This window comes from Rhipicephalus microplus, chromosome 5, assembly GCF_043290135.1.
Source record: "Rhipicephalus microplus isolate Deutch F79 chromosome 5, USDA_Rmic, whole genome shotgun sequence".
NCBI classification, from domain to species: domain Eukaryota; kingdom Metazoa; phylum Arthropoda; class Arachnida; order Ixodida; family Ixodidae; genus Rhipicephalus; species Rhipicephalus microplus.
The window spans coordinates 97,047,890-97,192,068 of NC_134704.1; positions in this window are offsets into that span (position 1 = coordinate 97,047,890).

The following is a 144,179-nucleotide window of genomic DNA, read 5'->3' on the forward strand; positions in this document are numbered from 1 at the left end:
AGCACTCAATCATTACTTCAGTACTGTTTTTTCTCCAAGTATTGATCATTCAAAAAAAGGCTGTACGTTCGATGATACTAGTTCCAATCTTCTTACCGTATCTAAAGAGGGCGTAATGGCATTACTGCTTGAATTGGATCATAAAAAATCACCTGGTCTGGATATGATTCCCAACGAATTTTTGAGGCGCTACTCTAATTAAGTTTCTAGTTTCTTAGTTAAAATTTTTAATTTATCTTTGTGTACTGCCGCTGTTCCGATTGATTGGTTATTAGCAAGAGTTGTGCCCATTTTCAAAGCTGGTGACCGCCTTAATGTTTGTAATTACCGTCCAATTTCTATCACATGCACGGCATGCAAAGTAATAGAACATATAATTTCAAAATATATATTTCAATATATAGAAAACAATAATCTGTTTTATAATAAGCAACACGGTTTTAGAAAAGGCCTTTCAACCGTCACTCAGCTTTTTGAATCTGTTCATGCTTTCGCTACAGTGATAAACTCAAAAGAACAAGTCGATGTCATAGCAATTGATTTCTCTAAGGCCTTTGATAGAGTATGTCACCAGAAACTTATTCAAAAAATGTTAATACTTGGTATTGATCCCGCAATTGTGAGATGGGTTGAAGCGTACTTGCGCAATAGGTTGCAGTTTGTTGAAATAAGTGGCGCACGTTCTTCTCTTTTACGCGTATCCTCAGGTGTGCCACAAGGCTCCGTGTTGGGACCTCTGCTCTTTTTAATTTATGTGAATGATATTGCAACAGTTGTGCCTCCTTTTGTTGATGTAAGGTTATATGCAGATGATTATCTCTTGTTTTGTCATGTGAAAAGTGTTTCTGATCAAATGCTCCTCAATGATGCTCTTCGATGTATTGACAACTGGTGTGAAAAATGGGACATGAAAACTAATTTTGATAAAACTGTTTGCATGACAATTTCAAATAAAAAATCCCCCCTTAACTATAAATACACAATAAACAATAGAGAAATTAAGAGTTCTAATGAGTTTAAATACTTAGGTGTTACTATATCCAGCAGTTTAAAGTGGGACAAGCATATTGACAACATTACAGGACTGGCGAAGCGAAAGCTGGGTTTTCTGAGAAGGAAACTCCGTAATGCAACGCCCTCTGTTAAATTGTTGGCGTATAAGACTATTGTTAGACCAACGCTGGAGTACGCAGCTATCATCTGGGATCCGCATACTAAAACTGAAATTAACAAACTTGAACAAGTACAAAGATTGGCCGCGAGGTTTATTTATTCAAATTACATGAGAACACAGTCTGTATCACTTTTGCTTGCTAGGGCTGACCTTCAATCGTTAGCTACACGTAGAAAAACAGCTCGCTTAAAATTTATTTATAACCTGTATCATAAGAACTACAAGCTGGATCCCAGTGTATATTTGCGCACCCCAGGACGAGTGTCGGCTCGTACCAATCACTCATTTTATGTCCAAGCTTATGTACCGCGGGTGGATGTATTTAAGTTTTCGTTTCTGGTGCGATCTATTGTTGACTGGAATGCGCTTCCTCCAGAGGTACTTACAGGATGTAGATTCTCACAGGATTTTCAACGACGGCTGGACTTGTTTTTTGCCTAACATTGTTTGTGTATTGTTCACCTGTTCACCTCCCACCCCTGCTACAGCCCGCAAGGGCTAGCAGTACTGTAAATAAAAATAAATAAATAAAAATAAATAAAACAATGTTCGTTGTGAACAGTGGTGCTGTGTTGACGTTCCAAGACTTGTGAACAAGCTGTGCTCGTGTGACCAAAAATTGAAAGACAGCGTTCATAACTGTTTTGCCCCGTGGCGTTGTGGTGGTGGAGCTTGGCGCTTTCGTTTGTTAACTCGTCACTTCTCCTTTTTGTGATAGCCATAGTCCTAGCGCTGTGATGTGATGAACCAAAGCCGCGAAATGCTACATTCTGTAGTGGATTGTGTTACTTTGGCAGCGAGCCTAGACTGTTCTTCGGTAAGAGCTTGAGAGTTCTATGTGGCAGCGAGAGCCCGTGAACGTCAAGCTTTACTCCGGCCCCCATAAAAAGCAAAGATTTCACCGGTTCCTTGCTTTGGATGAAGTTGTAGGCCAATACCGCCTAACTACAGGTTTCCGAGTTCGTCTGGCCATCGTTTTGCATGGCACTAGAGCCTTCACAATAGCCGGTCATGGCGAGTTCTTACACTTCATCAATGGACGTGCACGCCTGGCCAGCCCTTCATTGCTGTCATCGGCAGTTTCCAGTCTGCAGATGCCCTTTGCCTGTTGGCGGTAGAGCACACTTGGTTCCTCATGACACCGACGGCTACTAAATGCTGCCATCAGTGAGTTCACCTTGCAGAACTAAATTTCCCCGGTACTATAATTCATGCAGTACTATAACATGTGCAAGTTTTTGAGCCCATCAGATGTAATGTTTCCCTATGGTAAGTTGAAGCATGAAACATTTACTACTACTGTTATATACATACATATAATATAGAGAAAATACATCAGAAGATTTTGTGATTTGATACAAGTGAGCTCTTGTTTGATTATGAGGTTGGGCCTGTCGATTTACCACGTTTGATAGTTGGAAAGTTAATTTGAATTTATTTTCCAGAAGCCAGGTAGCACTTAAGAAATTTATGTTATTTTGGAAGATTAGTGCTATAGACGTTTACCACTGTGGTAGCGCTATACTTCACTAGGACGTTGGGATGTTAAACCCCACATATCAATTACTTCACTAGGACATATATATTGCAGTACGTAAATTTTACATGAAGCTTCAGTTTATTTCAAAGTGATTACAGCATATTTTGGTCACTTTGACGAAGTGATAGCTTCGTCAAAGAAGTATTAGGAGTGCTTTTATTGATTGTTTTTTAAATATCTCGTTTTGGCTCTTAACAGATCGCAAAGATTGGCTTGTTAAGGTCCTGTGATGCATCGGTTGCACACACTGGCACATCAATCCTCATCATGACTCGGAGCACATGTATAAAAATAGGAAGGACACGTGCTCCCTGACTGTGCAAGTCTATGTCACTGCTGGGACTGTTATCATTCAGCGGATGTGGCCTGGAAGCATGCATTGCAGCCTCATCTGGAAGGACTGCGGTCTGTTTGGAAGCTTTGAGGGCACAAAACTGCCTAACGGCTGACTGCAAGGTTAGTTTTTCTTTAATACCTACGACTAAGTGAACACCACTTACTCTGCACAAATTGAAAATCCAAGCTTGGTTGCTTGCAGTGGATACCTGTATTATTCTCACACATAATTCTTATTCACTATTTAGAGAATTAAATAGCAAGATAATTGAGAATGTTGAAAGTTCAAAGCCTGCAGCTTATGAATGAAACTCCAATCATCTGAGACTCAAAAGCTAGTGCTTTTAAACGAGCACAAATACTTTGATTCCTTATTGAGCTCTCGAGCTTGTGACTCCCTCTGTGGATCGAGTGTTCTGGAAGGAAATAGCAAGTGGATGAAAATCGCCTGGCTGTTCACAACTTGCAAGGAGAAAGACCTATTGAGCAAGCCTCAGACGACATAGGGCCAGTAACTGCATCTTTTACTTCATGTAGCTTTTTTCTTTCTCAGTGATGTGGCTTGTTGTGTTTCAGCCGAACGTGTTCACCACTATTGCATATTGATATATATTTTTCTACAAATTGTACCTGACCTAAGTATGCATTGTTGATCTCTAAAGGTGACGATCAGTGTGTTTCAAAGCCATGGCTCCTCATCTGTCTGTGGCTAGCCTACTCCAGCAGCAGTGTGATGCAGCCAGCACACATGAAAGCCAAGTCATGGAGCACTCCTTTGGTGTTCTGTGCAGGACGCAGCATATCCATCCAGCAACAGACTGGTATCAATAATAATGGTGAGTGTTTGTGGCACCAATAGGAGCCCATTGTGTTTGTTGCGTATGATTATTTCCAGTGCTTTGTGTCTTCTAGACTGCCCATTTGCTCCACGCAGTATGGTGAGCTGGCTATGCTAGACAGCCTTAAAGTTATGAACATTGGCTGTTGTGTTGTAATGCAGTCTAACTTGTGTTTCTTAGTGAACTTATTTGTGGTCTGCTTCTCGCACCTAGTGTAAAGTCAAAATAGAAGAAACTTTATTGGCTTCTTATGCCTGGTAGAAGTTTCATGCCTTCATCTATAACATTGTGGTTTTGCTCTTGTATCATAATAAAATATATTTTCAGTCTTCACTGTTTTTGTGTGTGTTGAGGCTTGTCATTGGCTTCTGAAAATACGACATCCGTAAATATGAGCACATAGTTAACAACTCTACACTCTTGCCTGTGGCATGGTTGTAACAATGATCTGTATTATTCTAAGTTCCAGCAGTAACAAGGGATCCGGTGCTCCACGGTCATGTACAGTGTATTAAGAACAGAGCACAGAAGACCAACAAGTATAAAGGGACTGCCAGTGACTGCTCTCCTGCTCAAAGCTTACGACAGCAGAAAGAGCACATTGTGATGTCAGGAGCAGTTTGAATTGTATACGTAGTAACATTCTGTGCAGCTACTGCTTAACTTCTTAGCAGTGCATCATTCGGCAGTTTCTTCGCATGCACTCCAAATTATTTAAATTTTGCATGAAAGATACCAAACTATGACACTAATTTAAAGGCTGCTGTAGTGTTAGTGGGCAAATATTTTTGAATTGAAGTTTTTAACATGCGTGTTAAGTGCCTGCGTGTCTCTGCATTTACCTGTCATAAATCACAGCATCCATGGTCGACAATGGTAACAGTGTTTGCATTCTTTGTAGTACAAGAAGTAAAGCCTTGGATGCGGTGATCCTGTACATAGTTGATGTAATCCTTCAGTCTACGCTCATTGGTATAGCACCAATGATGCCATGAGTGTATAAGCTCTGGGAAGTGAATCTGTGTGAATTATTGTATTTGGAAGGAAGAGGATCATCACTACTCCTAGTATATCTTAACAGTAGATTTTAGTGCTTGTGTATTGTTATCCCACTGCCTGTCCGTCCTTCAACAGTCTACTTATCTGTTTCTACTGTGTAAGTGTAACTTTTTTAATGCATACTTTGCTCGGATAGGTTTGTTCATAATGTAAACGTGTGCTATGCAAGTGACTCATCATCGGTGCAGCTTTACTTAGACTAGAAATAAAGTGTCTATTTTAATTTATATGTAGGCATAGCATGCATTTATTTATCTTTTTCTAGGTGCCAGTACAATTGTTTAGCCCTACAAAGGTACTGGTATAGTCAACTATTGAAGCTGGCATCTTAAAATACTTTGTTAGAGAAGTAATAATGTGTTTATAACCATTATTACTATTCTCAGATGAGCTGTGAAAACTCTATAGAAATGTATTTACATTTTTCGAACTGTGTGAAGGTAATTGTTCTTATGTTCTTTCGTTGCGGTCCCTATTTCATGCAAATGACACATAATTACTTTGCAGTGGCATAGTATTAGTTGCGATTTTACACATACGTGCTGAACAACATCGCAGTTGAGGCCAGCAGCAAGACATACATGCAGTGCACTGGAGCATCACCTCACATAATTAGTGTACAGTTTTTGCCCACCGGTAAACTGAATATTTTTCAAGCAGACTAATAGACGGCTGTATGAGAACTGTGTTGATGTGCAAACTTTGAAGTCTTCTTGAGGAGTGTTTTTCATCCTTTTGGTCCAAGTGAACTAGCTACCCAAGGCCACAACTGGTGGGAATGTGGTGGTTTCCTCTCTCGAAAACCACTCCTACCAGCTGCCTCAATGTTAGCATGGGGTGAATTCACGAACTGGAAAAATAATTGGTCTTTGTTTTTTTTGGCCGAAAGAGACACTCTTCAATGAACCACCACGACGGGCCAGATTAGAAACTTTTAGCTAAATAAAGTTGAGTCTACTTTTGAGAAGTGTTTTTGGGAAATGAAATGGCGCCTGTAGCTGTCAATATAAACACTGTTCGCACCAAGGAGCTTAGTAGCTTATAATTCTGTTATTCATGTATTGTCTATAATTTCTTTGCGCTGTGCCAACTTTCAGCCCAAGTGTCCTAACATACTTTGTTAGTGTGTTGTGAATGAGTCAAGCTATGTAAATAAACAGAGTTATATTGCAGACATGTACAAAATATTGATGCCCAGCCCTTTTCTTCAGCATGACATTGTCAAAGGCTTTATTCTTGTGTTTCTTATAAAAACTGCTTGTCACTGGGTAGCAGCAGAAACTATGCACCAAGCTTTTGCGAGATGGTTCGAGAAACACCGTGTTCAGACATAACAGTGCTGGTGGATTTCTCTCGTAAGTTACTTTCTGTATATTCAAAATGACTGTATTAAAATTGTTGTTTTATGGCCATTCATTTTAATATTTACACCTTAGTGTATGTATAAATGTATGTATGTATGTATGTATGTATGTATGTATGTATGTATGTATGTATGTATGTATGTATGTATGTATGTATGTATGTATGTATGTATGTGTATGTATGTATGTATGTATGTATGTATGTATGTATCTTTTAAATGAGAATCCGCTTATCATTGGTGAGTAAGTTTGGTAATTATTTGGCTGAATTTGTTTCTAGTTCTTTTTTCTTCTGAGCCATTATACATTTTAATTTGTTTTGTACTGCATAAAAATAAATGTAACCTTACACACAATAGATGTGTTCGAAGAAGTTGTTTTATTTGCCAACCTACAATCATGGGCAAGAAATTGCGTAAAATGGAACGAACCTGCGAAGATTAGCTTAGAGCGTAGCTACTCTACATGGCATATCTTGTACACATATCGTTGGCCGAATATGTCGATTTCAACATATCAATTTCAATCAGAATAAGCAAACTATCACCCGTGGTTGTGTATGTGAGGGATATTTATGCATATTGGAATACCGGTTGGCAATTACAATTAAGGTCACAAACCTAGTCAAGCTTAATACACGAATTTCGTCCATGCACCTTTTATCTGCACTGGAACTAATGTTCATAAAAAAATAAACTTCGGTTTCAAAATTTATTCTAGTAACCAAAAGCAGAGTATCTCTCTATGACACAAATCAAATTACCATTGTTCTGTTCCATTCTTGACAATAGGGGACCCTCGCAGCAGAACTCGATTAACTGCTACAGTTCATTTTAACCATTGACAGCGACATTACACTGAAGCGCGCAGCATGACAGATAGCGGGAGAGGAGACACAAACTAATCACTCTGTTTGTGTCTGTTCTAACTGTCTGTGCTCTTTGTTCTCTGCATGTGATGATGCCCACCAAATTAGCACGAAAGCGTGTCCCTTCAAAGGCAGTAAACTTGGCCGCAAGCAATTTGCTCGCTGCACGTGGACATTTTCTTCAAAACACCGTGACCACTGATCGCTGTTCCAATATCCAAACACGTAAAAAGTAATATACCAGGTATGATCTTGATATTTCAGCACTGGGCATTTTTGCGATAAGAGATGATGGAAGGAAAAAATTATGAACCCTGATTTATGTAATTTATGAAGGAGCGCGGCACAGCGCTTTTGGGTAAAAAGGGCAGTGAAACAAGAAAGCGCGAAAGCCACTTTCTAAAAAACTTAGTACCCGCTGCTACGTATGATCTCAGGCCGGGCAACCTCTTAAAAAGGAAGTGCTTGGTGATTCTGCGGATCGAACCCAGAACCTCCTAGAGCGCAGCTGAGCGCTGTAACCACTCGTCCATTGCAGCACTGCTTGCATTCATGTTATTGCTGATATACCTTCAATGCTTCGAATGACGCCAAATGCAAAAACGTGTGGTGAAACTTGGTCAAAAATAGAAAAAATAGTTGTAATGCGGTTGCCCAAGCTTACTAGAGGATAGAAACCGCCCCGTCTGGCTGTATAACCGAGCACTATTTATCTTGTACATTGCTGTCATGATGTTGGGATAGCCGGCTCTAACGCACGCTACCTTCTCATAGTTTGCCAAATATAAATAAAAAATAGAAATATATATCGGCCTACGACAACGCTAAATAACTATTATGATATCACTGTCACTAGTGTCACTGTCACTAGATGAATACTCAGTTTGTTTCCATTATCGTTATTTAAGGAAGATTTGGCTCATTAAGTAACAACTCCCCTAGTTAGCATTGATTTTGTCACATCTAAAGACAGTCGCACTTCATCTCGCTTTATGTGTGGCTGTCGCTCCCATAAAATGCGTACTCCACTTTTTCATGCTCTCCAAGCATCCGGCGCTGCTTTGCGGAAACTTTCCTTGACGTCTGCTGGGCCAGAAAATTGTCTTTTTTATCTATCGATTTCAAGCTTTCGTGGAGACGAAACGAGCCTCTCTCTCTCTCTTTTTTTCCGTGCTTTTTGCACATGTGATAACGTCTCTCGACTTTAAGACTCGTATACACGTGTTTTGCTTTGTTTGCTCACTCAAACAACGCTGGACGAAATATTTGCACCGTGTTTTGTAAAAAGCATTAGCACGGAAACACCTCCCGACGAGTCTCCCTCGTTTTACTTAGACACATATCTAAGCGTAAGCGTATGCACGTTCTCGCATTCCGGCTTTATAAAAATGCTGATGTGCACGAAACCAGCGAAATACCACTCACAACTTCATTTGACTATTGCTGTTCTATATTTCTGCACAATTTGTCTGCAGGCACAAAAGTCGCTCCTGCGTCTTGCAATAAGAATATTGTAAGAAAGGCAACCTTTTATGTCTAGGTACAAAACACCCTTACCTTCACGATTATACCGTGCTCGATTACACCGGATTAGTTGAGTAGCAGCGCAGCTTCACTAAAATGTAAGATGATTGATTTGTGGGGTTTAACGTCCCAAAACCACCATTTGATTATGAGAGACGCCGTAGTGGAGGGCTCCGGAAATTTCGACCACCTGGGGTTCTTTAACGTGCGCCCAAATCTGAGCACACGGGCCTACACTAAAATGTAAGTTAACTGGTCGTGTTAAACAGGGAAGGACATTTGAGGCACATTTTCAAACATTGCATGCATCGATTTATGCGTGATTTCATTGAAGTGGTGCACCTGGAGTGTTGTTTACTTATACTTGGCGAGATAGTGCATGGATTGCTCGATGGCTTAAGGCCATCGAGCAAATTCTTTTTTAGCTACAGTCGTTGATGAAAGGCGAGTGCTTGGCTTTGCACAGCACACCAAAATGTCTATTGCAACGTACACGACATTCCGTAAGCGCTGTAGCAGACGCTCGGAGAACTTAAACTTAGATGCAGCAAATCATTGGCTATCATCGTATACTCTCGATTCTAGACGCTTTGCGTGCTACCAAGATATTATCAGCACACACTTCTTTCTTTCCTTGTCGATTCATCGGCTATCGTGTTTCCTCCTCGCCCTCTTAAGTGCCGAATAAGTTAAATTTGTACCCGCGCTATAGTAATCCCTCCAGATAAGATAATTTTTTGGCTAAGAAAATGCGTAGCCACAAGAAAGCTTTGTGAATTTGGCCCCAGATCCTCAGGGGAAGCTTCATACTTTGCTTCATACTTGAAGATATCCAAATTTCCTTTTATATTTTCTTAATAAGGATGTCGTCATATACTTCACTTCTACTGGTTCATGCTTCTGCAGCGCAAGCTTTGGTAAGAATTATAAGTTTGATTAATTCCCTCTGACTTGAAAATTCCAGCCGTGGAATATTAAAAAAGCCAAAACGGCTAAGAAAACAGGGAGAGCATTATCGTAAAAAAAAAAAGATTCACGACACTGTTCTGTGCATACAGCGGCCCTACTTCAGAAAGCATCGTGAAAGAGTTACTGGCAAGCACACCCGGCAACGAAGATTTATTGCTGACTGCCTTTGTCAGCGTAGTACTGTAGGCTTTCTTCGTACCACAACAACAGGCGAATACGATCTGGCATGACAGTGGGTTGAGCTAGGCAATCCATTCAGTATGTTCTCTGAAGGCTCGCCATGCAGCAGCAACACCTGCTGTATTGTGTACAAAGTTTGGGGCCGAGACTTCTCGATCGGCCATCTTATTGCTGATTCACACCGGAGAACTTATTGCTTTTGCAGGGATCAGCCTTATGAATAACGACGGTGTGTATAAGGAATAAAATACGTATTTGACGAGTTTTTTTTTGTTGTGTGATAAACACTTGCCTTTTTCGAACGTGATTTTGTGCGTCAGTGCAAAAAAAAAAAAAAAAGACCTGTACTCGATGCACGAGCGTGGCAGGGGAAGCATCATATCGTGCATTGTGAATAGTCGCAATATTGCTTTCGCTCACCAAAGCGTGAATTTGGCACGTACGAGGTGGCAAAAAAGTGTTCTCTTTGTAAATTCATCTACCACAGCATCCAACTTTTCAACTTTTCTTGTTCAAAAGCGAAAGTTAGAGAACCAAACTCACTATTTAGTGATTTTACTATTGCACAATGTTCCTCTAAACGAGAATATTCTTCGAACATATCATTTTAATAATGCCCAATTAAAAAAAACATCCATTGTTTATGTGCATTGTAATCGCAATGTGATATACCAACGACGAGAACGAAAGAAAATATTGGGGACATCACTTAATTTAGCAGTACTTGAACAAAGAAATGATAAATGAAGTTGATGTGTTTCGAATCGACTAGTGGCTGCATTGCACAATGAATTCTCGCGTGTGGCATCAAGACGCCAGAGTTGCCGAGTCGAGGCTCTCGCTAAGCAATGAACGAGAAGGGGTAACGATGGACTTCATTTTTGTCTATCACAGTCAAAGTGGAGCTGTATGTGTGGCTTAATCCTTTTTTTGTCCACTTTCAGTGACTTTCTTCATTGTTGTTAGATTAGAGAAAACTGAAGTTATTCTTCTTTCTATGTGTTCTTTGTTTTTCATTCATTTTCCGTTGACCTACGAATTGTTAGTTTGATTATTACTTTACCTTTCATCTCACTCTTTGTTTAAAACACACAGATTTGGAGAGGGGTATCAAACTTTGCCATCTCGCTTGTAGTTCTTGTCAATTGAAACAACTTTTTTGATCAAATGCACTTGAACAATGTCCCCCAAGCAAAATTTTTATTTTAGTAAAAAAGCGTATGGCAGCTCAAGTGCTGTAAAATCTAACCAAACGCGTAGCACATCTGTCCACGAATTCCTTTTGTTAGAGTTCCCACTGTTCTGTTTAAGAAAGTGTCGATGACGCCGGTGTTTGCGGTAAGCATGTAGAGTTTAGCCAGGACGAGTACAAGGCCGTTAGGAAGATTCGCAAGCTTGGTCATTGACATGCGTGCGACTTTTCTGCTGCACATTTGCTACATCCCGCTTGTTACAGAATTTGAGAGGCATGTCGTCTGCATCGAGTTTTTTCAGGTTGTTCTCGCGACAGTGCTGTGTCGAAGGCTGGTGGAAAGAACAATCATGCTTTCTGCAAGGGGGTGGTGCCGTCTCTTGCCTGGCACAGGAGTCAGGCGCTGGTTTCTGCAGCGTTGTTCGCAATTTTAAGTTCATCGTTGCGATTGGCAATACCTGTCAATTCTAATAAATCAGAGATTAGTCACTCATCTCAGCCCGGTATTGAGCCTTGCTAGTCTTCTTGTGACTTGTATTTAATGCTTTACAACGAAAGTAATCACGCCTCAAGAGATGCATGATTTGACAAAAAACCCACCTCTTGAAAGGCTCTGTTCTTATAATGTCAAGTCTAAAAAAAAAAGTGGCATAAGTATCAATGCAGAGAAGCGAGAAAAGTTAGGTCTACCGCGTCACTTAGTAATTAACTTACGTAGTTTAGCCTTAGAGTGAAAAAACGGGTGAGTTCTGCAGTTGAGCCGTGTTTTCGTGCAAAAATGAGACAGGCAGGGCAACCACGTCAAAGAGGATACCCGTCCTGTTGAGACTACAATTGACCTTTTGCAGTGTGCACTCCGATGGGCCGTCCGTAAGTCTGAGAGAAGCGGCTCACGCGGCAGCAGTTAGTGTTCGCGAGTAAAGGAATCACAAATGTAAGTCAAGTCCTGCGCATTTCAGCGGAATAACGAATTCAGACCTCAAAGGGAGCTGCCACGAAGGGGCATCGAAACGGCGAAAGGTGGAGAAATAAGATATGAATCGAAACACTGAAACGTTAAAAAATATAAATTAGGTAAATATAGCTGATTTGGTGTATATGGAGAACTAAGAGAGGAGAAAGGTTGAAATGGTCTGTGAGGGAAGCACTTATAAGAATGCGTGTTCTTTTTAGCCGTAAACTTAGAAAGCTCGAGAGAGCGTGATGGGGATGTCGCAAACACTGACTATACGCTTGACTGCGGTATAATCAACCTGTCTTTCGGCGATCTTTCCACGTGAAACTCATTTTTCCTTTCCATTTTTCTCTTGTACCAGAGGTCTGCTTGAAAGTGACAGGTAATATTTGGGGTTAACTTCCCTCTAATCTTTCTTTGTTTCTTTCCTTCTTCATTTCTTTTTCTTTTTGTTTCCTTTCTTTTTTATTTGTTACTCTCATTCTTTTTTTTCGTCGTTTTTTCTTTCTTGAAGGATGAACGCGCATACGTTGGGTGCTTTCTTTTCCTTGACTGGCCAAAATTAGCTTTTTCACCCATGTACGTTGCTGACCTTTCATTATATCGAAAGTATGACACGCTTTTTTACAGTAAACTTAAAAAAAACGTAGTGAGTGTTTGTGCAAAAGCAGTAAAATACTATATGCACATAACGTGCACTTGTTTACGTGCCAGCGCGCAAAACACAATAAAGTCCTCTCACATTACACAGCCAAACTGGACTCTTGATCGATATATTGAAACATACAAGAAATTAAAATAGTGAAGCAAAAACGAAATGCTAACAGAAAAAGGGACGCAGACGACAGCGTTCACAGACATCAAAGCTTATTCGTCACAGCTGTGCAATATATACTGGTGTCGTTCACAGCAGAGGTGCAAAGCAATGGCAAATATGAGAAATTGGTAAAAAAATATCGACTTTGACAAGTAGGCCTAACTTACGCTGGGTTTCCTTCTTATTATTTGATACACGTTGCTGAATGTCTGTAGTAAGAAACAAAAGTGGGCCCAGACAGTCTTGCTTTAACTAGTAAAAGAATAAATTTTGCCATTTTACTCTAGAAGAATGGTGTGGTCACAACCTCATATCAAAAGCAGGCAGTAAAACAGTAAAAAACATGTAAAGATGTAGAAGACTGTATGGGATTGCAAAGGAATTCACGTTTATAGTTGCACAATAGTAACTACGGGATGAATGGAAAAGGAAATAAAGTGCACAAAAAAACACATGATCAAAGGAGACCCAATCCAGAACGTGCGAAATACAAGTGCGACGCTCTGCCAACTGAGCTACGCTGGCAGTCACTTCACCGAAACACTTGTTGCTTCGTTCGGCATAGACAAGCGTAAGAGGGTTGGCGTCAATACGGTAGAAAATGTGGTGCATTATCGTGGGAAGAATTCGGCAAACAAAATTTTGTATATGAAGTGATTTTACTTGGTGGTGTGGCAAGACTTCGTCTTACCAAGACAGTCACATTGGTGAAATTTTAATGCCAAAGAACCCATTGTAGGTCTTCTGACAGCCAGTGAAACAAACACTTCATATGTAGTGTGTGGTTGAGAGACTTTGATAATGGCTATACAGTCATTCATTTGAAGCTATGACGAATATCTCATCGCGATTAAAAGCAATGTGTGACTAAGCGCTGCAACAGGCATGCCTCACAATGCGAGCTATAGAGTGTTCGGTAATGCTTATTGCAACACAAAGGCCAGCGAGTCACCGCAGCCCATTAATATCCCATTGGAATGCCATATATCCTTCTTTCCTTGTGCAGTGCCTAATTTTTCTTCCCCTATGTTCGCAACAGGGAAGAACTTACGTTTGGTGATTTTGCTGCTTAACGACACCACCTTTATTGGCTCATATGGTAACAACAAGCCACTGGGCTTACCAGCAATAACCTACCTTCAGTCTAGCTGTCTTTTTCTTCTCTATTTTTTGCGGCCCCTGAGCGGCTATTTCTCATTGTGTACGCCTTGCTCCTGCGCTCTTGCTGGTCTTGGCTATGCTTTACCAGTATATATTACGCTTGTACGCGCGTCAGAGGGGTATAAAAAGCCAGTCTTAAGTGTATCTATTCATATTAGCTGTATCACTAGACTTGATGACACGTTGGCCCACTAGTAATGGTATTTGCATTAATTTCTAGGAATTTAAAAAATCTGACGTCTCAAATTACTTGCTGCCAAAGCCTTGCACAGTGCCAAATGCGTGTTGTTGTACTACCCGTAGCGAAAACTATCACGTGAAAATTATTGCTACCACATTGCAAATGAAGCGTGTGCGTGCGTTTTTTTTCTCTCCTTTTTTATTTCCCTCTCTGCACTCTCCTCCTTGCCCTTATCAACCCACCCCTGTGCTCAATAGCAAACCGGATGCTATATTATCTGGTTAACCTCTCAGTCTTTCTCTGCCTCTCTCTCTTTTGCCCCGCGACGGCGCCTCGCTCAACAGAAGATATTTTACCAGTGAATGTACTGACTTTGAGGCATTGCAAGCATATAAGAAATATTATTCAAACACGTAGCGTCACCAGCCCCTGTAAATGGCAATACGATTGCGATCAGCTGCAGAGCTTTCGCATTGCCTACATGACAAACAGCAACCTCTATTGAGGGTACTGATGCCCAAGCCATTCGCAACGCTGTATTTGTAAACTGTAGATTAAAAGGTTGCGTGTACGTCATGTTTTTGCACATATTTACGTTACATGATTCTTCTTTAGTAATCCTTTTATACGTAACTATTGCCCTAAATGAAGAAAGATGCCAAGAAACATTGTTCTCCTATTTTATTGACCGTCTATGTTGGCCGTATTGACAACGCAAACAGAGCTTCTATAGTACAGAAATATATGCTGCACACAGGTTGCATCGAAACGCCAAGCGCCGCAGTAACGCAACATTTTTTGTGCGTGAGCCTTTCAGTTGGTGATACCACCAGGCCAAACCAAGAATATTGCAGACGTCCTGCACCCTGAACTTATCGATGCTGAACAAACAAAAAAACTCACCACTTTTTAGAAGCACTCCAACTGATTTATAATTGGTAATTTTCGGCGCATTTACGGGCCAAGGTGTGGCATAGGGATGATGCACGCCAGAGAAGAGGGCTCCAAAAATTTAGACCATCTGGCGCATCTAGTGTTTTTACAGTCTACTTACATCGCGAGAAATACAATAAGCTTTTCGCCTACATCTAATTGTCACCTACGTAAGCGGGACAGAAACTGCGACATTAGGATCAGCAGATAAGTGCCACAGCTGCTGAAAGAAATCAATTCAACTGGCGTTGCAATGCACATTCCGCAAATTAGGAAAAACCAATACGCGACACAGGAACCTTCACCCCCTGTTTACTTATTGACTAAAATGGGAGGAAGTAAGAAGAAAGCAATCATTCAATACCCCTCGACAACCTATGATTGGTAAAAACCATTGCATTATTAACCTTAAACGTAACGCAGTTTCACATTAACTTGCTGCAAATACTAATGACTTGTTTTATAACATAATGTCTTCAACTGCAGAACAAAAATTAGCACGCCGGCACTCCGTCATGACGAATATAAATGTTTCTTACAACGACATTCATTGGGCGTTTTCTAATGTACTTAGATATACCACCGCTGGACATTAAGGCGATTCGACTGCGTTGTGAACACGTGTCGGGCTTTTAAATGCAAAATTTCTTTGCCGGGCTATGTCAGGCGTTCGGCGGTGTCCGTGGGCCAGCAGGAGTTATCTTTCCGCTCTCACTCCCTCTCCCATAGCAACAGCTGCGGGCGTGCGCGCTTATCTTCGCCCCTACCACCAGGAACGGGTGGTGCGGGGGGAGTAGAGAACAGTGACCTCCGTATTCAGAAACACCGCTCGACTCGAATTCCATCCTTCCCTTGATTGAGTTGAGCACCGCGCTGCTGCTCGACTAAAATTGATGCTGCGTGTCTCAAGAATCGCTGCATAATATTGCCGATATGCAGTGACTTGGTCCGCCAAGAGACGGCGCTGCCATCGACATTTTCGGGTCGAGGAGAGCTCCTGAGTGAAGGAGCGTTTGTGAATATGGGGGTGAGTGAACAAGAAGAGCGCGCTAGGGAATGTGAGGGCGCTTGCATCGCGGGAGCTCGGCGGAACTCCCTCGTGTATGGAGGCATTTTCGTAGAGGGTAGGTGCAGTGCTTAACCGCTCCTTCTTTCGCCGTTCGCCCTCTCTCCTCTCTGCGCCCTACTCTTCCATCCGCTCACTCGTACGTATATATAGATGGAGTGAAGAGCACACCTCACTTTCGGCCATTCACGTACTGATGAAAGTGTAAAGAAATGATTATAATACAAACAATCGTCTCGTCATTGATTTGTGCCATTAAAAATTACCACGCCATGTGCTCTCGGCGTAAAAAACAGTTGCATTTTCTCACGAATCCCTTCGGGTAGATGGGGGCAATTTTTAAAGATTTGTTGTATTTCACAAAGACAACTTAGGTCGACTTTCTACAAAACATGCCAATCGTTTGAAGCCACCTGTTTGCACATTGTTGAAGCGATCTATTCTGCAAGATGAAGTCTGCTTCTCTAGTGTAGAAGGTAGAGGCCTGCGCCTTTGTACAAGATACCATGAGTTAGGATGCTGCTTAGGAAATATGCCAAATATTTTTGAATTACGCTCATGAGATGTTCCTACGCATGCACATCACGAACCTCATTTGTAATTAGACGCACGTTTGTTTGGCTGGTCGGTAGAACAAAATGGCTTGAACACTACTAAGAAAACGTTTTGATCACAAAGTTCATAAGCAAAAAATAACATAAGCGCCTGCAACTGCAGTTGGTCATTCCCGTATCAAAATATCTCGGAAGATCTTCAAAGGCACCGAAGCTATTATCCTAATGGCGAGAAGCCTCTTAGTACTTCGCCAGTGGTCGAAATCAAGAAGGCTCCACAACAAAGCCCAGGCACTCGCTAACATCGCTAACCTGTATTAAAAACCTGGTTAACCTCCCTGCCTTCCTCTTTTCTTGTTTCTCTCTGAGCTTCTTTGTTCCCATAAACCTTGTTAACGACATGTACAGTGCAATCGGATCCATTTTTCAAGCTCGTCTTAGCAAAACACGCCGGGTAAAGTTTAGGCTGTTGATGTACCGAAGTTCTGCACTGGAGACCGGAGTGTGTCCTCTGATTATTATGCATGAAGTGAATTCTCTACGTTTCAGCAAGCGTAACAGTGCTGTTTGATAAAGTAAATGTAAGAAAAAACGAGAGTGGTTTTTACTTGTGTGTGTGTGTGTTTGTGTGTGTGTGTGTGTGTGTGTGTGTGTGTGTGTGTGTGTGTGTGTGTGTGTGTGTGTGTGTGTGTCTTGCCATTTATATGCTTAACTGTCATGTAATCTCAAACCCTTTTAGAGCTAAGGAGTAGCCGGTACCTGATTTGAGTACCAGATAGCGTCTCAATAAAAATGGCCGCTTCTTAGCTCGGCTATGCCAGAGTAAACGCAGAGCGATTTAGATGCTGCTAAAAACATTTCTTGCATCACACTATTTACCACTGTCAAGTCTTTTTATGTGCCATGGCCTTTCACACATGTCACACACATATCCAAACAGATTTTTTATGAAGTTCATCGTGAAGGTTCGAGACACACTAGCGCTTTCGCCAAGTCGAACCGTACGGTGAGTCATTCGGCGAGTATTGACGTCATCGGCTGTGTTTTCACTGCTGCTGAGATGGTCGCGCACGTCTAACTAAGCGGCCTCCTGGCGACGCAATCTTGTTGCGTGGTCCTGCATTTGCTCCGGCGGCTCCGTAGCACGGTTAGCTTTCGCCTTCTTGTTCTTCCTACGCCAAACCAGTAATTGTCAGGCAACTGCTTCGGGGTCCAATGAGTTAAGCTTCTCCACTGCTCTTTGCTGCTGGGCAGCAGTTTTGCTCTCTTTCCCTATGGCTATATCATAGTTGCAGGCACCCCGCTATAACCACTATGTGTATGTTACGCCTCTTAGACGTGACCAACAAAAAAAACGAAGAGAGCAGTACGGCTCGAGGTGCACGAGCCACGGCGTACGATTACAATGCATCTGCCGTGACTGTGACGTCACTCTTCCATAGTGCACAAGCTGGCGAGGCGCGTGTGGTGGCGGCGGCTCCGCAGCGCCATCTGTACGCCGTGAGACGTCACTGCTCCTCGTGCAAGCGCATCACGGCTACCCAGGAGCCACGACAAACTGCTCAACCTCAGCCAGTGTAGCTCACGCTACAAAACACAGTGGTCTCCTTCATAAAATTTCCAGTTTTCTTTATAGCACTCTATCTCAGGCTGTGCTTAAACTCTGAAGAAGCAGAGGGCGTTTTGTATCTTCATTATGTGCTTCACAGACACAACTTGCGACGTTTGCTTTTTCAGTGTTACTTAAAAAGAACTTCGTGTAGGCAGATCAAAGTGGTAGTATCATGATGTTCAATACGTAATTAGTCTCTCCTACAAAATCCGTAAGTTCCTATAAAACTTACAGGTTTGAAGCAGACTTAGTTACACGACACTATATTTAGATAACAAGTGTAGTTGCTTTGTTTATTTCTTTCCAACATTTCTCAATATATGCGCTTTATATGTCTTCAAGTGCTACGATCTCTACTTCGCATACCCATATGAGCCAATTTTGCACGAACAAATCATTCTCCAGGTGAAGTACACAACGCGGTGTATGGAGAGCAACGCAAAGGAAGAAATATTGTTCATTGAACTAACCAGAACAAAAGCTGAGAAGGGTGGCAAGCAAAAGGATCTTATCGCTATGGCGGAGCAATCCAAAGAGCAAAGGTAACGTCCGATGCTTTGGCGGAAATAGACCCGTAATGTTCATGGCCGGATGTAATGGGGCATAGACGGAAAGAAGTAATTCCGAGAGGGAGGAAAGGTCGCCTGGGAACATTGGGTATCTGTAGGTCACTTGAAAGAAGCATTGCAGCTGACATTCACACCGTAAAACACGTTTCCCTCTTTTGTTATTATTTACGTGCCAACTTGTGAACGGCTATCTAACGTCACTTGCTATTGCGGTGTAGGCTTATACGATAGTAATGTCTTTAAAAAGAGAGTCTTGTATATAGTGCAGAAACAGGCTGTAATCAGGCGCGACGCCATCACAGCGTGCAATGCATCGTCTTGGGCTTCAGAAGTAACGCCTACAGCGTGAATCATGAAGCTCGTGTTTCCAAGATTACTACATCACCGACTAGACACTTCTATGTTACTTTGCAAAGTTCTATGTTACTTTGCACGGTTGATATGATAGTTTAAACATCGAAATGAGTAATCGTAGCATTACCTATTACAAAACTGTTACATTTTCCACTAATCTCTAGTTTGCAACACGTTAATAAACTGTTTACCAAGTAGAAGACACAGCTGTTAGCAAGTACAGTTTCATTCGTTAATGCTCTTAATGCTCTTTTAGTGCAGAAAATCTGTTGCGATTCTATACTTCTAGACAATACGGTGTTTTCGAGTGGCAAGAGCAGTTTAACATATATTTTTTTATTTTTTATAAATTTAAATCAGATAACTGTCACAGCTGCGTAGACCAGCCCACCGCGTATACCGCGCTGCTGCTTAGAAAGGGTATTTTTGGCATTGAATTGCTCACATATATATATATGGACATCTGAGTTCGTAGTTGTGAATGACATTTTTGAAATATTCGTTTATTTTATTACTACACTTGTTTAGCTTCACCCCTATTTCATTCTTATTGTGGCAGAGCCCGTTTTATAGGACGACACTTTGTGCACAGGCAGTTTCTAAAAAAAAAGTGCGTCTCCAAACTCAGATTTGAAGACGCACTGGAGGGGTAACAAGAAGAGGCCATGTCTTGAGATTGTGATTATTGTATATGGGCCTACACATTAGTGTTCAGAGGTCAAATACAATGTGAGTATTGAGGTGGATAAATTGGTATTGCAAGAAAAACTGTAGTTTTTGTTGCATATCACAAATTGGTGATATCACAAACGAGCTCTCAAGGAAGCGCGCCCGCCTGATTTCTAAGGGCTGCGACAAAGCCAGCCGCCTACAGATGCGACAGAAGCAGGTACAACTAAGAAACACGCAGTAAAAGACGCCGCTGCCCGGGCTTCTCCTCTGTCCCTCGAATGGCAGCAGCCCGCCGAAAACCGCCTCAGATAAAACACCGAGCGAATTCCAGACCCTTCTTGAAGGAAAGGGGCAACGTGCTGCAGCATTACGTCATGGGGTGCAGAATATACGAGAAACATCTCACCCTTCCCCCACTTTGACGGAGCGGCGCGCCACCGAAAAGCCTGGAAACTTCGAGAACCCACGCTGGGCGGATAAAAGCAAGCGGCGGACGGAGGTGAGGGGGAGGTAGTGTAATTCCGCCAGTGTTCGAAGGTCTGTACTACGACAGTCTGTGATTGGCCGATGGTGATGCGGGCGTAGAAGCTTCGTTATTGAAGTGCGGTTAGTCGTTCCAGAAGAATCCAGTGATGACAACTTGAGTATAGGCAAGTTTTGAAGAGCGTGTAACGGAAGAGAAACTTCGCACGCAGTGGTTTGACCACCGGTGCTGGGTGAAGATGAGTGTTTTATCAGAGCTAAGCGTTCGCGATTAGTTCCAAGAACGTTGGACTGAATATATTTGATGAAGATTTTAGTCTTTGAGGGTTCATGGATATTTGATGTACGATATTGCATTGTAGCACGAGTTCTCATTTGTGCATGTCATTTTGAATGCATCAGGGTACCTTGTGAGCTCTATCGTGTTAGTGTTTGATGGTAAGGGTTGAAGCAGCACAAAAAGAAACTGCTGATGTCAGAACGCGAAATGGAGTACCCGTCACCGAAGAAGGTCTAGAAATACTGCTTTCCAATGTGGTCTACCACCGTGGTGTCATAGTCTAGCAGACCACAAGACATATCTTCACCGACAGCTACCACCACTGTCCCCGCCACCACAACCATCACCAACCAACGCTGTTACTTCGGAGAGCAAGAAAAGATGCTTAGCTGATGAAAGCGATGGCGGATGTTGCGTGGCCATCTTTACCACCACAGTGCACCCACAGAGCGACTACACAAGATTCCACTAAGGATCTCCGCGATGAAGGCTGACGTGTCATCGCTTTGTTGAGGACATTGATTAGCACAATGCGCACACTCCTTATTAGATTGACAACCCCATTAGCTAGAAACGCACTGCACGTTCTGGGTATACCTTGGTTGATGACCTTGCAAGCCTTTTTTAACGTCATGGATTGCAGTTCACTTCTTCTAAGATAGTCAAAGTCGATCCGTACTCTGTGACTGTCGCTCTTTTGTGACTTTCGGGGCATGCGCGGTACACGTGCCGCTGTGCGTGCTATTATATTACTTTGCATATTTTTCAGTCGTTCCTTCTCTATTATTTTCCTTCCATTTTCTCCTTCTTTCTTGTAGGGTAGCACAACGGGTAGAACCTGGCTAACCTCCCTGCCTTTCCTTTCCTTTTATATCTCTCTCTTTCTCTCTCTTTGTCGTTTTTTTTTTTGTCGCAGTGACGGCAATATTGCTAAATTGGTTCTGCAGAATACCGCAAGTTGGCAAAAACCTTGTAAAAGGTGTGATTGACAACAACCATTTTGTAACGCGACGCCACAACAAAATCCTACTGATTTCACGAATAGAAAGCTTCCGTGTGAGTGAGTGAGTGAGTGAGTGAAACAACTTCATTTAGCGTACTATAGAAGCGAGTAAACTCAAGATCACCTGCGTGTTGAGAAAAAGTTTATCGTGACTCAGTGATCCCACCAGAGTACGTCATTTTTTTTGGTGCAGAAAATTTATTTGCTATATACAAATACATAATTTTTCCTTCAACAAGTAGGCTTTCTTTCTAACAAACCCGATTGATTTTCCTTGCAGCTTTGTTTCACAAACAGATAGTTATTAGGTATCCTATTTCGTGACTGCAATGTTAACGTGTTATTGTACCTTTACGTGTTCCACGCTGTAGTCGGCGTATTTTTCCTTAGTAATCTGCAGTGGCTAGCCATTTGGGGGATAATGAAGCAAACCTGTGCCCCTTTTTTGTTCTATGGAAGCTTCCTTCGCCGCTGTTCGCTGCCATTACCGCTATGATTTTATGCTTCCATTGGTCGAAAATATTTAGGAAATCAATAAAAAATATTTCACCACCTTGCGATGCAAGGTGATATGTAGAGTTAAAATTTCTTTTGTTCTGTGGAAAATTTCTCAAGTCTTTTGGGTTTTTTTTTCATTACGTGCAAGAGAGCTCAGGTCCTAGACGCTGTACGGTATGTTTCTCCTTTTTTGAATTCGAAGAAATGTAGTGCTAGCATAAAACTATGATTTTAATTCGCAGTTAGATGATTACAGGCTGAAGCGTATATAAATGAAAAATTTAGCACTCTTTTACTTTGTCCAATTGCATAAGAGGCATGCGTGATTGCGTTTCCAAAATTGTTGTGCATCATACGTCTCGCGACAACACTTTACGACGAATAATGCCCTGAAGTTTCTTCGTGAACTTCTTTATCATCATAATAGCAGTGCCAATAGAACCAAATGACAAAAGCATTGTTCCTCAAATGGAATACTGAAAGTAAATAACGACGAGGTCAATGCTGCAGACCATCAAGGAGTGAACGAAACTATGACTATACAAGGTCTAATTAAAAACATATACCTTAAAGCTGCATGGATTTTAACAATGCATTTAGATGATTTGTTGCATTTAGTAACAGCACATTGATATGGCTTGTCTTGATTCACAGTTACAATTATATATATGGACCGAAAACCTGGCGTGGGTGACGGAAAGTGGCTAAAGTATTTGGCCTGTGCGAAGAGGTCAGACTGAGCTAATGGCTCACATTGTAAATACCACAGCTGAAAACGAATTATGCCTAGGTTTCACAGGCCGTCGCTCGGTGATATTGCAAGAATTTTATAAGGGCTAGTGTGGCTTCGTCGCGGTTGTTTAGTGGCTAACGTACTCGGCTGCTGGCCAGCAGGTCATGGGATTGAATCCCGGCTGCGGCGGCTTTATTTTCGATGGAGGCGAAAATGCTGTGGTCACATGTGCTCTTATTTGGGTGCTCCCTAAAAAAACCCAATGTGGTCGAAATTTCCGCAGTCCTCCAGTACGGCGTCTCTCATACATATATGGTGGTTTTGGGACGTCAAACCGCGCATATCTATCCATATAAGGGCTTGTGTGGCTTTCTATAGTGATGTACTATGAGACCATGCTCCCTTGATCTTTCCCATCTAAATGAACGATCCACCAGTCTTTTCCAAACCCACTAGAGAGTCCGGCGACCTTGGTAAAAGTCGGCAAAGTGGGACAGTATTTGGTCAAGAATTCTTACACGGTTAGAGTCATCACAGTTGATTGAGGTAGCCATACGAATGCGATAATTGAATGAGTTCGAAAGTACCACACGGACTACAACCCTGCACTCTGTGTGTGGTGTGAAATGTGCGTATCCTTCTCTTTCTCTCTTTACCTTTCTCTTTTGCTCCCTTATTCCTTTCTCCCCATGAGTAGGGGAGCAAAATGGGCTTAGTCCAGGCAACCTTCCTGGATTTCCTCCTAGTTTTTTTCTCTCTCTCAATCGACTTGTGCGAGAATTTGTTTTTTGTCCATTTTCTGTAGTGCCCCTCTGTAACCCATCCTTCCATTTGTTTTGTGATAGAAATATGGTGATTGAATTACAATTTGATTCACGCCGCATAAGACAATTGGACAGGTGGTGGTATCCCACTGTTCATTGAGAAACGTACGTATAACTTTTTTCTGTAAGCTAACCATCCTAATTTTGCAAAGATTGCTTCGTACTATTTCTAACAAAGTATTTAGATATTCCACGTTCCTATTTTCTGCTGTCGTGTGAAAATTTAGATTGACCCTGAAAAGATGAATTTCACCGTCTAGAGGTTTATCTCCAATTTTTTACTAAAACAAAGTGCACCAGAATGAAGACAAAAAGAAAAAAAGATAATGTACAATATCTGGTCCAAAACGCACCCAGATTTTTACTTAAAGAAGAAAGAAGCACAGCGGTGAAATTGACACCTCATTATTTATTCTTTGCAGCTGTTTTCATCTGATCTCTACATTTCTTTATTGCATAAAAATTTCAGCTTCATGTCGGCACCAGTAGACGTATATAAACAAACTCCCGCTATTTTTAGCATGTGTAGAAAAGATACAACACTCTTATAAGCACCTCAGTTTGCACCTCTTTCGGTTTGATACCGAGCGAAGTTTTCAGTTGCTGGCTGAGTGAACCTAGAAATTGCCTTTACCAAGCAGCCCAAAATTACATCAGGACCTCGAGTAAGGTTTTGACGTACACTGAGGGAACCTGGGGTGCGAAGATAAGCAAACACGGCGTGAATTTTGTGATTATAAGTGTATTGGAGGTTACATATGTAATTTTGAAAAGCATTTTGACTACGATAAAGAATTTCTTCTGCCATGGGTTGTTTTCTTATCGTGGTATGACAGAAACATTTCCATGCTTTTTTTACATATTCGACTGAGCAGGGTTGCATGTGCGTACCCTTCGCATTCCTTCTATCAAGATATCAAGACTAAGTGCGTGAGTACTATAGAGCTTCTACGGCACATGTTAGCGAACCTTTTTATGCGAGAAATGATAAGATATCTACCAATTAGCATCAATTGAATGTTTTAGAAGAAAGGTCATAAAAACTTCATAAAAACTAGAGAACTCTGAGCATTTAGGAAGCATCACGCAGGACTAGCACAGCGTTAGTTAAAGCAGCCATGAAACACTTTTTCGAGTAACCATGAAAATATTTCACTGAAAAAAGCGTATTATCTCACAAATTCAACACCGCAAAAATTTTAGGAATCTGTCCAGTACGAGCGGAGTTACAAAGATTTGTCACACGCTCCAATCACATTCTCTCTCCTTTAATCCCGACTAAAGCGCTGGAAGTTGCGCAGGGAGGGATGAGAGGGCCAAACGAAAAAAAAAAAAAACTTCACTCGCGCCTCGCAACCTTGAGCATTTTAAAATTTTTTTTCTTTGAGTACGTGGTTTTTTTTAGTGCGACCACGCGCAGATGCGTGGACAAGTGACGACCTCTCGCGGTGACCTTAGTAACAACTGAGCGCTTCATGTTGAAATCAACCAATGAATGATAGATGGGCTTACTGGGCCTAATTCCGTAATCTGTCGCAAGGAGAGAAAGCCATTTTTAGCTGACTTTAATATTTACTGTGAATACCAGGCCGCGTGCTGCGCTATAATGTTTGGCTCGCGTGTGGTCGGGAGCCTCTACTACGGTGTGGCCGGGAGCCTCTAGCACAATCTAGGAAATGAGACGAGAAATCGTCGTCCACTAGTATTTCCTTCTTTTCTTTCTCTTTTCTACTTCTCTCAATTACGCGTGACTAGTCACAAGGTCAAATTACAAAGAGCTTCGCCCCTGAAAAAACATATAAACAAGAACATTTCAAAAGCAGCAATTCAGCACGAGTGTGCAAGAGGGGCACTTCCCTCTAACCACACCAACACTTTGCTCCTTCTTCAGTCGGGCAAAACGCGGCTTTGAACCCCCCACCCTTCTAAAACGAAAACTTCGCGATATCTATGGCTGGGGGTAAAATCATTCTTGAGTGCTTCTGCCTCTACTACGGTAGTCTGCCCACACTGATCTCTCCCACCATTCGTCAACCTCATCCGTGTGAGTGAGGAATGTTTGGGGAGACTCTCCTCGCCTGTTGACGTCACTAGGCTCCACCTTCATGAACCATAGATTTGTCCCTCAAATGAAGACAGCTTAAAGTGCCTGACATCAACTGAAGCTTCAGCATTGACCAAAAAATAAATGCACAAAGCCAGCACTGTCGCTTGTTGCATACTCCGTAACATAAATACATTTGATGCATATATGTTGGTAGCTAATGTATATATTCTATTTACGTAACCGAAAAGAAAAGATTCGCTAATCGCACGCCATATGCCAATTGGTTTCACGTGGCGCAACTGAAGAGTACTTGTCTATGCCTAATTATCCGGCTTTAACGCAAAGGATATTACCTGTATCTTTGTTAAGTGCAGTATTAATTTACGCATCGTGAGTCTATCAGGAACCTCCACTGTCCTGGCATTTACTGGGGACTGCGCTTGGTTTAGTGGTGTAACAAAATTTCAACACTCAAGCTATAGCACAGACACCAGTATCAGCGAAATGAAGGAGGCGCTTTATGGTGGCATGATCTGAATAGCACTGCTAACATTTTAGCGTATTTTCTCGGCGTCAAGAAACGCTTCTATGTCTCTCACTAAATCCAAGGAATACAAATGTAATGTTAGAATGCTATAAAACTGCAGTCAGCATTGGAACCATATTTGACGTTAGCCCGGAATGACCTCTTTGTCATAAGTTTACTTATGCAATGCTTATTGCATAGTTAAAAAAGTAGACAGTCCGCACTGCCACCATAGTTGAAGTTGCACCGTCGTTACACCTTCATAGTCTATTCTTCCAAAGCTTCTTCAATACCTGCGATGGCTATGTGGTAGAATACCTGATTGCCACGTAGAACACTTGGGTTCGATACCTGCTGAGATTCTATCTTTCTATTTCTTCATTTGGCGGGTTTTTGCTGGCAAGTTTGGCGTCTCTGAACAGCTTTCACATATAAATTACTCGCCGTTCCGGGGTAGAATAGTGCTTCCATTCGCCTGTGGCACATAGCCGCGTGCTATGGCCATTGGTACAGGTATGTGCCACACAAGCCTGAAGGAAAGGGTTTCGCGTAGTACGTGACAAGTTAGCCACGTGAATCAGGTCAGGACCAAGCAGTGATTTGTCAAACCTATGTTTCGAATGTTAACTTTGGTCTACACCATGCTACACCAGCGACCAGAAGTAAGTGGCTCGTTAGAGAGATACAGAATTGGAAAGACTGAAGGTGCCTTCGGTTCTCGATAGAATTGATTGGCGTTTATATCTTAATGTACAGGTCATTGTCGAATGAATATTTGGAAACCACTTGCGATTTGTATACTTGACAGCTAATCTCGGTCAAAATTTGGAGTAAAATTCACCACACACGTTCACTGACCGATTCGCAGGGCAACGCTTGTCAGCGCCGGTGAGTATTCTGATTGATTGCGCACGAATGGAGTCGACAGTAAAGAAGACACGTATATGACAAACTGGTGAGCGTGCAATCAAGCGTAAAGCAATGAATAAAAAGTTGAAGACTGACACAGCATTTTCCAGAGTTAATCAAGTGTTTTATGCCCCATTGTTCAATATAGCAGAAGTGCCTCAGAGTTTAGCAGCTCTGCAAATACAAATCTTCAAAAAAAAAGAAATATTTTACTCAAGTATGGTAGGTACTGAAGCGTCGTCTTTTCGTATTATGAGATCTATTTTTTTTTTGCCGGCTGAGTAGGGCACTCTTGTCGAACACGCCAAACAATATACTAAGCCCGAAAACAAGGAAGACTTTGACGCAGTGACCACCCTGCAACCACCAGAATAATATGCACTTATAAAAACAGTGACTTTCCAAAACGTACTAGAGGAAACATATTGTTTAAAGGTCCCACCGAAGGTTTCACATATGCCAAATCGTGTGGGTTGATGTCTGGTTGAGGTCTTACTGAATGATGGACACACGAGCTGTGCTTGTTGTTTGTTTACCTATCGTCTCATTTTGAGATGCTGAAAGGTGGTAACATTGTATAATACGCATTATTGAGCAAGTGTGGCATAACGCTATATATGTCAGACTTAAATGTTCTCACGACGCGCATCACTTTGTACAGGGAAAGAAACGACTGTGTACAGAGTAGTTCAAATAGAAATGACTCGTCAAGGTTGCAAACGACAAAGAAACATTGACAATGAATAAGCTCACATGAAAGAAGTAGACAAACATTCCACAACTATGGCCACAATCAGCACGATTGAGATTAAACAGAGTTTTGGGACGTTAAACCCCACAAATCAATCAATCGAGATTAAACTGAGACATAATATTATTGTTTGTCAAGGTCTTACGACTGAAAATCAGCTTATGATTATCACAGATGACCTGGTCAAGGGCTCCTGAAATATCGCCCACCTGGGGTTCTTTAACGGGCACCTAAACTTAGTCGCATCTGCAACATTTTTCATCCAGTGAAAATTCGTCTTCCAGGACAGAGATTTGATCCCGCCACTGGCGGATCAGCAGTCGTACACTATAGCCATAAAAGCCACCGCGGTGAGTTAAAGTAATGAATACACGGGTGCGCTGCAAATAAGTATTCGGAGGTCGAATTGTGTAAAAGTGTCGAGGTTACCGCAAGAGACGCTTAGTAAGCTGCCTACGCGTTTTGAGCCACACGAGCAGAATCATCGGCGGGTACTTGGGTGCTGCACTGCACGAGCTATAGTTTATGTGCGATAAATGTTGAGAAATAATAATATTGGTTTCATTATGCTGGCTTCGTATGGTTCTGGGCGACAAAGAAAATACCCAACGATGTTTTCTACTTTTTCAGGCATTGTGCTGGGCACTCAAAAGCACCTCATTACTTTTTTAACGTGATGGCGATAGAGAGCCCGTGTCGCAGGATTCAAACTGTTGGCGTCGGCACCGTTTGTTGTGAGCTAAAAGTCGTCCGTGAGCGACAAATCAAGTAAGAAGCAAATGAAATAAAGAATAACATTTTCGGACCTACTGAGGATTGAAACCGGGCCGTTCGTGTGGCACGCGGGTGTCCTACCACAAAGCTGCGATGTCACATGCAGCTGGTTCGAGAAAAAAACACTGCATAAATGTCATGCAGTTGAACGAGTCTCTTTAACGCATTTTGTTCGACAGGAGTCACGACGAAAACTAGCCGATTCGACGATTCGTAGGCGCATTGGGAAGGCCATCAAACTGCGTCAAAAAAGGCCAGAATAGTGCAGCCATCGCCGCTAAAAACACACAGGAACTTTCAAGCAGCTCCAAAAATGGACAACAATGTCCATCTAGCAAAAAACATATCATGCCTTTGCAGAGGTGTTTATCAAGCAAACAGCAAACGCTAAACTATGTACTGCCTTCTGTGAGGCATTCTGAGATTCTATATGGCCTCCGAGATGGCGAGCGGGCGGCGTGTATTTCGGAGGCCATGTGACTCTTGCTTTATATGAAGAACCTGTATGTACCATTCGCGCGCGCATATGTGCTCGTGCTTGCGTGTGTGTGTGTGTGTGTGTGTGTGTAACAAAACACATTAATATGTGTGCAATTAGCGGTTGAGGGGCGCACCAAGGGCTGGATTTAGCTATCGCGTTCAACTCTTAAAGGCGAAGCTTAAGGGTCCCCCAATTTTTTACATCCGTTTTGGTGTAGTTTTGTCACGCTGTCATCAGACATGGCGTTAGGTATTTCTGTTTCATAATGCCCCTTTATTCGCCTACGGCACACGCGATTATACAAACGATGCTTATCGTAAGATTGTGGTTTGCACCGAAAGATGATTTTTATGGAAATAGGGAAGGGCTCGAATGCAAGGCCTGTCGTTTAATTCTCAGTTTAGGTCTCCTCATCGGTATGTCTGAATGGTATTGCAGCAGTGGAACAATAAATGTACGCAGGTGATTTTTATTCTCTATTTGATGAGGCATCTTTATACTATGGTGTTTGGCCTAAGAAGAGCACACTTGTTTTATTCCTTGAGGTAAGAAAAGTTAACATGGATTACTTTCTTTATAAATAGTATTACCAAGTTCACTTATCTAAAATATGAAGCTTGATAAGCACTTCTATCATCTGGCTTTGTGTGTGCCGTGCTTTCTTACCTTCAATTGTGCAGTGTAATATGAAACGTGCACTGGCTTTCTGCGTTTGCTTTTTATGCCACTCAAGCTAGCAGCAAGAACGACCGTAGCTGCGAGAAATCATAGCAGGCACCACTATTTATTCTGCGTTCCGACAACGAACAAAACAATCTTCTGCTGCGCACTCAAATGCTACGCCTCATTGTTCACGTCGAGGCGAGCCCCAATAAAACGAGGTACGGCATACAATACATTCTCATGCATAATTGACAATTACGTGCCGGAGAACTTTTGTTTGTGTGCGGGGGGAAAAGTGGGCCACTACCTTCGGCCTTGAAGAATCATGCAACAGAAAGAACACGCGTCATTCATTGCATTCGCATTTTGTGACTACCGCTGCGCTGCTATGACTCAAATTAAGGAATGTTTTACATTCCTTGATTTGACATTTATACTGACTTTAGCGGCCCGCTGCGCCTGGTCGAGGAGCGCTAGTTGCACTCCCAGATCCTCCCTGGTGAGCACCATGTCCCACTGCATCCTTCCGAAAAACTTGCCGGCTATTTGAGGCGAGGTTTATTTGCTTTGCTTGTCTTGATAATCAAACGTTATGTGGGCGAGAGTGAGCCTGCCTCTGCACCACGGACAACTATCGCTGTACATCGCAGGGTGAATAGCATGCTTCAACAAAAGATATGGATATGTGTTTGTATACGGCGCTAGTCATAAGAGTCCCACCTGGTTACAGCTGTGTGTGGTACATTCTACTTTCTTCACTCAAGCCGTTAGGTCTCAAGGATATCTCGCGGTAAAAAGGGGCTGTCGTCGGAGTGATCGGCAGCTCAGTTGAGCAGATAGCGCAGCTAAGGAATGCAATCATTTCATTAATTTATGCACGTTATGAAAGAGTCCGAAGATCTACGCGTGGCTCATAGTTCTAAAGCTTGGGATCTTTTCTCCACAAAAGCTTGCGTATTCCTACCGGGTAATTCTGTATTGCAAAGTTTGCAATCCGAGCCTCTTTTTTTTACGCTTGTCGCAGCCGAATTGTTAAATCAGTGCTTTGCTAGTGGTGCGCTAATCCACAAATAACTTCATTTATTTGTACTTATGATTAACGCTCCGAGCAGAAAAACAACTTGCCTTGTGTGAGTTCCATGACATTTAGTACATGAGTGATCAATCTTGACGATAAAAATGATTTCTTATTTGTCAGACTAGCACGTTTCGCATTCAAGTAAGTTAGGCAAGTCTTTTGCAATGTATGTACCGACCCTCTGATTCACAAGTTGAACTAATAAATAAATTACCAAAGGAATGAATAAACACATAAAAAAACTGGCCCCATATCTGCATGTTACACTGCAAATGTTGTCGAAATACGATAGTCTTGCATCTGGAGAGAGTGAACAAAATGTCTGTTTAATGTTCTGTGCAAGAAAATCGGTGAGTGGTATTCCGGAGGCACTGCATTAGTGTGCCTCGAGCGTGCAGCGGAGGTAGTTATCTTGGAGAACGAAGCACGTGGCATGCGCGCCCGTTTCTGAGGCGATAAAGTGTAGAACGCAAGGCGATGGGTAGGTGCCACCTCCATGTTGTCTTAGCTAAAACCCCTTTATCTTGGGATCAAGGGAATTTAAACTTAGCAAAGCGTTAGAAACACTTGCATTTTCGTGCAAGCGTTTCATGGTCAGCGCAGCGTGATAAAGGCTATGGTCCTTAGAATTAGTTATGTATCTCTTTTCTAGAAAAAATGCACACATACAGAATATTAACGTGCTTTTATGGTGTTTCTTATAAGCGCAATATTTGCTTTTTAATTAGCAATCGCACAAGTATGAATGCTAAATCTTGAGCAAAAAAAAACTTGGAAATCCTTAAGCATCACCTTTAAGAATTTTACGCGATAGTGAAATCCGTCCCCTACTGCACCCTTCAACCGCTAAGTGCATACTTATTAATATGTTTTGTTACGTACGCACGCACGCACACAAACACGCACACAAACACGCACACAGTAGATTGGACTAGCGCATGCTATTATCGCAGAATGGGCTCGCTTTCGTTGTGACACCTGTCGAACAAAGTGAGTTAAAGGGCCCTGAAACACTTTTTTAAGTACCCATGATCAGAATTCACTAGAATAGCTTATTGCCTCACGAATTCAACGCCGCACAAATTTTAGGAATCCCTCCAGTGCGAGTGGAGTTACAAAGATTTGTCGCATGCTGCAATTGCATTACCTCTTCTCCCGTCCCGATGAAAGTGCTAGAAGCTAAACAGAGAGGGGTGGCAGGGCAAAAAAAAAACTACCGCACCTCGTGACATAGAGCACTTTTTTTCTTCGAACGCGCGGATTTTTCAGTTTGATCGCGCGAAAACGGGTGGACAAGTAGCGGCCTCCCACGGTCCTCTCGGTAACTTGATTTTTCGGTCACAGGCTCACAGACGATTTTTCTTTCACAACCAACGGGGCCGACGCCGGCGGCGAGTTTTCTGCAACATGAGCTCTCTAACGCTATCGCGTTAATATTGGGGGGCACTGTGGATGCGTTCGGCAGTTCGGAGTATCGCTTAGTGCTTATTTGGGGTATCGTTACGTGCGGACAAACAGACAAAGGTACATACATACATACATACATACATACATACATACATACATACATACATACATACATACATACATACATACATACATACATACATACATACATACATACATACATACATACATACATACATACATACATACATACATACAGACAGACAGACAGACAGACAGACCAAACTTTTTGCATCGAAGGTCTTCAAGGAAGACTATCATCTTTAATAATTAAATGTACGCAAAAAGTTATCTGAGGTTCGCCCAAGTGGTGTAGAGAGAGAGAGAGAGATAAAGATGCAAGGAAAGGCAGGGAGGTTAACCAGACGCACATCCGGTTTGCTACCGTGCACTGGGGAAGGGATAAAGGGGAGAAAAGAGGTTGCAGAAAGATGAGAAGGTACACACAATCACGAGCACACTCAGGGAGCACACACAGTCTACAGGCGGTCGCTCAGGTTTGTTGACTGAAGGTAAAGTAGCAGTGCTTTTGTTGCTTTCTGCGCAACTGAGGCAGATTCCCAAGGTCCTAGTATCTTCTGCACACGAAATGGTCCGGGGTCAAGTCGATTCAAAACCATCCGGAGCTGGCATCGCTGTGTGTCGTAGCAAGCGCAGCTGCACAGGACGTGTTCGATGGTCTCTTCAGCTCCGCAGTAGTCGCATGTAGGAATGTCTGACATACCAATGCAAAAGGAGTACACTTTTGTAAATGCAACACCCAACCAAAGGCGGCATAACAGTGTCGCATCGGAGCGGGAAAGTTGTGATGGTAGCTTTAGCTTGAGCGAAGGATCCAGTTCATAAAATTGACACCTTTGGAAGCTGGTAGACGACCAGAACGTGCGCGTGAGATCTCGAGCCAGCAGGTAAAGTTGTCTTGCTGCATCATTCCTTGATAGAGGAATTGGGACTACACGGGTTTCTTCATGGGCTGAGCGGGCTGCATCATCGACTAATTGATTTCCGGTAATACCGATATGTCCAGGCAGCCATTGATATATAATATCATGCCCTCGTGCTAGAGCTTCATGATGGCAATGTCTTATTTCTTGTACCAGTTGGTCATGACTCCTCCTACGCATGGCAGACTGCAAACTCTGAAGCGCTGCCTTCGAATCACAGAATATGACCCATTTTCCTGGACGTTCTTGAACGAGATATTGTAAAGCAGCCCTTATAGCAGCAAGCTCTGATGCCGTAGATGTAGTCATATGCGACAACTTAAACTTGATTGTCATTTCTGCAGCCGGAATTACAACGGCACCTGATGAGCTGCTGGACGAGACGGACCCATCAGTGTATATCTGCGTTCAGTCTAAGTACAAGTGGTGTGAAGCTTAGAAGAAGTGTCGAGCTGGGCAGCCTTCTTGGTTTATTTAGTTTTAGGGGCGAAACTCCTTATAGCGGCACCCGTTCGTCCCCCGTAGTATGTAACAAGTATAAAATTTTGACCTCCAAGGTGGTGCCGGTGAGAGACTTCTTTTGTGCGTTGTTGAGCAATAAAAAATAGTGCTTAATGTACATGTCAATGGCTGCTAATGGGGAATGAGAGACAGGAGCATTCGGCCTTTTGTTAACGCGCAGGCTGCGATCAACATTAGCAGCCATTGGCATGTACATTGAGCACTATCTGACAAGAAAGGGTTGCTACGTTATACTCGCTGGGTGTAACCTCCTTAGCTTTAGAAAGGTTTAGCGAGCGTTGAGCGGCAGTGCCATGAATACAATGAACTTGTATATACCATGAATGAACTCGAGGTGGTTAAAAATGGGAAGTAGATACGAAGCGCAAGCCGTAAGAAAGTAAAAGCCGACTTTTCCGCCTCTCATTTCCCATTAGCAGCCATTGGCATGTACATTGAGCACTATCTGACTGAAAAAGTTTGCTACGTCATACTCGCTGGGCGTAACCTCCTTGGTTTTCGAAAGGTTTAGCGAGCGTTCGGACGCAGTGCCATGAATACAGTGAACTAGTATATATCATGAACTCGAGGTGGTTAAAGGTGGGAAGTGGGCCCGAAGCGCAAGCCGTAAGAAAGTGTGCGTGTGCCACCTCTCTTTTAGTCCTTGGAATGTCCGCTGGATGGCGGTGCTTCTATATAGGGAATATATGATGAAAAGATGCGAGGTGGTGGTACTTGGAGTGTTGAATAGATGGACGAATGGACACATAGACAGATGCATGGATGGACTCATGAACGGACGCAGAGGTGGCTGCATGGACGGACGCAGGGACGGATGCACGAACAGACGCACGCACGGACGGGCTGATGGACGCATGGGCGGTCACACTGACGTACGCATGGACGGACGGAAGCAAGAATGAATGGACGGACGAATTCTTCGCCCCACTCTCCATCATTCACTCCGTGGATATGCTGCCATTTTTTATATATATTCCTTCTCTTTTTTCTATTTTCCCCAATTTTTTATGTGTTGTCTTCATTTCTACATATTCAACTTTTTTCATTCTCTCCATTTTTTGCTCACCTTTACTTTCAATTTTTATACGGTTTGTGTGATAGCGTTTCTCTAGACTATAGTACTTATGTCAGCACTTATTTGTCTTCATCCTGCTGCTCGAAGAGAAAGAAGACTTCTATTCTGTGCGAGCGTGCGCTCAATAAGCTACAGTTGGCTGTGTTATATGATGTTTTCTCGGCGCTAATATCATCATGAGGGCAATCAAAGAAAAACAGAAAGAAGGCTTTTATTTGGAGCGAGCATGCGCTCAATATGCGACACCTGGCTATGTAATATGTTGCGTTACGCAAAGCGTAACGCATATGTTGGCGACAGCATACGCCAGCTTAGAACAGCCTGGCAGCCTAAAGTGTTTCGAAATTTTAAATAAATGTAATGAAAAGGGAGATGCAGAGCACTTTTGTGCGCATATATATTGGTGCAAATTACGAGACACAAAACAGAGCTACTGGATGGCACATCGTCTTGAAAGGCTGTGTGACGGTGAAAAATTATTGAAGTGTACACGGGCGATACTCTGTGCATTGTCAGTGATAGGGCTATTAAGAAGGGGAGATTCACTATTCAATTGTCATTCAGTATTTAAATTTCTGGACAAAGGCATTCATATCGAAGGAGACAACCAGATGGCGCATTGGTATGCGTCCACCCTCTGCAGCCACGGGTAATCTAGGTCAATGGGACCAGTCTCAGTTCTGTCCCGGAGTGGTCGGTTGATGCGCGCATTGTGCACCACCATCTACTTAACGCTGGTGTCTGTTCCCTTACAAGAAAATATGCAGTGTGCATGTCATCCATCTGCTGTAATTACAATTCAAAAAGAATGCAGGCACAATTAGAAGGAAAAGAAAGAGAGAGACTTGAGCTATATTAAAAGTTGGAAGAAACAACATGTTTTGCAGGCTTACTATTCTAATTAAATGTGTTCGGAATGAAAAAGCAGAGACAACAGAGGGGTGGTATTGTTTATCTCACAGGGACAGTCACTTAAAAATTAGGCAGTCTGTGCGAGTTTATTCGTCTCAGTACTGCAGCAGGCAGTACTTCAAGAATTGTGTTGCCTTCAAGAATTGCCAGAAAGCCTACGGCATACCTCTTTCAAAATTATGTAGGACGTAGTCAAAATCGTTTTTCTGGCCACAGTCCTGCATAAAGGGGATACAATTCCGACACGAATCTTTGTGGAAAGCTATGTAAGAGCGAGTTATGATCCAGCCTGGGTGCGCGTGTTCTTTCTATTGTAAGCCTTCAGTTATAGAGCACCGATGCGGTGCGGTGAGTGTTCGAAACAACGTGCGATAAATCCGTTTATTGCCTTTTTTGAACGGTGCATGCACGTTCTAGTGGAAAGGAAGGTGAACGTGTAGTTGTGACAGGCCGCCTATATTACCTATAAATGGCACCTGACTCCCCGCACATTAAAGCAATGACATGCGATCGACTACTCATAAGTGACTGACAAAGCACACAAATGTAAGCCTTGTCTGTATCTCTTTGTTTGTGTTTCACACTCTGAGTTCTCAGTCTTAAAGTACGGGAAGCAAGAAGCATGGGTGCTACGTCCTCCTACCACGATTATAGTGAACTAAACTTACCAGTGGTGCACTGGTAAGTTTCGGACACCTGGGAGAACCCCAGGTGTCCGAAATTTCCGGAGCCCTCCACTACGGTGCCTCTCATAATCATATATCGGTTTTGGGACGTTAAACCCCACGAACCAACCGACCAGAGATTGACTTTGAGAAAACATTTTGTGGCAGATTATATGGACAACTTGCAGCAGCAAGCTGTTTACCACATGTCATGCCCGCATAGATCGCCGCTTCTCCGACTGAGAACTGGAGGCAGCAATTTCTTCGCGTAGAGGTTCGTCAGTACTAGGGTGGCGGGACCTGACAGAGTCATCTACAAAGCCCTGTGTCATCTTGTCTGCTTGAACTATACTTGAGCTATTTTGACTTCGGTTGAGCTATAAAATGAATCTTGGCAGGAGGATTCACTACCCTCAAGTTCAAAAACCAGTCGTTTGATACCACTGACGAAGCTTGGCCAATCACTACTCGAGCTCTTATCCAGCCATGTGATTGAATTGGTTAGTTGTAAAGGCACGGGGGTGGAGAAAACAATCTTGGGACTTCTGGAGAGGTACATGGAGACACAGAAACAATGGCAGGCCTTTGACTTGGTCGATCATCAATTGATAACAACATCAACCCAATCACCTGTGGAGTACAAAAGAGGCTCTGTCTAGCAGCGCTATGCACACTCGGTAGGATCAAGCAAAGGCGTTGGTTGGTTAGCTGACCGATATTGAACTGGCGCAACCCATCACGGGGGATCAGCCGTGAAATGGGTGGTGCCTTGTTGTATAAATTTACTAGTTCGTTTTCTCAAAATGTTTATCAGAATATTGTTTTCGAAATAACTAATTAGCTTAATTTTGCGAAAATATACTGATGTTAAAAAAAAATTGCCCGCAGCTTCCCTCGGGGGAACACTGAGGAGGATGCGGAAGCATGTAATTGGTTAACGGGTGTTAAATTGCGACTTACTTGGGTCGATGGCTAAATTGGTTAACGTGGTTGTGAAATGGGGTGTTAAATGAGTGAACACGTACGGCACGTATGCGAAAGGGCGGTGTTTTATTCATTGCGACGAACTTTGAGGACGATGGCTTTGTGGTCGGTAAAGTAAAGAGTGAGTGGATCGGGTTGCATCGGTCGTAGGTCGAAATTTGCAAAGACGTGGTCGATGCAGGTTCCGCGAATGGTGGTCGGCTGGTGGTGTTTGCAGTCGTCGTGCGTTGCGCGTTTCAGCGAGTGTCGCGACGCCATGTATTCGACTATCCAATCGTCCTTGATGACGTCGACGTTGAAGTCGCCAACTAGCATGAACGGTCGATGTTGCGGTTGTTGTTTTCTGTAATCTTGCACGGCCTCGTCGACGTACTTTTCTACGGCGGCACGAGAGAGGTTTGGCGCGAGGTACATCGTCATGACGTCGACGCCACAGACGGTAGCAACGCAGTGCTCGCCGTTGGCGCGTTGTTGAACGCCGGGCTGTGCGCGGCACAGATGGCGACGGCGCGACGGCGCATGCTCTGTCAGCTGTCGAATGTTCTCGAAGGAGAAGCGCGCGCGGCACAGATGGTGGGCGACGGCGTGACGGCGCATGCGCGCGCGTCAGCTGTCGAATGTTCGAGAAGCGGTGCGGACGGCGCGGACGGCGCACTACAAGGCGCGAGTATAAGATGCTTCCGCATCTAAAAATAGGTTCGATTTAGATAACCTCCACACTCAATTCGCTTCGTCTCGCTTAGTAAATCACAAACGGCACCGCAAACGCTCACGTGGCTTAAAACCCAGTGCTGTAGCCCCAAACGATTACCAACGTAGGGGATAAATTCAATCCTGTCGTTCAAAGTGGTTAATCCGGGTGCTTTCTTTGATTAATCTGTATATCAGGAGCCCCACCTCCGTGGTCTAGTGGCTGAGGTACTCGGCTGTTGACCCGCCGATCACGCGATCAAGTCCCGGCCAAGGTGGCCGCAATTTCGATGGACGTGAAAATGTTGTAGGCCCATGTGCCCAAGTTTGGGTGCACGTTCAAGAACCCCAGGTGGTCGAAATTTCCGGAGCCCTCCACTACCTCCTTTCTCATAATCACATGGTGGTTTTGGGACGTAAAACACCACATATGAATCAATCAATCTGTAAATCAGGAAGAAATGATGCAGGGTGTATAGTAGCAGAACTACTGCAGGGTAAAAAACGAAGCTTTGCTTATGCTGTAGAAACGGATGTTCAGGTCAGTGTTAGTTTCGGAAAGCAACATGAACAACGTGTGACGTAGTGAATGAGCTGTGACAGTAGCCCAAGTGACGTACTGTGGTCGCCGCCACTTTGCAAGGTGAAGCGAAAGCCGGTAAGAAGCTGCGGCGTCCTCTCTGGCCGAAATCATACAATGTTCCTTTTCTCGCCCACGCCTGAGTCGGTTAGCATAATCTGTGCGAGGTAAGGACTATGATCATGATGAGCGACGATTGCGACTCCACCCAGCCACTTACTATAACTTCCACGGCGACTGATCGTGGGGCCATCAATATTTCTAAACGCTCTGTGTATTTTGCTAGTATGCGGACAGTGGGTACGTGCGAGCGATATTCTAAACGAGAAAAAAATGACAGTTTACGTGGCAGTTAATAGGTAAGTATCTGGCATCACGCACACGTGGCGCACGCATTTAGCTGCCAGATGGGCAGCAAGGCGCTCGCTAACACATCGAAAACGTAGCCGTTTTCCTGTAGGTTTTCCCGTTTATTCGTGTTGGTGTCGCAGAAGAATGTCTCCCTACAGTATCTTTAAATCCTGCTCGAAGCACTAAAGCGCCGGCCATGGATACTTCTCCCACCATAACTGTTTAAGCAATGAGGCGCTACTGTCTGCTTAGACTTTAAATGTTGAACACCCGCCGCACCACAAGTGGCGCTGTGCGCGGCGTTCAAAACAACCCCTATAGGTCCCAAATGGAGTGTACAGGGATAGCTGATGCCACCACCTGTGAACACTGCAGTGAAAACTAAACAATTCGACATGTTCTGTGTGGCCGTCTGATATACACCATACATATAGACAATGTCATTGTCAGGATTTCAACACTTTAGGAGACTGCAGCCTCGATTAGAAGAACGGCTAGAACGCCATCCTCCAGACCTAACATCACATGAAAAGGCCTTGCTAGCACTCTTAGGCTTCCTGCCACCTATTGGACTGTTAGAATGACTTTGAGTAGAACGCTCTCACGTGTTTGTGTGTGTGTGTGTGTTGCTACGATGATTCCGTTTGTGTGGGCTTTATCTTTTTTTTCTCCCTTTATGATATCTCTATTCCCTAACACCAATGTAGTGTAGCCTACTAGACAGATAATAACCCCTGGGTAACCTCCCTGCCTTCCTCATCTCTCTATCTCTCTTGCTTACAGTATGCTCGTTCCTTGATGTAAATGATACTGCACATGCAGGGTCGTCTCTCGATACAATAATTGCTTTCACTGAGAGTATGATAAAGCGTTAAAAAGTGTAGAGAGAAAGAGAAAGATGCAAATAAATGCGGAGAGGTTACCCAGACGCACGTCCAGTTTGCTACCATGCACTGGGGGAGAAGAGATTCTTGAAATTAACGAGGGTGAAGGAAAAGTGTGGTTAGATGATGCAGTAACTGTCTCTCAGGCGAGGAAACCACAACAACGACACTTGGGGGAAAAGAAGAAAAAGGGTGGGGGAAGAATTAGGGGGTGGTAAAAGGCACCGGTATCGGAGGGGGGTTGCGTAGAACAACAGAGGACTGGGAGCTAACACACACACACACACGCATAAATTCAAGTTCCTCGCTGCCAGGTTGAGTCGGCGTGGCTTATAGGTGGTCGACCAGTTGCGTATTATTGATGAAGTTGCGCATTATCGATTATAAAAAAAATCAGATGACTGCGGTGCCACCCCATGCAACAGCTGCTAAAAGCCACATAAAGTGCTGTCGGCATCTGTCATCGCGCACGTTTATTGGTTTATTCTTTGGTCAATAGAGTACGAGACAGTTAGCAGACCCCAGATATTCCTACCAATGGCGTGTCCAAATTTAGACACCTGGGGAATATTTGGATACCTGCCATTCATGTAATAGAAAAACTCTCTAGAGCAGAAATAGCTACAACACACGCTAATTTGACTTCTATATCTATGGGGTAGCTCACTATTTAAAACATAAGGCAGAAATGCGTTGCACGCATGAAAAAATAGACAACATTGAAAATTGTAGCTGCAAGCATGGAAAGATTTATAGATGGGCCTACGGTTCCCCATTAGGGGTGGGTGGGTGTGGTGCAAGGTACGTCGCAGGGCTCCCTGCCACACTAAGTTAAATTAAGGGGCAGAATTTCCACCTTTTCTTTTCTTGTTGACTAGAGGGGGAGGGGAGGGGGCATTTAACAACATCCACGCCATGCTTTTTTTCTTTTGTCAACTTTTGCCTTTTCCTGTATATCAATCACGTCACTAATAGCGATGGCGACACCGCTCAAAGCAGGAACGCGTGTCTTAAGAGCTACGCTTTCAAACATCAACGTTGCGTGTTCCAAACAGTCGTCACGGTACGTGTGGTACTACCGTGGCACGCACGTTTAATCAGTTAACGGCCTCCACAGTCATGTGGAAGACTGCAGAAATCACGAACCATGCAGTGGCGTAGCTATTTATCTTGGAAACTGGAGGAGTAGCACGGCCGCAGTTGCTTTGCTATTTCGCAAAAAGGTACCCACGTTGCGCAGCAGCTCGGGACCTGATTTACACGCTCGCTTCACACGCGATGCACGCGATTTAGCACGTCAGAGTAAAATGCGGGGGATTTCCCAACTCTGCGTCATTAGTGATCCCGCGAGACAGAAAGTAAAACTTGCTGCTACTCAATGGGTTCATTTTTTTTCTTGGCAAGTAGTAAGTTTATATCTCTGTCTGAAACGTACTAATGCTTCTAGCCCTAATAGCATTTCTTTAGCTTACAAAAACAGTTATCTTGAACTGCATTTGTTCTCTAATACTTCATTTCTTCTGAGTTCTTCTTTTGAATGCGAAGCCTTTCGTAGCGAACTTCGGTGACATTGAGCATATCTATCTATCTATCTATCTATCTATCTATCTATCTATCTATCTATCTATCTATCTATCTATCTATCTATCTATCTATCTATCTATCTATCTATCTATCTATCTATCTATCTATCTATCCGCATACGTTTTGGTGCTCTCGTGGTCACCCCCTTAACTTGGCGTGAACCAAAATTAGCATGGGAGGATAAGATAGTTTGACGAAGATGACGCGCTGCTCAAGACATGGATAATGTCACAATCTCGTCGCGTACATCGTCAAACACTTCCCGCCAAACAGAGGCACATACCCATGGGCGAGTATGTGCCACTGGTATGTGGGTGTGTGCCACCGGTGGTTGACACTTAGTATCTACCCAGGCACGATGAGAACACACATGGACAATTTGAACGTGCGACCGTTAAGAAATACTCGATATCGGTAGCGGCGACCTGATAAAAGCAAAGAATAAGTGTCAGGATCGCAGCTGGAATCAACCCAAGCATTCTGCGTGGCAATGAAGCATTTTACCACAGAGCTACACCAGGTCTCGGAACTACTTTTCCAATAGACGCTAGCCTTCGTGAGACGTCAATAGTGGTTGCAGTGCTGCCTACCCAATTTTATATAGATTTCATATGTACCACTTTGATACAGCCGTCACGTCGGGTTAACGTCAATTCTGGTTAGTTGCCATGCGCTGAAGTTGATTTTAGTAGCACTGTCCAGGGCGAGCATCCTCGCGAGCAACATCACTTCATATTTGCTTCTGGTTTTGCTAATACGCATTTTCCAATTGGCATCGTTGCACAAGTGCCAACAACTAGTTTTTTAAGCATCTGCAACTCTTCAACTTATGTCTGTGCGTGCAACATTTGTACATATATTTAGCGTCACTTCATGAAGTGTCGTTCAATATAAAACTTGCAACACGGTTAACTTCACTCCGCATGATTTGCATAACGTCGATTCCCAGGTACGTGGGATCAGCCAACTTTTTTTTCAAGAAATTGAGTATTGGGAGCCACTCTCCAGGCAACATTACAACAGTATGCTCATCATTATCGTGTACTTTATTTACTGATAACTGAATGAAAAAAGGTGTCTTGACAGTAGATAGACGCTGGCTTTGCCTGTCTGCCGGCGTGCCTTAAAACACCTTAAAAATAGCAGCTAGGGTGACATAGGTTTTCACACCAGGACAGAAAGGGGGAGAGGCAGGGCAAAGGGGTGACCGTTTCCCCCGCATACTCTGTCGTTTTTGCGGGCTCTTAAAGTAGCAAGGGCTGACTTCTGGTCTTGTGGGTACGACATATATCTGAAGTTATTTAGTCCATATTTATCCAAACCGCACGAAACGAAAAGACCACACACGAGCGCAAACTTTTAACAAATGAGTGAGTGATTTTTAAATGAAAAGAAGACAAAAGTGAACCCCGTAACTGGCTTTATGGGGGAGGACACCTCAACAGTAGCTTCCGAGGGGTGAGATAAAGGAGGGGTTAAAAGGATAAGATTAAAAGGTAAAGAGATAGAGAGGGAGGAGATAACGAGGCGCAATGACAGCGAATGACAGAAAACGACGGAAGATTAGAAATGAAAGATGGACACGGTCGCAGGAGTCAGAGTACGGGGCACCACTCGGCGAAAGCTCTTATCGGCGTTAGGAGATGGCGTAGGGCGAGCCCAGTTGGCCACAACTGTGCTGTCATTGGAGATCACGGGGGCACAACCGGTCGGCACAAAATCCAGCGAGCAAGTCTTAATGAGTGCCTGTGTGTATCCGCTACGGCTGGTCTGGTGTCATTAAAAATGCGCTATCACTTTAGAGTGGTTCTCATAGTAAGAGTCTGGTTAAGAGGGAAATAGGAAAGGAGTGGGGGAACGTTGTCGTGAAATTTCACCAGCTTCGGCCTGCCCTAACCCATAAATCTGTGCACGACAGCGCATAGCATTGTATCTATTGTGGAGGAAAGGACAAGCCACCATCCCCATGGCGAAGCCCACCAATTGGCCTCTTCTTTATTGCTAACAGTCATCTAATCTCCAGAGATGATAATGTCGCTTCTCGTCTTCTACACAATTTTCAACATCTTCCCCCCCCCCCCCCAGGACACCTGACGACAAAGAAAACTGAACGCTCACATGAGTTCTGAGTACGAAATCTTCGTCAGTATTAGTAAGAGTTCCACGCCAAAGCTTGTATTGTGTCATCCTGATTTTTTTCTGCACTTTACCTTACAGCAGTGTTTTCGGTGGTTCTGCCACGTTCGCACTCAAACTTCCTCTTTCTGCTATTCTACACTCTTAAAGTCTCCTTGGCGAACACTACGAACGGAACGTTCAACCTGACCTCGCAAATCTTTTATAGTACGTCACAACAAAGTCCCCTCAGGCAGGTATATACGCATCTCGTTGTCTTAAGGCCATAGTTTGGATGATCCGGGTTCAGCATATTCGAAGCTGTCTTCGTTACCGTAGTTAACACCTGCGCTTCATGTTCTTTCTGCTTCAAAAGGCCGGGTCTACAGGACTGGTGTCGGAGCCAAAATATGTACCACTGACCTCAAGAGTCTCCAGGGTGTCATTGACGAGGAAATCTTGCGATAGGTGTGCATATACAGTTGGCTGTAGTCGGTGGGCTTTCGGTGTTTTCCTGTCTGCGTGCACTTTCATTCAATGCATACCTCGATGAGCTGCCTTGCCTTGCAAATATTGGGCCGTGGTCGTGAAGGGCGAGTCAGGACGGAACCGACTTAAACGTGAGGTCTCCCGTCTCGCGAGCCTCCAGACGATGCTTGCAATCAAGAGGCTGCGCCTTCAAAATGTACGTAGTCGTCCTCCATGGGCTGTTTTGCCTGGCGAAAATCGCACCGTCATCATGAAGGGCGAGTCAGAATGAAGCCGTAGATGACTTGAGGGCTCCCGTCTCGTGAACCTCCAGACGGTGCATGCACTCACGTCAATCCATGGGTTCTCCCAGTGGTCTTAGTTCCAGCCGGAGTCGCGCTTCCGGGTCTAGGTGGTGGTTAGGCTCCGTTCACAAGCACGCCGTAACAACACCTTCACCAAATCCTTGATACAGCGAATGCGGTCGAGAAGTCGGGAAATTCGCTCTGTCTCACCTGTCTTTCTCTGTCTCTTCCGGGTTTCACGGAAGAGACAGAGAAAAATCGCTCTGTCTCTTCCGGGTTTCACGGCACCAAAATGTTGTGGAGAAAAGGACAAGCCACCGTCGTTGTTGTTATTATTTTCCTCTGCACGTGTGTCATGCCCAATAGAGGGGATTTGCTGATTATAAAGGGAATTTCACCGATACTTTCTGCATTCCTTCAATCCTAAAATTAATAGTTATTTAATTATGATTTGAAATGACAATTGCAATTTTGAAAAGATAACCAAAGAAAAGAAAAGTAGTGAGACCACAATTTAGCAAGAAAATTGTTTAGCCGCAGTGATGCGTTCATGAATGGCGAATAAAACATCCCTGTGGCTGAAACCTTAGTGTAGAGGCCCTCAATGAAAGAAGAGCAGATTCTGATAATTTCAAGCCCAGTTTTTGAAGACGTGGTGCTAGAACGCTTTGCCTTAATAAATGGAAATCGCGACAATATAATAAAAGATGACTAATCGTTTCCTCTTGATGACGGTAAATGCACATAGGGGAATTTAATAAACCCGATCTATGCCAGTAAAAATTGAGGGAAGCGTGTCTCCATGGCGAAGCTCACCCATCGACCATTTCTTCATTGATAACAGTCATCTAATCGCCGATGATGATAACGTCGTTCCTCGTCTTCTGCAGTATCAAAGGGCATTACATTTATTCAATGCTCCCGGCAGCGCATGCAGTCGTCATCACGTTGCGAAAAACATCTGCACAAAGTGTGCTTACTTTAAATTGCGAAGCATTTCTTAGCGAACTTCGGTTAATTTGAGCTATCTACATGTTTAATCTAGCCACCTATGACTTTTAAATCTCCTGGCCGTTTCGATAATGGTATTTATACAAAACTTGGAATGGAATAACATGAGTGTTTGAAGAACATATGTGACTAGTCATAACATGAAAATCATTACATGTATGGCAGGAATTTCATGATTTACATTCCCTGGTCCTGCAGCTCTTGCGGTGGTTTCGTTCACAAGGCATGTTGCAAAACTGGTATGGTATGGCATGATTGCATGGCGAAGACAGGCGACAAGCCCTAATATGAGAATCATGACATGCGTGTCATGTAACAACATGGCTACATTCCACGCTCATGATGCGCTCGCGGCTGTTTAGCTAGCGTCACATATACCAAATTTGGTATCACAGTAAGTGAATGAATGACGAAAGTATGTGGCTGGTGCAAACATGATAATCATTAAATGCGTGTCATGTAACAGCATGACTACATGCCACGCTCATGATGCACTGGCGGCCGTTTCGGTAGTTTTACTTAGACCAAATATGGTTTATGGGGCATCAATGGATGACTAAGGTATGACACTGGTTTAAACTTAATAAACATGAAATGCGTGTCATGTAACAACATGACTACATGCTACGCTCATGATGCGCTCGCGGCCGTTTCGCTAGCTTCACATGTACCAAACTCGATATTACGCGAGGCGAACTGACGAGATATGCAAATGACACATTCAAACATCATAATCACAACATGCGTGTTATGTAACAACAAGACTACATGCCACACTGATGATTCGTTCGCGGCCGTTTCGCTAGCTTCATATATGCCAAATTTGGTTTTATGTGACGCCAATGGATGACGAAAGTATGTGACTGGTGCAAACGTGATAATCATGAAATGCGTGTCATGTGAGAACATGACTACATGCCACAATCAAGGCGCTAATACATTTCGACGTGACGCGGTGCGCGTGCTACTTGGTTGCCTCTTTAAGATGGCTTCATACTCGTCCGCAAACTTTCTGGTTATGTCGAACGAATCCGAGGTGTCTGTTTGTCTCAACAAATGCTTTCGTGCACTCTCCCTCTATTTCTTCAAACAAGTAGCAACAAAGCAGACCCTTCAGGTGGCATAAAACTAGCAAGAACTGCGTCAGCCACGCAACCACGCAACTTGTAGGTATTATGCGAGCTGTCCGCGTATGACACTGGTTTCAACAAGAGAGCCGTGTACTCAAATGTTCCGCTAATGCGAGGTTCGTGGCTAAACCTTCTTTCAAATGGCCGCACACCAGGCTCTCAAAATACAAAAAGCGAGTGCAATATTCTGTCGTGATATTTTTCGTCCTTCTCGCGCACTTCCGTGACGCAGACAGCAGTTCAAGTGAGGTCTCTACTGAACGTGCTCTCGATTGGTCAATATGCGCGAAATATAAAATGTGATTTGTCTCCTACACTGCTTTGCCATGCAGCCGTCCGTCAGTTTTTTAGTGTTCGCATGAATATCATGCACGATCGACCGATACCACTTCATTTTGTGTGTTTAGAACGTCGCAAGCGACGATAACAGCGTGTAGTCGAGAAACGCGAAAACCTGATAGGCTTCACCGTTTGTGTTGACATCCTTTACGTGATTTTCAGAACTAAGAGGTGAGCAGGATGCATCACGTGTGCGAAGGGTAGCAAAGGAGCAGAAAAAACCACCCTTTTGTCTTTGAATGCGTGGTGGTGAGTGGCCCTTCAACAGAGTATGAATAAAGCACTGTGTTGCTACGAATTTGCGGCACGGCGCCTTTTTCAAATCGTCAGTTGTGCACAATATACTCACTGACATAAACACAATTGAGCGTTGGGCAGGGCTCTATATACAGGTGCATGAGTCCGTCCATCCGTGCGTGCATGCGTGCATGCGTGTGGGTACAATATGTCAGTTCGGAGTCGCATAACTAGTATCAGCAACTGCTCTCGCGTTACTTCCGGTCACCTCCTTAACTCGTCTGGCTGGTGTAAAAATATTGTGTGCCCCAGGAAAGCGTACGCTCTTATGCGTACTTTGAGCTATCAATGGCAGCTACAGCTTTCTTTTCAGTTTGGAGTGGTTACCTTCAGAGTAGAACATATATGGTCTTTTCGAGCATGAATAATAAGTTCTGCAATCTACAATTAACCTCCAGAAAGTATATAAGTTAGATGTAATATTCCTCTTCTGCTTATAAAGTTAGGAAGTAGCCGGCGACGCATTATTTTTTTCTTGGTCACGCTTCGAGTAACTTCGCTTTATGGATCTGTTTGATAGCGTCTATGAGACGTTCGCCTACGCTGGAGAGCAAGAAAAATAACTTTCTAGAGATCATTGTTCTCCATTCTCATGCTGGCCCTTATAGAAAGGTGAAAGAAGGAATGAAACAACATGTAATATCTACGAAAACGTTATGCAAGGAAACCAATTCGCGCAGATGAAAGGAAACGACGCGTCATACAATTTTTAAATGCGAAGCGTTTCTTTGCGAACTTCGGTGACTTTGAGCGTGTCTATCTATCTATCTATCTATCTATCTATCTATCTATCTATCTATCTATCTATCTATCTATCTATCTATCTATCTATCTATCTATCTATCTATCTATCTATCTATCTATCTATCTATCTATCTATCTATCTATCTATCTATCTATCTATCTATCCGCCTACGACTTTTAGCTCTCTTGGCCGTTTCAATAATGGCATCGATATCAAACTTGGTATGGCATAACATGACTGTATGAGGAACATATTTGACAAGTCATAACATGAACATCTAGACAGGTATGTCATTAATGTCATGATTTACATTTGATGGTCCAGCAGCTCTTGCGGTGGCTTCGCTCACATGGCATGTTGCGAAACTGGTATGGTATCACATGATTGCATGACAAACACAAGCGACCGACCCGAACATGAAAATCAGGACATGCGTGTCATGTGGCAACATGACTACATGGCACGCTCATGATGTGCTCGCGGCCGTTTCGCTAGCGTCATATATACCAAATTTGGTATTACGTAACGTCAATGGATCACGAAGGTATGTGACTGGTGCAGACATGATAATCATGAGATGCGTGTCATATGAGAACATGACTACACCCAACATTCTAGGCGCCAATACATTTCGACGTTACGTCTTGCGAAAGCTCGCCGGCGTTCACTTTGTCGCGTCACGCCAGGCGCCGGTGCGGCCATATACTCGAAGGCGCGCGCCGCGCTGCGTTGCTTTCCCGCATGCGCGTTTTAGCGTGTCCAGCGTCCCTCTGTCACGAAGACAGGGAGACGCAGTGTTGTCTGGGTAACGCATCGGCGCGAAACGCAGCATGTCGCATTTCGCGCCGGTTTCCGTCGGGCCACACCGACGGACGCTGGTCACGCCTGGTTTCATACTATGGAATGTTCGCGTTTTGCTAACGTAGCGTCACTGTGCCCAGCGTGCGCGCGCGTCAACGCTACAATATAGTATAGTAGGCCCTTCACGATGTGGTCGTGGTCGTTTTGCTAGCTCCCCATACACCAAATTGGGTGTTACGGGGCGTCAATGGATGACGAAATATATGAGTGGTGCAAACATAATAATCATAACATGCCTCTCATGCAAGAACATGACACCATTCCACGCTCATAGCGTGCTAGCGGCCGTATCGCTAGCTTCACATATACTAAATTTGGTATAACGTGACGTGAATAGATGTGTAAGGTAAACACATATGAACATGATAATCATAACACGGAAGACATGTACGGCATCACTTACCTCCACCTCGTAACGTTGTGCTGATTTTAAAGTAACATATCAACATTTCTCATTCATGCTTCGCATATCGTCGATTTCCACTGCACGTGGAATCTGCCATGTTTTTGTGTTAATTTGGCAGAATAATATTGAATGTAACGGAAACTCAAGCGTTATCCAATATTTCGGAGCCTTGATTGTCGGCAGATAATGCGCAAAATTTAGAAAAAAAATACTCAGATCCACGACGTTCATTATGTTAGCAAGGAAGGTATTCTCAATATCTGGCGCAAATGAAGATTAATAGCCTCGTAGTGCATCTGGCCACCGCGTGTGCATCATCGTATTCATTGCCGAGCTCGTCGAAGATTTTTTTTCTATGGTAGTGTTCGCTTTTCTCTGCATGTTTCAAGCATGAACAAAAGTGAGCATTGTAGCCGCGGGTCCCAGGGATGTTCGCTTCCGAAAAGTGAAGCGCGGAAAAATGTTTAGGTCTAATACGAATACAGCCTTTAACTCGCTATTTCTATGGTGTAAATATCGAAAACATAGTGCTAGTGAGAGAGCAGTGATTTGAGCATAAATTTTTTTAAAGATGCTCTGCAACACATTTTCAGCAGGTCAAAGAACACTGCTGTTTGGTAGTTGAGGCTCCTTACAATAGGTGGGCGAAACTTTACGGTGCACCATGTGGCATCAAAATTACATTGAATTCTTGAAGCCATCTAGAAATGATTCCCTCGCCTCTGAACTGATGATTTCTGTAATCCAAATAATCACACCATAAACGCAAAATTCACGGTCATTGGCTAATTGCGGCACAGTTACCATGGCTGCCCCAGTATGCCGCCAGATACCTGCACGCTCACTCACGACTAGACTGAACGTAAGCAGAGCGTTCAAAAAGAAAACAATTCGGCAGCTCCCACGGGCTTTGAAGATCGATTTACACTGTAAAAGAACGTGACCACGTTGTAATTGTTTTATTGAGCGCGATGTTACCAAATGACGCTGAAGAGATGTATAAATGTTGTACGCACAGACATACGTTCAACAGTAACGTGTCTACTACTGTTCTCTAACGATGCTGCTAACAACAGCGTGGGTGTCAAAAACAGCAGTGGTGGTAAGCTCATTAAGTAGCGCTTTTGCCAGCTAGTATGGTCCGGCTAAACAAATAAGCTACAGTAGATGATGCTTCCCTGCAGTTGTCGGTAACTCGTCGTGACGGCTATATTTTAAGTGTACGTATGTACTGTTTATAAGAGAGGATAGTCAGCACTGTAATCACAATTGACGTTTGATTTTTTCAGGAGAATTATACTTAAAACTAGTTCTGAGACCTGGCGTGGCGCTGTGGTAAAAAAAATTTGGCAGGTCCCACGTACCTGAAAATCGACGTTATGCAAAGCATGCGGAGGGAAGGTGACCGCGTTGCAATTTTTCGTATTCAGTGACACGTCATAAAATGACTTAAATACATGTACAAATACAAGTTCGATTGCTGCTGGGACCATGATATTTATTCTACGTGCTCATTGGGTTACCGCTCCCGATGCTAGGTCTTATGAGCCAAGCTCCTTAGGACAAACCTAGTTGACGTCCACAACTCCCAACAAAACCCAAACCGAAACTGAACAGCTCTAAAACAAAAATAAAACATATCTCTAAATGGCCGAAAATATATGTATTATTCTACTATGTACCACCACAATACATAATCACCTGTGTCGTCCGTATGTCTATCTGTCTGTACATTCATCTGTACATTTGTCCGTCCCTCCATATGTAAGCCAATTATACTAGTCGGCGACATCAACGCAGGCATTATGGGCCTTATAAACTATAGGTTCGCCCGCTGGTCGTCATGCTTTTCATGAAGATGCACTGATTTTTCTTAACGCTCTCGAATTATTATAACCAACGTCTGTTCACACCATTCCTTGGTTCAAATAAACTGTCAATCGCCTTCAGTGTATTGCCCTTTGATAATAACTGTCAATCACATTCAGCGCCTTGCGCCTAACAACAGTTCATCTTGACCCGACGTGACGGCTGTATTGCAGGAGTACATATATAATGTTTAAAAATTGGACATTCATAACTGAATCCCAAATGAACGCTTCAGGAATATTAGGGTCTATTTGAAAAGCAGTGGCGACGACTGGTGTGGTTACGAGGTATAATACTTGGTTGCCTCGTAAAGTGCTGGGGTTCAATTGCTGCTGGGACCCAGAAATTTTTTTTTTTTTTTTGCATTCGTGGGATCAACGTCACCAATACCGGTATTTTCTTTTTTCTTTTCTTAACGCTCACGTGTTAAAGTTACCCATGTGTGTACTCGCCGTTCCTGGGTTGAAATAAATTGTCAATAACCTGTGGCACATACACGCATTCCAATGGCACATATGCGACAAGACTGTGACGTTATTCACGTCACCACCAGCGAGTCGTATTCGGCACACCACTTTATCCTGCCCTCCCATAGCAATTCTGGTTTACCCCAAGTTAAGCGGGAGATCACAGGAGCACCCAGACGTATGCGAGTAGCTAGCTAGCTAGCTAGCTAGCTAGATAGATAGATAGATAGATAGATAGATAGATAGATAGATAGATAGATAGATAGATTGATTGATTGATTGATTGATAGATAGATAGATAGATAGATAGATAGATAGATAGATAGATAGATGACCAGATGGCTAGACAAATAGATGGCTAGATGGCTAGATAGATAGATGGCTAGATGGCTAGATAGATAGATAGATAGATGGATAGACTGATTGATTGATTGATTGATTGATAGATAGATAGATAGATAGATAGATGGCTAGATGGCTATATAGATAGATAGATAGGTATATAGATAGATAGATAGATAGATAGATAGATAGATAGATAGATAGATAGATAGATGGCTAGTTGGCTAGACAAATAGATGGCTAGATGGCTAGATAGATAGATGGCTAGATGGCTAGATAGATAGATAGATAGATAGATAGATAGATAGATAGATAGATAGATAGATAGATTGATTGATTGATTGATTGATAGATAGATAGATAGGTAGATAGATAGATAGATAGATAGATAGATAGATGGCTAGATGGCTATATAGATAGATAGATAGATAGATAGATAGATAGATAGATAGATAGATAGATAGATAGATAATGGGGGTTTAACGTCCCAAAACCACCATATGATTATGAGAGACGCCATAGTGGAGGGATCCGGAAATTTCGACCACCTGGGGTTCTTTAACGTGCACCCAAATCTGAGCACACGGGCCTACAACATTTCCGCCTCCATCGTAAATGCAGCCACCGCAGCCGGGATTTGATCCCGCGTCCTGCGGGTCAGCAGCCGAGTTCCTTAGCCACTAGATTTAGATAGATAGATAGATAGATAGATAGATAGATAGATAGATAGATAGATAGATAGATAGATAGATAGATAGATAGATAGATAGATAGATAGATGAATAATGGGGGTTTAACATCCCAAAACCACCATATGATTATGATAGACGCCATAGTGGAGGGCTCCGGAAATTTCGACCACCTGGGGTTCTTTAACGTGCACCCAAATCTGAGCACACGGGCCTACAACATTTCCGCCTCCATCGGAAATGCAGCCGCCGCAGCCGGGATTTGATCCAGCGACCTGCGGGTCAGCAGCCGAGTACCTTAGCCACTAGACCTAGATAGATAGATAGATAGATAGATAGATAGATAGATAGATAGATAGATAGATAGATAGATAGATAGATAGATAGATGGATAGATAGATAGATGGATAGATAGATAGATAGATAGATAGATAGATAGATAGATAGATAGATAGATAGATAGATACTAAAATTGCTTGGAGTACGCAAAGAAATTTTAGAAAAAAAAAGTTTACCAGGTGACATGCGCTGACAAAGAGGCTCATATTCTTGCGCTCTTGTCATACCCTCCACTGATTAGCTTTCAACGCATTTGCTGGTGCGAAAGTCGAGGAAAAAAGATGTTTGAAGTGTGCGGCAGAATCCTGTAACCCGCCTCTTACGTGACGAATTCTAAAAATCTTCGCGATAGTCTCTTTGTGGGGGAATAACGGTGTTCATTGAGGGGAGTCAGTGATTATTTGAAGAGCTATTGCAGGGCCTTTTTAAGGTAGATGCTTACGAATGTAGAGACCTGTCTGTGTGGCTGTGTGTCTAGTTAGTGATGTTAATTTGTCAAATTGGCTAAGAAATAATTCACCAGTAATTTTCCTAACGAAGCGAATACATTTTTTTGTTTAGCAGCATTAAGCTTTACGCAGAAAAGCACCATCATTGACCAGATGCAAAATACCTTTTCTACCCCAAAAGGAACGTTATTGTTAACTGGTGCAGTAGGGCAGCTAACATAAAAAGTGCGCTGTTTTCTTTTTGTGCCGAAAATACTACACACTTCGAAGGAGAATTGTATTTAATACACAAGGGCATTATAATCGAGAACCCTGGTTCAGCCTGCGCTCTATAAATGTGCTTGCAGACATCAAAAAGGGCTCAAGAAGAAGTCCGGAAAGAAATAAGCACAACAGATAACAGTGCTTATACTTGAACTACATAAGATTCTGGTTGAAGCAGCCAGAAGCGCAGTTCACACAATGGTTTTGCTCACAAGCTACGTAAACCAGTAAAAGAAAAGAATTCCCTACAGCAGCTGGCGTAGATTGAGATTTTAGCAGCATACCTATTCCGTGGTTAGATGTTTGCACAATTGTTTTTTTTTATTTCCTAATTTACTGCCGGAAATGAAAAGCGTTTTTTTTTTCAGAGTTTGTGGAAGTGCTCGAGGCCATCCTCGGATAGCGCCAAGAAACTTCAGAACGCGGCATTTGTCTGAAAAATAATAAACCTAAATGTAAACATTCTTACAGTAGTCCGTCTGGCTGGGTGGAAGTTTGGGGAAGTTGAATTACCTGCAGCCACAATCTTGGAGAAAACCCGATGTTTCAAAACTGGCTTGGTCCCTTCCTCAGTGGTAGCTCTGGTGTTACAGCTCAGCTTTAACGCCATTGTAATTTTCTGTTCGCTGGTTCAGGGATGCAGTTTGAAATAAAAGTTTCGCATTACGGAATAACATGTGATTAATGAGTCACTGGTAAATTCTATGACTATGATAAAGACTATGATAAAACCTAGAGAAAACGCTTCTACATCTGTGAGCGTTGTACAGTGCATTTGAAGCTGTGGAGTAAGCTGCACAATTATGTTGGCAAGTTGGCGCAAATAAATGGGCCTCTATTCAACATTTTTTTCATGTCCTCTGTCAACATTTCCTGAGCCCCCAGCTTTGCATTGCACAGAGACGCCATTAATTGCTACGCTACAGTGTTTCCATATGCAAAAATTCATTTACATGGTCCCGCTTTTTTTTTCTTCCTCCAATCCGCGCGGCGGTGACCATTCGCCTAGCACAAAGAACGCAGAACAGCTTTCATACAAGCAGAAAAGTGCGAGAAACCAAAGTAAAGAAACAGGCAATTAGAAGTTCCTTGCGGGCGTAGTGGCACAATTAAGTGCTTTTTCCCGCAGGCGAACGCTCGTCGCACTGCCACGGAACCGGCTAGGAATTCAGCTTTCCCTTAGAGACTGCTTCTATCGATATATTGTTCTCCGGATGCCGATCAGGCGCCACTATGGCAACGAACGCGCTCGTCTAGTCTGCTCGGGAACTCCGCTTGCACGATCTGGCTCCGTTTTTGGCTACCGCTTTCGTTTTCACGAGTAGTTTCCGAAGCTTTCTGCTCGCTAAAGAAGAGCGCAACTTTTAAATTCATCAGTCCTGCTCCCCTCCTACTTCGTATGTTGACTTCTTCCCACGCATTCGGCTTCTGAATGTTGCGCGTTGTACCAGTAGAAAACGCTGCTTTCTTTGGCAGCATCTCCCCGAAATGTGCGGTGAAATTGAAAGTTCTCCAATTAAAGTTACCTATGACTTTCAGCTACTTATAATTGCTGCAGAGTGTGTATATGTCACATTGCTTGTTTAGATTTAGGTATAGTTTGCTGGCCCGCAATGTTTTCTAGTATATCAAGCTTCGAATTTAATTGAGAACTATATAAATATTTCTCTTACAGGCCCCTTGCAGTGGATTTTCGCAGTGTGGTTGCAGCATCAAAAAAAAACTAATTTAAAAAATTCGGCAGATCCCACGTACCTTGGACTCGACATTATGCGAAATAAGTGAAGGGAAGGTCACCGTGTTGCAATTTTTTTATTGAGCGACACGTCATGAAATGACGCTAAATACGTTGCACGCAGATACATATGTTGAAGGGTTTCAGATGTTTATACAACCAGTTGTTTGCACTTGAGCTACGATGCCAACTGTAACATGCGTTTTAGCAACGCCGGAAGCTGATATAAATCAACTTCAGCGCATGACAACTAGCCACAATTCAAAAAAATCTGGCGTGAAGGCTTTGTCAAAGGAGTACATATGTAATATTTATAAAATTGAGTAGGCAGCACTGCAACCATTATTGACGTTTCACAAAGATTAGCGTCTATTTGAAAATTAGTTCTGAGACGTGGCGTAGCTCTGTGGTAAAATGCTTCATTGCCACGCAGAATCTTTGGCTTCAATTCCAGCTGGGACTCTGACATTTATTCTATGCATTGATCAGGTCAACGCTACCGATGCCGGGTATTTCATAACGCTCGAACGTTAAAATTGCCCATGTGTTTTCTCGTCGTTGCTGCAGCAGATACTAAGGGTCAATCCCCTGTGGCACATACCCGCATACCAGTGGCACATACCCGCCCGTGGGTATGTGCCACTGTCTGGCGGGAAGTGTTCGCCGACGTACGCGACGTGATCGTGACATTGTTCATGTTGTGACTAGCACGTCATATTTGTCAAACCATCTTACCTTCCCGTGCTGATTTTGGTTCACGCCAAGTTAAGGGGGTGACCACGAGAGCACCCAAACGTAAGCGGCTAGATAGATAGATAGATAGATAGATAGATAGATAGATAGATAGATAGATAGATAGATAGATAGATAGATAGATAGATAGATACGCTTAAAGTCGCCGAAGTTCGCTAAGAAATACTTCCCACCTAAAATGAATACTTGAAGCTAATAGCAAAATTAATGGTTAGAGGGGCGCAGAAGACGAAACGCAATGTGCGTGTTTCCTCTCCCCCCCCCCCCCCTGCATAAGTAAGATGACTGTGTTGAGTGTGGCTGGTCTAGAAAAGGAGACGCGTGCGCACGTACATTTCCATGTGCCCCTAGCGGCTAATGTTTGCGATTTTGGGACGGGCCACAGCACGAAAGGCAACTCTCTCTGAGTCCGTTACGGTACCTATAGAGAAAAAAGGCAGGTGTGCTTGACCTAAGAAAGGAAAAAAAAAATATTAGCTAGACGTGAAAAAGCCTGGCTAGTACTTTTATTATTCAGTTATTTATTTTGCTTTGTGTTTACTGACTTATTTCTCACTCACTTCTACCGCATCGCGGCAATACTCCGATCAAACATTTTCTTTCCTTCATGCCTGTATTCTACCTCTTTCATTTTTCCGGGCTGACCTCTGCCGTTCTGATAGGATTATGGTAGGAACCGGGAAAAGTGGTATTGCCAGAAGCAAAACCAGCGAGCTGAAGAGATAATTCGTGACTTCTCCGCTACGGGAAGAGAGCGCATGAGCATCGAGAAAACGGTGGATCGGACCTTCATCTACGTGCTTAACAGCGCAACACTTCTGTTGCTACCCGCAACAAAAATTGATTGAGTCCACATCCAAGGCATAAAGAAATGTGGCCACACAGAATGACAAGTCACTTTGATGAGGCTACTACATTAGATGCATTTTATTGCCGACAAAGTCACGATACTGAGAACACCAGTTATTGGATGACGGCTACGATACTAATCTGATTTTTGTCTCTGGCTCCGAAGCCTTCCTTCATACCGGCGTGCTCGTTAGAGCCTACACGAACACGACATTAGAAAGGGTTGGATGACCACACAAGAGTGATGGCAAGAAACTTGATCAGCACACGTCATGGCCTTGAACTGTCAGCCTTTCGCTGACTGCCACTTGTGGCTCATACCAACGCTGCGCCGACACCTACGTGCACGGTGTCTTGTCGTGGCTAGACATGTGAAGTGTAGGAGAAAAAAAACTGAATACTTTTGAGAAAACGTTTTTTTTTGGCAAAGTTGGTAAAATTGGCCAACACTTCTGTAGGGTAAAACATACGAAGCTAAAGCTTAGACAACAAATAACGTTCAACGTGGAACTAAAGCACAGAACACGAAACCAAAACATCACACCTGATGCCAAAACACCAAATGAAGGCTGGCCACTCGCTGTCAATGTGAAACAAAGTCAGCTCCAGCGGCAGCGTAGCTTTGTAGTGTGTATTGTAGCTTCGTCCTTCGGGTGCGGCCATGGTGGCAGAGGTTTTTCATGTTTTGGTGGCCGTTTTTGTTCATTTTTCACTCTCCCTCGTACACTTTTGTGACTCGTGGCGAAATTCCGCTAATTAAGCCGTGTGCAAGCAGATTCTGCCTTTTTAGGGTCAATTTGCCATGTGCGAATGCACTTCACGGTCGGGAACACCGTTGGCGGGAAACGGAGACTAGCTGTATGTAAGCCCTAGAACAGCAGCTATGCTTTTCTGAATGCGACCTCTCAACATGATGAAGAAAGCTACAGATGAAGCCAGTGATACTGAGTCCGAATAAGAGGTAGAACTTAATCCTTTTACCGTCTTCATAAATTTTTTTCATCGTCGAAGCCACGATGAAATATACTATACTGGCTTCTTTTTTCTAACTGGTGCATCAGTTCTATGAAGCCGCAGCCTCTTTTCCTGAGAACTGAATGAGCTCGCGTTGATGCTTCTGGCCTACCTTCGATCTGTTGAATGCTGTAGTTGTCTGTGAAAAGACATAAAGCATTTTTTCTGTTAATAACATAATCAAAGGTATTGCTTTTGAATATTGGCAATCAACTATTGGCATATGGTAAAGAGAATTTCTTTTTAATTTTTTACAAAATCTTGAGAAAAAAAACAGGAAAACGAAACAGGTGTTTTTTTTATTGGTCGAGGGAGAGAGAGAGAGAAGGAATGTAGGAAAGGTAGGGAGGTTAACTAGACTATGCGTCCAGTTTGCTACCCTACACATGGGGAGGGGGAGGGGAAGTAAAAAAGAGAGAGAAGGATAGACACATGTCACATCACACACACAATGCCGAGTTTCACAGGTGGTCTCTCAATGAAGTTGCTGACAAGTATCTCAGGAGGGCTCGTGTAGCTTTCTGTGCTGATGTGCTGTGCGACCAGACTCCTAAGATCTTTGCTTCATTAAATCGCCGATCATTGAGTCTATTCAAGGCACACTGGAGAGTCCGGCGATCTTCATCAAATTGGGCACACTGGCACAAGAGATGTTCAATAGTCTCTATACAGTTGCAGCTTTCACACATGGATGTATCTGCCATGCCAATGCGATGGCTGAATGAGTTCGTAAACGCTACCCCAGTCCACAGCCGGCACAGCATTGTAGCGTCACGTCGAGAGATCTTGTATGGCAGTTGTTTCTGACATATTGACTTAAGATTCGTAGGGTGATGATTGGAGTTAAGTGGAGAATTCCAGTGCGCAAGCGTGGCATTATGCACAATGTGACGAAGTTCTCTAGCTGCGTCCGCTCTTGACAAGGGTATTAACAATGTGGGTGCTTCATTGTGGGCACATCGGGCAGCGTCGTCGGCGAGGTGGTTACCACTGATGCCACATTGGCCCGGCGATCATTGTAAAATCATGTCATGCCCTTGATCAGCAGCGCGATGACAAATTTTATTAATACAATACACCATCTGGTGGTAGTTTCCACGTCGTAGACTTCGCACGCACTGAAGGGCTGCCTTGGAGTCGCAAAAAATGGCCCATCTACTAGGGGATTCTTGCGTAACAACTCCACAGCGGCTTGAAGAGCGGCGAGCTCGGATCCCGTAGATGTCGTGACGTGTTATGTCTTGAATTTGACGGTGATTGATCGAGATGGTATGACAAAGGCACCTGTCGAACTTCCCGAGACCGAACCGTCCGTGTAAACATGAATTCGGTTAACATACGACAAATGCAAGAGGTCCAGTAAGATCTGCTTGAGGGCTGCAGATGACAGGCTTGCCTTTTTAGATATCCCCGGCACTTCAAGGTGCACAGTCGGTCTTTTCATGCACCACTCTGGAGATAGTGGTGTGGTTGCGGGCGAGAATCTCCACGAGATGGAATTATGGTTAGCCGCAACAACTTTGGAAAATGCTGCCTTTGGTCTTTGTAGTGGCAAGCTAGCAAGGTGGTGGTTAGGCACTCTGGATATGTGATGGACATGTGTACGGAGTGTGTCGACAGTTATATATGTTGTGATCGGATGGTCTTTAGCAATACCAATTGTTGCTAACGTATTGGCGCACCGAGGTAGTCCCAAGCATGTGCGGAGGACTTGGCCTTGAATGCTTTGCAGAACCCTGATGTTAGTTTTTCCGGCGTTGGAAAGCACGGGCGTGCTATACCGCAAATATCCCAAGAAGAGCGCTCTGTACAGCTGAAGCATAGATGACACTGATGTGCCCCACGTTTTACCAGCGATAAATCTCATCAAGTGTGTGATAGAGCTGAGCTTCTTCTTCAAGTGCGAAATGTGAGCACTCCACGAGAGATCTCTGTCGATTGTGACGCCCAGGAATTGGTGACGTCTCATATACGAAATGTTCACGTTGTCGATAGAAACAGGATAACAGATCATGGGCTTGCGGGTAAAAGGGACTAAGGCGCACTTCTCGGTGGAAATTGTGAGGCCTCGAGCATGGAGGTACGTCGACGTTATTCTCGCTGCTTTCTGGAGCCGTGTGCGAACCTGGTGTCGTGTAACTGCTGAAGCCCAGATACATATATCATCAGCGTATGTAGAGATATTGACTGATCGAGGTAGGCTTTCTACAAGGCTAATGATCGTGAGGCTAAACAGCGTAGGGCTGAGAACCCCGCCTTGTGGAACACCACGAGCGGTGTAATGATCAACGGTGCGACCTTCCGCAGTGAGCACGAAGGAGGATCTCCTCTGTAGGTAGCTCCGAATCCATCGAAACATTTCTCCACCGATTCCAATGTTCGCCAAGGCATCTAGGATGGCATTGTGCGGTACGTTGTCATATGCACCTTTCACATCGAGGAACATTGCAACCGAGATGCGCTTGAGGTATTTCTGTTGTTGCACAGAGGTTACGAGGTCGATGACATTATCAACAGAAGAGCGGCCTCTTCAAAAACCAGCCATGGCCTCTGGGTATATATTATAGTGGTCAAAATTCCTGAAAATCTTACATCTCTAGTCGGGCCAGCCGTGGAACATACGCGGCAGAAAAAGCGTAACTGTCGCAAATCTGGCCGAACTACGCGAGAACCTAATGAGCATCGACATTGTATCGTGTAAGATTAAATATGGTCGTTCGGCAAGTTACGGAAACATGGCAGGAAGATATGGTACGGCACTAGCCTTATATTTCGCTCGTCGTAATTTTGCCAGTCTTACTTTGAGCAAAGATGCACCAACCACAAAAATATTGGTTTTTATCGGTTTTCTTTCATTACTAAATAGTTTTCCCGTCTCGTTGTTGCCTCTCAGCCTACGCATTGTTAACGTTGATCGGGCTCCGCACTTACCTTGGAACTTGGAGTGCCTAAAGCACAACAAGTGCGAAATGAGGAGTGGTACCATATTTCCGTAACTGGCTAAAAGCCTCTAATCACACAGCCAAATAGAACTAGCGCCTTATTGTGGTGTAGTACGCTTGACCCATCCTTGGGCCCCTGAGTAGGGTTGTGAACTGGGTGCAGGCCATTTAACTTTCCTGCCTTTATTGTGTTCACTCTCTCCTATTCTCATTGCTTTAGGTGAAAGTGAAGCAAAATCTGCAAGTAAATTCGTCGGAAAAAAAAGCGATGAAGTGCGAGCGGCAACTGTCTCTCGCTCGCAAGGCGTGTAGACTAGAGCTAGCTTGTGCTTGCAAACATACCGGTGCCTTTGGAAACATTATGCATCGGTAATCAAAGTCGTAACGCGCTCAAGGCGATACAAGCGACCTACTTGGGGGAGAAATGTTTTGAATGAAATTGGGTGTAGTACGCCTCATGTAGGCTCGCATGAACATTGTGGAAAGAAAATTACAACTTACAGTATGGTCCGTTGTTAAAGAGAACTCAGGAATGAACACCATCAATATTACTGGCCCTCTAAGAGCTAGTGGATCAAGAAACAGTCTTCATGCAAGTCAATAGTGTGTCAAAAGGGGCCGGAACTTTTAATCACCAGTAACCTTATGCATATCTAAGCCGTTACAATTCCGTAAGATAGCGAAAATTAAACATGCTGCTCAAGCAGGTGTTCCCTTTAACAGTGTACAAGTCTGTACACAACCATGCACCGACTCAGATTAAAAGCACAAAACTATACCACTTTTCACTGCTTTTTTAAGCTAGATACCTAATGAACTCAATATGAAAACCAGGAGCATTTAGGCAGGTTTTTTTCGGGGGGGGGGGGGGGTGGAATCGCGAAATTGCGGAAAAGCTGCGTTCATCCCACCGGCAGCCAATTGAATTTACCAACCGGAGAGCGAAGGTTTCTACGTTCTCTTGGAAAGAGAATCTCCAATTTTGTCTGGGCTGTGGTGTTGTAACATTTGGCACACCTTTTCATGGGAGCCCTGAATTGAAGCGGCTAGAGGACTCACTGACGTTTTCACTGTAATCACGTTATTGAAACCGTAATAAAAAGTATGAGATTATTCACGACGACAAATTACACAAGAGAATAGTGTTGATACTGCTGAGGAAGACAAAATCCGTAGTGCTACAGATACTGTATTATACAAGCGTTTCTGTTATTAGCAGCTACATGCTACAAGCGTTTCATGTAACAAAAAAATTGGCAGCATATCCACGGAGTGAATGATGGAGAGTGGGGCGAAGCATTCGTCCGTCCATTCGTTCTGCTTCCGTCCGTCCATGCGTTCGTCAGTGTGACCATCCATGCGTCCATCCGCCCCTCCGTGCGTAGGTCCGTTCGTGCGTCCGTCCCTGCGTTCTTCCATGCATCCGCCCCTGCGTCTGTTCATGCGTCCATCCATGCATCTATCTGTGTGTCCGTTCGTCCATCTATTCAACTCTCCAAGTACCACCATCTCACATCTTTTCATCATATATTCCCCATATAGAAGCACCGCCATCCAGCGGACATTTCAAGGACTTAACGAGAGGAGGCACACGCAGACTTTCTTACGGCTTGCGCTTCGGGTCTACTTCCCACCTTTAACCACCTCGAGTTCATGGTATATACTAGTTCACTGTATTCATGGCACTGCGGTCCAACGCTCGCTAAACCTTTTTAAAACCAAGGAGGTTACGCTGAGCGAGTATAACGTAGCAACCTTTTCCTGTCAGATGTGCATGCCAATGGCTCAATGTACATGCCAATGGCTGCTAATGGGAAATGAGAGACAGGAGAATTCGGCTTTTACTTTCTTACGGCTTGCGCTTCGTATCTACTTCCCACCTTTAATAACATCGAGTTCATGGTATATACTAGTTCATTGTATTCGTGGCGCGGCGGCTCAACGCTCACTAAACCTTTCTAAAACTAAGGAGGTCACACCCAGCGAGTATGACGTAGCAACGCTTTCTTGTCAGGTAGTGGTCAATGTACATGCCGATGGCTGCTAATGGGGACCGCAGCGTGCGCCTTAACTAAAAGCCGAATGCTCCTGTCTGTCATTCCCCATTAGCAGCCATTGGCATGTGCATTGAGCACTATTTTTTATTGTTCAACAACGCACGGAAGAAATTTCTCACCGGCACTACCTTGGAGGTCGAAGTGTTATAGTTGTTACACACTACAACGACTCCGAGGGACGAACAGGTGCCGTTATAAAGAGCTTCGCCCCTAAAATACGATAGTAAAACACACACACTGCCATCTGGCTGACATGAATATTATTGATTCGTAGCAACTGCGTGATCATACCCCTTCTCCGCGGTGAACCTGCTCCCAATACTGATGCTTTACATTTTTGTTCCTTTTTTTGTCCGACCAATGGACTAGTAATGCCATGGCAGAAACTGCCCACATCTATCATGCAGCTTCACTATAAGATGCCGTGCAGACATGATGTGTCAGTACAGTTGCCTATTATGCTTCTATGTTACTGTCAAACGCTCTGTAGGCGGCAGGCTCAGGCGAAGCCGGGGTGGTATGTAGGAGTCCTCAATATGCGTCTTCTTCTTTTATATGAGCATTTTCGCGCAGGTTTTAGTATGCAGGCAGGGTGAAGCGTGAGTTTTTTTCTCGGCAACTTTGCATCTGTGCAGAACACTCAAGGGCGAAAGGGCCTCTTAGAAACAGTGAAAGCAAGACAACGTCTTTGAAGAAAGCTGCCAAGTCATGTTTATTCAATTTTTAAAGAAGAAAAAGACAGGGCGAAAAAGCAATGAGTACGATAGTAATCTCACTTATGTCGCTTCTACAGGGTGTCCCACATAACTTGAGCCACGAATTTGAATGTGAAAGGGACTTAGGAGGTGAATCGAAGCAAACGCATGCTACGCGCACTAGCCTGTAGGTACTCCGGCTATTTTTTTATTTCCCTCAATGGTAATAATTATTAATTACCTAATTTTTATATTTAAGGGCTTGAAACCCATAATATGAACACTGAGACGTAGAGCACTATCAGTAACAACCGACTAAATTGTTTTCTGTACGACTGGTCTCGCGCTGTTATCTTTTCCAGGTTGTAAAGAAAGCCCATGGAATTTGAAAAGAAGCCGTATGACGGACCGCGAGCTCACTGCTGTAGTGCTGCTATAGGCATTTGTCACAACGCGCAAAAAATGACAGCGCTAGACGTATCGTACAGGAAACAATATAGTCGGTGGTTTATGAAAGTGTTCTACATATAAGTGTTCATGTTTTGGGTTTACAGCCCATATTGAAAAAAACTAGGTAATTAAGAATTATTTATTAACTTGTATGGGGAGAAATAAAAAATAGCCTGAGTATCTACAGGCTAGTGCGAGTAGTACGCGTTTGGTTCAATTCGCCACTGAAGTGTCTTTCATATTCACATTCTTCGCTCAAGTTATGTGGGACACCCTGTATGCTATATATTCTCCGTGCTGCAGTGGCTGATACACTGAAAAAATTATTTCTCAAACAGACGCCGTGTTTTGATCTCAAGAGGCCGGGATAATTATGATTATGAAGATGATGACGATGATGGTGGTGGTGGTGGTCGTGGTGGTCGTGGTGGTTGTGGTAAGGGTGGTGGTGGTGATTTTTTTGTCACTGCCGATGCTCCATTTAGTTGTCTAATTAAGCGACAGAATGATGAAAAATTCCGAGAACACGTTAACTAGTATCGGAAATCAAAGTGCTTTTTAGGAACCTAAACTAGACAAAAATAATATCATGGTTTTAAAAAAATTGAATCATTACAGCTGGTGAAATCAATGGAAACTCTTGGTCTGTTCAAAATTCTGTGGGTCTATAATTTAAAATAGAACACAGAATATCTTTCTGTTTGCTCCACGTGGTGAGGCAGCATGCAGCCACCGCTGCCCATGTGTGGGAACCAGACCTACTTCAAGTGATCATTCTTGCAGTACCAACTCAGAATAGCATTGCGTTTTTATTAGTATGATACAGGTCCGCATAGGTGTAGAAGTGAGAGTGACCTAAATAATAAATGTGAATGTAGATCTGAAAGGAAAACGAATAGCAGAGGATTGTAAGCAAACATATGTGTAGAGAAACGACAGTCTTATAATGAATAAAAATAGCTCTACATGCTCACCACAACTAATAAAACTAATAAATATTCAGTGACCATACTGAGCTTAACGAAAGCAGACAGGTCTGTAATACGCTATTGTGCTAATAAGGGAGATGTATTGTGCTGTGTATGAACATGTACACACACATAATGCACTCGCATATTCCCACACACTTTCACTCACTCACTCACTCACTCACGCACACACACACACACACACATCTATGTATACGCACGCACACGCTTTGATGTGCATCCTTTTGAAATCTTTCAATGGTTTACAGCACGGCCCATTCGAATAGTGTAGAAGTTGTTGCCCGATATTTTTATTCCTTGGAAATTTACGCGCTTTGTAATGTGATCATCGAATTTTACCAAAATCTTCAGTTGACTTTCTGACATCGTCAATTGATAATGCATAATGATAGCTATAATTTCTTATCAGGTGATTTTTCTCGCGAGTTTTCCCGAACAGTTACGATGGTACACCCCGGTCATCATTGCGATTTATCGCCATGAGCACACACCACGTTTTAGAGGCGAAGCTCTTTAGGGTGCGGGTCTGTCCATCCTGCGATGGTATATGTAGTCACCAGTGACACATACTCGAAAGAGTGGTCCTCAGAATTTCCGCTGAATGGCGGCACTTGTATATGATGAATATATAATGAAAAGGTGTGAGATAGCTGTACTTGGAGTGTTCGCTAGATAGACGGACGGACGGACGGACGGACGGACAGACAGACAGACAGACAGACAGACGGACAGACAGACAGACAGACAGACGGACGGACGGACAGACGGATGGACATACAGACAGGCAGACGCACGGACATACGGACAGACCGACATACGGACAGACGGACGAATGGACAGACAGACGGACAGACGGACGAATGAACGGGTGGACAGATGGTCAGAGAGAGAGAAGGGTGGTCAGACAGACAGACAGACAGACAGACAGACAGACAGACAGACAGACAGACAGACAGACAGACAGACAGAAGGACGGCCGCGTGAACAGACGCATGGACGAAAGGTCAGAAAGACGGAAGAACAGACGTACGGAAGGAGACATGGAGGGACACATGGAAGGACAAATGCACCTATGGCAACACGGATGGCCGTACACACGGACGGACGCATGGACGGACGCATGAACGGGCGGAAGCAAGAACGTATGGGTGGACGAAAGCACGGACGGACTGACGAGCGCTTCGCCCCACGAGTCATCATTCACTCCGTGGATATGCTGTGATATTTTTTCTTCGTCTCAGCGGTAGTACCATACGCGCTCAACACGAGTGGCTCTTAACGAGGAGGGAACAGATATAGCGCTCCAGAGACGAGCTGGGTTAATTAGCTGTCACCGACAGAGCAGCTATGGCATGAAACCAAATGCTCCGACCCTCAGCAAAAATGGGTACGCTTGGCCCCGCTGCTTTGCAACTCGAGATGACCTGTCGGGTGGGCTCACTCCCAGTGAGAGAGGAAGGACGAGGTCGATGAAGGGGAAGCTGGGGTCAACGTGGTGCGCAATTCATCTTACAACCATTGCCCTGCTTCTCATCCGGGTGCACGCATGGATCAACGTTTTTTTTTTACATTTCCTTTGTTCTTGCTCCCTACATTTTTGTTCTTTGGCAACTACAGTCGCGACCGCCTTCTCTGTTAGCGCAATTTTCTCAGAAAACATTGAAAAAAAGCGTCGATTCCTTTCGTCGAAATGTCTCTGCGCATCTCTGTTTCACTCCTTCTTACCATTACAATGTTTTCAAAAGCCGCGCGCGTTGGATGTCCTCTGCGCGAAAGGCGGAGGTTCGTTGTTGACAACAATGGTTGCGCAGAGTGTGCGGCTAGATGGCCTGCAGACTCGGTGATAAGAACGTGAGAGGACCCCGTCTCGCTTATGCGACGCCGAAAACGAGGGGCTGCGGGCTCGCCAGGGCTGATGAGCAGGGATGCGTCTGCGCGAAAGTGTCGCCACCGCTGAAAGACCCACAATGCAGACCGCTTTAGCAACGAACGGGCGTTCATCGCGAAAACGAGCCCTTTTCATTTCATTGTTCACCGGTGTAGAGCTCGGAGTGCTGACATTGTGCTGACATAGAGTGACAGCAAAACACGATTGAACTTGACCGAATTTCGCCCGTGATGTATTTTATCGCTTCTTTTGTGTACCACTCTTTCCATAATTTTTTTTTTCTAAATTGACTTCTGCAGATTGTCCTGATAAAGTCCTTCACTATGGGGCATCCTTCTGCATACACGAATTTCGTGATTGATTATATGACCAAATTAAATCCTTTCTGACTCCGAATCATATACTGACCATCATCATCTCTACATTTCATTCACACTTAGACAGTCAGCATCATAAGTATAGGGATCACGAGAAGCAATAAAAGAAAAAGATCATTTTCACTGATTCGGTAGGCTGCACCTAATAGCAATTCCCGGCCTGCCTTAAAACATGCTAACACCACGGACCGCCGTAGTTCGACCAAATACAGTCATAAATTCAATACGAAGTTTAAAGTTGTATCAGAACCAGTGACCTCTGAGCATGTTTACATCAGAAATAAGGAAAGAAAAGCAAGCGCTCAAACGCACTCCCCTCAAAATATAACTTGCAACTACGCCACCCCGAAGCGAGGGCAAATGGAGAAGCCGACAAACGTACAAAAAAACTTATTAACAAACCAACTAAGCACCACGACGGGTGTTTTTACGTAGAAAAACGCTCGCTCCTCTAGCAAAGCACTCCTTACAGAGTACATGCGGCCCCCAAACAGCCACAGGCGTGCGCGCTAATTGAATTACAAAAAGAAAATAAAAAGTCTTAAAAGGCATTGCTAAGACAATGCAGATAGATCGTCAACGTATATTTAACCATCAACGTCCTGCTTCTACGACACGTAGGAAAAAGAAAATCAGTGCGCCGCATATTTCAATGTGACAGCGTTTAAACGCTCATTTTGCATCAATTCAGGTGCCGGTGTCGGCATTGGCATCGTGAACAGAGAGTTAAAAATTATTATATATTTCTTGACCGAAGAAGTATGTCAATATAGAAGTATGTGGAAAAAATAAATAAGAAAGATACCTTTTTTGCCTGCACTTGTTAGCACAGCTTTTATATACTCAATATGAGAGAGAGGGATAGGCTTATTTACAGAAAGGCAGAGAGGTTGGCCTGAGCGATAGCTTGCTCTAGCCTGCTACTCTACACTGGGGAAGGGGAAAGGGGAGAAGAAAGAGTAATGGATGACAATGATGAGATAGAGAGGTGAGTAAGTAGTATTCTTTCTAGCTAAGACAAATTTTATAGTCGCGCATATAGCTCAGTTGCTTCCAAAAAGGTTATAATCGCTCTCATGACCAAATTGCACTGTTGGGGCCTGGCCAAGTGCCCAACATGGTCTCATCAGTTAATGACCTACTGCGATATACTTCAGTAGAAGAAATCAGTGTTCGTCGTTCACGTGCGTATGCTGGGCAGACACAAAATATGTTTTCAAGTGTTTCTGGCACATCATACTGTTCACAATTAGGACCGGTGTCACTGCGACCGATGATATGTGCGTAACGTCTGGTGTACGCCACACCAAGACAAATGCGGTAGATCATACTTGTGTGTTGCCGTTTCAATTTAGCGGGCATGCGGAACCTCATTTCCGGGTCCCATTTATGAAGTCGCCGGTGTCGCCGTTCCGGTTTCTTCCAGTGCTGAAGTGTGTAGCTGTGCATCACGCAGCGAAGCAGGGCGTTCGTGTCAGCTCGTGAAAACGCAATGCGTACTTCAAGGGCACTGCTTAAGGCATTTTTAGCTTCAGCGTCTGCCTCTTCGTTTCACATCACGCCGCAATGCGCGGGAATCCACTGGAAAGTGATAAGATGGCCATTTGTTGAAGCAACTTGAATAAGTTCTGTGAGTTCTATTGCCAAGCTGTAATACGGACCTTGTTCATGATGCAATTAATGGTTTGAAAAGCGGGTTTGGCATCACAGAAAATCGTCCAGGCTCGATGTCGCTCTCCGGAAATAAATCTTATTGCCTCCCGGATAGCGACAAGCTCTGCGGCAGTTGATGTGGTTTTATGGTCCACTTTGAATCGTCAAGCGATATCTATGTCTGGGATGACAAAGGCTGTGGCGGAGGTGTTTAGTGTGGTGTACCCGTCGGTGTACACGTGCAGAGAATCACTGTACGCTGTATAAATGGGATATAGGGTCAGTTGTCTCAGGCCAACAGAAGAAAGGAGTGACTTCTCCGTAATTCCAGGTATCGTAAAACAAACAGTTGGTTTAGGCATGACCCATGGAGGCACTGCAGGGACATTTGGCAGGGAAAACCTTGATGGTATAATATTCTCATGCCGCGATATTACTCTTGAGAAACTGCACTCTAGGTGAGTGGCGGGTAGTACTGATAGTGGGTGCTGTCTGTGTCGGCTCAGCAGTCGAAGGTGAACTCCAAGTGGCTCGCAGAGTATGCATACACTGATGGGACAAGCCCGAGCCTCTGCCGTTGTCCCATTTGTTGAAGTACAGTGCGGTAGACCCAAGCATCTTCGTAAGCATTGAGGTTGAACAGTCTGTAGCGTCTTAACACAACTAGGTCTCATATTAGAGAGCACCGGCACGCTGTATCGAATGTATCCCACAAATAGAGCATTGTACAATTGAAGTAGCGATGTTTCTGATGGGCCCCAGCTCCTGCTACGTGGCGAAGAATGAGAGCAAAGCTCTTCAATTTAGTTTAAGTACTGCGACATGTCTCGTCCATGATAGATCTCTGTGTACGACAACCCCAAGAAACGTGTGGTGCGTTACTGCAGGTATCACTGTCTCATTAGTAAATATCGGGTATTGCGACATATGCTTGCACGTGAACGCAAGCACTGCGCATTTGTCGAATGAAAGAGTGAGCCCCTGACGTCGTAGATATTTGTATGTGATTGTCACTGCCCACTGTAGTCACGCTCGCGATTTCGGATGAGTAGTTCCAGATGCCCATATGCATATGTCGTCAGCGTATGCACTGATATTCACCGTGCTGGGAAGTTCTGCTGCTAGGACGAACATTGTGACATTGATTAGAATCGGGCTGAGAACTCATTCTTGGGGAACACCACGATGAACCATATATTGATCGGTGTGTCCGTTATTTGTCATCATGTAAATGGTGCAGTCCCTAAGGTAGCTAAAAATTCAAGCATACAGTCGTTCACCGATGTCGAAATCTTCCAATGCGTCAAGGATCGCATAATGCAGCGCATTATCGTAGCCACCCTTAATGTCTAGGAAGACTGCCGCCACTAGTCGGCGTGGGCTTCTTTCCTCTTCAACGCTGGTGATCAAGTCGACCACACAGTCAATGGCAGATCGGCCTCTTTTGAAGCCGTTCATAAATTCAGGAAAAGAGATGTCGCTCTCTAGAAGTCACTCTAATCTTGACAGTGCCATTCTTTTCATTACTTTCCCGACGCAGCTGGCTTAGGCGATTGGTCAGTCGGATGAAAGTGCATAAGGAGACTTCCCCGGCCTAAACAATGCAATAATGCGACTGCATTTCCAATTAGCTGGGACTTCTCCTGACACCCATGAGGTGTTATAGTGAGATAAGAGGATATGTCGTGCTTCTGTGCCAAAATGGTGGAGTGCAGCATATGTGATTTCGTCAGGTCCTGGGGCCGATGAGCGTCGGGAAGCAGAAATCGCAGCGTCAAGTTCATGCATTGTAAAACACACATCAAGGCGCTCGTCAGACGATGGAGGCGCAATGGTAGTAAGAAGCTCATTAGTGGCAAGACCATCAGTGGTGTCCACGATGAGGCTACAGTAGTCGCTGGCTATGTCAACTTCTCTCCGCCCTTGATGCAGAGCAACAGCTTGAAATGGTTGACGTTGGAGAGTTGCTGCATACTTCGTACCACCCGCCAGATCTTAGATAGAGGTTGCCTAGGGTCCAGAGATCCACAGAATTTTCTCCAGCGCTGCCTGCCAACCTTGTCAAGATGCCTAAGAGCATGTCGTTGAGCTCGGCGACAGGCGGATAGGTGTGAAGGCGACTTAGCATGTCTGTATCGGCGTTCTGCACGTCGACGGATTGCATTAAAGGCCTCGTATTTGGAGTCAACTGCTAATCTCTGCATCGGTAGCTTAACCTGTTTGGTTGTGTCACGCAATGAAAAAGCAATGATGTTCTCTACCTCGAATGGATCAGTCATGTGCTCACAGTGAGATTTGACAGATGCCTTGAACAGTGTCCAGTCGGTTTGACGGATGTAGCGTGTGTGTGTGCGGTGAAACCACCTGAACTGAACATAGGTTGCAAGGTGGTCACTGCCGCGAGTGTCCGAATCTGTAACATGCGGAAGACAGAAGGCTTCTGGAAACAAAACAGAGGTCGAGGCAGCTGTTAAAGGACGTGCCATAAATAAATGTAGGTGATCCGTCGTTGAGCACGCTTAGTCTATAGTTGCATATAAAATTGGCCAAATTCCTTCCGCGATAATTCATTATAGTGCTACCCCAGAGAGGATGATGTGCATCAAAATCGCCGATCACAATGTGTTGCCTTTTTGCTGCTTGAAGAATGGTCCCCAGGTAGAAGCAGTCTATCTGTGCGCTTGGGTGTATGTATCCTCCTATTACTGAGAACGTCCGCTTTTTATGTGTTATAGTCAGGCTCACGTAATCATTGCTGGTATGCGACGTGACTTCATGTCTCAAGAACGTCAAATCACAGCGTATACAAACGAGAACTTTGCTCGTACGTTGATCACTGCGGGACCAAATCTGCATATATCCAGACATACGAAAAGTTGAAACCATATTCGGTTCACATATATCAATAACAGGAAACTGATTTTTGAAAACCCATTGTCTGAAGTCTGACAGACGGCCACACAGACCACGAGCATTAAATTCAATATTAAATTTTCATTCCGCTTTTGTCGTTCTCATGCATTGCAAACTACATATATAACAAAATGCTGTCTTCCCTGCTGTTGCGCAAGGCACAATTTAAATATCCGTCTTCACGAGGTTTAGCTTCTCAAAACAGAGTTAGAGATATGAATGTAGGCTTAGTAGATGCTATACAGATGCCTATTCCACCTAGAATCAGAGAAGGCATCATTACCCGGGTGTGGCGGGGTTTTCTGTCAATTTGCGTTTTCCACGCGGCCGGTTATTGCATCTGAGACCTTATCTTTTTAAAAAACTAACGAAGCCGCTGAATAATCCTGCCGGCACAAAAGCACACTATCGAAACAGTGTTGATGAATGTTGGCAATGAAAATATTAGTTACACTTTGGCAGCATAAACAGTGAAGAAGAATTGTGTAATGGGGATTAGTGCAAGTCTCATTCATAGCTTATGCGAAATCTATTCATGTTGCCGCAACAAGATATCATGCAGCAAGAACAACATCGCAAAGGCCCTAACCAAATATGCCATCAAAGAAAAAGAATCATAATAACGTTTAAAAGTAGCTGTTCGCAGCCTTAAATTTGCACACTATAGGCGTTTCTTGGACCAGGCACACGAGCAAAATAAACAGTGGTGACATGTCTGATAAATTTTATTTAAAAAACGTCCTATAGCTTCGGGCTCATTTCCGCCTGTGACTATAGTCTCCTCGCTAGCGCAACCGTTTTCGCATATGGCAACCCTGAATTGACTCAAGGCGACCTAAGTTCACACCTATACGTGCGAAGTTTACCCGCAATTACACACAATTTAGGCTTACTCGCTTTACCACTGTCACGTGAATTAATTGGCCATGCTGTTTCTTTGCATATGATTGCTTCAGAAATCAGCGGTCAGAGTGCGTGGCTAGAAAAATGAGCAGTGCACGACAAAGCAAAAAGATCGCTTTTCGAATAAAGCAGCCCATTGTTAACAGTCACTATGCTACCAACTTGTCGCGTGGCTGGTGCTTCTCGCAGGGGTGAACACGCCTCACTAAGCAACGTCAATCTTTCTTTAGTGGCATACGTAGTGCGTGACATATCGCCACCTGGTGTTCTGAGCCGGCAAGCCATGGACACATGAAAAAGGCCAAATTACCAAAGACTATATTAGTGATAGCCCTTCGATGTCTTGATAATATTTAGAAAAGGTGGAAATAATTTGATTGATTGGTTGATTGATTGATATGTAGGGTTCAACGTCTCAAGACCACTATATGATTATGAGAGACGCCGTAGTGGAGGGCTCCACAAATTTTGACCACCTGGGGTTCTTTAACGTGCACCTAAATCCAAGCAAACGGGCCTACAGCATTTCCGCCGCCTTCGTAAATGCAGCCGCAGGCTGGAATAAGAAGCCAAAGGAATATAATGTTAAGGGCCAGTTGTCATCTCGTGTTTTTGGGCTGCAATGAACATGCTATTGTAATATTGCTTCGCAGACTTGCCGGGAGTGGTCCCTGTTTTTTTTCTTTCGGAGCGGAGGAGGGGGAACGTACTGTGTAGACGCCAGCGCCTTAATGATATTACACTTAGTAATACAGCATGTTATGTCCTTTTGCTATAGTACCAGCATGAACGGAAGCTTGTTGCAAGCGCTGGGTAGCAGCTGTCCGTGGCACCAGCGCCCGCATTCACGCACGGGGACGCTCTTTGCAGGTGTGACACAAACTGTACCAAAAAGCCCCACTTTCGATACTTTCACCCAAAAAGCCATCGCCTGGTAATTGCAAAAAGAGGAATGGTACAAAACACGGATGTAAAAATTAGGGCTACAATAAGCCTCTAAGCAGTTTATATTTTACGGCTTTGGCCGAGAAGCCCTACGCTACGCCGCTATGCTGTAGTATTGTGAATGTGAGATCCGAATGTCTATGACACGAGTGCGCTACTGGACCAAGAAGTTTTGTTCGTACCCAAGTGCAGGCCACATAGCTGTTTCAATTTTCGAGGAATGACTATCTGCGTTTTTGCAGTAATTGTCTGGCGCTGTTGCAACGTTTATACGAAAGAGCAGAGCCTGATGATTTTGCCATTAGAGAGTGCAAATGTCCGATGATCGTCACGGTAATCGATAATTGAAGGAACCTCAATAATGATGCCGAAACTTCGCGCAAAAAAAAAAGTGCTGTCGACATCGCACTCGTTGCACGACGTACACTGCCAGGGATCGCACTACACGTCTGCCTTACTATATTACATGCATTACAATATTACGGGACTCGTCGCACTGGATGACGCCTGCACTGTTTTTTTTTCAGTACAGTTTCCAGGAATCACTTGGCTATATGGTAGACATGCTATGACCTCATTCTTTATGAAGCCTACATTTATTGCGTCCTTAACCCAGGCAGGGGCTTTCACTCAAGTATCTGCCTCCTGGTTTTGAAGTCATCTTTATTAGAATACCTAACGGGTACTTTATTTAAACTTTGTCACTTACACGCTTATAGCTGAAGTGTAGTACATGTGTTACGTCAAAGCAGTAAAATTATGTTTATTACAGTGGTTTTGCGTGTCAAACAACACAATTTATTATTAGGCTTCACTTTATGCCTCTTATATACTTTTTGGGAACATTGGAGCTTACGAAACCAATGAAAGTTCACGTATGCTCCTATCACGGGAGCTCCAAGAAAAAAATAACTGAGTCCGTGGCGCCGCAAATGCAATAAACAGGATGCGAAATAAACATAATAAAGTTATTTATATGCAGCCACTTCCTGTACTAAATAGTTCGAGTGGTTTTTATTGCAAAAGGATGGTGTGGTAAATTGAATGGGGCTCTCACCAACAGCAGTATTTTCATTGCACAAGTTTTCAGTCATAATCAATGAATAAAAGGAAAAGTGCACTTTCTGCTCAGATAACGGCGTCACACTAGCACTGCTCTGGAATCCGGGATTTACGCAATAAGGATGCTCCGCCGTCACTGCACTACGCTTCTTGCGTAAGCTTGGAGGAAGGTACTATCCTTTCCACACAGCGTGCAATAGTAAGCAACCGGTCCCTGATTCGGCGGTTGAAGTGAGAAATATACTGATGTGTTCTTTCTAAATTGATGCACTTCATCGAGGTAGATAGTGCCTCGCAGTTCAGCGTTCTGATGAGTTCATTACTTATTACTTTCTTTTTTTGGCATTACACTGGCGTTGAATCGTAGGGGATAATGTTAAATGTGGTAACTGATAGTTCTTCCTTCACAATATGTTCACGGCTGGAACGTCATGACATAAGATTTAGGGGACGATTTCTTTTCACGTGTTATTATTTGTAGTGATAGTGGACTACTTGAGGCCTTGTTGGCTCTTACTTCAAAATAAAGGTTTTCGGAATAAGTCTGCTTCAATATGTATCAAACAGCAATCACTTTCACAAGTTTCCAATTCATTGTTTTCTTTTGAAACCTGTAAAAAACGCACACCTATGTTAGCTTCACATTACTGTTTTGTGAAATTTCGCAGGGTAGTTTGGGGTAAATTGTGACATGAGGCAAAACGCGACATATTAACTTTCCCAGCCTCTGTAGCTAATACAAACACTACTTTTTTTGTTTCTCTTCTTTAGGTGATAAGTACCTTTTGATGAGTAAACGTTCATGCTCGTCTTCCTATGGCCACTGCTGCAACTCTTCTTTTTCTGCTCTGCCTCACGCGTGCTTCAAATAATCACTGCGTTCAACTGGTGCTTCAGTCATTTAACGTTTGTTGGTTCACATCCGTGCCAGCTTCTTCCTCGTTGCCGAGTTTCAACTTGGTTCACGGCGGCCACTTCAAATTCGGCTCACTCAAACTGTTTCAAGTTCTGCGCATTCCAAACACTTTCAATTCCACACACTCCACCACAACCATTAACTTACACTCATTATGTATTAGAATTGTTTGCTTAGGAAGATTTGGACTTACAAACAATTATCATATAGAGCTTGCTTGGCGGAAAACTGCATGAAAAAACGAAGAGTGCAGCTGCACCTCTAGCGGGAGCAATGAGCACTAGCATACACACTGGTGCGACAACCAGACACAAGACCCCAGCAAAAGGAGCAAGCTCCTCAAAACTGGCGGCATCGCCAAGTCAAGCCATTCACAAACACGCCTTGGCCTTCAGCTTCCACGACGTTTCTGCAATATCCTCTTTCTTTTAGAAATAAACCAGCGCTAAATTAACTGAATCTAGCAGTTTTAGACTCTTTGCCTCTCAAAGCCAAGCAGACGAAGTTAAAAGCCACGGAATGCCTAGCATTCCTGCATCATAACGGCAAAAAGAGGTTAAAAAGATACGTCAAAACATATCTGGCCTCCAAGTATTGAATAATTCAATGAGGTGCAAGCGTTCAACAAAACACAACATTAGCAGAAAGACTGGCGGAATTCTGTCTGCAAGGAGTTTCAGAGCAGCCCAGCACCGCGTTCAGCCTAGATTCAGTGCTTCAAGTTCAAGGCCTGTGCTCCTTAAAACTGCGTAAGGGCCCAAAGGGTGAGCTTGAGGGCTTTCTAGAGGAAAAGGTGGAGGAATGAATTTCGTTCACACTGACTCATTTTGCTCCACGCAGCGTCTCGTTTTTCCCCGCAGTTTATGGCAAAATAGGGAATCTGGAGCATTTTTTCTATATTTTTTGGTGGTTTCAGTGGCGGCAAGCAGACAATATTTCTTTATCACACACTTTGTACCCAAAAAAAATTTCTACTCTGATTTTTATATGTAAGGAGTGAAATAACAAGAAATATTCTCTTCTGTAAAATTTTTTGCATTTTTCTCCACCCTACTCTTTATTACCACTAAATTCTTGTCACGGAAGAATGTTTTTGCAGTTTTATGCAAAAACGTATTGGTATAACCTTAATTTATCTTTATTGGCATTCAGAAAAAGCAGCTATTACGCAAAAAAACTGTGAATTTACTTAAACTTAGAGATTTGCGCAAGAAAATACTCATGGTATTGAGTTCGACAGTTCTCTTCAGCGATCGGCGGCATGTGACGAAGGTTACAATTATTGCCAGTCAAAGAAGGGTCAACAACTCAGACTTTCCCGCATTTCTGTCAGTACCATATCAGCTTCAATGGACAGTGCCTCAAAGAAGGTTCATTCTGTTAGATTCAATTTACTTCTATGGATGCGACTTACGTGACCGGCGGACACATGGGTTTTCGGTTGAATCAGCATATACATTCTTACGCAAATAAGAAACCCGCGAAAACAAGGTGCACGTTTAGAAATCAGAAGTGATCAAAACTAAGGCGGAGTGCCACATTAGAGCACTCTTCATAATCATGCAATGGTGCACTTTAGAATAGAGAGATATATGTCGGAAGACGTTAGCGGAATTTTTCTCAGTGTTTCCTCAGTGTTCACTTTATTCCGTCTTTTATTCTACTAATACGTCTTTGCTTATTTCCAGTGTGGGTAGCACACCAAAAACACGTATGTTTTATTCCCGCGTGTTTTTCCCACTTGCTGCGTATTGCTCAGATGAAGCGACGTGAGCATAAGAAATGATGTTCCTGGCATTCCATTGCAATTTTGAGGAAAGGTGGGTGAAGAAAGTGATATACCGTGGTGAACGCTAGTTTCGCTACCCAGTGTGTGCATAAGACGTGTATACAAAAAGGCTTACGGCAGAGACAAAAGTAAATGGTTTTGATTCATTTCAACAGCCGCTGCCAACGCCACTTTAGGGTGTTACTGAATTAAGCGTTCATTGTCATACAAAATCCCTGACGCATGAAGGCAGCTTTTTACCGCAACACTCGAGAACTTTTTGCAGGCTTGAGTTAACAAAAGGGAAGGTTGAGCTACTCTTGGAGATGGAGATGCGAAGAATGGTGTAACAATGAAGTTGACATAAAGCAGTACGGGGATTTCAGCGTCATCACTTTCATATTATTCACGACACACCGCGGTCGTCAGAGCATGTCATTACAGGTATGGTCCTGTAACGATTCAGGCAATTAGGCCGCTGTGGTAGCTCAGTGGTTAGAGCATCGAACGTGTTATTCGATTCAGGCAATCTTCCCTCCTACTTCGAGTGATATGGATGGTCCTATGAAGCGTAAACACGAGTTCTAACGAGTTCTAAAACTCACATCAAGGCGTCAGGCTGAGCTTGAGTGAGTTCGAGTGAGCAATATTTTTGTGTTGAGACTTCGAGTTTGGCTGAGTCCTTAAGTATAAGTAAAGTGACACTTACTCTGGGTGACCATGGTTGAGAAAAATATCAGTGAGTCCAGGTGTTTATCACTGAGTCCAGGTTCCTATCAGTGAGTCCAGGTTCAAGTCAGTCCTTATAAGAAAATATATTAACGCGATAGCTTTAAGGAGCTCGTGTCGCAGAAATTTCAGTGTCGACGTCGGCGTCGTTGAATGTAAGTGCAAAATAATCTTATTTGCACGACCGAAACATCAAGTTCTTTTGGCGACCGACAAATTTGGAGGACCCGTAAGCTTCGCCTTTAGGAGTGAAACGCGACAGCAATATTTTGTTTGCAGTGCGTACTTCAAACACATAGTGTATGAAACCTTTTCGAACTTTCTATGCACCCACTAAGTGGACTTATGGGTGCAGTAGCGTGTGTGTCTTTTGTAGCAGTTGACTTGTTTCAAACTACGAGGCCATTGTGACAATCCCAACTTTTGACAACTGATGGCAGTGTTCGCTTGTACCACGTATTCTTACGGCAATATTTTATGTTGCATTGTGAAGCATGTATACAGGACGCGTGCAATTGGTAGAGCATGAAGGTTACTTACACTGCAGTTCCAAGTAGAAGAAGCTTCTTTCACTGTATTCAAAAGTATAGGTGTGCCTGTGTGGTAGTACAACCGCTTGGCATGCAACGACCTTGGTTCGAACACCACACACACCCAGAATTTATTTATTGTAATTCTATCTCTCTTCAATTTTCATTCATGCTAAGATGATGATTTTTTGCTCGCAACCAACGACGCCCACACAATAATTTCTGCAATACGAGCTCTTTAACGCTATCCCGTTAAAATAAAAAAGATGCATATAAAGTCAATATTAAATAAATTCTGAGTCTGAGTGGCAATCGAACCCCGGTTATTTTCATGGTGATCGGATGTTCTACCACACAGACACACCTCGACTTGCGAATACAGAGAAAATAGCTTACTCTGCTCAATAATACAGTTGAAGTAACATGCTTTACACATACGCGCGTCCTGTATACATGCTTCACAATACAGCACTCAATATTGCCATAATTATGTGTGGTAGAACCATCCAATGCCATACGAGGTCCGAACAGGCCACTTCATAGTATAAAGCCAGTCACCAACTGCAAAAGGCACATATTCTACAGCTCTCATAGGGCCACTTAGTGGGTCTGTAGCAAGCTCGAAAAAATTTCATGCACTCCATGTTTGAAGTGCGCAATCAGAACAGAATATCGCTATCGCATTCAACTCTTAAAGGCGAAGCTCTAGGGTCCCCCACTTTTTACTTGAGTGAGTCTTAGTGAGCTCCGATTCCTCAGTTCACCTATGCTTGAAATATGCGAGGACAATCAATACCAACAGAAAGTCGAATCACAGAAGCAAACCACATCATGTTTGTACTTACACTAGCATAATGGTCTTTCTTTAACCAGGGCAAAATAACGAAATATATGAACTCTGACTACACGTTCCTGAACACAAGCTATTTATCTCAAAAAGTTGGCCAAATGTGCATAATCTGTTGACGCTGTGAGTTTATTAAGTTCTTTACCCAGCACGCGGCTCTGGGAAGACAGTTACACTACGGAACCCAACCTACCAATAATTACAGCGTAAAGGATCACTGCTTGAAGCACCGCAACGAAGCTTTTTGAAAACACTTGCGGTCACTGCGGTCAGCGTTCGCGGGAATGTTTCCGGCAGTTTTGGTAGTAATAATAACCGCGAAAGTGGCGGCATTTGCGGTGCTGCGCCATTACACGAACTGCTTCGCGCAAGCGCTACGAATGTTGGTTTGTAACCCAGTGAGTCATAGAAAGTAGCCATGAAAGGACGCGGAATTTCGACAAACTTTCTTACGCAATCACCCAAACTAATTCAAACAAAATGTCTCCGTCATTAGAACAGTGGCTTGAGCATTCGTCCACAGTTTGGCACGTGTGTACGTCTGGGAGAAAAGGCATCGGCCTGTATATGGAAAGATGCGTGTCGAGAAAGCTTCTCAAGTGCAGTATGAATGTGATCCGGCACCAACTAGCCAAGGAACAAGTTTTTCTTGAGAAAGCTTCTGTTGGTATACGTTAGGAAACGCTTGAATTGTTACCACCATTGACAGGGGCATAATTAAATGTGCCTTATCCGACTTGAATATACCCATTGTTTTACGCGTACAGATATCTGTTGTGCAGAAAATGGACTGACAGCCGTAGCCGTGCTATGGTGATCGCACTACTCGGCTGCTGACACGAAAGCCGCAGGTTGAACTCCGGCCAAGATGGGCTCATTTCCGTATAGGCTATATGCTTGAGGTTCGGGTACTTTGATGAAAGGGTGAGTTATTGAGTCCAAAGTGGCTGTTATTTCTGGATCCCATCACTACGGCACGCCTCGTACTCTTGTAGTGGTTTTCGAATGTAAAACTGCCGACAACCTATGAAAACCGGCCGATAGAATTTATGTGTTGTGTTCTCTAATGTGTCCAAGGCATATAATAATGGTAACAGCAAAACTCGATGTGGAAAAATTCCAAATTTGAAAATCAGCCAGCATAACATCGAGTTTTGAAGCTAGACATTTTAATAATTACACCTTGGTGGATTTGATAACGCAAAATATATTTAATGACACCCTCACGAAAATGTCATATATGGCACTAATATAAATTATATGTGACCACATATAAGTATATATGTCAGAACATGGTGCTTTTGTTTACCATTTATGGACGTATATCTGGCGGGATGGTTAATATATGGGGTCAAATGCAGCCATATATATCGCGGCTGGTTTATATAAGGAGTGAAAACCAGCCTTGAAAGGCACAGTATATAGCAATGAAGTAGATCCTTATAATTGTAAGTGCTCCCTTATATGGCATGAACAACGAACATATATAGCACCAAGCTCACTAACTTTTATGACGTTTGTCATATATAACACTTGATACACAGAGCTCACCTGCTTATTTTATACATCAGGAAGAGCATTGAAACTTGATTCTGTTTTTTGCAGTGAAATAAAAGACAAAATTGTAATTCAGCTTTGTGTACGTCTTGGTTGCATTCGTTTATTTAATATTTACAAGTTTTCTACGGAACTTAGGTTTGCAGCAGTAAGTTACAATTAATTCGACGTCATTATTGTATACGAGAGCAGACATGTCACTTATTTTATAAAGTGTCCTGAGGAGCTGATGACCCTCAAGAGGGCGGGTCGGCTGCGGGCCGCACTCACGTTGAGATGGGAAGGGTATGCCCCTCCCCCGAATTGCGGACCCTCAGGACAGCTCGGATTTTTAACTCCTGGTCTGAGCCAGTGATTAGGTGCAATGCTGTCAGCTCACAAAACAAATTCAAGCTCCCGAATCTTGCTAATATGATCAGGCAATCTTATATAGTTTTGTATAAGAAAGACATGCATGTAACATATTGCCACCTGGTGTTCGGTGCAATTGAACAGTGAGCCAGTTCTGTGCCAGAGAACAAAGAAGACGAAGAAGAGCAAACCGTGCCAGTGGAGACGTTCTTCTTAGTGCTATTCATGGCCTATCCCTATAGGTGGGTCGCACCAAGGTATTGAGTAACCAACCAACCGACCAACTAACCTTCTTCATGTCTGAGATTTTGATAGTCGCGTCTCCTTGTACGTTTCTTCGAGCTCCTAGCGCGTCATAACTGGTGGAGGTGCGGGGTACCCTATGCACCGAACCCCTCCCAGTACAAGAAGCTTCTGCCCCATACCGGTGGTTACGCCTGTTCACCATGCTAGCCGAAGGATCTGTGGACTGGACCCTGAGTTCGGACTTCTGCCTGAGAAGATGACGACCCAAACTATCCCAGGCAGCGCCCTCCCGAGCGGCTCCAACCCAGCAGGTATGGAAGGCGCAACGCCTATGCACTACACGCTGTTCAAATCACGAACGCCGAATTCCTTTAATGGTGCTGTCCATGAAGATGTTGAGGATAGGCTAGTCCACTATGACTTTGTTGCCGCTCATACCACGTGGGATGACACAGACAAGCTCCGACATGTCTACTTCAGTTTGAATGATGGGGCGCGTGTTTGGTACGAAAACCAGGCAGGTGTGTTCACGTCATGGGTGGACTTCACACGCCGGCTTCTCGAAACGTACGCAAGCCCCGGTCGCCGAGAGCGAGTTGAGCGTGAACTCCAGTTCTGTATGCAAATGCTAAATGAAGGCGTATCAATGTATGTTGTAGATATGACGCGTCTTTTTCGATAAGGCGACCCTCACATGGCGGAAAAGAAGGTGCATGAACTGATGTGCGGAGTGAAGGAGCAGTTGTTCGGTAGTCCTGTATGCAGCCCACCCAAGACTACGTCAGAGTTTCTTGCTGAAGCCGTTCTAATTGAAAGCATGCTTCAGCATTTGACCCAGGCGTACGAGCGACAAGTGAGCCTCTGCTACGGACTGCATGGGCAATCTTGCGGGCCACGTCAACTTCTTCCGAGAGCTCCCACGCTTTGTAATACGCGAAGAGTTGCAAAAATTATCAGTACCATCGGAGCCCACTGTCAGTTATTTGTCTGGCATCGTCCAAGATGAAGTTCAGAAGGCACTACGAGAACCGTCCTGTCAGTCAGAGCCGCGGCCTCTAAATGACTTCCCTCGCATGTCGTATGCGCAAACTCTGCTTCATCCAGCACCACCTTTGGCTCCGCTTCCCGTTGCGGACCCTGCAATGCTTCCGGCAGACCAAACTTTGCGCCAACCTGCACAACATTTCACCCTGCTTCATACCACGGCCCCAGCCATGCTTCAGGCAGTCCAAGCAGGCCCGTACCTCAGCGACCACCGAATGATTCCGCGAAAATCAGACGTGTGGCGGGCCCCCGATCGACGTCTTTTATGCTATCACAGTGGTAAACTTGGGCACATCTACCGACAGTGCACTTATCGAGAGCTGGAACTTCGTGGTTTTTCGGCCAACTCTCCACCTCCTAGGTTCGGCCAGCGCCCTCCGGGAATCGCGGACTACATTGCCCAGCATCGCGTATCGATATCTCAACACCACTAACGTTCTCCATCCCCACGGCACTTCTCGCCAAATCATCGCACCTATTCGGGCGTGGTGCAGGGCCAGTCACCTAGCCCGCATCGGGAAAACTGGCAAAAGTGACCTTCGGGGGCAAGGCCGCTCAGACTGAGCAGGCTCAAGACCCCCTATCGAGGTTACCGACGATATACCAACGACACATCCACAACGACATAACCACCTGATTGCGGAAGAGTTTCCTTAGATATTCCTGTTCTGCTAGATGGTCGTGAAGTCAGCGCTTTAGTGGACACTGGTGTGGACAATTCTATAATTAGCGAAAAACTGGCCATCCTACTGAAGAACGTAACGACGCCTTGGAACCGAACGCCAATTCATACAGCTGGCGGGCATATCGTTACGCCCCTCGGTAAGTGAACGGCAAGATTGCAAGTCCATGGTTGTACGTTTGTTGCCAGTTTGAGCATTCTCCGGCAGTGTTCTCGAGACCTGATCATTGGCATGAACTTTCTCGGGGAGCATGGTGCTATAATTGACATTCGACGACATTTATACACTTTCCCGACCAGAAACGCCCCAACAGCTTACGCGGACCCCAGCCACTCCCGAGTGTCTCATCGCGTCATCGACGACGCTGTCACGTTACAACCCCGTGCAACTGTTGTGGTTCAGGTGGCGTGGGACTGAGTGATGCACGGTGAAGCAGTCGTGGAAAGTAATCATTTGCTTCGGCTGTTTCAGGGTGTCTGAGTAGCGAGAAGCCTTGTTGACCCTCGTGATGATCACTATGACGTTTTTGTCACAAACTTAAGCTACGAGCACCGGCACCTTTTTCCAGGAACTATCATCGCCTACGCCGACCCAGTCGCCAATGTCACCGAGTATTTTGCTTCCGAGGCCATCGGCACTGCTGAGGCGCCTTTTCGCAGCGTCGACATCAATCCAACATTTTCTGAAGCAAACAAGCAGCGTTTGAGTGAGCTGTTGCTGGAATTCCACACATGCTTTGCACGTTCTTCGAAGATACGTCAAACACCGATAACAAAACGCCGTATTATCACCTACGATGATGCGCATCCCATACGGCAGCAGCCTTAACGTGTTTCGCGAACCGAACGGCGCTCGATTCAAACGCAGGTTAAAGAAATGCTTCAGGATGGCGTGATACAGCCTTCGAGCAGCCCTTGGTCATCCCCAGTCGTTCTTGTGGAAAGAAAGCTGACACGTTTCGCTTTTTGTAGACGGCAGGAAGTTGAACAATGTCACAAAGAAAGACGTGTACCCGTTGCCCAGAGGCGATGATTCTCAGGGCAGTCTGCGGCGCGCGAAGTATTTTCCGTCCGACGACTTCAAGAGTGGTTATTGGCAAATAGAGGACGACGAACATGACCGGAAAAAGACCACCTTTGTAACTCCGGATGGCCTTTATGAATTCAAAGTGCTCCCTTTCGGCCTCTGTTCCGCTCCACCCACATTGCAGCGAATGATGGACACTGTCCTGGTAGGCCTCAAGTGTAAAAACTGTCTTGTCTACCTCGATGATGTCGTTGTGTTCTCAGAAACGTTTGACGAGCATCTTCGTCACCTTCGGAATATGCTCGAAGCCATTAGATCGGCCGATCTCACACTCAAACCTGAGAAATGTCATTTCGGCTACGAAGAATTAAAGTTTCTTGGTCACGTCGTGAGCGCCGTCGGTTTTCGGCCTGATCCTGACAAGACTGCTGCCATCGCCGCTTTTCCAGCTCCAACTGACAAGAAAAGTCTTCGATTTTTGGGTCTGTGCGCGTATTACCGGGGCTTTATTGAAAATTTCTCCAACATTGCGGAGCCACTATTACTCCTTACACGTGATGGCACACCATTTGTCTGGGCTGACGAACAGCAGACTGCCTATGCGGAACTAGAGCACCGGCTCTCTTTCACTCCCGTGCTCGGCCGCTTCTATGAAGATGCTGACAAAGAAGTACGCACTGATTCCAGCAACATTGTTCTTGGAGCTATTTTGGTACAAAGACAAGACGGCATTGAACGGGTAATAGCGTATGCAAGTCGCACACTGTCTCGTGCAAAATTTAACTATTCCACATCAGAGAAAGAATGTCTCGTGGTCATTTGGGCAATTTCAAAGTTTAGGCCATATCTCTATGGAAGACCATTTAAAGTGGTGACTGACATCATGCTTTGTGCTGGTTGACCAATCTACGAGGTCCTTCCGAACGATTAGCACGATGGAGTCTGCGCCTACAGGAATTTGATGTTTCCATCGGGTACCAGTCAGGCAAAAAGCACGAAGATGCCGACATGCTATCGCGAGCACCTCTTCAATTCGCCAGTACAAGCGCAGATGAAGACGGCACCTCCGTGGCAACTCTCAGCGGGTTAGATATGATGTCTCATCAACGAAATGACTCCGATCTAAGACTAATTATAGATTACTTATAAGGTAGCACCGTGCCCATTGCTCGTCCGATGTCACGAATGCTGCCATCATTTTGCCTACGAAATGGCGTCTTATACAAAAGGAACACCAGTGCTGGTGACAGATCTCATCTTCTCGTGATGCTCGAAGCCTTCCGTAATGACGTCTTATTAGCTTGCCAGGACGAGCCGACATCCAGCCATCTAGGCTACTCAAGAACTATGGATCGGGTGCGTCAAATCTACTACCGGCATAAAATGTCGGCCTGTGTGAAACGCTACGTGAAGGGATGCTGTGAATTCCAGCGTCGCAAGACACCTCCCTTAAAGCCTACAGGCCATCTACAACCGATCGATTCACCACGTACACCGTTTGATCAAGTAGGAATGGACCTCCTAGGCCCATTTCCTTTGTCTTCTTCTGAAACAAATGGATTCTTGTCGCAACCAATTACTTGACACGTTACGCTGATACGAAGGCATTGCCACGAGGGACCGCGTCTGAAGTTGCCCGTTTGAGCCGACATGAGCTCTATGTACGTGGATGTGCAGCACAAAACGTGGGACGACATCCTGCCGTACGTAACATTTGCGTACAACACTGCAACGCAGAAACTACACGCTTCACACCTTTTCGGCTCGTTTATGGTCGAGATGTCAGAACTATGCTAGACGCCATGATTCTGTATGAGGACATCGACAAGCTCGACCAGTCAGCCCCCGACATCAATGAGTACATTCAGTGTGGTGAGGAAGAACGTCAACTGGCCCATGTGAACATCAGAACTCAACACTGTGCAGAGGCACGGTGGTACAACATACACCATCGAGAAGTTAATTATTAACCTGGTGACCAAATTTAGGTTTCGACACCCATTAGGCGGCGAGGTCTCAGTGAGAAACTCTTGAGGAAGTACTTTGGGCCTTACAAAGTACTCAGACGTGTGAGCGACGTGAACTACGAAGTGGTTCCAGACGGAGGCTCACCATTATCCCAGCGCAGAACACCACGCCCAGAGACTGCATACGTCGTCCGCCCAAAACCATATTTTACTCAGTGATGCGAAATTTCTTTGTGTGCCAGTGAACCCTTCATGTGAACAGTGAATGCCGTTATTTCCGATTGCCGGCCCTAGGACGCAATTTCTCTTGTGTGCTAGCCTGTTCAATGTTTGTTTATGTTGCCTACTTTAACCCACTGCTGTGCACAATTTTCTTTGAGCATCGTGTCAATGCTCTCTTGGGAGGAGCAGTAATGCCACGTGGTGTTCTGTGCCATTGAACAGTGAGGCTGTTATACGCCAGAGAACGAAGAAGACGGAGAAGAGCAACTCGTGCCAGTAGAGACGTCCTTTTTCATGTCTGAAATTTCGACAGTCGCGTCTCCTTGTACGTTTCGTCGAGCTCCTAGCGCGTGACAATATGTTGTTACACAAAATGCATTGTTTTGAGTCGTACGTAGAAAGAAAAAGTAGTTTCAATGCATTTTTAGCTTGCGCATTGGTGGAAAAATCGCTGATCATTCGGAGATTGTAATGAGTACATGATCATTTCGTTTAACTAGGTTTCTGTTATTTTTGTTTACCTCCATCTGCGATTACTTTCAGCTGCTCAGCTGTCATTCACCATAATTGCATGCGCTTTGCAATGTTTGAGGGAGTATCTTCGAAAACAAAAAGAGCATACGGGAGTTGAATTTACAGGCTTTATTATGTGTAAATTCAAAAATGCAGTTGTACGGATTTATTGCAAAAATGCACCTTGCGTTTCCTTTGGCAACGTATAACATTCTTTGCTGAGCCGGGTGTAAGCTTGTGATTTTCATGAGTGCACTAGAGAAGATTTGTTTGACGTAGTGTTTGAAAGTGTCAAATAGTTCTCACTTCATACACAATTAACGGGCATACGTTAAGAAGGATCGAACAGACGCACATATTACGCATCTATTTGACCATGTATTGGCATGCCGAAGCTTTATACTTGCAACCTTTAAGGTAGGCTGCCTAATTCATAAACCTTCTATTTTGTGTGGGCGTATCGTGAGTTGGTTGAGATTGCCAATGCGCACGTGCTTCATCAGGACTAGCCTAAACATTACTTGTGAATACAATTCGTATGTCACGTTTTTTTTTCGAATAAGTGCAGGCATGGTAACTAAACCAAACTCTACATTATGTATACAGCCCTCCACGGAGCAGCCGAGTATTACATAAAACTGCTTGTGAGCATATCCTTTCAGCACCAACACTGTGGTGCATTTGCTTATAAAATGTCGATACCGGCACATGTACGCTTATAAATGTGTGATTACACACTTGCGTATAGCGGTTGATGGACACGCAGCCACAAGCACTTGCTTCAATATAGCCACATATTAAGGCCATGTGAGAATATTACGACAGTTTTAATGTTCTATCATGCGGTTGTTGTTTTTCTTGTATTATCATTAGTAATATTATTATTGTTGTTGTTAGTATTATATCTCGCAAAACGTCCCACGTGTCATTTCTGTACTGCGTCAATACTGTGCCGTTATGTAAGGTTTATGAGATCAGTGATCTTAGTTTGGTAGCGTGCTTAATTTTTCCTGCTCGCTGTAAAGGTGCTGCTATGTAAGATCTTTGTTCTATCTGTATTGGAAGAATATGTCTTCATAATTCAGTTCTCCTACAGCCTTCCACAAATTGTACGCTGCGATATGTCTTGCCAAACTGGGGTATACCTGCATATCTGATCCAGGTTGGTCACGCTTTGTCAAGCACTAACGCCACTAAGTGGGTGCAGAAAACATTCATAAGCTTTACAGCCATTCAATCGTTAGAAATTACTTTGGGTATCGTTTCAACACTGCTAGTATAATAGCTTTGCCATCAGTTGATGAATGAAATATTTATTTATGTAATTATTAATTATTATTTATAAATAATTAATAAACACATAATTCATGCTTTAATTGAAGAATGATTAAATGAATGAATTAATGAAAACACTTTACTTAAGTCCTGCAGGACACGCTAAGTGCGTAGCGGGCGTCTCCCACGTAGGGACCGACAGGGAGTATACCTGGCGGCCGCTTCGTGGGCCTGCTGGACAGACCATTGCTGGTCGGCGAGAATTGAGCACCTGAGATACCTCTCCCACTTGTTGGAAGTAGAGTCGGTGGAGTTGTTCTACACTCCCAGAGAATGTGTGCGAGTGTCGCTGTGTGTCCACATGATGGGCCTGGGTCGCAGGGGTACGCATCAGGATAATAAACGTGAAGTGTGGCAAGGTTTGGGTACGTGTGTGTCAGTAATAGGCGTAGAGTTAATGCCTGCAGTCTGTTAAGTTTTGGATGTGGGGGTGCGAAAATGCGGCGTTCAAGGTAAAAGTGCTATGTTAAGTCATTGTACCTAATGGGTGCAACCCGATTGGTATCTAACCCAGCAAGATGGAGTTGCCCTGTGGTGGTGCGGTTGTTAAGTGCGCGCGCTGCAACCTGGGCGATCTTGTTGAGGTTGGATGTTGCACCCGGCACCTGGTCGAGATGGGCGTGGAACCAAATGACAGTGTGGTGCTTCAGGGCACTCGGGTCTGCTCTGTGCAGGATACGTAAAGCCTGGTCGGAAAGGACTCGGCGTTCGAAGGCTTTGATGGCCGGTCTGGAATCGCTGTAGATGAGTTCGCATTTGCTGCCGAGCATAGCTGTAGCTATAGCTACTTGCTCAGCTACTTCGGTGTTTCGGGTGAGGATTGTGGCAGAGCTAAGAGTCTGCTGCGTGGATGATACCGCGACCACGGCGAAGGCTCGGTTGTTGTGATAAGCAGGCATCGACGAACGAGACGTTGTCTGCATCCATGTCTATGCGCTTGAGAATGGTGGTCGCCCGCGCAAGGCGCCTGCCTCTGTTGTATTCGGGATGTACATTTCGCGGAATGGGAGTAATCGTGATAAGGTCGCGGATTTCACGGGGAATTAGAGTCAACTCTGGGGGGTCCCTGGCCCTCGAGGGGAAAAAGCCGATCTCGCGCAGAATATGGCGGCCCGCCTTGGTGGTGGTGAGTCGGGCCAATTGCACGCATTCCTGAGCTTCGGCGATCTCTTCTAGCGTGTTATGTACGCCAAGCTCGAGGAGTTTGTGCGTTGGAGTGGTGATAGGGAGGACAAGGGCTCGTTTGACCACCTTGCGAATAAGCGCATTGAGTTGATCGCGCTCAGCACGTAGCCATTTGTGTACAGCGGCAACGTAGGTAAAATAGCACAATACAAACGCATGTACAAGACAGAGCAGGTTGTCTTCTTTGAGGCCATTTTGCCTGTTGGCTACTTTACGTACGAGTCGTATGGCATTCTCAGTCTTAGTCCTGATCTTGTGTACTGTTTGGGTGTTGGTTCCGCGGGACTCGATGATCATGCCGAGGACCTTTTTGGTGTCTACTCTGGGTACAGTACGACCATATCTGGTTTGGACGGTGATATTGCATTCTACCGGAGATTTCCACCCTTTGGGTTTGGCACCCCGGTGTTTGGGCAAATATATCAACAGCTCCGACTTCGCGGGTGAGCACCTGAGGCCGGTGTCGACGAGGTAGGACTCAGCGGTGTCGATGGTTTTTTCAGGTTGGACTCAATGAAGCCATTCGATCCTGTGGAGCACCATATGGTTACATCATTCGCATAGATAGTGTGGTATAGCCTGTTGATTTTAGAAAGTCGTTCGGAAAACCCTATTATCACAAGGTTGAAGAGCGTGGGCGAGAGGACGGATCCCTGAGGAGTGCCACGCCGTTCGAGCTCCACTTCTTCCGACACTAGGTCTCCTACGCGGAGGACGGATCTGCGTCGAGGGAGAAAAAAGCGCATAAAGTAGTAAAATCGATGACCTAGGCCGAGGCCTGCGATCGCTTTCAAGATTGACGAGTGCGTTATGGTATCGAAGGCCTTTTCTAAGTGGAGACCGAGTATTGTACGAGTGCCCCGACTGTTTCCGCCATCTAGAATTTGATGCTTTTGGAGTAACATGGCGTCTTGAGTGGTTATCCCTGGTCTGAAGCCAATCATGTGGTGCGGGATGCAGTCGTCATCTTCGAGGTATCAACCAACCCTGTTGAGGAAGACGTGCTCAGCCAGCTTGCCCGCTTACGACGTGAGAGATATGGGGCGTAGGTGATCTAGGCTCGGCGAATTTCCCGGTTTCGGTATGAGAACCGTGTGAGCTAGCTTCCAGGCATCGGGTATCTCACCCCTTTTCCATATCTCGTTGATAGTGTCGGTGAAGTAAGTGACGGAGGGATCGTCCAGGTTGCGCATGAGCTAGTTGATAATGTCATTGGGGCCAAGGGCTGAGCGGCCATTGAGCTCATAAAGAGCTCGGCGCACATGTTCAATAGAAAAGTTGTCGACTACTGCTGAGGAAATTGGTTTACTGCCGACAAATATGCGCTCTGCTGTCATTTCTTTACAAGCTAGTTGAGGGAAAGATTCTGTCCTTCCCAGTTCCTGCTAGCTCAAGGTAAGATATACTGCCCTTTTCAGATGTAATATTTTCGTATTCTGTGTTTGTTATCCAGAAAGAATCGACCTTTCCATGTACCTGTCAGCTCTTCTAACGCTAAATCCTTCACAGATTACCAAGTCTCTCTAACGTCAATTTTCTTGATTCGTTATGTTTTGCATTAACACAGTCATTTTTTTGTCAGTGAGTTTTTCCATGTCCTAACAGTTTCGCAAATGCACAGATTCTTTCTTTTTCCGTCTTTCAGAAAGCTTTTCTGCACAGTTTTGTGTATTCCACATTATTTCTAACCCCATTCTATGGATATTGTCTTTTTTGTTTATTCTTTTCACTGTGCGATGTCTTTTTGTTTTCTGAGCGTTTTGACTTCTTTTATTGATTTTCTTGTCTGAATACTATCTTTAAAATGTTGTTTCTTACTATTGTTTTGTTTTTGTGAGCGCCAGTAAGAAAGACCCTATTGTTATTCCTGGATAAGCTTTATAAATGATTGATTGATGACTGATTCGTTTATTATTGTAATATTATGATTGCATGAGAACTAAAATGAAAATCCGGCTCAAACGCGTCGTGGTAGCCAGCGTACAGGAAGCAGTGATATCACAGATTCACCGAATGCCTCCGTCAAAGATCATGTACCTGCTACTTACCGGGCCCGCGGAGACAAGTTGAGCTCCATTGTCCCAAAAACCCTCCTGACTGCACGCGGCCGTTTGCAAGTTTGCAAAGGGTGCGCATGGTAAAGAATGTATAAGTTGGGTGACCCTTAAGCTTCGCCTTTAAAAAGCCACTCACCAAGTTTGAATTTTTGAGCTGATAAGCGGAATGCGTAGACGAGGCGTTGATGATTACGTCTGCCAAAATTTGCAACGCTACGAACAGCAGAAATGACTCGAATTTCAAGATGAACGCTGCTCCCCCTACCTTCTGCCGGCACGCGCCTAGAGAATGAGGGCATGATGTGCGCGTATGAATGGCCCTACGAACATGGCAATGCAGTGACGTTGGTCCTTTACGTAGACGACTATGCTCTGACGTTGCCAACAGTGGCCCGTGAGAAAGCGAAAATTATTTGACACGACATGCGTAGTTTAAGTATTTGTTGCTTGAAGAGAATAAATATTGAGACGCAATAAGGAAATGTGAGTGTTCTTTTTGTCATTTTCTCCCCGTGAATTGCAACGAGATGCGGGGCTAATGTGCCGGCGTTTCGCATGTGTTCGTGCTTCCACGATCAGGCCATCGAGCCGACAATAGCCGTGGAACGCTCCTACGCGTTCGCGCACTCATTGTGCTAATCTATTCTACCGTAGGCTTGCTCGGGCACGTCATGCACACGTGACCTCTTGGTTGGATACCGGAGAGGGTAGGGAAGAGATTTGGCTGGTGAAGGCGACGGGGAGCGGCAAGAGTTTCGAGTTCGCCTCTTCTCATCCTCGTTTCACGCCGCTTTAAAAAACAGTTTTCTCAGCTCGTAATGAACCGATTTAAGAAATGTTTGTGGCAAAATGTTCCTCATCGGACAGCCAATAACTTCCATGGTGTAACTAAAATTTGGTATGGGGCCTGACGAGTGGCCCTTTAAGAGTTGTAGGGCGCATGGCCCCTAGTGCGCCCTTCACACACACACACACACACACACACACACACACACACACACACACACACACACACACACACACACACACACACACACACACACACACACACACACACACACACACACACACACACGCGCGCGCGCACACACACACACACACACACACGCACGCACACGCACACGCACACACACACACGCACACGCACGCACGCACAATAAATCGCACCATCGCAAGTGCGCGAATAATACGTACAAGTTTTTAATCTAAAGCAAGAGTCGCATTGCCTCCAAGGTACACACCGCGCACTCGCTATCTCGGAGGCCATAAAGAGTCTTACAATGCCAGATAGAGCCAAATAGATGGCAGCACATAACCTCGCCTTTGCTGTTTGCCTGATAAACGCCTCTGAAAAGGCTTGATATGTTTTCCATTAGATGGACATAGTTGCCCATTTTTAGAGCTGTTTGAAATTTGCTGTGGGTATTTAGCGGCGATGGCTGCACTATCCCGGCCTTTTTCGACATAATTTGATGGCCTCCCAAATGCGCCTACAAATTGCCGAATGGGCTCGTTTTGTTCATGACACCTGTCGAAAAAAATGCGTTTGACTTCTTCCACAGCATGGCATTTATGTAGTGTTTTTCCCCACTCCAGCTGCAAGTTATATCGTGGCTTTATGGTAGGACACCTGCTTGCCACGTGAAAGGTCCGGGTTCAATCCTGAAGTGGGCCGAAAGTTTTATTCTTTATTTAATTTACTTCTTCCTCTATTTTTCGCTCACAAATAGTTGTCGCGCACAACCAACGGCACCGACGCCGACGGCGGAATGTCTGCTACACGAGCTCTCTAACACTATAGCGTTAAAAGTGCGTTGGTCGGACGGCTGAAAAGTTCAAAAGTTCGGGTAACGTTTTCTGCAGACAGAAGTCGTTCAGCGCGCCAGACGAAAAGCTCCGAAGTTGAATGCTCTAGTGCGGCTGCAAATGCTTTAAAAGGAACGGCTGTTGTGCAAACGGCGAGATGTTCGTGACGGTCGAGAGAAAGAGAGCGTGGTTCCTCGCTTACTGGATGCCGTTTTGAAAAGCAAGCAGGTCGAAGCGATCTTTCTGCGGGAATCTAGGAAAGGTAATGACGGTGAAGATATAATGTGGGTCATAGGATGCGTTTACCGTTTAGTCTGTGGTGGGTTTATTGAAGAACCAACACAGGCGAAGCTATCAGTGGTCTGAAATGAAAAAATGACAAGCAACAACAATGGTCCTCGTCTTCATTTTTCGCTGGTGCTGCTGTCTGCACGCTATCCATTACACATGGGTGATACTCGAATGTTGGCTATATTATTTAGCAATGAAGCGCACGGCGTGGTTTAGAACACATTAAAGGACGTCGACTATGTAGGCCTGGTGAGAGAACCAAATTATTGAGGCAAATTCAAGTTCAGAAAGAACGAAGGTTATTTATACAAGTGATTTTGTCAATGTTGGGGCATCGTTAAGGCTGTACATTTAAGGCAATCGAGAGTGTAGGATTTCTGTGCAGAATTTTATATACATTCGTGAGACATGATAGTGCTGGTTCAAGATGCACGCCAATGTATTTCTACGATGATGTGTGTTACGTGATAGGTATTAAGACCATAGTTAAATTGTGAAAAGAATTTCTCGTAGGGGAAGATCATTACGTTGCTTTAATCGATATAAAGTGCCATTTACCCGCATGAGCACCAGTTATTTAAAGGATCAAGGTCCTGTTGAAGAACAAGAAGATTTTATGACGATATTCAGTTGCCATAGAGTACGCAATCATCGGTGAAGAGTCGTTTATTGAAGCAGATATGTGGCGGTAAGTCATTAATTTCAATTAAAAAAGAAGCTACACAACTCACTACCCTGGGGGACATCGGAGATTACATCAATTAGAAGAGATAAGCAAGAGTTGGCAACATTATCCTGCTTACGGATTTAAAAAAAATTGAACCAGTATCATAATTATGGAATATAGATTTAGCGACGTGCTTGTTGTGAGCGTTTTTCTTAGCGCAATCAAGCCTCAGATACCAAGTACCATACCTGCGGGGTTTAATTTTTTTAATCGAGTTGCATTGGCATCAGCTCGCAGTCATTTAAATGGATGCATTCTTTCGTTTAAACCAAACGCACAATGCTACACTATAAAATTGGTTTTCGTTTGCTCACGTAAGCCCGAATTATCCTCTTTGTGTGTTTAATTTTACTGGCATTCATCGGTGGCATCTCGCGAGTGGTCGGAGGGAGATTTGCGTGCCGTTTGTGCCACGATGATAAGTGGAACATTTCGCCGTTTTTTTATTTATATTATTTTCTCAGAGGGAGAGCCAGCAAAGCCCTTCAATACCTTGATTTCACCTTTCTCAGCAGAACTCCGCGGTACTTGTGCAAGCAATTAGTGGACTGAAAACGTCCTCAAAATCGCGGGAAATATGTCGCTCGCAGAGTCGTTTAGTACATGGTCGTTAGGGAGTTTGCCAAAGACAATAATCATGGAGCAGCTTTCGCGATTTCCATGCGAGAGAGCAAGAATGAAAAAGTGTCATTCGGGTCCAGTAAATTAAAGCACAGAAGATAAATTTCTAAGCACCCCGCGATTCCCCCTGCCGGGTATTCGTACTAATGCACTGAGAAGCGCTTTCTCAGTAATTGCTCATTTATAAGTACCAGCACTCTTTAAACAAACATTGAAAAAATGAGCTTCGTTAATGTATGCTTCGCATAAAAACGATGTGCTTTAGGCACTGTTGTGGGCTGAAAAAAAACACACATAAACAGTTGAGATGAACATTCTCACTGATTTCCTTCTTCCACTACGAGACAATGTACTGTAGTATGAAAGCGGGGATATCTAGGAGCGGAGAGAGCTATATTTTCCACAACCCTTGCTTTTCGTTGTGTTACCCACTATTATTCTGAAGTGGGCTGCACAGTAATACGGGATATTTTTACAGGAATTATATTTTACATATCAACACTTAATGATAGCAAACAATGTGGATTACCGGATATATCTGCGATGAAAAAAATAAAAGCCGCAGTTGGAAGACTATGTGTATCACGACCACTTCTGGCAGTGGAACCGAAATGCTTAACACGTCTAAGTCGGTCTTGATACAGTGTATGTCAAGTGCTTATCTTGTGCGTACGTGCAGGACTGTAATGGGGGGGGGGAGGGTATGCTTTAGGATGTTATACTAACGTTACAATTTTTACCAAACACTTATAATGGATAAATGGCCAGTTCAGCTCGCATAATGATTAACATCAAGGCATTGTCTTGAACAGCGAGATAAGCATTTATTCATAAGCTCAGAGTATTGTGAGGAGCCCAACGCTTGGAGACGAACGATTGGAGCGCCTCATTTATGCTACATACTCGCGCCCTTCGCAAGTTATTGCTGTAATCCTCTCCGTTTGGCTCGCTCTGCCTCACCGGCGGTAAATGCCGTTTCACAAGCTGTCTCTTTCCAGTGTGGCAATCTAGCCCAACATGTAGAAATCATCAGGCCACCGTCTTATTCTGAGCATCAAAGTCGCCACCTGCCGAAGAAATGATAATGCACGAAACACCGCTGTTGTTAATTAAAGGCTACCCTTAACACTTTCCGTGCATGGTGATGAAAAGGTGCCAATCACAGGTTTCTAAAGTGACTGATATACTTCTGTCTCATCGCGGAACGCCTCTTTAGCATTCGACATACTAGTTGAAGTACCTTAAAATATTGGTAGGAGTTTTAAGGTTTCAAAACCACGATGTGATTACGATGTGAGAGACGTCGTAGAAGGTTCGGGAGATTTCGGCCACATGAAGTTCTTTAGCGGGAACCTTAATATTCGTTTAAGTACACGGGTTTCGTGCATTTCCCCTTCATCGCAACCACCGCCCCTGCGGCGGGAATGCGATCCCGTGATTCAGCAGTCGAACACCACAACCACTAGGCCACGGGGGCGAGTGCAATCAACGCAGTAGGAAGGAGAGAACATGGAACATGGGGGCACCTGTTGCTAGAAGGCTGGCGAAATACCACCACCTAGATTTCCCAGAAAAACTCTTATATAGCGCGCTAAACCAACGCCTTCTTTCAATGCCATGGAGTGAGAGTCCGAGCCTCTCAACATGAGTCATCGGCGCGCCTTAGTTCGCGGAGTGGTCTTGACGGGGCGCCACATCATAGGTTAGGCTCCTTACGTCACACTGCGTCTGAGCGCTTTTCATGGTGATTCGATATGCGGGGTTCACTTCTCCAATATCCTACTCTGTCACATTCGTTACGTCGTGCTCCTTCAATGTGGCTGAAAGCAGTGGCGCCGCTGCCTCACAGCACGCGTGATGCAGCAGCGTGGCAATGACGCGTGCTCATTGATGGCGCCCTTAGCGCCACGAACAAAGACGCGCTATCTCAAAACGCCATGTCTCTTACAGAGCCAGCGTGACCGCCAACATTGTGTACACGAGTAGAGAGCCTTCATGTGTGCGCACATGAATGCTTTCGAATCTCGAGGAATACAAGGCACCACCCCACGGATCTGTGTAAAACTAAGCAAAAAATTACTTTATGTGATTTTCGTCATGAGGCACTACATTATAAGTTCTCTTCCGCATGACCGCAAAGCACACGCGAAGGCTAGGCGATGGGGGAGAGTAGTAAATTGCTTCAGGCGAAGGTCGTGAATGGGTGAATCAGGCACGTCTTCTGACTGGCATTGATGAAATAGAGGAGGCACTGGCCGCACAAAACACGAAGAAGTGCCTAAACAGATACAGTTACCGTATATAGCACAATCTCTCCAAAGCTATTTACCGCGTGCTTAAAGGAGGTTTTCAGAAGCCTAGAATGGGAACAGTTAGGGATAAGAGTTAATGGAGAATACCTTAGTAACCTGCGCTTCGCCGATGACATTGCATTGCTGAGTAACTCAGGGGACAAATTGCAACTCATGATTACGGAGTTAGACAAGGAGAGCAGAAAGGTGGGTCTTAAAATTAATCTGCAGAAAACGAAAGTAATGTACAACAACCTCGGAAAGGAGCAGCGCTTCGAGATAGGTAATAGTGCACTTGAAGTTGTAAAATACTATGTCTACTTAGGGCAGGTAATAACCGCAGAGCCTAAACACAAGATTGAAGTAACTAGAAGAATAAGAATGGGGTGGAGTACATTCGGCAAGCACTCTCAAATTATGTCAGGTGGATTGCCACTATCCCTCAAGAGGAAGGTATATAACAGCTGTATCTTGCCGGTACTTAGCTACGGAGCAGAAACCTGGAGACTTACAAAGAGGGTTCAGCTTAAATTGAGGACGACGCAACGAGCAATGGAAAGAAAAATGGTAGGTGTAACCTTAAGAGACAAGAAGAGAGCAGAGTGTATTAGGGGACAAACGGGGGTTAAGGATATCATAGTTGAAATAAAGAAGAGGAAATGGACATGAGCCGGACATGTAGCGCGTAGGTAGGATAACCGCTGGTCATTAAGGGTAACTAACAGGATTCCCAGAGAAGGGAAGCGGGTTAGGGGGAGACAGAAGGTTAGGTGGGCAGACGAGATTAAGACGTTTGCGGGTATAAATTGGCAGCAGCAAGCACAGGACCGGGTTAACCGGCGGAACATGGGAGAGGCCTTTGTCCTGCAGTGGACGTAGTCAGGCTGCTGCTGATGATGATGATGATGATGACCGTATGTACCCGCATGTATTCCTCATTGAGAGGTCGCCCCGCTGCGGTGCTATGGTGGCTATGGCACTCGGCTGCTAACCCGCAGGTCGCGGGATCGAATCCCGGCTGCAGCGGTTGCATTTTTGATGGAGCCGCAAATGTTGTAGGCCCGTGTGCTCAGATACAGGTGCATTTTAAACAACCCCAGGTGGTCGAAATTTCCGGAGCCTTCCCCTACGGCTTCGCTCATAATCATATGGTGGTTTGGGGACATTAAACCCCACATATCAATTACGTCATAAAGTGGCGTTCTAATTCGTTGTCAGCGTTCACGATTTAAATGCGAAGCATTTCTTAGCGAACCTAGGTGAATTTGAGCATATCTATCTATCTATCTATCTATCTATCTATCTATCTATCTATCTATCTATCTATCTATCTATCTATCTATCTATCTATCTATCTATCTATCTATCTATCTATCTATCTATCTATCTATCTATCTATCTATCGCCGCCTCCGACTTTTAGCTCTCGTGGCCGTTTGAATAATGGTATCGCTACCAGAGTTGGTATGATATATAACATGAGTGCATGGAGAACAAAAGCGACAAATCCTAACATAAAATCATGATATGCGTGTCGTGTAACGACATGACTATATGGCACACTCACGATTTATGCTCACGGCCGTTTCGCTAGCTTTGCATATACCGAATTTCGTATTACGGGACGTGAAAGGATGACGAAGGTATGCGACTGGTGAAAATATGATAATCTTGAGATACGTGTCATGTAACAACATGACTACATGCTACGCACGTGATGCACTAGCGGCCGTTTCGCTAGCTTCACATGTACCAAATTCGGTATTACGTGAGGCGAATGAACGACATAAGTAAATGACACATATAAACAGGATAATCACGAGATGCGTGTCATGTAGCAACATGACTACATGCTGCCCTCATGATGCGCTCGCGGCTGTTTTGCTAGCTTCACATATGCCAAATTTAGTATTACGTGACGTCCATGGTTTACGAAGGCATGTGACTGGTGCAAACATGATAATCATGAGGTGCGTGTCATGTGAGACCATTACTACATGTCACAGTCGAGGCGTCAACACATTTCGACGTGACCCAGCGCGCGTGCAGGCCGGCGTTCGTTACGTGTTGCCACGCCAGGGGCCTGTCCTGCTAATGCTCGAATGCGCACACCGCTCTGCGTTGCTTTGGTGCATGCGCATTTCAGCGTGTCCGGCGTCCCTCCGTCACGAAAAGAGGCAGACGCAGTGCTCTCTGGGTAATGCATCGGCGTAAAATGCAGCATGTCGCATTTCGCGCCGGTTCCCGTCCTGCCGCGCCGACGGAGGTTGGTCGCGCCTGGTGTCAGAATAGAGTGCTCGCGTTTTGCTAACGCAGCGTCGCTGTGCCCAGCGTTCGCGCGTGTCAACGTTAGGTTGTAGCATGATAGGCCCTTTGTGATGCGCTCGCGGCCATTTCGCTAGCTCCACATATACCAAATTTGCCGTTACGTAACGTCAATGGAAGGTGAAGTAGCTCCATATATACTAAATTTTGTATCACGTGACGTGAATAGATTACGAAGGTAAACGACACATCCAAACATGACAATCATGACACGGAAGTCAGTACGGCACCATTTACCTCCACCTCGTAAAGTTGTGCCTAATTTAAAGTGTCATATCAACCTTGCTCATTTGTGCTTTGCATATGCTCGATTCCCACTGTACGTGGCATCTGCCATTTTTTTTCGCTCACTTCTCTTGTGTGCCTGTTAGTGCTTCTTACATTGCTTCATAATTCGCATTCATCAAATAGCTCAAGTTTCTATCGTTAGCTGCTCCTAGATTAAAATGGCTGTAATCGCCAAAGGTGCGCGCATTTTCCACCTCGATTATCGCACTTCACAATATTTGGTAGTGTAACGTCACATGCTATTGCGCATCTTTTGCGCGCATACAATTTTGTTGCTGATAACATGGTTGCTTGCTTGTAATAAACGCACGACTAGGTAAACACAGTTTCGTTTTTACTTATGGGGACATTTCTGTGGTGAAGTTGCGCTATTACACTAACGTGTAGTGTGGAATTTAGCAGCCGCGTCTTGTTCATCATGGTATCAGCGTCAAAGGTGGAGAGTGTGTAGCCACCGAAGAAGCATCCACGGAATGGAACTAAAGGTGGAATCAACAGAGCGCATACAATCTACCACATTGTTTTTTTGAAGACTGAACTAAGCGATCGGGTGAGCGACAACTGGTGAGTGTATTGCAGTAACGAGAACAGCATCATAATTATTCTCTTCATTCTGCCTGCGCCCACTTCAGGGCAAAGGCCTCTCTCACGTTCCAATAATCAACCTTGTGCTACTGTAGCTCTTGCCACGTTATACTTGATATTTATTTATTTCATCTGTCCATTTCATCTTCTGTCTCTCCCTCATGGGCTTGCCTTTACTTGGAATCCGGTCAGTTACCCTAAATGACCAGCGGTTATCCTGCCCACGTTCCCAGCCGATGTCCAATCAATCTTGATTTAAATTGTGATATCCTTAGCTCTTGTTTTTTCCTGCCCACTCTGTTCTCTTGCCGTGTTCTGTTCTGTTCTCTTGCCGTGTTCTTTTGCCATGACAGATTGATTGTAATGATTGATTAGTATGGGGGATGTAGTGTCCCCGCACCTCCACCCGATATGTTACGAGAAGGAGACCGACTCGGAGGGGTAGTCACCGATGTATTTACAGCCGGTTCGGTGAACAGCGCCAGCCACACAGATTAGCTCGCGCCAGTCTATCTGCTTTGTCTTCTTTAACTTCATGCATGGGCACGTAGCAATATATGATTATGGGAGACGCCGCCGTGGAAGGCTCCAGAAATTTTGATCAACTGGCGTTCTTTAACGTGCACCCAAATCTGACCACATGGGCGTACAGCACTTCCACCTCCATCGAAAATGCAGCCGGCGCTGCCGCGGAATTCAATCCTGTGACCTGTGGGTCAGCGGTCGAGTACCTTAACGACCACCGCGACGGGGCCCACCTAGGCAAACAACAGCGCTTTGAAATAGCTGACAAGACACTGGATGTTGTAAAGGAATATGTGTACTTAGCACAGGTAGTAACCGCGGGGCCGAACCATAAGAGTAAAAAAAAAACCAGATGAATAAGGATAGGATGGAGCACAACCAGCTGGAATTCTCAATTCCTACCTACAACTGTTCCTCAAGAGGATGGTATATAACAGCTCCATCCCACCGGTACTTACCTATGGAGCAGAAACCTGGAGGCTTAAAAAGAGTATTCAGCTTACGCTGTGAACGACGCAGTGAGCGATGGAAAGTAAAATGATAGGTGTAACCTTAAGAGACAGGAAGAGTAACATAGGGCACGTCAAAGATACTATCGCGAAAAGAAGACGCGGGTAGCATGTGCCTGCCCTGTTTATGTCACGTGACCGTTTCAAGGCCGTGGTTATAGGTGGCTTATCTACTCTTTACGCAATATGTACCACCGAGCCCTAAGGCAAACCAAATACCCTCGTACTTAGCTCGAGCGCTGAAACTGAACGTTGAAGTTTTAGTTACACATGAGAAAGTGACTATGGTCGTGCAGCTCCTACAGTTTTCAAAGTAAATCGCCTCGTCATGGCTTTGTTCGTGATTTCTGCAATCCTTGAGGTCTTTGCGAGGCCTTCATTTGATTAAACGAGTGAGCAACGTAAATACCACACGCTCCGGGACGGTGGCTTTGAACACGGAACGTCAATTTCTCAACTCTTAAGGGGAGCCTTCAGGGACGAACCCGTGCATTTTATTTTTTCGGGGGGGGGGGAGGAAGGGACGGGAGGTACACTTAAAATTTACCTATGTTTGTGCGCGCGTTTGTACATTTGCGTGTAGGTATGCGCAAGCAAAATTGAAAATTTTCGAAAAATGTTTAAAGCGGCACTGAAACACTTCTTTGATTGGTCTAAGCTCCACGATATCACGCGCGGGACGGTGAGGACAGTGGGCTGCGCTCGCCGACAGGTGATCCCGAGTTTATCTTTGGAAATCGAGTAGCTGCTGTTAGTAAGGCGAACATTTCTATACGTACTTTTGCGCGCGGTCCAGCCGGTCTTCACTGTAAAAGTGACAGCCGAAGATGAGAGCGCCGACGATGCAGCTCAGGAAAGGAAGACGCAACCAGTTAGCTACCTTCTTACGCGCTTCCCCAGCACACTGCAAGCTCAATTTGAAGAACAGAGGGAAAGTTGAGCTGGGCGGTGACAAGCATCAGGGCACACACCGGTAGTATAATGCTATCTAAGCATTTCCTTTAACACTCGCGGTCGAGGTCAGTGCACGAAGTTACAGCGGTAGGGCTGTGACGCTGCAAGAAGCCAGTGAGATCGGCGCCGGTGGTAACACCGTCAGTGTTTATCAAAATGTGTGGATTTAGGTAGTTGGCTCAGTCGCTTGTTACTCCTAGGTCTTCACTCGGCCACAGCCTAGCATTCATTTTCATTTATTTTATACTGTTAGCCCAGAAGTGGGCCGTTACAGGGTCTGTGATCGTGCGGCAGTGCTGGCAGCTCGCATTTTCAGCTACTGACGACTAACCTTGAGGTAGTTGACTCAAGCTGCTCATCTAGGCACACTTCCAGATGTTTATGAGTGGTACCCAAGTCTCCTCTGTGGAGATAGCACACCTTCCAAAATTTCATTGTCAATCCTATTTCGAGTGCGGCGAAGTAACCGTAAGTCGATATTTTACCTATGTTTTCCTTACTAATAAGTGATTGAATGTTTTCTAACTGACACATTGGGACTAGAAAAAAAATCAATTGACAAAAGCATGACTGCCAAGCAGCTAGCTCCACACAAACAGTCTTCTCTGACGCTGTCCTAAGACATTTTCTTAGGACATTATCGGCTCTAAGGGAACTTGGTGGGCACAGTTAACGCCCCCTTTCAAGTTAGTGCTTGGTGGAAAGTAGCGCAATCTGATCGCTTTGCGATAAGCACGGTCGCTTCTCCTTCGACACATGGTCTCCGTGTTTATTCTTTCTCCGTAAACTACGTACGCATAACGTGACAAGACCTTTTAAAGACGATAGTCTTTCTTGGGGACCTTTGACGCAAACATTTTAGTCTGTCTGTCTGTCTGTCTGCCTGCCTGCCTGTCTGTCTGTCTGTCTGTCTGTCTGTCTGTCTGTACAGTTGTCTGTTTGTCCACTCTTAACTGCACTGGGTACTTGAAATGGTCGACCCCATCCGCAGCGCCTACCAATGTTGCTCAAGGTTCAACGTTCATACGTGTACAATTGTCATTTAAAAGCAATTATTGCGCAGATCTTGGGCACCATAAGAACACGTATATATTCTGTATATGCGTCTGTTGCTAGAAAAGGCATACATAAGTAATTTTATTCACCATAGCGCTTATCACCTACTATCACCTATTATCACCTATTATCACCTGCGCTGACCATGCAACGCTTGCACTAAAAGGTGAGTGTTTCCAACGCTTTGCTAGGACGAGAAGGTAGTGGCCCCTAGCCGTCGCCTTGCGTTCTACACCTTATCACCTCTGAGACTTGTGCGCACACCCATCTCAGAGCCACGCGCTTCGTTTTCCAAGAAAAGTGCCAGATGGCGCTCATGTTTCGCGTGTGACGTGACTTGATGCGCTCGTTTGCCTCCGCTGCACGCTCGAGGCACTCTAATGCAGCGCCTCCAGAATACCATTCACCGATTTTGTTGCGCAGAACATCCTGCCCCACCGCGGTGGTCTAGTGCCTAAGGTACTCGGCTGTTGACCCGCAGGTCGCGGGTTGCAATCCCGGCTGTGGCGGCTGCATTTCCGCTAGAGGCGGAAATGTTTTAGGCCTGTGTGCTCAGATTTGGGCGCACGGTAAAGAACCCCAGGTGGTCGAAATTTCCGGAGCCCTCAACTACGGCGTCTCTCATAGTCATATGGTGGTTTTGGGACGTTAAACCCCACATATCAATCAAATCTATCAATCGCGCAGAACATTGAATAAATGTTTTGTTCACTCTCTCCACACGCAAGACGATCGTCTTTCGGCGACATTTGCAGATTATCATGCAGATACGGGGCCAATTTTTTTACCAGAATATCTTCTATTATTCGCCACCTTGTGGTCGAAACTGCACGTGTAACACAGTAGTCAATGAGACGATTTCGAGTCTGCAGGTGCCAAGGTATACATACGCTCTTGCGCCGTTGGCGAAACATGTATAGTGAGCAATGTGAGCTCGAACACTACCATTTTTTTAAAGGTTGTAACAGCGCAGTTGGCTGGCGCAAAGTTATCACTACACTACTTGTTGCAGCTGAAAGGTGTCTGTGGAAATCGAGCATAGGAAGTTGGCGTAGTGAAAACTGACTTGAAACAATGAAAATTAACAGCGCCGTGCATCGTCTGTTTCATTTCAGAGCGCAGATTTTGTTCAGAAATTGCAAGATGTTGCTTCTCATACAAGATGTCGAACCAACTAGTTGAACAACTGACCAATTTCTCGTGTCCTGCAAGATTTAGCACTGACGCTTCATGAAGTGTTCTTCCTGAGGCTGCGCAGTCCATGTTGCTTTTTTGCTATTTTTTAAAACTTTTTTACGTAGGGGCTCTTAAGTGTTGCCATGTTCCGCTGTTAACGTTGTGTTAACTTTGTCTAACGAAAGGATTAGTAATAAATTAGACACATATGCATGAAGGTGGTTTAGTTTATGCCTACTATATTTTATAGTCTTAATAATTCACGTCGCAACATACAAAAGTAAGAAACTATCGACTTCAAAGCTCAACATGGTGGTGCTATATGACTTTGATGATATGGTCTATAACACAGGCTACTCACTTTCAGTTGCATGTCTGTGAAAGTGATATTTCTTTGCGTCATGTTCTATGAACACCGGCCATTTGTGGCTGTGAATCTGTTAAGGAGGCCCTTCTTTTCTTTATTCACCACTTATTAGCAAAGCCATTACAGGTAAGGTAGGAAAGTGCCGACGAGAACATGAAACAGGCATAGGTGCAACAACACAATGGTAGTATAATCACCGAAAGGAATGCATGAGAAATGACTGATTAGTTCTGACTGCAAATGGCCGCTACGCCCGTTTGTAGCCGGAAATTCGCATGAGTTTTCTTTTGGCTTTATACTCGAAGTAGGTTCTTGCGAATAATTTGTTCCGCAACCCTTTTGCCTACTTGCAAGATTCCAGGAAGCTCATTTGGAATATTGTAGTTGCCGGAGCATTGAAACAGCGATAAAAATGACAATAAACCATAATGCCATCGCGGCGACTACATGACAGCAACGCAATAACGAGAATAAAGTGGCGGCTTTAGAATGTTTTGCAAAGGAACATGAAAAACATGAATAGAAGGTGCGCAAAGGAACATGAAAAAGACGTTGGCTGGCGACGTCATGACAATGACGGAACAATCTCAGGGGCATGAGTGCGACAAAGTGACGCCCGCAACGGCAGCGTCGCGAACAATAGCACTGATATTGTTATGTTGATACATGGAACGCATAAATATTATTTCACACTATACGTACCCGCGTGCGCGGTAATATGTTCGCAATGCACATTGTTTAATGGTGCAATTTACGCGATGGCTACACAACTGCTAGAGCATTTGTTGCAATACGAACGCAGTCATATAACGATTGCCATTGACCGGTCCGTATAGTCGTGTGCCGCTGCGTTTGTAAAGAACATAATTTCAACAGGTACTCTACTTTCATCGCGGCTCCGGTGCACCTCCGAACGTTTGTACATGTAAACCACGCAAATAACTTGGAGCTGTGTGCAATGATGTACTCTGCAAAGCGTGCTCTGCCCCGTTAAGTTTCATAGAAAAGTGAAGCTAAACCAGAACAGCACCGTAATGAACTGGTAGTCGTAAGATAGTCGTAAGACGTGTCTATGAATTTGTAATCAAACCAAAGAGAAAAAACTTAGGTCAAGCATACGCATATATATTAAAATGCAACTAAATGCCACAGCTATACATTTCGAACAGTGGGATATAACTGGTGTCACAATCTCTGGTACAGCAATGGCTGCAGCAAATGATTTATTAAATAAATATATACTTTAAGGCAATTTTCAACAATGGCACGATGTTGGACTGAACCTCAGTACATCGACAGATGAAAAAATCTTTATTAAAGTCCCTGCGAAGACACTTTATCACGTAGTGGGCCGCTCCCACGTCGGAACAGAAAGGCAAAGCCTCCCTGCTTTTTCACACGCATGTTGCACTGTTCACAGCCTTTATTCCAGTCCGGGGCTTGTAATAGCAGTATACAATACGGATGGCTAGATGAATTCTCCTGTGTGTATGTCGGAGTAAAGGCAGAGCACATTCTATAGTGATATCTGTTCATGACCTGAGCACATTGTATCTCTTTATCACGCTTCAATTGCCTTCGGGAATCTAGGCGTACATGCAAAGTAAAGTTTGCTGCGGGTGGTAAAGTGTTTAGTAGCCTGTTACAGATATAAGAGCAGATATAAGTGTGCAAAAATTGGTAGAACGTAATGTTGTTACTGCTACATGTGAACTGCTGTTAATGTTTATTTATTGTTTTGAGCTCTTATACCACTCGTCTCAAATTAAAGCTGTTTTGCAGAGATAGCACATATGCAGCGAGAATGGCGATGAATAAAGTCTGGCCACACCAGCTTTGTGCTGCTCGTAGGAAGCACGTCTTGACAAGTTCAAGATGATGTGTCGCATACCGAAATAGCTGTAAAGAAAGATGGCGATCGGCAGTGAACGTGCTTTCTGTAGAAGCTTCGTGCTGTGTGTTTTTCGAGCGGAGTACTTATTTTTGAGGGATTCATTCGAACTGCTCTTTAAATAGAAGAGGTCTGTTGTCAACACCAATCACGAATGAAGTGTTGCACTTCTCCCCGCCCACAGCATGGCACGGTAAAAAAAAAAAGGCCTTTCGAGTCCTGTGATGAAGAAGACATCAAGAGGCGTTTCGGCACCATAACGTGAAGAAAGGTGACGATCGGAGAACAAACCACACCGAACGCCCTTCAACGTTTCAACTTCTTTTCTGGCAGTTCTCGCCGGTACGCGTTTATTGCCCCATATTTTTCGACAATAACTTCGTGCTTAATTGCCCCTGGTCGCTGGGCCACACGCCACACCCTTGTTAAAAAGGCCAGACAATGACGTCGGCATTCAACACATCAGCGTAGAAAAACGGGAAGCCGCACTGTGCAACCCCTCACACGGAGGCACGTATTAAAAAAAATTAAGGCAGCTTCTCACTATTGGTGCTAAGTATGAGAGAAGTGTGGAAGTGGCTCCATTCATTCCTTCTTTTTTGCTTTCTCTTTGTTTCCCTTTGTCTTCTTATCATTTTGTATTTTACCATTTTTTTCGGTCTTTTCTTTCTTTTTATCTTCATTTATTTTATTTTTCTTCTTTCTTTTTGGCTTCCTCCTCTAGTTATATTCTTCGCTTGCTTATTTGTTTAATACTTATACGCCATATCATGTAAAGTACTACGCACTTATTTTCTTCATCAAGGCGTTCGACAAGCTAGAGGAAGGAGACTTCTCTTTGGCGCGAGAATGCGCTTAAATGTCTATGGTATGCGCGGTTTCGCCAACGTTACTCTAAGAAACGGTGACAGCATACGACAGAATACAACGGCATACGACTGCATGGGTCCCTGCTGTGACCCACACTTACAAAAGCAGAAAGCCGCTTATAGATGCAAACGCCAGCAGTAAGTACAGCTTTATTCGGAAGACCCACAGAGCCCACTGCTCCAAAGAGTGCTTTCGCTCTCGCTTTCTCTCCGAAAGACTTCCTTTGTTTCGTCTATTACCCGTTACATACGCTCGCTAACAATATGAAGGCTATCACCGCCGGAACATCGGAAGTTACTTTTGCGGTTCGCGTTGCTTGGCCGCATCAATCGGATTCTGTTGCTTACCCCCTCTGCATTTGCCAGCTTTTGTTGCGGTTAGTTTTTCAAGTATTGTTTCTCCTTCGGCATTGCTTTCAATTCACCGCTTTGTGTCCTGCACCTTCAGAGGCTTTGATTTGTGGGGAATGCGGCACATATAGACACGAGAATCTGGAAAGTTGGAACTTAGATAGTGAATAATAAAATAGGGAAGCAAACACACGACCGAAATTCACTAGGAAACTGCATTTTTTTACCAAATATATGATCACGTTCCGCAGGTCTGCCTTTCATCTGTGAGCGTTATCGAATATACGGAGCAGCTGACTATGCACGAGACATTCATACTCACACTAAGACTTGAAACTGTCTACGTGAAGAGCTTCTTTGGTAATAGAGAAGAAAGCAAAGAGTAAGCTTTATACGTGAATGCTGGGAAGACGATACAAAACGCCCTCTCCTTCCTTGTTACAAAAATGCACATCTTGATGACTATGAATAAACCTGCAAGTTTTTTATGGCACACCACGGTTTTTCCTTTTACCTATGGTCATATACAGATTTTGCTCTAAAAGGCAACAGTTAGCCCAACAAATGGCTGCGAAGGGAAGGTGGCCTGGTGAAGGCTCCGAGTATGCACAACGGGGATGCTAGGGAACGGGATACACGACTTTGTAAAGACCCCCAAATGATGAAACGCCTTGCACCAAAGACAACGTTCCCTTGCTGTGTCCATGTTCTAGATGTTTTAGATGTTTCAACTCGAATCTCTCCTTGATGAGAATAAACGTAGAGACACCTTAGAGCATCATTTACCGGAAGCCTTACAATGACCAAGAACCGACCTGAAAACCACCTGTCTCGCCAAGATAAGAACCAAAGGCAACATTAAAGCTACCAGATTAGCCTTCAAAATTGTCCAATTTTGCTGCGACAGGGTTTGCGCGGCTTATTGCAAGCTTGGTCAGTTTTTTGTACGGTATTTATTTCTCCCTAATGTTACTCACAACGCAGGTAGAGAATGTGGAACACCTCCTTTTGTTGCCAACAGCCGTTACGGGGCGAGTGATCTTCGCACGAGGTGTCAGCTGTCCAATAAACTCTCACATGCTACCTAGCGCATCAAGTCTGCCGCAATGAAGCCCTCATTATGAAAGTAAAAAAGAAGGAAAATGTTCAGATTGGCTCGTTTTCTGCGATACACAACTAATAAAACCAACAAAATATCAAGCTGTGGAAAGTGCAGCAGCCATTATTTGTCGTTTCCAAAGCCATACTCAAATGATGGACGTGATGGCAAAACAAATCAGTCACGTAAGGTGTGGCGTGTACCGGATTCGGATTTCTTCGCAACCTACATTCACACGTCAGAGAAGAATTCACGCTACAAGTGAGAATTCCGGCATTGCTCACCGAGGATCGCAATGGTTATTTGGACCTGCCCTGTTTCACAAATCGCTCCACGCGCACCAAAGCGGGGACGCGGGAATGGGTGACATGTAGCGATGTATTACGCAATTTGCTGGTTCGAATCCTCATTTGGTCTGTCGTGTCAATACAGCTCTAACTGCAGTGTATTGATTTTCACTTGAATTGAAAGTAATTAAGAGGTGTGAACAATCAGCCTTTCCCTTGGTGGGATCGGAACCCACAGGTGTAAAATTGCACCACCGACGCTCTTCGTACTCAAATATAGCGTTAGAAGTACTGGTAAACATGATTACTTTGTTTGCTGCAATAGTTTCACTTCAGCAGAAGAAATGAATTTATGCATCAAGCATATCCTTCTTTGTAGCAAGTCAAGGCAAAACTTTGTTAAGTTTCAGTGTAGTACAATGTTGACTACAACGATTACTAATAGATGGCTTACGGGGATTGCATAGTTACTTTCCTTTTCTTGCTTATATTTTACACAACAGAGTGAAATACCTGCGGCACGTTTTGAAAAAGGAAGATTTAGGACAAGTTTGCGTATATGCAGTTACATGGGCTGACTAAATAGTTACCGAACACTGCATCAGACCTGGTAATCGCATGTTTCCGCTAGGCCCCAATGCTAGAATTAAAATTGAGGTTAAATGCAAGAGTCCCATGTACTGTGCTTCATCAGTGTACAGTGCACAACACCCGATGGTCTAATTTTCAAGAGCATTTTACAATGACCTGCCGGATAGTGACATTGTTGTTTGGCTCGTAAATGCCCAGCAGTCATTGGCGATGAAATACATTACACCGAGTCGTGCTATTGGTCGAAAGTGGTGATTTCATTCTTTTTGGTTGTTAGCTGGCGCCATCTCTGTACAGAAGTTATAGCGCAAGCAGCCAAGTGCTGCGGAATGTACGTAAACAAAGTCGAGCACATGCCAGTTCTTATACGTCTTCTTTTGTAAAAATACAATGGCACTTGTGGGATGTATGAGATATACCATGTTCCACTTTTCGCCTGGACGCTTCGCTGCAACCTTAGAAGATGAAAAGGGTGCTCCACAGCCGTACCAGCTGTTTCAATGCAACCTGTTTGTAACACATCTTGTAACGCTCAAGATAAATCAGACTTCGTTTCCATTCTGACACATCTATATATATATATATATGTGTGTGACGCTACAAAATGGAGACACGTCGTGGTCCAGATGCCATGCGTTTATTCTAATGCACGCGCACTTCCTCTTCATCGTCTTCTCCTAGAATCACCTTGTGAATGCGTCACACTTCCCCCTCCCCTCGAGAAAGTCTCAGTTCAGAAGGTTCAAAATAACGCCGCAGTTTGCTAACATGCACAATGTCAGAGTTTCTACGTAAGGGTAGCACGGAGCGGTTGATCTCATAGTTCACAGTTGAGACCTTGCGTAGAATCTTGTAGGGTCTTTCAATGACAGAACTCAGTTTGCCGTTGTTGGGATGCCATGGTGTCTCGTAAAGGACAAAGTCACCGACTTGGAACTCAATCGGAAGAACTTTTCTATCATAAATGACTTTGTTCTTATTATGGTTGGCGATAGAATTGGTAACTGCAGTTTTTCGCGCTTCTTCGACGGTTTCTTCTCGTTGTTCCAGTACAGTACGATAAGATGGAATTCCATACGTCAGGAAAGAAGGTGCGTAGCCGGTCACTTCGTGGGGTGTTCTGTTGTATTCGTCAATTACCTCCGGAAGCAGCTTAGTCCAAAACTTTTGTGGTTCGTCATTAATCTTACATTCAAGTCTCGTTACGATAGTCTGGTTTGTCCGCTCGTTCATGCCGTTGCATTGTGGATGATGAGATGAGGTGAATAGTTGGTGTATACGATTATGTTTTACAAACTGCTTGAATTTTCCTTTGGTAAATCCTGTTCCACGGTTTGAAAGGAGCTTCCGTGGTTTTCCAGAAGAAAAAATTGTTTTTAAGCATGAAATGTAGGCGTCGCTGTTCTCACTTTTATGAGCAAACGCCCATACGTAGCGAGTCGCATGATCAATAACCAAGTGTATAAACCTTTTTTACGAGCCATATCCAGAAAATCCTCCTATGGTGTCTATTGCAAAGAGGTCGAAGGGCTCTTCAGCTGGAGGCAGTGATTCAAGCGTCCCAAACTTTTTTGTTTTCGTCTTCTTGCATCTCTGGCATGTATCACAATGCCGAATGTAAGTGGAAACATCGGTTACCATATGCTGCCAATAATATTGCGGAGACAGGAGTGATAGCGTCTTCTTCACTCCGGCATGCCCAAAATGTTGATGTGCATTCTTCAGAATGGTTGGGCGTAGTTCATGGGGCACGTATATTTTCTGTAGTCCTTTTCTTTTAACGATGATGATGTTATTTTCCAATGAGTGCGTTCCTTTTGGACGCTGATTGTTGCATCGCTGAGGGTCGTCGTGTGATAGAAGATTAACTATTGGGGCTCTGGAGAGGGCATCTGCTTCGACATTACTTGTGCCCTTTTGATGTTTGATGTTCACATCATACATTGACAGTTTCAAAGGCCACCGGAAGAGACGACCTTGAGGATTTTCAACATTCTTCAGCCACTGGAGTGCAGAGTGATCTGTTACAACAGTGAATGACTTTCCATGAAGGGAGCAATGCCATTTATCAATGGCATCTACAATGGCAAGACATTCTCTTTCTGTAATAGCATAGTTCACCTCGTGCTTAATTAGTTTGCGGGAATAGTAAGCAACAGGATGTTCTTTGCCTTTGTCATCAGGTTGTTTCAGCACTGCACTGATGCCTTCGCCAGATGCGTCACAGTACACAGTACATGGTCTCGAAGGGTCGTATATGCGAAGCACCGGTTCTTCAGTTATTCGCTCCTTCAGTTCACGAAAGGCTTGCTCGCATGCTTCTGTCCACACCCACTTGCTGCCTTTGTGGAGTAGTTTTGTGAGTGGAAGAGCGATATCGCTGAAGTGAGGGATGTACTGACGGTAGGTGTTTACAGTGCCCAGAAAACGCTGGAGATCTTTTTCTCGTTTTGGTGTAGAAAATTTGAGTATGGCAGCCACATTACTTTGCTTAGGTGTCACTGTTCCTTATGAAATTTTGTGGCCCAGGTATTCAATGCTGCAGCGTGCGAATTGGCACTTTTTTCGTTTGAGTTTTAGGTTCTCGGTTTTGAGAGCTTTAAATAGCGCCTCAAGGTGTCGTATATGATCATTAAATGTCTCTGAGTATACGACCACATCGTCAAAGTAATTAATAACATTGGTGAGCTGATGTTTTGCTATTATTGATTTCATGGCTCTTTCAAATGTAGCTGGAGCGTTCTTCAGCCCAAACGGCATTACCAACCACTCAAAATGACCATCAGGCGTGACAAATGCAGTTTTCTGAACATCGTCAGGATGCATTTGCACATGCCAGTATCCTGACGTTACGTCCAACGTAGTGAAAAACTCCGCCTTTCCTAAGTCGTCAAGAATATCATCTATACGTGGAATTGGTTGAAAGTCGGGTACCGTTAGGCATTGAGTTTCCGGTAGTCAATGTATGGACGAGTGCGTCCTTCACCTTTCTTTTCTGCTAAAATGACAGGTGCGGCGTAGGGCGATAATGAAGGCCTCACAACACCTTGCTTTAGGAGAGCGTTAACCTGTTTATTGATCTCCACTTTGTCTGCCTGTGAACATCGGTATGGTGCTCGACGAATAGGGACAGCATTGGTAAGTGCGATCCTATGTTTCTCAGTAGTGATGCACCCAATATCTGTCTGAGATTTCAAAAATATCTCGTCATACTTGCTTAAAAGAGAGTCGAGCGCCACAGACTCATGCTCTGATAAGTTTTCTGAAGTCAGGGTTCACATCAGCGGGGCTTGAATGGTTTTCTTTTCATTGTGATGCGGAACGTTCATATTCTCACGTGCTTGTGTCACTGACTTGCTTTCCAGATTTACAGAAAGATGGAAGTATGAAGGGCTGTCTAGGCCAAGAATTATTTGCGTTCTCATGCCTCGCAGCACATGTGCATAAACTTTCTTGATGATGTTCCCAATTTGTAACTGAATGTTTACGCGACCCAAAGTTCGAATGCTTGATGCAACTTGCTGGACCATGATGCTGGAGTCTCTCATCAACTGAAGCTTTAGCTGTTTGTACACATCCTCGCTGATACAAGTAATTGTTGCTCCTGTATCGAGAATTGCATTTACTGGCTTTCCGTTGATGAGAGCACTGAAGTGTATTAATGAAACCCTGGGTCGTCCTCCTCGTTTCCCCGTTCAGTATCAATAGCGGACACATTGCCGCGACGCGGACATTCGTTGTGCCAGTGAAACTGTCGTGGGAAACCAGCAGCTGAGCAGTATCTACATTCGTTTTGCGGGGCACGCGGTTGAAGAGTTATTGTCGGTGGCTGCGATCTGCTGAAGAGACGTGGAGCTCTTGATGCGATACTAGCGTTACGAGTAAAGGTAACTCCTCTCACCCGTTTTAAAGATGTCTCGACCCGTTGAGCAGCGGTGATCCACTCTAATGACGAGTTGAAGGACAGTCCGGCGAGCGCCAGTTCCACATCAGGAGGAGCACCATCAGTCAGCCCAGAAATGATGTGGCACTCTTTCAGGTCAGCCAAGGAACCCAGTCGCTTTTTCTCGTCATACTAGTCCTTGATGGTCTGCCCTCCTTTCAGTCGGTAGTGAATGAAGAGACGGAAGGCATCTCCGTCAGTCAAAGCAAAGCGGGCTTGCATGTCACGCTTGATATCGCCCCAAGTTGTCTCGCCGTTGCCGAAAATCTCTGTCAGGTACCACTTGAACGCTTCCCCTTCAATGTATTCGTTGAAGTGAGTGACCCGATCGCGGTGAGTTCATGATGCCTCGGCTGCCTTCATGTCGAAAAGAAGAAGCCACTTGTCGATGGGGACGTCTTCTGGTGTTCCCTTGAACTTCTGTATGTTGAGCGGAGGCTTTGGCTTAGCCATTGCACGTTGATGAGGTCGATCCTGTCGACTTGTGTGACGCTACAAAATGGAGACACGTCGTGGTCCAGATGCCATGCGTTCATTCTAATGCACGCGCACTATATATATATATAAATATATATATATATATATATATATATATATATATATATATATATATATATATATATATATATATATATTCTGACGCGATAGTGGTAAACTAAAACGACCATGTATGTTTGGCTTCCGCCTTCATTCAGGGCAGAACTTGCGTATATAATGTTCACAAAAAAAAAGAACATGGAAATATAGAACGTGCCACAAGGTAAAAACACCAGGCCTGCGCGGAAGGCGCATCATGCACAGTCGCAGCTTAGGCTAGAAGAGCGGCATTTCAGAGTCTTTTCTAAACACTTATTGGTTAAGTGCTGCAAGCGCACTTGCTTGATGCCGTCTAAGGCAATAATAATAAAAAGTTTAGGGTAGTAGGATGGCATTCACTATGCTACTTTTTGTCATTCTTCTGAGGAGCGTGGTATCCGCTAAACTATTGCGAAGAATTTTGTGCCAATTGTCCTTGCAGTGGCTGAGGACGATGAGGAGTTATGCCTGTAGTGCGCATGTGCCACAGTAACTAGCTGATCAAAAACAAGCTTTTGTGAAGGGTTGAAGCATTGGACGACCCCCCTCATTACGCTATACGCATTTTGCGACGACTGCTTGTTCTTAAGCTGTGTTAAAACGCCTTATAAGTCGTATTACCGCGATTGCTTTCTTAACATCAAGCCTGCCTAAGGCAAGTTTTCCAACAAGTCCCAAGCAAAGGCCTGGCTCAGTGGTAAAATACTGTGCTGGCACCCAGCGGACCATCGTTCAAGCCCCTCTGTGTCATTGGGACTAGGTTTTTTTTGTATGTGAAGCATTTCATAGCGAAATGCGGTGACCTTGAGCGTATCTATCTATCTATCTATCTATCTATCTATCTATCTATCTATCCGCTGCATATGACATAACTTCTCTGGTCGTTTCAATAATGGTATCGAAACCAAACTTGGTATGGCACAGCAAGACTGTATGAAGAATATGTGTGACAAGTCATAACATGAAAATCGTGGATTTTTCTCATGAATGTCATCATTTATATTTCGTAGTCTTGCAGCTTTTGCGGTGGTTCTGTTCACATGCATGTTGCAAAACTCTTATGGTATGGCATGATTGCATGGCGAACACAAGCGACAGACCCTAACATGAAAATCATGCCATTCGTGTCGTGTAACAACATGATTACATGCCGCGCTCATGATGCGCTCGCGGCTGTTTCGCTAGCGTCACATATACCAAATTTGGTATTACAGTACGTGAAATAGATGACGACGGTATGTGACTGGTGCAAACATGATATTCATTAGATGTGTGTCATGTAACAACATGACTAGATGCCATGCTCAAGATGCGCTCGTGGCAGTTTCACTAGCTTCACATTTACCAAACTCGGCGTTACGCGACGCGAACCGACGGCGTAGGTAAATGACACATCCAAACATGATAATCATGACATGCGTGTAATGTAACAACATGACTACAAGCACACTGACTATGCGCTCGCGGCCATTTCGCTATCTTCACATATGCAAAATTTGGTATTACGTGACGTCAACGGATGACGAAGATATGTGACTGGTGCTAACTTGATAATCATGAGATGAGTACCATGAAAGAACATGACTACATGCTACAGTCAAGGCGCCAATACATTTTGTCGCATGACGCCAGCGTTGCTACGCCAGGTGTCGGTCCTGCCATATACTCGCAGGCGCGCCCAGCGCTGCGTTGCTTTGACTCATGCACGTTTCAGCACGTTCGGTGTCCCTCGATCACAAAAAGAGAGAGATGGAGTGTTGTCTGGGTAACGCATCGGCGCGAAATGCAGCATGTCGCATTTCGCACCGGTTGCCGTGGGCCGCGCCAACGAACGCTTGTCGCGCCGGTCGTACCCGGCGTCCGACTATAGAGTGCTCACGTTTTGCTAGCGTACCGTCACTGTGCCCAGCGTGCGTGCGCGTCAACGCAACATTGGAGCATATTGAGCTCTTCATGATGCACTCGTGGCCATTTCGCTAGCTCCACATATACCAAATTTGGTCTTAAGTGACGTCAATGGATGACAAAAGTATATGACTGGTGCAAACATCATAATCCTGACACGCGTGTCATGTAAGAACGTGACAACATACCACGCTCATAGCGTGCTCGCGGCCGTTTCGCTAGCTCCATATATACTAAATTTGGTATCTCGTGATGTGAATAAAAGACGAAGGTAAACGACACATCCAAACATAATAATCATGACATGGAAGTCATGTACGGTATCATTTACCTCCACCTGGTAATCTTGTGCGGATTTTAAAAAGACATTTCTTTATTTATTGGTACTGTTAGCCTCAGTGGGGCCGTTACATTGTGGTAAACAACAAAAGAAATAACACTAACAAAACTTTTCAGCCCGATACAAAGACGCATTTTCGTAGACAACCCAAGCGCAAATTTGAGCACAGATACCATTTGCACGCAGTGGCAAGCTATAGCGACAACAAAGACAAGAAACACGTGTTCAACAAGCGAGGTCTCATTGGCCACGCACAACATCCCCGCATACAAGCGGCGCAGCAAGTGTTCTGCAATGGAATGTGCAGGAACTGTGCCAAGAAACACGTGTACAGCGCGTGCGCATGAAAGGAGCACAAGGAAATGCAAGAACACACGAATAAAACGTTACAGCAGCTATCAATCACTTATAAGTGAGTGATAACGAAGCAAGGACGACTCAAAGTGATTAGCTGTGACTGCGGAAATTGCAGCCTGTGGAAGGGCATTCTAGTCTTCTATTATTTTCGGTAGGAACGAATATTTAAAACTGTCTACCCTGGCGTTAATTGCGAGAAACTGACCGCATGGCTACCCCTGATGGTGCGAGTGTTCCTTGTTTTACAATGCGAACTAGTGTCTACATTTACGGAAATGTTTTTTAGCATGAAAAGAAACTTCAACCTAGCTGTTCTCCGTCGGTCTGAAAGGCGAGGTAGTTTAAGATGGCTTAGCATGTCACTAACCAAATCAGTGCTTCTAAATCTCGACAGAATAAACCTAGCTGCTCGCCTTTGTTTTTTTTTTCGATCGTATCAATCTGGTATCTCCTGTACGGATCCCATATAATACTCGCATAATCTAGTGTAGGCCACACAAACGTCAAATGTGCCGTAAACTTTGCTCTGGTTGATGCCAGTTTTTATTTGCTTCTTAAAAACCACAGCTTCTTTTCTGAAACGCTGCACAAGTGGTGAATGTCAGTTTTCTAACTAAAGTCGAATAACGCGTTCAATGCTCTAGCCACTGAGCTATCTCAGCGGCCTTCTTTTTCTAACTAAAGCCTTCAGATAGGATGACATGTGCACCCAAGTATTTAATATGCGTTACTCGCTCTAACTCACGCCCGTCTGATCGGTAGGAAAACGCCAACACATTTTTTTACGTTTTTTGTGACTGTCATGCTCGAGGTTTTGCAATAGTTAACTTTCATTTTCCATTGCTTGCACAAGTCGCCTATATTATCCAGTGCAGCGTTTAAGGCTAGCTGGTTGTTACAATGATTTATTCTCGAATATTTAAGGTAATCGTCTGCGAACAGGCGAAGCCTAATATTAGGTGAAACTGTTTCTGCAATGTCGTCAATGTAGCGCAAGAAGAGCACCGGGCTGAGACGGAGCCCTAAGGGACACCAGAAGTCACACCTAAAATAAGGGATTTCACACCATTAATTTCAACAAATTGTGTCCTGTTAGAAAGGTTCGATTTAAGCCACTCTATCAACTTCCTTTTCGCGCGATGTGGTTACAGCTTGAGCTTTTGTGGACAAAAGAGACGATATCTTGCTTTGATTTTTTTCTGCATAGTGCTTCTATTGCGCCTAGTTTTGCGTTTGAGCAGAATAATTTCCTGAGTCATCCAAGGATTGCGAGTCATCATGATCCAAAATGATCATGATGACTGGCAACATGATCCAAAATACCAGAAAGGTAAGAAGGTTAATTAGACTAAGTCCAGTTTGCTGCCCTACACGCGGGAGAGGAGATTGAGGGTGAATAGAGCGAGAGGGGGTGGGAGGAGGAGGAGGAGGAGATATACATTGCACATAACGCACACACTGCGCCCACAGTTCAGGTTTCACAGGCGGTCGCACAGTAACGTTGCCCTCAAGAATTGTTGAAGGGCTCGTGTGGCTTTCTGGACTGTAGTACGTGAAGGCCACGCTTCTAAGATCTCCAGAGTAAAGGGTCGAGCATATCAATATTTCTGATTCGTGCTTCGCATATCATCGATTTACACTGTACGTGGGATCTGCCAATTTCTTGCTTTTTTTTTAATTTCGCGCGATTTGGTTACGGTATATTTAAATAGGTGGTGAAGGCTCGGCCGAAAAGCGGTTCAGAAGTTATTGCCAGTGGCTTCAGCATGGGGAGTTATGGGAGCTGCGATTGAAGGGTGGCTATGTGTGGAGGGAACAAACACTAATAGGGAAAACCCGATTTTGATTCAATGTCTAAGCAATCAATGGGTTTTACAAATGAGATTTCTTTTCCCTAACACTATTAGGTAGGTGTAATGAACAAAGAATTTATGATGTTTTTATTATTACGAAGAATCTTTTTTTTCTAGCGACCTCCGCCATTGCCATTACTACTCAGTGCAGTCCTTGTACTACACGGGTACACATGGCAAGGCCCATTCGCAGCATTCGTCTGCGAAGACACACCTCTTACGTGTTTTAGTGCTCTGCGCCTGCTTGCGTTCTCTGTTGCGCTCGAAATTGTTAGATGCGTGTTATCGTTGGTCAACGTCTTCATGCAGTGTCCAATGGGCAGCAAAGCGATGCAAATTACATTTAACGCCGAGTGCTTTCAACGGTAGCTGCGGAAACGATGTGCTGTGCGAGGATGCAGTTGGAACAAACGTATGCCTGCTAACCCAATGTCTTTTAGATAAGAAGCAAGGACATTGGTTCAGAATGCACTGCTCGCTGGACATTCATCCATGAATATTTCAGCATCCCGGTTTCCTTCTTGAGCATGCAGTGCCTACTATTCGCGTTATCAGTGAGCATATTGCCAAGTTATCTATCACGGTACGGATCACATGTCTTCATTCGGGTACGTAGCGGTAATTTCTCGAAGAACAATGCAAAGAAAAATAAAAACATAACGCCGAAAGTGTCCTCAGATTTTTTTTGTTATTTTTTGTCCATATGAGCCGTTTGTGCAGTGTAAAAAACTTAATTGTGGCCATGAAATAAAACTAAAATGTCTTCATTTTGTGGCGACTAGATGTCATTCCTTCCTGTTAAAACAAAAAATCACAAGCATTGTGCATGCTAAAGAACCTGCGTATGCCTGAAACAAATAAGCTACGCTGTGGATATCGCATGTACTACACGTCGCTACGCTGTTGGTTGTCTAAGCCCATCAGTGGAAGATGCCGCCAACAACGTATAAAAGCTCGAAGAATAAGGTTTCTTGTAAACTCGAGGCACAGTGAACGGTAGTACACCTAATCATCACTACTTAGTCATGAGTTCGCATTAAATTAGCTGGCGTTGACTTGAAGCGCACAGGTGCATAACTCGCCTTATAGCGAGCCATTATCGATCAGGGGCCTGTGAAAAAACAATTTAAGATCGAATTTTGTGCCAGTTGAATCAAAATGACGTCACTTGTTTGTCAGCTATGGCGTCACATCTACTTCATTTTGTGTTCCACCGGAAGTGTTCCTTCCTCGCAGAGAGGGCGCTAAACCCCATGAGCCGCAAACCTGCAGCCATTTTCTGAACGTACGAGCTTCTATGGAGCTATCGCTACGAGTCTATATATACTCTGGCGGCAGCGGAGCTGAGCGAGACTCGAGTTGTGATCTCATAACCATAGAGTTTTCTAATATACTCTAGCGGGAACTCTAACGCTAGTGTCTATGGGAGCTACAGTGAGTGAGTGAGTAACAACTTTATTAGTCGAAGGGGTGAGGGGTAAGGGAGGCTAAGCCACGAAGGCTGCCAGGCTGTGCTTCTCGATGACTTCTTCCGCTCGTTTCAGGACCCGTGTCTGGATGTCTATGTCGTTGCTGGAGAGAAGGGCCTCCCATTGTCCCTCGGTGGGGGGTGAGCAAAGGAGGTCGGCGGGCGGGGGATCCTCCGGGCAGCCCCAGAGGATGTGGTTCAACGAGGCAACGTTGCCGCACAGGCAGCAGCGTGGATCGATGGCACCTGGGTGCATGTATGAAAACACGAGGGGGCACGGGAAGGTGCGGGTCTGTAGGCGACGCCAGGCGATCTCGGACCGCTTGGGAAGGCTGCTGTGAGGATGTGAATAGAAATATCGCTCGAGGCGATAGTGCTGAGTGATGTCGTGGTAGGTGACCAGGGGCTCCGGCACCAGGGCGTCCGACTCTGAGTGGCCCACCGCTCGGTCGACGAATCCTCGAGCGCGTTGGTGAGCTGTCTCGTTGCCGGGGTGACCCGAGTGGGCGGGGACCCAGATCAGTTCTATGCGGCACTGCTCATCTTGCTGCAGTAGGGGCCGAAGTAGCCGTAAGGTGGTAGGCGAGACGAGACCTCGCGCGAAATTCGAGATGGCTTGTTTCGAGTCGCTGATTATGACGCTTGCGTCAGCCGAGGTCGCGGCCAAAGCAATGGCCACTTCCTCCGCCTCGACGGCGTAAGGCGTTCTGACGGTGCCAGCCGTGATGGTCGGCCCCAAAGGAGCTGAGGAGGGCGACACGGAAACGACTACGAAGGCGTCCCTGCGTGCATTGTATCGGGCCGCATCTACGTAGGCGACGGCCGGGTGGTCGGCGTACTTTGCGTGAAGCATGGCGGCACGGGCTTGGCGGCGAGCGTCGTGGTGGCCCACCAGCATATTCTTAGGTAGCGGCTTGATGTAGAACGCCGCTCGAATAGCATGGGGTAATGAGACCAGATCCGGAGGGTGGGAGGAGGTGTCGTGGCCGATGGAGGAAAGGATGTGGCGACCGGTCGGCGAACGGTAAAGGCGTTGCACTTGAGCGGAGCGGTGAGCCTCAATCAACTCGTCGAGCGTGTTGTGTACACCCAAACGGAGAAGACGATCGGTGGACGTGTTGGGGGGAAGGCCGAGGGCAGTCTTGTATGCCCGGCGGATGAGGACGTCAATTTTATCGCGTTCCGATTTTAGGAGACGTGTATAAGGAAGGCCGTACGTGAGGCGGGAAACGACGAAAGCGTCGACAAGGCGAAGTAGATCGTGTTCTCGCATGCCCTCACGCCGCGCACGGACACGGGCGAGCATACGTGCGGTCTGCTGCACCGAGAGCGAGAGCTTGTCTATGGTGTGTGTATTATGGCGGTTGGACTGTAGGATCAGCCCGAGCACGCGGAGATGCGAAACGACGGGGACAGGAGTAGAGTTGGCATGAACCGTGATGGTGGGGTGGGGAGTTTTGTAGCGACGCCGGTCGGGAGGCCGCATGAGAAGAAGGGCCGATTTGGCCGCTGAGCAAGTAAGACCGGCCGCGTGCACGTGGGACGTGACGACGTCGGTTGCGCGTTGCAACGTCTGCTCGATATGGCCGTCAGAGCCCGACGTGACCCAGAGAGCAATATCGTCCGCGTACAGGGTGTGTTTAAGACCGGGGATACGGTCCAGCTTGCCAGGAAGCGAGCGGAGGACAAGATTAAATAGAAAAGGCGACAAGACGGCGCCCTGAGGGGTGCCACGAGGGCCAAGCTCGTACGTGGGAGACGGGAGGTCCCCTATGATGATTTCGGCCGTGCGGGCGGTGAGGAACGCGCGAATGTAGTTGTAGGTGCGGGTGCCGGGATTGAGGGCTGCGAGTTCGGCAAGGATAGCCGAATGGGAGACGTGGTCGAACGCCTTGTGAAGGTCCAGGCTAAGGAGAGCCTTTGTGTCTGAAAATGTGGGTGGGTCGAGGAGATCATGGTGGAGTTGTAAGAGGACATCTTGCGTGGATAGGTGGGGGCGGAAACCAAGCATGGTGTGGGGAAGGAGATGGTGTGCGTCCGTGTACGTTTGCAAGCGAGCGAGAACGACATGTTCTAGAAGCTTGCCGACGCACGAGGTGAGTGAAATGGGCCTGAGATTCTCGATTGTGAGTTTCTTGCCCGGCTTGGGGATGAAAGCCACGCGAGCGTGTTTCCATGATTGGGGGAGGTTGCCGGAGCGCCAGCACTCGTTGAGGAACGAAGTGAGGGTAGCAGCCGAAGGGGCGTAGCCGAAGGGGCGAAGGAAACCAAAGAGGACAACGTGTTGTCCTCTTTGCTTTCCTTGCCTCGCCTTTCGTTTCACTTTTCTTCTAGCACCTTCGTGCTCGCGCTGCAGCCCTTATTATCATAAATTCCAACCAACTATCCCAAATAGCCGTTCTTCTTCAATGCTATATACACCTAAACACTGTAAATAGCCCCACTGGTTCTCCCCGGCACACATACGTGCACTTAGGCATAAAGCTTGCGTGCACAAGAAGGCTAAACGTTCTCCATTCAGCGAGTGAAAGGAAGAGTTGAGTTCTTGCGGACCTTTCTTTAAACGCCTATACAAATGGGACGACAGTTCATATCTTGCATTATTCGCAAAAATCTTCCTGGAAGGCCAGCTGAGTTTTTGAAGTATGTGCTCAAACGGTCTAGCAAAAGAGCGTAATCCTTCAGGCTACTAGACTCGGATGGTGTCGAAGTGCATGCCGTCGCTTAGTATTTTTCCACGAAATTTTGATTCGTTTATAAAGCCACAGATTCTAGCACTCAGGTAGGATAACAGCACAAGGTAGTTAGCATATCAAGTGGTCTGTCGCTAAAAGAAAAGCTCATCTTCTCATGCATCAGGCGCTTAAAACGAACCTTATCGTGTGGCCCAGATGGCATTTCTTTCGCCATACTGAAGGCTTATGATGGTATATTTGCTCCAGTACTTACTAAAATATTTAATAATTGTCTGGATGCTTCCACATTTCCTAGCATGTAGAAGTGCGTGTTTTTCCAGCGCATGTTTTTTTTTGCAGTATATAGGTTGGGCTGCAATAATATTCTTTCTAATTATCGCCCTACTTCTCTACTGCGCGTCATATTAAAGATCTTTGAGCTGGCTCTTTATAGCATATGGTTTGTTGGCGTAAAAGTTCATTAATTTCTAATCAATATGGGTTTCCCTTGGTCGCTCAACAAACACAAGCTTTGCTAGCTTCATGACGCAAAAGGCCCCACCAGTTTTTCAGGGAGAACAGGTTGACGCAGTCTGCTGTGACCTGAGCAACCCTTTCGACGTAGTCAGCCATTCGCTATTTCAAGTTGAAGTCAAACTTTGATGTTGACTCGTCTGTTGTGAATCTCTTGCACAGATATCGGTTTAATTGGTTGTTATGTTGCCATAAATGGCCAAACGGCTTCCTTGTACGAAGTAACCAGTGGAGTCTTTCAAGGGTCGGTATTAGGCCCACTACTATTTTTATTATACGCCAACGATGTTTATTTTGCAATTCTTTATTCCTTCTTTTTCTTGTAGACTGATGGCATCAAGATATTTAAGGAAATTTATTCAGTTAACGATTTTTGCTTGCTGAAGTCAGCTTTCTGTTGTTTCTCTCAATGATGTCACAACAATAACCTTTCCCTGAATCACTCAGAGACCTAGTTCTTGAGTTTATCTCGAAAAAACTGGTGTCATTTCCAGACTCTGTCAATACCATGTCATTACGTAATGCTTATCGGTTCAATGGTTTTGGCGTTTATTTTGATAGCGTGCTCGATTTTTGTGCTCACACTAAACGTATTACTACGCGAGGTCTTCCTTCTCTTAGCATAGTTTGCAATTTCTCGAGAATTATGTTCTCCTACAGTCCTCCAGAAATATTATTGCGCAATATGTCTTCCTCAGCTTGAGTAGGCTTCTGTGGCCTGAATCAGCATCGCTAAATCTGACAGTGATGCCATGGAGTAAAAAAAAATCCTAAGCATACACAACCATCGTTTTGCAAGAAATGTCTCTATGTCACGTTTTACCTCAGCCAGATTATTATCGTTGCCATCACACCACCTCCGACAGAATCGCGCTCACCTCCAATTTTTTTTACAAACTAGTTCATGATTTAATATCCTTCCCCTTGCTTCTCAATTTTATAAATTTTTGAATTCCACGTAAGTTACCAGAAAGAATCGACCATTTCATGTACCTGCCAACTTTTTTCAACGCTCTACTGCTCAGAGAATACATAGTCTATATAATGGTAAATTTCATGATCTAGATGTCTAGACAGTTCACTGCTATTGTACATATCTCAACCTAGCACTGTCTTAAAATAGTTTGTCACAACGTACAGAGTGTTGTTCCCTTTTCTGTTTTCAGGAAGCCTTCCACATAATTGTGTACATTCCATCTCAGTTTTACCTGCCATACCATGATTATCACCTTGTCTTTTATTCTTCCCATTTCACGCTGATTTCTTTTTATTTGACTGTGCCTTTTCGGTCTTTTTATTTGATTTTTTCAATAAACTTTATTGTATTGTTTATTTTTATTGCTTTATTTTGTGTGCACCTGCTAAAATGCCTTATGATTGTTCCAAGGTACGTTGAATAAATAATTGATCGAAAAATATTTTATAATTATAATTATTATTATAACCACGATGAAAATGAAAAAGTGGCAGAAGTTAAGAGAAATACTTCATAAGTTGGAAGAGAGACTGAGAGAGAGAAGGAATGTAGGAAAGGTAGAGAGTTTAACTAGACTATGCGTCCAGTTTGCTACCCTACACATGGAGAGGGGGAGAGGGGAGTAAAAAAGAGAGAGAAAGATAGGCACTTGTCACATCACACACACAATGCCGAGTTTCACAGGCGGTCTCTCAATGAAGCTGCTGACAAGTATCTCAGGAGGGCTCATGTGGCTTTCTGTGCTGATGTGCTGCGCGACCAGGCTGCTAAGATCTTTGCTTCATTAAATGGTCGGTCATCGAGTCTATTCAAGGCACACTGGAGAGTCCGGCGATCTTAATCAAATTGGGCACAGTGGCACAAGAGATGTTCAATAGTTGCTATACAGTTGCAGCTTTCACACATGGATGAATCTGCCATGCCAATGCGATGGCTGAATGACTTCGTAAACGCTACCCCAGTCCACAGCCCACAAAATATTGTAGCCTCACGTCGAGAAATCTTGGATGACAGTTGTTTCTGGAGTAATAACTTAAGACTCTTAGGGCGATGATTGGAGTTAAGTGGAGAATTCCAGTGCGCAAGCGTGGCCTTATGCGCGATGTGATGAAGTTCTATAGCTGGGTCTACTATTGACAAGGGTATTAACAGTGTGGAAGCTCCATCGTGGGCACATCGGGCAGCGTCGTCGGCGAGGTGGTTACTACTGATGCCACAGTGGCCCGGTAACCATTGTAAAACAATGTCGTGCCCTTGATCAGCAGCGCGATGACAAATTTCATTAATACGATACACCATCTGGTGGTAGTTTCCACGTCGTAGACTTCGCACGCACTGAAGGGCTGCCTTGGAGTCGCAGAAAATGGCCCATCTACTAGGGGATTCTTGCGTAACAAACTCTACAGCGGCTCGAAGAGCGGCGGGCTCGGATCCCGTAGATGTCGTGACGTGTGATGTCTTGAATTTGACGGTGATTGATCGAGATGGTATGACAAAGGTACCTGTCGAACTTTCCGAGACCGAACCATCTGTGTAAACATGAATTCGGTTAGCATACGACAAATGCAAAAGGTCCAGTAAGATCTGCTTGAGGGCTGCAGATGACAGGCTTGCCTTTTTAGATATCTCCGGCACTTCAAGGTGCACAGTCGGTCTTTTCATGCACCACTCTGGAGATAGTGGTATGGTTGCGGGCGAGAATATCCATGAGATGAAATTCTGGTTAGCCGCAACAACTTTGGAAAACGCTGCCTTTGGTCTTTCTAGGGGCAAGCTAGCAAGGTGGTGGTTATGCACTCTGGATATGTGACGGATATGTGTCCGGAGTGTGTCAACAATTATATATGTCGTGATCGGATGGTCTTTAGCAATACCAATTGTTGCTAACGTATTAGCGCACCGAGGTAGCCCCAAGCATGTGCGGAGGACTTGACCTTGAATGCTTTGCAGGACCCTGATGTTAGTTTTTCCGGCGTCGGAAAGAACGGGCATGCTATACCGCAAATATCCCAAGAAGAGCGCTCTGTACAGCTGAAGCATAGATGACACTGAAGTGCCCCACGTTTTACCAGCGAGAAATCTCATCACGTGTGTGATAGAGCTGAGCCTCTTCTTCAAGTGCGAGATGTGAGCACTCCACGAGAGATCTCTGTCGATAATGACGCCCAGGAATCGGTGACGTCTCATATACGAAAGGTTCACGTTGTCGATAGAAACAGGATAACGGATCATGGGCTTGCGGGTAAAGGAACTAAGGCGCACTTCTCGGTAGAAATTGTAAGGCCTCGAGCATGGAGGTACGTCGACATTATTCTCGCTGCTTTCTGGAGCCGTGCGCGTACCTGGAGTCGTGTCACTGCTGAAGCCCAGACACATATATCATCAGCGTATGTAGAGATATTGACTTATTGAGGTAGACTTTGTACAAGGCCAATGATCGTGAGGTTGAAAAGTGTTGGGCTGAAAACCCCGCCTTGTGGAACGCCACGAGCGGTATAATGATCAACGGTGCGGTCTTCCGCAGTGAGCACGAAGAAGAATCTCCTCTGTAGGTAGCTCCGAATCCATCGAAACATTTCTCCACCGATTCCGATGTTCGCCAAGGCATCTAGAATGGCATCGTGCGTTAAGTTGTCGTAGGCACCTTTCACATCGAGGAACATTGCAACCGAGATGCGCTTGAGGTAATTCTGTTGTTGCACAGAGGTTACGAGGTCGATGACATTATCAAAAGAACAGCGGCCTCTTAGAAAACCAGCCATGGCCTCTGGGTATATATTAGAGCGTTCAAGGTACCTCTCGAGGCTTGTCAGAACCATTCTTTCCATTATTTTCCCAATGCAGCTGGATAGCGCAATGGGTCGATATGATGCCAGATCAAGTGGCGACTTTCCAAGTTTGAGGATTGGTACCAAGCGGCTGGATTTCCACCTTTCTGGAACGACGCCATCGTTCTATGACTGGTTGTAGCATTTTAGTAGCTGGTCTCGGCTGCGTCTTCCAAGATGGCATAAAGCAACGTATGTATTACCGTCCGGCCCAGGTGAAGATGAACGTCTGCAGGTGGCTAGAGCTGCATCCAGTTCCTCGAGTGAGAAAAGCATATTCAGTTCAGAAACTCGTGCTACGGGAGCATCCCCGTGAACTTAATCACTCATGGTAACCACATTGCCCGCAATCCTCACGCAGAAATCTTCAGTTCAGCAACGTCAACGTGCAGGCGGCCTTGATGGAGAACCAATGTGCTGAATGGACGATGTTGTGGAGTCGAGCGAAGACCACGCACCGTCCTCCATATATGGGACATAGGCTTGCGAGGATCGAGTGATTCACAAAATTTCTTCCACCGTTCGTCCTGCAGCTTGTCCATTCGACGTTGGATTTTTTTTGTAGACGTCGAGCGTCTCTGAGGTCATGAATTGAATTAGTGCGCCTGTACCTCCTCTCCGCCCGCCTACGAATCGTTTGCAGTCGTTCAAGTTCTATATCAAATTCTGTACGCTTTAATGTGTATTTAAAGGCACACGTAATCTCTCCCATCACATTTTTCATTACCTCCTCGAGGCCGCACGCGATATCATCGCATGCCTCTTCTACCTTTGCCTTGTACATTGTCCAATTAACTCTTCTGTTAGTTGATGAGGAGGAAGTTGCAAAACCTGTGACCTTCAGATACGTTGGAATATGATCACTGCCGTGAGTCTCCATATCAGTGAACCATCGCACTTGTGGGGTGAATTGCCGGGACACCAATGCAAGATCCAAGCAACTGCTATATCTCGAACTACGCAAATACGTTGGACTGCCGTCATTCATAACGTTGAGTTCGTCGCGCGAGGCGAATTCATCAAGTTTCCGGCCTCTGGAATCGATCTTTGTGCTTCCCCAAAGCAAGTGATGAGCATTAAAATCACCAATAACAATACAAGGTCCAGGTGTAGCGGTCAAGATGTCATGTAGTCTTTCACCATCGTACTGAGCAGATGGTGAGATGCATGCTCCGATAAGTGTGAAGGCTACCTTCTTCTTTGCAACGCAGAGGCATACGTATTGATTTCCGTTATGAGGTTGCACCAAATGTGGAATGTACGTTAAATCTGTGCGGATATATATAATTACTTTGCTGGGCTCACCACAAGTCGATAAAGTGAAGGCTTCGTACCCAGAAAGCTTTATCGTTTTTGACAAATTTGGTTCACATATTACTAATATACAAAATCTGTTGCGGAAAACGTAATGTCGAAAACATGAGATCCATGATTTAAGTCCTCTGGCATTCCACTGTAAAACTGTCGCACTACGTTTTTAGTCGCGAAATGAAGGCAGTGAAAGAGCCATTTTGTCTATGCGAAGTTGGCAAGCACTGGACTCAGGGCATCTAATACCTGCACTGCGCATCGTGCTGTAGGCGTGTTCGTCTTGCCTATAAGCGTGCGAATGGCATTGATGAGAGACTTGATCATCGTCATAATTTCTCGGTCACGCTCTGTCGCCTCATCTTGGCGAGATACAGAAAGTAGTACTAACGGTGCACGTTCAAGTTTTTCTGCAGGGGTTATCCTTGGAACTGATGGCCATGCTTCTTCCATAGCCTCCTTTTCAGGAGCAGCATTCTCAATGCACGTGTTCGTTCTGTCCGACGGTGGTGGTGAAGCCGATTCAACGAAAGGAGGCTTTACAGAAGACTTGATACTGTGGGCAGGCTTTCTAGATGAGCGTCGGCGACGAGAACGATGTCGCCTGACGACAGCAACCACTTCTCGGTGAGTCGAACAGTCCCTCATCATTTTCTTCAAAACCGAAATCTTCTGCCTTCTTTTCGGACACTCTTTTGATGTGGCGTCGTGGGGCCCTTGGCATTTCGGGCATTTATAGGAATTAGCCTTACAGTTGTCGGCAGAGTGTGGTGCACCACAATGAGAACATGTTGTAGGATTTCCACAGACGGCGCTCACATGACCAAATTTCTGACATTTTCAGCACTGAAGCGGCTTAGGGATAAATGGCCGCACAGCATGCCGGAAATGACCCACCCAAACACACGCAATCACTCTTAAAGTCTATCTTCACACATCTCGACTTTCCTAGACGGCACACCTGTAGTATTTGGGGCCCATCATTAGCAGGCTTAATAAGAATCGGCAGATCTTCGTTCGAGATGGTCACATCAATGTCATATATGACGCCTGTAGTTGCCTGTTTTCCTAGCGGAATGATAGTGTGAACATTCATGCCGCCAAGGACGGTAACTTTGCTGAGTGAATCTAGCGCTGACGCTTGAGGGACGTCCACTGCTACAACCTTTTTCCGGGGATTCACTCTGATCGGCACCAGTGCCTCGAGCTCTGAAGATACAGCTTGCCTGTTCAGTAGTCTCATGTTGATGAATGGTTGCGTAGGCAAGAATAGGACGGTGTACCTCGGTGGGCTTTGCGGGGCCCTCCCAGCAGATGCGTCCATGGATCCCCTGAGCATGCTCCGCTTTGCTTTCTGGCTCATGACGGTCACGTATTCGCCGTCGGAGCTGTCGACGCTCTCGGCAGTGTCCATGTGGGTAGCCTCGCTGTCACTGAAAAGGCAGTTTCGCTTTCTTGAGGCTGCCGGCGCTATCGCCGGCAACTCGGGAGGGCGTGCAGATGAGTCCACTTCCATCGTCGCCGAAAAGGGAACTATGTTCCCCTAATAACTGCGAAAATGAGTGAAAAGTCTGAAGATGAACGACAAACACTCAGCTACAGCAACATTTTGTCTTCGTCTTCCCATGAATTGGAAAATGTTGGAATTAGGAGTGCTGTGTAATTGTGCCTACATATATGCATTTCTTAAATTGTTTTCCTCAACAAACTGTAAAACAAAAACACGCGTACTTCAGCGCTCACGTCTTGTTTATGGAGTATTGTAGTAATCTCTAAACTTGTACAGATCACTCTCCACCTTCACTCATGTACTAAATAACCTCACTGTCGACATGGGTTTTCATGCTAACGTATCGATATGTGAAGAGAGCGAAATCTACTGACCTATCAAACTGGAAGCGAAGGTCACCTTTGTCCGCTTATCAGTTGAGCTTCGCCAGACGCCGAATGGAAGTGGTCTATCAACTTTATTGTGACTCAAAAGTTGTAAATATACAAGTTCGAAGTAACATCGCTTCCTTGTTGACTTAAGGGGAAAATGAAAAAACGGCTAACATAATACTGCAATAAATAAAGGCTGCGTGAATGCATGAAGTGCACTTAAATAGAGAAAAGCTGCAGTTTCCTGCGATTATGCCAATACGTCTGCATGCAAGCGTACAGTAGAATGCTTCACCCCACTAACTCCTACTTAGAAATATTTACAATTTATTCTAAGAGCCTCAGCACAGCCGATTTAAATGTAGCGTGCACACTTTGATTTGTCTGTAGTGATCAGGAAATTACAGTAACTGCTGTTCAACAATTTCTTTAGCTTAGCGGGAACTATAGGCGTAAAGATAATTGGCCAGCGACCACTTCAGCGTATCGTAATGCTGCTCTCAGGTTTCCAGTGTTTCAAGAACATTTTTAGTATTCCTGGCGCTTAGCTCGCGAGTAAACCAGTTTTCGCGAGTTTCGGCCGTTCGTCTATCCAGAGCAATCTGAGGTCCTTTTATTGATCTGTGTAGTATTTAACAGTTCGGCTGTGCTTTGCCAGTCTACTTGCAAGTCGGGCATGGGAAGGTCACACTATAGTTTTCTCTTATTAGGCGTTCCATGATGTCCACCGCCTACTTCAGAAAATGAAGAGGTCATTGCAGCGTAGTTTAGGATGGTGAGAATCATAGTTATCTCGCCAGCGTAATGGTTATACACTTCAGAGCAAAGAACGTTTCTATCGAAATTCATTATTTTCGGTTAAGTGATATAATTGCATTCAAGCAGTGCGCGAAAATGTCTTGATCGTATCACGCAGTCAAAATTTTCAGTCTTATTAGACAGCGCCCATTTTTTCTTTGTTATAATAATAAACCACTGATTCGAGTTCCGCACGCTCCACGACGAGTCAGATGCAGAGAAACCATGGTATCATCCGTCATTGTCACAGCAGGTGTTCGTGCATCGGAGTACTTCATGTGCGCTCACTTGCGCATTGGAGTACTTGAGCCACGAGCAAGCATCCAGATAATTACTCTTCTTTCTGGCTTATGTTGCCTCTTTTAAAGTTACCTGCTCAACTGTGAACCCGCAGCGGCCACATTTATGTTAGCTTGAAACAGAACACCCCTATGCTTAGAATTAGGTGCACGCTAAAAAAAACCCAAGCGGTGAAAATTGATAAGGAATACCCTTACACAACCGTCCTTTATAATCTCAATACCACTACTTAAAACAAGAGAATATGATTTTTCAATTTGTGTTTTCTCGCTTTCCCTTCTGTTAAGTCAGCTTTTCTTTCTCCCTGTTTAGTCTATTTGCTGTATTGTCTATAACATTTAGTTAACAAACCTATGTATATGCAGTTTTAAGAATGCAAGAATGTATACACGCACACGCAAGTTTCCTTTATCCACTTCTTATATTCGCGTAAACTTGTTTTCTTGCCACTTTTATCGGTATACTAGAAAGTGCGCGCGCCCCCTCTTGGGTGCTCTTCTTTAAAAATTCATGTGTGTGCAAGCCTATTCACGCTTACAAAGCAAAACCTGTTTTTTTATTCACCTCAATATACAGAAAAAACACTGGAAATAAAATATGTATATTTATCAGTGATGTAGGTTAGCTAGTCTCGCCGACGTAACGAAGTACTAAGTTATGTTTTCGTACTTGTGTTTTTGATTATGGACATGGTACTGATGAGCACTTTATCAACGGTGATGTTAACTAACCGAAACTTTTAAAGCAATATATATAGCAAGTACGCAACTAAAACTTCGCTCACGCGTTTTTTCATCAATTGATATTGCATTGTTCATGTAATAAGTGAGCTATAATTTCGTTTGTGATGCTTTCCAGTTAGATCACAGCCAAAGTGTGCACTAACCTACATATATTTTTTATGAACTATCACAGCCAAACCTTGCAACACTGCAAGCTAGCTACACACAAGGAGACTGTGACGCTAGCACTATTTTAAACCTAAGCTTAAGACATTCGTAGACCGCACTATTTGCAGCGATGCGTAGAAAGTTGTTAGGGACTTGCAAAACACTCGCAGCACATTAGGATGAAATGGGGGCATTTTCTTTTTTTTTCGGGTCGCTGGCATGTTAACCACAGTTAGGCTGACAACTAACACGTACTGTTTAGAACTCTTGTGTGAAATCAGATACGCCAACAGTTACCTTGTATCGAAAGCATGATAATCTTTTTGCATGTTTATTTTTTTATTATATAGGCCTAGTACATACACCTGAGACCATAGGCAAGAATGAGAGCAGAAATACCGTGAAATACACACTCACTACACAAAATCAACACGACAGTGTAAAGTTTGTTTTATTATTATGACGCCAATATTTATGTGAAAATTCTTGTATTGATACCACAATATGCCACTTTTCGCCAACTCCGGCACACACGGCGCACTTTCGTCTCAACTGCTCAGGTGAAAATGACTCGATACCATATTCCTGCGATAGAGGCCAGTACTACGGTATAATTCACACGTCGGCAAAGTCATTCATGCGACCTCTTCCTCGAACTCGCTCAGACTCCGATGCGGCGGTGAGCTTGAGTCACAATGAGTCTGGGTGAGTAATATTTTGTTAAATTTGAGGCTAAAAGAGTCCAGTTTGGAAAATTTTAGTGAGTTTTTGTCTGAGTGAGTCCGGTTACACTGGTGAGTAGCAATATATATATATATATATATATATATATATATATATATATATATATATATATATATATATATATATATATATATATATATATATATATATATATATATATATATATATATATATATATATATATATATATATATATATATATATATATTGAGCATTTATGCATTTATCTATATATCTAACTATCTCTCTAGTCACCCTCTAACGTCTCGGTGCTCTCATGATCACTCCCTCTGCTTGGGCAAACCAAAACCAAATAGTGGCACATATTCGCAGGTGGGTATCAGCCGCTGGTATGTGCGTATGTGCCACAGGTGTTAGACAGCTTGTGTCTACCCAGGAACAGCGAGAACACACCTGGGTAATTTTAACGCTTGATTGTTAAGAAAAAGTGGGCATCTACAGCGTTTACCGGAAGAATACAAATAATAAATGTAATTGTCCCATCAGGAACTGAACCTTAGCATTCTGCGTGCCAATTAAATATTCTACCAGAGAGCCACGCTAGTTCTGGGAACCACGTTTCAAATGTACGCTAATGTTCACGAAACGCCATTTGTGCTTGCAGTGCTGGCTTTCCAATTTCATAAATGTTGAATATGTACGCCTACGACACAGCGGACACTTCGGGTTACATCAGTTGTAGTCAGCTCTCATCCGCTTAAGTTTATTTATGTAGCCGTGGCCAGGGCTACGATCCTCGCGAGCGGCAGTGCGTTTTGTCAGGTTACCGCATCTGCTGGTTCTAATATCTATGTGGCTGTTGGCATCATTACGCAACTGTAAACAACTGGTGATATAAAACATATGCGGCGGCTTAACGTTTGTATGTGCTTGTATTTGTACATATCTTTAGCGCAGCTTCGTAACGTGTTGCTCAAAAAAAAATTACAACCCTGTCAGCTCGCATGCGCATGCTTCTCATAACATTGATTCCCAAGTTAAGTTGCATCTGCCGAAATTTTATTGCCCGCCTACGCTGAATATACAATAGCAGTGATCTATTACTTAGCCTAATGTTTCATCTGTACCAGAATATACATGCATCTGGAAAAGGTGATAGAAATAAATTCCTATAAAACAAGCTTGAATTGTCTCTCTTTATCGCATTACCGTTATTTTCATGCGTTTCATTTGCATTTGTCACAATTCACGTGAAAAACCAGAGCTTAATATCAAGTCTGGAATAGAATTTTCGCAATCTACCTGCTGTCGCGTGAATTGCGTTAAAAACACACTGAGATGAAATTTCCAGGCGCTTTAGTGAACACATTTTCACTGCAGCAAATGTTAGAGGCGTTCGCAGCCGCATTTCAAATTTCATTTCTGGGCGTACACACCTGAGGCTACCTCTTCTGCACACGCCCGAAATTCAGTTGACGTAAGTACCTTCTTTATTTTAAAACATTGATTTCTATAATACGGCCCTGATTGTGCCGCTGCTGCGAATTTGTGCTTCCATCAATACCTCTTTGCTCTTGGGCACATTGAAAGTATTCCAGGGCAGGAATAAAACTTTACCCCAAGGCACGAAGGTTTCAAAGTTGTGTTTTCCTTCCTGTCATTTTATTCGCCAATATCAGAGATCCAGCTTCTCTAGGCACCTGCACGGAGTCCACCGGTGGCTACAGGTGTTTTATTTTTGTTGTCGGCCACTTTTGAAGGAGACGACGCGCGAAGACGCTGGCTCAGGCGACGTGGAGCATGAACCGTGTACGTCAAACAACAGAAGAAGAGAACACGTGCAACACGAATAAGTTCAATTCACTGTATCTCAGCGGCTGGGTGTTATGAAAATCTCCGTTACTCTGAAACACGGATGTGCTTATTCAAACAAATGATTGATGATGTTTCATAGGTACTTCAGCATCATAGGCACTGCTGTAGACTCATCGTTCATAGCGTCGAAGGCAGTTTAATTAATCCTTGTTGTAAATCAAGCCCATTTGGTGCAGATTACACATGAGAAATATTCAATTTGAAACACTTATTTGCGTACTGAAGACATTTTGGGCATATATATATATATATATATATATATATATATTTACACGAAAAATAAATATGCCCCGCCGCGGTGGTCTAGTGGCTAAGGTACTCGGCTGCTGACCCGCAGGGCGCGGGTTCGAATCCCGGCTGCGGCGGCTGCATTTCCGATGGAGGCGGAAATGTTGTAGGCCCGTGTGCTCAGATTTGGGTGCACGTTAAAGAACCCCAGGTGGTCTAAATTTCCGGAGCCCTCCACTACGGCGTCTCTCATAATCATATAGTGGTTTTGGGACGTTAAACCCCACATATCAATCAATCAATCAATCAACGAAAAATAAATATACGTCTCTAAAAACTGTTTATTGGTGACGTTTCGATCGGAGACCGATCTTCATCAGATGAAATTTATTAGGCTCCGACGTGTTTTTATGCCAACTTCCAGCCGAAAGAGAGCGAAAGAAAAAGAAAAGGAAAAAAAGAAACAAAAAGAAAGCGAGAGAAAAAGAAAAATCTACATATACCAGTGGCCCACTACCCATCATGCACTGATAAGCAGCCGAACGACCAGGTGTGCGTACTACGCATAGCACATTCATTAAAAAAAGAAAAAAATAAAAAAGAGAAAAAAACAAGAAAAAACAAAAAAACGCACCTGGGCCAGTGACAATATTACCCATTATACACTGATAAGTAGTCAAACGACCACGCTTGCGTACTATTATTGGCAGGTGCTGTAAAAAAAAAACGAGTGGTAAACAACATACAATCATAGCAAGTTTTTTGGTCCAGGGGGCTAAATTAGGCAAATTCCAGTGATGAAAAGTTTGACTCCTCAGGTTCACCTCTCATCAGCTTTCCCGGTAGCTTGTAAAGAATACCACAGTACATTCCTTGCGATCATTGTCGCTGTCGCATTCCAACTGTTCTCCTCCTCTATATTTTGCTCTTGAAGCTTGGTGGGGAGGGCTACGTCAGAACGATGTGTTACATTTTAAAAAAAGAAAAAAAAAGGAAAACAGGGAAAAAGAAAAAAAAGGAGAGAAGAACAGCAAACAAGCGCTACGCGTGTCAAAGCTCCGCGCGTGCAGGATAGGCGCATGCCACGTAGCTACGATCTCCGGTCTGTGGCTCAAGAATGTTAAATATATAGTGGAGGTTGTTTTTCAAGTTTTTACCTCGGGGCTTGCATGTGTCATTTTACTTCATTTAGTGGTCCACCTTTCTCGGAATGCGCGTGCCCATGCCACACGCCCGAACACGTGCTCCGGGCGAAATCAGAAGAGAAGAAAAATGATAATTAAGGAAACAAAAAAAAAAAGAGCGAAGAAGAAGAAGGAAAGAAAAAAAGAAAACTAAAACGTTTGGTTGGGATAAATATTATCCCGAATCTTCCAGAGCGCGAATTGAAGAAAGTATGCCTGGAGTGTTATTTAGACCAGCTTTAATTGTATTAAATTTATAAATCATGTATGATTCGCGCTGTTCACGTTCCCTTGTGCTAGAGAAACCGCTCTATAAGAGGGCGACCTTTATGGAATCAAATGGGTGGTTTCCGCAGTTAATATGCTGAGACAGAGGCAGATCCGGAAGTGAATGAACTTGTGAACAATGGTTATGGAAGCGGATGTGAAAGGCTGTGTCAGTCTGTCCTATGTATTGAATACCGCATCTTCCGCATTTGAGAAGGTATATTAGATTGGAGCTTTCACAGTTAAGGTTTGAAATAATGAAGTACTTGAACTCAGATTGTGTGCTTTCAGCAACGTTGGTTACCTGTAGGTGTTGGTACACCTTGCAGCGGGCTTTGCCACATGGTTGACATCCAGTTATAGACGTTTTATCGGATTTTGACCGCACAAGATAATGTTTAATGTTTTTGGGGCGTCTATTTACCACTCGTGGAGGGGAAGGAAAAACTTTCGATAGTCGTTCACTCTGTTGTAAGATGTTAAAGAGCTTCTTTAGAATTTTGATCACGTTAGGGGGGTTGCTACAAAATGTTAAAACTAAGTTCTTTCGTCCGTCTTGTTTCAATTCTTTCTGCTGGTCAAGTAGCTGGTGGCGATATAGGTTTGCCGCTTTGTGTATGGCGTCGTTGACTATGGAAGGAGGATAATGTCGTTTTGAAAGTACCTTGCGCAAGTTCTCTGTGTTGGCCTCAAAGTCTTCGGAACGGGAGCAAATTCTTTTGAATCGATGAGCCTGGGAGTACGGGATGGATGTCTTGCAGTGACGAGGGTAACAGCTATCTAAATGAAGATATTGCGGCCTGTGTGTAGGCTTTTTGTAAACGTTAGTAGCTAATGACCTGTCTTTAACTGTTACGTGGACGTCTAGAAAACTTATTTCAGTTGTTGAGTACGAATAAGTGAACGTTATGTCTGGATGAACTTTGTTAAACGATTCTATAAAATTGATTAAGCTGTCCTGTGTGTCTGTCAAAATGATAAAAATATCATCGAGGAAGCGTCGGTAGAGAAGTGGCTGAGTTTTCTGGGTTGTTAGAAACTTAGTTTCAAGGTCATTCATAAAGATGTTTGCGTAGTTAGGTGCCATGCGAGTCCCCATAGCCGTGCTATAAATTTGTAAGTAGTATTGGTATATTGTAAGTAGTATTGGTTTACCCATACTAAGCTTTGACAGGCGTAGCGCTTGTTTGCTGTTCTTCTCTCATTTTTTTTCTTTTTTCCCCCTTTTCTTTTTTACTTTTTTTAAAATTTATCACATCGTTCTGACGTAGCCCTCCTCACCAGGCTTCAAGAGAAACTATGGAGGGGGAGAACAGGTGGAATGCGACAGCGACAATGATCGCAAGGAATGTACTGTGGTATTCTTTACAAGCTACCGGGAAAGCTGATGAGAGGTGAACCTGAGGAGTCAAACTTTTCATCACTGGAATTTGCTTAATTTAGCCCCCTGGACCAAAAAACTTGCCATGATTATATCTTGTTTACCACTCGTTTTTTTTTTTTTACAAAATGCACCTGCCATTAATAGTACGCAAACGTGGTCGTTTGACTACTTATCAGTGTAAAATAGGTGGTATTGCCACTGGCCCAGGTGCGTTTATTTATTTGTTTGTTTTTGTCTTTTCTCTTTTTTTTCTCTTTTTTTCTCTTTTTCTTGTTTTCTTTTTTTAATGCCCGTGCTATGCGTAGTACGCACACCTGGCCGTTCGGCTGCTTATCAGTGTATGATGGGTAGTGGGCCACTGGTATGTGTAGATTTTTCTTTTTCTCTCGCTTTCTTTTTCTTTTTTTCCTTTTCTTTTTCTCTCGCTTTCTCTCGGCTGGAAGTTGGCATGAAAACGCGTCGGAGCCTACTAAATTTTTTCTGACGAAGATCGGTCTTCGATCGAAACGTCACCAATAAACAGTTTTTTAGAGGCGTATACTCATTTTTCCTTAATTTTACGGCAACCGAAGCCAGACTCTTTATAATATATATATATATATATATATATATATATATATATATATATATATTTACATATATATATATATCATCATCATCAGCCTGACTACGTCCACTGTGGGACAAAGGCCTCTCCCATGTTCCACCAGTTAACCTGGTCCTGTGCTTGCTGCTGCCAATTTATACACGCGAACATCTTAATCTCATCTGCCCACCTAACCTTCTGTCTCCCCCTAACCCGCTTTCCTTCTCTGGGAATCCAGTTAGTTACCCTTAACGACCAGTGGTTATCCTGTCTACGTGCTACATGCCCGGCCCATGTCCATTTCTTCTTCTTGATTTTAGCTATGATATCCTTAACCCCCGTTTGATCCCTAATTCACTCTGCTCTCTTCTTGTCTCTTAAGGTTACACCTACCATTTTTCTTTCCATTGCTCGCTGCGTCGTCCTCAATTTAAGCTGAACCCTATTTGTAAGTCTCCAGGTTTCTGCTCCGTAGCTAAGTACCGGCAAGATACAGCTGTTATATACCTTTCTCTTGAGGGATAGGGGCAATTTACCTGTCATAATTTGAGAGTGCTTGCCAAATGTGCCGCACCCCAATCTTATTCTTCTAGTTATTTTAATCTCGTGGTTCAGCTTCGCGGTTATTACTTGCCCTAAGTAGACATAGTCTTTTACAATTTGAAGGGCACTATTACCTATCTCGAAGCACTGCTCTTTTCCGAGGTTGTTGTACATTACTTTCGTTTTCTGCAGAATAGTTTTAAGACCCACCTTTCTGCTTTCTTTGTCTAACTCTGTAATCATCAGTTGCAATTCGTTCCCTGAGTTACTAAGCAACACAACGTCATCGGCGAAGCGCAGGTTACTGAGATACTCTCCATTAACTCTTATGCTTAACTGTTCCGATTCTAGGCTTCTGAAAACCTCCTGTAAGCACGCGGCAAATAGCGTTGGGGAGATTTTATCCCCCTGCCTTACACCCTTCTTGATTGGTATTCTGTTGCTTTCTTTAAGAAGCAATATGGTAGCAGTTGATCCCCTGTAGATTTCTTCCGGGATGTTTATATATACTTCATCGACACCCTGATCCCGCAGTGTCTGCATGACCGCTGATATTTTTACTGAATCAAACGCCTTCTCGTAATATATGAAGGCTATGTATAGTGGTTGGTTTTCTCTATTACCTGATTGCATTTCTCTATTACCTGATTGATAGTATCAATGTGGTCGATTGTTGAGTAGCCTGTTCGAAATCCTGCTTGTTCCTTTGGTTGATTGAATTCTAATGTTTTCTTTACTCTGTTAGCAATTACTTTTGTAAATAGCTTTCATAGTACAAAGAGCAAGCTAATCGGCCTGTAATTCTTCAAGTCCTTATCATCCTTTTTTATGTGTTAAGAGATGTTAGCGTTCTTCCAAGAATTTGGTACCCTTCCCGTCAGGAGACACCTCGTAAACAGGGTGGCTAAATTTTCTAACACAATCTGTCCTCCATTTTTCAGCAGATCTGATGTTACCTGATCCTCACCAGCAGCTTTGCCTCTTTGCATGCTCTCCAAAGCTTTTCTGGCTTCGTTTATTATTACTGGTGGGGTGTCATCTGGGTTACTGCTGGTTCTTATAGTATTAAAGTCGTGGTTGTACCGGCTACTGTACATATCTCTGTAAAACTCCTTCGCTATTTTAACCATCCTATCCATAATGGTAGTTATTTTGCCTTCTAGTGCATACATTCGATTTTTCCCTATCCCAAGTTTCCTCTTCACTGCTTTGACGCTTCCTCCATTTTTGAGAGCGTGTTCAATTCTCTCCATGTTATACCTTCTTACGTCGGATACCTTACGCCTATTAATCAACTTCGAAAGCTCTGCCAGTTCTATTTTGTCTGCTGTACTTGAGACTTCCATGATTTGACGCTTCTGAATGAGATTCTTCGTTTCCTGGGAAAGTTGCCAGTGTCCTGTCTAACTACCCTTCCTCCAACTTTCACTGCACACTCCGTAATGATACTCGTCAGATTATCATTCATTGTATCTATGCTAAGGTTGACTTCCTCACTAAGAGACGAGTACCTGTTCTGAAGCGAAACTCTGAATTCCTGTACCTTCCCTCTCAGTGCTAGCTCATTGATTGGCTTCTTGCGTATCAGTTTCTGTCGTTCCTTTCTCAAGTCTAGGCGAATTCGAGACCGTACCAATCTATGGTCACTGCATCGTACCTTGCCAGCCACTTCCACATCCTGCACAATGCCTCGGTGTGCACTCATTATAAAGTCTATTTCGTTCTTATTTTCGCCATTAGGGCTCCTGCATGTCCCCTTGCGGTTTCCTCGTTTTTGGTAGAAGGTATTCAAAATCCGTAAATTATTGCCTTCTGCGAATTCTACTAGTAGCTCTCCCCTGGCGTTTCTAGTACCGATGCCATAATCTCCTACTGCCTGGTCTCCAGCCTGCTTATTCCCTACTTTTGCATTAAAGTCTCCCATCAGTATTGTATACTGTGTTTTTACCTTACTCATTGCTGATTCCAAATCTTCATAGAAGCTTTCAACTGAAGCGTCATCATGGCTGGATGTAGGCGCGTAAGCCTGTACCACCTTCATCTTGTATCTCTTAATCAGTTTAATTACGATACCTACCACCCTGTCATTTATGCTATAGTATTCCTCTATCTTGCCAGCTATGTTTCTGTGAATTAGGAGCTCCACTCCCAGATCTCTTCTGTCAGCCAAGCCCCGATAGCAAAGAACGTGCCCATTCTGTAGCACCGTATAGGCCTCATCTGTCCTCCTAACCTCACTGAGCCCTAGTAAATCCCATTTAACACCCTCTAGCTCCTCGAGTAGTATAGCTAGACTTCCCTCACTAGATAAGGTTGTAGCGTTAAACGTTGCCAAGTTCAGGTTCCAATGGCGGCCTGTCCGTATCCAGATATTCTAAGCACCCTCTGCTGCGTTGCAGATCTGATCGCCGCCGTGGTCAGTCGCTTCGCAGCTGCTGGGGACTGAGGGCCGTGAGTTATTTGACGTATGCATGTGGGAGGTAGTGGCCAGATACTGCTCCAGGGTGGCCAATCCTTCTCTGGTGAGGGAGTGCGTTCCCGGCGGTGGTTACCGGTGAGGCCGCACTTCAGGCCTCGTAATGCAGTTCCATCACTACGCGGATTTTTTTTTATCCGGTTGGGAACTGCGCGGCACCGGGATTTGAACCACGGACCTTTTGCATGCGAGGCGAATGCTCTAACCACTACGCCATCGCTGCTATATATATCCACATATACATCGGCAAATATTTGTTATAATAGAAAATGCAGTTCAACTTATGAACATGTAAGCAAAACATACTAGAAAAGTGAGTTACAGTATGTGAAGGTGAAATACAAAAAAATCTATATTATAAAAGTAACTAGAACCTAACAATATTGCAAAAGCATCGTAAACAGTTCTATAAACACTGATGATTACGAAGATGCGATAGAGCTGTTTTTGGTGCATATGTATTTTTTAAGAGTAGGATAGAACTTTGTGTGGTCTTGTTCTGACGCATGATCATCTGGCATATCATTCCACAAACGAATAGCTCGTGAAAGAGCCGACTGAGTGAAAGCGTTAGTATTGCCGTACATGCGTGATAAACTAAAGGTGTTATGTAGTCTGCTCGAAGTTCGATGTGCTAGATTAAGGTGAACAGATGACATCATGCTGGTGTGGATGAGTTTGTGAAATAGTGATAAAAGTGAGATCTCGTGGCGAATTTTCAATGGCTCGAGTGCAAGGCTATGTTTATTCTGTGTTACGCTGGACTGGTAGCTGTGATTACGCGCGGTAAATTGACTAGCTCTGTTCTGTATACATTCTAACTTATCTATGAGGCATTGTTAATATGGTGACCAAATGGAGGATACGAACTCAGTTGAGGACGGATTAGAGCAAGATAAGCCAGTTTGCGCACATCGGAGGGAGCACTGTATAGATTACGGTGCAGAATACCTAATAATCTTGATGTGTTGGCACAGATAGAATGGATATGTGTGGACCACGAAAGTGTAGAAGTCAAGTTTATGCCTACGTATTTGTAATGACCAGTGCGTTCTACAATGCTATTATCAATTATGTAGTGGCTATTAAAGTTATCCCGTTTGCGACTAAAGGTTATTAGTTTGCATTTGGAAACATTAAGTGTCATCTGCCATGTTTTGCACCACTCATTAATATGCTCGAGGTCTTTTTGAAGAGTTAGATGATCGCTATTGTTGCGGATGGGACGATAGATAATGCTGTCATGGGCAAATATATACATACATGAAGATAAGTTGTCACGCAGGTCGTTAACGTAGATGAGGAAAAGTAAGGGACCAAGAACACTGCCCTGTCATACACCAGAGGAAACGTAACAGAGTGATGGAGAGTGATTTTTGGAGATAGTGAATTGTTGGCGGTTAGTTAGGAAGTTTCTGAGCCATGTTAGCGTGAGTGAATCATGTTTTAGTGATGACAGTTTTAATATCAAGCGACAATGAGCAACACGATCGAATGCCTTTGCAAAATCAAGAAATAAACATTCTGTCTGTAGATTACTGCTCATGTTAGAATGTAGGCCGGTGGTGAACTCAAAGAGTTGAGTCTCGCAAGAACGACCCTTTCGGAACCCGTGCTAGTTTGAGAAAAAGAAATTGTTAGCTTCTAGATGCGCATAAATGTTAGAAGCTATGATATGCTCAAGCATCTTGCAACATATGCACGTTAAGGAAATGGGGCGATAATTTCCAGGTGAAGTTTTACTACCACTTTTATGGACTGGCACTA